The following is a 139,573-nucleotide window of genomic DNA, read 5'->3' on the forward strand; positions in this document are numbered from 1 at the left end:
CTTAGATCAGATGCTGTCAGATGTGATCTGACATCACAGCTGGGCAGTCATTACTAGGTGCACACGGCTTGTAGCATCCACAGGATCTGATGCTGTGAGGACAGTGGGATCGGATGTCATGACAGTTGCCTCTCGAAGCTTAAAATCTACTGGAAAAAAATATACTTTGTCTTTATAAATATTGAGAGTTTAAAAAGTTCTCTTTGAGACATCTCACAGACAGCCCTCCCCAGTTCCCCCATGGTGGACAGAGCAAGTGAGGGCTGAACTTGGAACTTGGGCTCAGGTAGGCCCCCAAACCCAGATGTGGTCCACGAGCTTCAGGAGGCCTCAGTTTCCTGCCTCTGAGCCCAACCTCTGATTCCCGCACTTTCCATGCCCTGCAGTGTGTCTTGTTGAGCAGTTTGGTGAAGGGTATGTTGGCAGGGGCTGTCTTGGCCTGGGCAGAGTGCCATTCTGATCTGTGCCCCCTCAGGGCAATGCTACGCTGGGGCAGAAGCTGCAGGAAGAGGCCCGAGGGCTCCAACACCTCCATCAGGAGAAGATCCTCCCACAGCAGAACCTTGTGGTACGTCTGGATGCTCAGGGAGCTGGGGACCTGGAGAGGAGATGCAGGGAGGGGACGTGGAAGAGGAAGGGGGATGCTGTGACCCCTCCCTCCTACCCAGCCCTTCCCCTAACCAGCCCTGATCTCTCTTTCACAGGCTAAACTCAACCGCAGTGTCCAGGCACTGGCATCCTCTGCCCCACATCTCCAGGTGGCCACTAGGGAGGGCTGGGGAGGGTGGGGTGGGGCAGGTGGGCAGTAGAGGGAGGAAGGACGTGACTTTCAGCTGACACGAAGCCTTGCCTGCTCTGATCTGTCCCAGTGGAGGCGGAAGGTGGGGTGGAAAAATGTGAGGCTGGTGGCAGAACCCACCATATACGGCCTCTGTGTCCTTGGGGCCTAACATCCCCCACCCCAAGTTGAGTGTGTTGTGTGTCGTATGTTGAGTTAATGGATGAACAAGTGAATGAGTGGCTGTTCCCTGATGGATCCTCTCTCCTCCCCCACAGTCGGAGATCTCAGGTGTCCTGGACAGAGTCACTCACCTGAAAGAAGAGCTGCCGACCTGGGCCACCCATATCCTGAGGAATGTGAGTGGGGGCGTGGGGCAGGGACAGGGGTCAGCCTCAGAGTTGGAGGTGAGTTGAACGGTTAAGGCACAGGGGCCTCACACCCTATGATTCTCCAGCCCTGCTCCCTCACCAGGGGCTCCCAGAAAAGACAGCTCAGCCTGTCCTGATGGAGCCAGGCATGGGGGACAGGGCTGCTGGCCTGGGGACTCTTACCAGCCCAGGACTCCTCTCTTCCTTGTAGGAAAGTGAGTGTTTCCTGAAGCGGGAGATGGGCTACTTCTCCCAGTACATGGCCTGGGTGAGAGAGGAGGTGAGTGGGGGCTCAGACCCTCCTGGCCTCAGGCAAGCTCCCAGCTATTTCCCTTCCTCTGCCCGCTAGAGCCCTTGGGGGTGCCCTGGACCCAGACTCCCAAACCTGGCATCTGGATGCTGAGTTCTGCCCACCCCCAACCTCTGCCACAGCCCTTCTCTGAGGCCCGAGCATGGCCGGGCTGGGACTGGTCAGCGTCGCTCTCTAGGACGCGCTGTCCATCGGCCCCTGCCCCTCCTCGTGCTGGTCCCGCGCCAGCCTGTCTGAGGCCGCGCAGCACTCAGAGCCCAGCTCCTCCCGCGGGCCCTCACTGATCACAGCTTCTGCAGGCAGTCTGCCACTCGCACCGGGCTGAGGGGGTCTTGCTTAGCCTGAGCGTGTTTGAATGCGTGTGTGGGTATGAGCGTGTGCAGTGCACTCTGTGTGCACATGTGTTGTCCCCCAGTGTGAGTGACTTAGAGGGAGGGCATCTCTGGGCACACAGCAGGGGCTTAGCACAGGCTGGTGCTGGGGTGGGGAGCGCGGGAGGCGAGTGGCGGGACGAGGTCAGGGGGTCCTCACTGCTCTGTGTTTCCCTGCCTGGGCCCGTCCCGCATCCCTGTCGCCTCTCTCTGAACACCCGTGGGTCTGGGAGTGCTGGCATGTAGCTGCCTCATGTTGACACCACAGGTGACTCAGCGCATTGCCACCTGCCAGCCCCTCTCCGGAGCCCTGGACAGCGGCCGTGTGATCCTGTGTGACATGGTGGCTGACCCCTGGGTGAGCGCCCTGCCCCAGCTCACCAGGGCTCGTGGACGGGGAGGCCGCCGGCGGGGGGCAGCATGAGCCCACACCCCGGTCCTTCCCCTCAGGCCTGAGGTCACATCCCCGCACCCCTCGTTGAGTCCATGGGAGGCTGGGGGTGTCGAGCCGTGTGGGAGGGTGCCGCTCCCAGCACAGTGTGCTGACCCCACATCCTCTGTCCCAGAACGCCTTCTGGTTCTGCCTGGGGTGGTGCACCTTCTTCCTGATCCCCAGCATCGTCTTTGCTATCAAGACCTCCAAGTACTTCCGTCCCATCCGGAAACGCCTCAGGTGAGGACGCTGCTAGGACTAGGGGTGGGGGCAGGGGCTGAGGAAGGAGCCCTTTCAGCTGCTGGCCCCGGCCCCCTGCTGCCTACCCCCACTTCTTGAGACACACACCCCTCCAGGCCAGGGAAGCCTATGCCTAACCTCAAAGAGTCACACATTCTGAGGTACTCCAGGGCCAGAAAGTTCTTCCGTGTCTCTGCCCCGAAGCCTTCTTGCTGCAACACACCCACAGTTCATAGCTTTGGGGAACTCTCCTCTTCTGGGCTCAGCTTGTTCCTGTGTCGGGGCTGAGGGTCTGGGCCTGGGGCTCACACACTCATCCCCTGCGACAATGCTGCAGCTCCACCAGCTCCGAGGAGACGCAGCTCTTCCACATCCCCCGGGTCACCTCCCTGAAGCTCTAGGACCCCAGTGAGTGAGTTTTCCCAAGCCCGTAATTCCTTGGTGCCACGGGTTGGGGCGGGAAGGGAAGGGCTGGGATCTGGGGTCCCCAGGGCCCAGGAGGAAGGTTCTGGGATGTGGCCGGGACGGACGGGCCTGCGCTCGGCTCTTCCCCTCCCACTTCCTCGCCCTCCCCCATTTGGTTCTTAATCCACAGCCCGGATATGGCCGCAGGGTGGTACAGGGGGCTGCCTGCCTCCCCACTGACTTGGCTGGGACCAGAGGACTTCTGTCACCTTTGCTGCCAGAGCCCAGGCTGGCATCCAGGCCTGGGTTGTCCTGTCTCCAGTTACCAGACACCCTCTTGCTAATCCCTTTGCACCCCACTTTCTGCTCATGACCCCTTCATTCATTCATTCTCAAAAACACACTTGGCTTCTTTTGAACTTCAGAGCCAACAGAACCTCCCAGGTGTCTCCCTTCTCCTCCTCCTCGCAGTATATCAGCACCAGGAAGAGCCTGTTGTCTGCCTAGAGGAACCCCCCCAGCCGCGGGGGGTACAGAGACCCTGCCCAACCCCGTGCTGCCCCATCCCCTTCCCTGCGCCTCTCCCAGCCCCTTGCTCACCCCTTCCTCTCCTCTGGCCCCCACTTGCCCTCTTGGCTCTGTTTCCTCCCCGGCCCTCACTTCCTCCCCCTGGGAAGCCCTTTCCCCCTGTGTCCCCTCTGTACCTTATGCCACTATCTGCTGACCCCGAGACCTCTCCTGTCCAACCACACTGATGAGGTAAAGCCATCAAGCAAGCCTGGGCCAGCTGCAGGCTCTGCCTCGTGTCCCCTGAGCCCTCCACTCCTAGGGCACTGGGACCATCCCTCCACAGACCCCGGCCTGGATTTCTGGCCCCTGGGAGTGCAGGAGGCCCATGTGAAGGCTGAGCCCCCGCCTGCACCTTGGGCTGGGAATTACGCTGCTGCCCCTCTGCCCTTCTCTGAGCACTGGCTCCCTAGGAAGGGACCTAGGGTGTGGGCTGCCGTGGGGCTCACCCTCGGCACCCCAGTCAGTAGCCTCTTCAACAGCTACCCAGCTTTTCCAGGAGAGATCTGGTGGCCACAAGAGGATTTTGCACAATGGCCCTTACTCCTTCAGCCCCATGCATGTAGCCAGGTGTCATCCCATCTCCATCTTTGTGTCAGATCCTAGTTCCAGAAGTGGGGAAGAGGAAGAGAGACAACAGGAAGCGGACAGGACCTCGAATCCATTGAAGTGTTTTCACTTGGCTAAGCCTTGGCCTTGGGTCTTTCAGCTCTCCCAGGCTGGGGCCCTGGATGTGGCTGGTGTTCAATGAGTGTGGAGAGGGAACTTCAAGGCCTCCTCTGACCACAGGCATCCAGGGGTCACCCCGACAATGAGCAGATGGGCTGGGGCCCACTCTGGGAGCAGTCAGACCTGGCTTCACTCTGGGCTCTAGTGTATGGTGACCAGGTACCTTGAACATGATCCATGGGTCCTCCAGACCTCAGTTTTTCCACCTGTAAAATGGGAACAGTCATAGCCATCTCATATCTCATACGGTTGTAAATAATGTAACAATGTGTGGAAACCCCTTGGCAGGGGTCACAAAACAAATACTCAAATGCTGCCATTTCTCTCTGTTTTTTTTTTTTTTTTTTTGCCATGACTACTCTGGGCCAGGGGCAGAGCTGGGTCTGGGCAGATACAAGCGAAGAGGGAGACAGGTTCCTGTTCAAAGGAGCAAAGCCCTTTAAGATAACAATCTGCTGAGTTTTCAGGGGGTGTCTATTTTTAATTGCATCTTACAAACCAGCAACAAATTTGCTACTAGAAATTGGGATGGTGTCCCAATTTTCACTACTGCCAGCACACTCTCAGACCAACACCTTTAAATGTGGCACAGCGCCTCTTTTTTGGCTTTTCCCAGAACACTCCTGGCTTGCTTTTCATCTGTTGTCCAGCACGGGGAACTGTAGCGCCTCGCATTTTAAGAATTAAATTGATGGGATAAAAACAGAAAATGATTAAAAATAATTTCTAGTTCTCGATCAATATTGCCTTTTATATATTTGACCAAACTAGGTATAGTTTAAGTTCAGTAACTCCCTAATAAGGAGCCTCTGTGAGCCTATTTCTATTGTCTGTTGTTTCTCTCGGTTTTTGTTAGTATTGTCTCCTTGCCTACTTGGAAAAAATTAAATGCCACATATTTTATCTGTAAATCTATAGAACTAATTTGAGGCAGAATGAGGTTAACTTGGAGAAGGAAATGGCAACCCACTCCAGTGTTCTTGCCTGGAGAATCCCAGGGACGGGGGAGCCTGGTGGGCTGCCGTCTCGGGTCACACAGGGTCGGACACGACTGAAGTGACTTAGCAGCAGCAGCGGCGGCAGCAGCGGTTAACTTGCTCTGTGAGGATTATGTGTACATTGGGCAGATGGCTTGCGATCCTGCAAACCAAGTTGTTTTAATTGGCTTTCAGGGACTGAGATGATTTGCAGTGCCTTGGAGCACTTGTCTGTTTCCAGTTCATTCATACTTTGGGGATGAAACCATCCGGGGTCCCAACCTAAAGCAAGAAGGATTTTTCAGGCAAGCCCCCTGCTCTTGGTGGCCCCAGTTTTGACTTCCTTAGATCCAGAGGCTGTCAACAGCTCTGCTCAGCATCTTTGCTGTATCACCAGATCCTTTAGGGAGAAAGTAGCCCCAGATGTCTCTGGGTTTCTTTCTTTTTCCAGATCTTGGCCCTGTGAGTTTTTACTGCCTTGTTTGCTCCCTGATACCCCTGAATCAAGGGCTTTCCAGACGGTACTAATGATAACCCACCTGCCAATGCAGCAGACAATAGACTCGGTTTCGATCCCTGGGTCAGGAAGATCCGCTGGAGGAGGGCACGGCAACCACTCCAGTATTCTTGCCTGGAGACGCCCATAGACAGAGGAGCCTGGCGGGCTACAGTCCATGGGGTCACAAAGGGTCGAATACACCTGAAGCAACTGAGCATGCACCCCTGAATCAAACTTTCAAAAACTATTTTTTGAGCAGCTTTTAGTTGTCCACAGTTGGGAATTTAGTCCCAGTTACCTAGTCCAACATGATCAGAAGTAATAGTCCTAAGAAACTAGCTGGGTTTTCCCCTGTGAATTGGGAAAGGCTGCCATTCATTGAATTTAGTATCTAGAAACCTTGGCCTAGGGCACTGGACTCTTCAAAGGAGCTCCGTTCAGGGAGCATCATTTGTAGGCTCTGATAACCCACGGGTGAGGGTGGCGCTCGGCAGGTGACAGAAGTAGCCACAGGGAGAAATAAACTACATATTTTCCCAGTTTTTAAAATGCTGGGATCCTAAAATGCTCTTCCTCTACGTGTGAAACAAAGCCCCTTTGAGGTTTGCAGTCTCATCTGTTCTCAGGACAGTCCCCAAAGCGGGCAGAGTGTCATCCAGTTTCACAGTTGAGCAGGTGAAGCTCAGAAACCCTGTGGCTGCGTCAAGGACCCATAAGCTGAAGTCCCGCCAGGACTTGGATTCAGATGTCCTGACCCTGGTGGCCCCGGAGGTTTCCTCCTGGGCACTCTGCCAGCCCACGTCCCCTGTGAGTGGGTGGGAGGGAGGCCCATCTCCAAGGAGATGTGAGCCACGTGTCCTTGCTGTCCCTGTGACAGGAGAGATGACAGATGGGAGGCCCTGTGAGTTCTGCCAGCCTGGCCACCCCAGAGTGAAGGCCGTGAGCCACAGGTGGCGGATTCTTCCAGAGAAATGCCACATGGGCCAGGTCCCAGGCGGCTGGCCAGGGTAGTTCCGGTTGGCTCCAGGTGTGCAAAGAAGTCAGATGGCCAGAGGCCCGCTCAGGCTACCTGAGGGGACAGTTTCAGTTATTGGGCTCTGAGTATAAATGAGGAAGTGTGCTAAGCATTTCTCATGGACTTACTAAGAGATTGTTGTTGTTAAGTCACTAAGTTGTGTCGGACTCTTTGCAGCCCCATGGACCATAGCACACCAGGCTCCTCTGTCCTCCACTGTCCCCGGGGGTTTGCTCAAGTTCATGTCCATTGAGTCGGCGATGCTCTCTAACTATTTCATCTCGGATACAAAGGAGCTTACTTAGAAAACAGAAACACAGACTTAGAGAAGCGGGGGCGAAGAATGGGGTAAAGATAGTTTGGGATGGGCATGTACACACTGCTATATTTAAAATCGGTAACCAACAAGGACCTACTATACAGCACAAGGAACTCAGCTCAGTTTATGCGGCAACCTGCATGGGAGGGGAGTTTGGGAGAGAATGGATACATGTGTAGGTATGGCTGAGTCCCTTCACTCTCCACCCGAAACTATCACAACATTGTTTGTTAATAGGCTAACACTCTTGGATTCATGGGATTTCCCAGGCAAGAATACTGGAGTGGGTTACCATTTCTTTCTTCAGGGGATCTTTCCAGCCCAGGGATCGACCCCAAGTCTCCTGGGCAGGCGGGTTCTTTACTGCTGAGCCACCAGGGAAGCCCTTTACTAACCACTCTAGACACTTATTGTCACCTGTTTATGGTTGAGAAAACTAAGGCACAGACTGGATATGGGCTGATTAGAAAGGACACAACTTACCCCAAAGAAACATTGATAATGGTGGCTTTATAATTCAGATGATACCATGCTACTGGCATGAAGCCCCTTCTCTGTGGCCCCTAATCCTTCCTGCACGTCCGGGATGTGCCACTCCTGGAGCAGTTGTTAACTGTAAGAGGAGTTCTCACCCCTCTTACAAACACAGCACCGCAGTACCCAGCGAGGGCAAGGTGGGGTGTGGGCAGAGATGACCCCACCCGGCCCCAGCCTTTGCCCAGCAGTGATGCAGAATTTCAGTAGCCTGAGCCCTCCCCACACTAGGGGTACCTAGGAGTCAGGCTTTGAGGTTGAGGGGGAGTTTTAGGAGGTGGTGAGCTGAACACAATGAGGGGAACCCTCCCTTCACATCAAGCCAGAAGAAAGGGGCCTTAAAGAAAACCTTCAGGGCTCAGTGGATAAAAATCCTCCTGCTAGTGCATGAGACTGGTTCGATCCCTGGTCTTGGAAGATTTCACAAGCCGAGGAGTAACTAAGCCTGTGCATCACCACCACCAAGCCTTCGAGCCACAGCTACTGAAGTCTGAATGCCTAGAGCCCATGCTCCACAGCAAGAGAAGCCACCGCAATGAGAAGCCTGTCTGCAACTAGAGTGGCCCCTGCTCACCACAATTAAGAGAACGCCTGTGCAGCAACGAAGACCCGGCACAGCCAAAGATAATTTTTTTTTTTTAAGACTGTCTTCAGGGCTTTCCAGGATCCCCTGCGGTTTGAGGAACACAGCCGATGCCCCAGCCCCACCTCAAGGTCTAGAGAGCAAGAGACAAGCTGGCTGCTTTGCTCACAGAGCCGAGGAGAGGCCGGTGAGCCAGACGAGGGCCCCATGTGAGGGGGGGTCAGCGTGGAGGCTGCCTGGAGTGTGCACAGGCCCCAGCAGAGGGCAGATGGATCTGCCTGGGGGTGTGGAGTCTCCTTGGCCCCCCTGAGGTTCACATGACGTATGGGGGGAAGGTGAGAGGACCACATGACATCAGGGGGAAGGTGTGGGGGTGCCCAGTGATGGCCAGGAAGGAGGCGTATAGCTTCTGTCCTTTGACCTTCGCCAAACCCAGAGCACCACCCAGGAAGGATCCACTGGGGAGCCGCGCCCTGCCCCTGGAGCTGGGCAGAGTCCCCGGCTGTGCACCAGGACAGGTGGCCTGGACCGGAGCTGGGACAGTCTGGTGAGATTAAGTGAACCACTGTATCTCCCTACCAGGCATCATCTCAGGTCTGCCAGGGCTTCCATCCAGCCCCGGAAAGGCAGGCAGCGGAAGAGGTATCCAGGCAGTGAGAGACAAATAAAGCCAAGTAAGACAATGGCACAGCTGTGCCGACTGATGGGACAGCTGGGTGCTGTGGCCTTCAGGGAAGCACTGCTTGAGGGCAACAGACTTCTGTTGAACTCCTGTGGGGAGGGGCCTCCACCTGCCTGGGGAGACCCACCACCTCCCAGAGAGGCTTTCCTCACAGGTAGGGGCTCTTGGTGGAGCAAGGACCTAAACCCTGAAACTGTACTGTCTGTCTCCTGTGCCCCTCAGCCAGGGGTAAGCAGAACCAGGGCTCAAAGGAATCTGGAAAAAAGATACAGAGTGGGGACTCCATGAAGCCAAGTTTGGGGTACCAAGGAAGAAGGGTTTGAAGTTGGATCTGGAAAGAAAGTATTGTTGCTCAGTCATGTCCAGTTCTTTGCAGCCCCATGGACTGTAGCCCGCCAGGCTCCTCTGTCCATGGAATTCTCTAGGCAAGAATACTGCATTGGGTTGCCATTTCCTTCTCCAGGGGATCTTCTCGACCCAGGGATCAAACCGAGGTCTTAGGGATGAAAGTAATGGGCTTTGCAGGCATAATCTGCCTTGGGTCTGGAAGTGGAGGGGATTGTTTGCAACAATTGAGGAAGGTCCAGAAGACCCCCAAGGCTTGTGGGTAGGTCAGTGTGAGCCCTCACCAAGATGGGATTACAGTGAGGGCCCAGCTGGCTCAGATGGCTTGCCACTGCCTCCTCTCAAATGCAAGCTACTCAACCTTCTTCCAGGCTTGAAATGGTCCATTCCTTCCCACTTCCAAACTCCCCTCTCCTGGGTCTCATCACCCTCCAGGACGAGGGAAAGCACAGCTGAGACCCATGAGGCTGAGGATTGTGGCTGACAAAGTGAGGCCCTTCTGCAGTCTTCCTTAACCTTTTTTGGGTCTGATGCACTGCCAAATGAAGAAGGCAATGGCACCCCACTCCAGTACTCTTGCCTGGAAAATCCCATGGACGGAGGAGCCTGGTGGGCTGCAGCCCATGGGGTCGCTAAGAGTTGGACACAACTGAGTGACTTCACTTTCACTTTTCACTTTCATGCATTGGAGAAGGAAATGGCAACCCACTCCAGTGTTCTTGCCTCAAGAATCCCAGGGACGGCGGAGCCTGGTGGGCTGCCGTCTATGGGGTCGCTCAGAGTTGGACACGACTGAAGTGACTTAGCAGCAGCAGCACTGCCAAAGAATCTCCAGAAACTCTCAGACATTCACAAGGAGAGTTAGCTGCCACCTATGAGTCCATACCACTGCTAGGCTTGCTGAGGCCCATGTGGGGAGCTCTGCTCCGGGGTGTCCTTGACCTCCACACTCTCCTAACCTTTCTCTTTCCTGCATCTCCCACAGGCCTGGGCAGGACCAGCTCATAGTGCTCTGGAAAAACCCCTGTGGGTGCTGGGGAAAAAAGAGATGGGGGGCATACATCATGCAGGCCAACCCCATGTGTGTTTAATGAGGGGCACACCCTTGGTGGCAGCTATGGGTGGAGATTCTCCAGGCCCAAGGTGCTAGAGGACTGGTGGGGGAGTGGGGCGTGTGGGCAGCTGCCCTGTTTTGTTGTATTGGGTTGGCTCAAAAAGCTCATTTGGGTTTTTTCGTAAGATGAGCTCCTTGAAGCTCATTAACTTGTGAATTCAGAAGAAAGCATATCTGGTAATGGAAGTTCAGCCCTCATCCCAAATGGGGAGCGGGGATGGGGGCCTTCTCTGGTCCTGCCTCATGCTGACTAGGCCATAATTATGGCCAGGTCTGTCTTGGACAGCGTGACTGGCAAATTCCTAAGCTGATGTCTGCAGCATGGGAGGTTCGGCAGGGTCTTAGCCATGTATGTCACTTAGGGATGAAAGTAATGGGCTTTGTGTACCAGCTTTGTCACTTTCTAGGTCCCAGTGGTGCCAGTGGTAAAGAACCTACCTGCCAATGTAGGAGACATAAGAGACATGGGTTTGATCCCTGGGTTGGGAAGATCCCCTGGAGGAAGATATGACAACCCACTCCAGTATTCTTGCCTGGAGAATCCCATGGACAGAGGAGCTGGTGGTCTACAGTCCATGGGGTCTCAAAGAGTCGGACACAACTGAGTGACTTGGGGCAAATCCTTTACCTTTTCTGGGTCTCACTCTCATCATCCACAGAGATAATGACACTTCCCTGCTGAGGCCACTGTGAGGACCCAACCTGCTCGGGCAGGGGGCGGGGCGGGATGCTGGATAGCTCAGAGCTGAGATTACCAGGTCTCCAGGCTCTCGAGCTCAGCCTCTGCCCTGACCCGACAGCTGCAGGGGGCTTGCACGCTCCTCTGCTGCTGTAGTCAGCTCCAGGGTCCACTGAGTCCCTGCCCGGTGTGAGGCCCAGGCAGTCCAAACTCCTCCCCCCTCGGTGGGTCAACTGCTCCAGACTTTTCTTCCTCCCAGGACCTGAAAGTTGGAGCTGATTGGCTGGCGCAAACACACACAAATGGAGAAGGGTGTGCAAGTGCACGCAGAGGAGGGGGTGGCTCAGGGCTCTGTTTCCATGGGAACCAGTGGCACAGGCTGGCTCCTTCCTGGGGTGCAGAAAGGGGAAACTTGGCTGAGATTTTGGGCACCTGGCTCCTGGGTGCTTTCCCTGGGGGCTGAGCAAATGCCCGGAGACTGCCCTCCTGAGGGGCGGGAAGGAGACTCCCTCCCCAGGATGTCCAGGTACCCTCACCTCTTTCCTCCACGTCTGCCCCGGGAAAGTCTAGCCAGGTCCCTCAGCTGCCCTGATGTGGTCCCAACCTCAGACACAGACATCAGGGAGAGATGCTGGGCTCCCCAGAGAGTATAAGGAGTTCAAGTTTGGGGAGAGCTCCCCCCCATGGCAAGTCCCCACGTGGGGTGAAAGGAGACAAGTGAGGGGGCACAGGTGAAACAGGTTGAAGGCCCCCTGGCCTGTGACCCGCATGATGTGGTCTTGGTAGCCGTCACCATCTCTGGGTGGTGCATCCCCATCGCTGGGGCCATTGAGGGCCCAGCACCCAGAGCTATGTCACCACTAGGAGCATGCTCTGGATGCCCGGTGCCCAGAAGTCACCTTCAGGGCTGCTGGAGGGAGACCAGAGAGACCCCTCTCCAAACCCCAGCTTGACTGTAAAGGCCCAAGGTCATAGGCAGGGGTTGGGGTCACTCCACCCGTTGTCCATAAGGGGCTGGTAGCACGAGGGAGGGCGCAGCCAGAAGGGAAGGAGCTGGCCTGTTCTGGAAAATGCTCTGGGAGGCTCCCAGTGCTGCCCTGCTGTCCTTCCCTCTGTTGGGCAGGAACGCGGGGCTCTCTCCACACCCGGCAAGCGTCCCCCTTTCAAGGTTAGGGAGCAGAGAGCGTGTTAGAGAAAGAGACAGATGGGATGAAAGTGGGCATAGACAGAGACCCGGGGTGACAGGGGCGGAGGGGCGACCCAGAGGGAGAGCCGGACTAGGAACGGTTACACAGACAGTCGGGCAGGGAGACCGGGAGAGGGACGGGAAAGATGAGAGAGAGCTCGAAGGAGAGAGGTGCACGCGGAGGGCGGCTGAGCACGGATTGACACAGCAGAAGGGGCGGAGCCTAGGGTGGCAGCGCTGGCGAGGAGGGTGGGCAGGGGGCGGGCGGGAGCCGCCAGCAGCAATTGCGTCTGGGTCCCGGCAAGCATGAGGCAGCTGCCCGCTCGGCCGGCTGCGCGGAGGGGAAGCCGGCAACAGTTTTCTCGGTTGTCCAGGATGCAGCGGGCCAAGGTAGGCTCTGGCGGGGCTGGGCGCTCGCCCAGGGCTGGGGCGTGGGGGCTTCGGGGGTTTACCCTGGACCAGGAAGCCTTGCTGTGCCTCTTTGTTTGACCCCATTCCCTGCTGTCCCCCGTAGGGTCGCTATGGAAAAAGTAAGTGTTGGGGTGTCCTGCCTGGGAGGCTAGACTCCTGGGGCCCCCTTCAGACGGCAAAGGCTGTAGGTGTTTGTGGAACAGAAGCTGGACAGAGGAGTAGCTTGGGGTCAGCCATGTGGTTCAGTTAAGTCCCTGGGGCAAGTGCCAGAGTGCTGACCCCAAACCTCCGACTCATTAGTGCTGGGGAAAAGCTGAATGCTGGGAAGGGGTGTCTTACCTTTGAAGGCTGGGCAATGAGTGCATCATTTAATTATCCAAGTAATTAATGAATATCCACTTCCTGAAGGGCTAGAGGACCCCTGACAAGGACACATGCGGTTAGTTCCCGCTGTGGGGCTGTTGGGAGGCTGGAGAGAGAGAGAAAGCAAGGGAAATGCCGGGAGCAGAGTTCAAGAGATGGTGTCAAGGAGTTGGGAAGGATGAAGAATAATTAATGCAGAATAATGAGGAAAAGGAAAACAAGCTCCCCCCTCCCAGAAGACAGTGAACACTCAGAAAATCTGCTGATGCTTTGCCACCTCCCCACACGTCTGGGACAGTCTTGCTTTGGATGGAAGAAGAAACACCAGGATTAGATTTGGCTGCTTATAACAGAACAACCCAAATAACAGTGGTTTGAACACATTTGCTTACATTTCTCACACAGAGTCCAGAGGGAGGCAATAGAGGGCTGGCACCCTATGATCCACAGGGACTAAGGGCCATCTGTCTCAGCATGGACTCAGGCTCCATCTGTCTCACTGGCTTCCATTCGAGAGGTTACCTTCACGTCCAAAATGGCTGCTGGAGTTCCAGCCAACGCACACAGGCTGCAGGAAGTAGAAAAAAGGAAGGGCCAAAAAAACCAACAACCCTCTAATAAAATCAGGGCTTTGTGAGTAAGGAAGAGTGGATATTGGGCTGGTGTGTGCCAGTCTCCCCCCCAGCTCCATGCCCTTCCCCCCGAGATGGATTCCTACCTCTCTGTCACTCATAAGGACAAGCAGTCCAGAATGGGCTTGTGGCTGCTGGCTCCAGGCCACCCCGCCCCTGACCCCAGGCCGCCCCCCGCCCCCCGCACTGTCTGCTCCATCTCAGTGGTGTCCGGAGGATCGGCAGAGGTGCTGACGTGAGACCCTTCGAGCACGCCGGCGGGGCGTGTTGAAAAGGTGTTTTTCTCCCCGTCGCCTTAAGTCTCCCCGCCACCTCCAGGCAGACAGGGCAGGAGTAGAGAAACGTAGAGCCTCGTCACAGGCTCACACACTGAGTGCTCACTGTATACATGTGCCACAGCCGTCACAGGTCATGCGCATCCTCGGGCATCAGTCTGAGCCTGCGACGCACAGCCACACCCCGTGGCTGTACCCATGGTTGGCCAGGTTGCCGAACCTGCAGAGGTGGGGCTCTCAACTGAGTCAGGCTGCGTGCAGGTTTGCATTCAGCCTGCTGTGTCCACCAGCCTCCCGACAATCCCCCTTCTCTTGCCTTTCCCCCACTGGCTCCTACCTGCCAGGAGGTCACGCCCTGTCCCTGCCAGATGAGTGTGGTGAGTGGTTCCCGTCCTCCACATGCATCTGGCCCTTCCCTTGGTTATCATGACCCCACACTGGCCCCTGCCCTCTCTCACAGCCAGGCCCCAGTGTGTCCACCATGCCTGCCAGTGCCCTTCCTACAGCTGGCCTGGCTGGAGACTGGAGCGGACCCCACACCTTCGGCTGTGGGCCAGGCTGGGACAGTGATCACCACTGTCACCAAGGTCAGCAGGGAGATTATGAAAAATCAGCTTCCTCTCAGTGGTAAAGAATCTGCTTGTAATGCAGGAGACGCGTGTGTGATCGCTGGGTCAGGAAGATTCCCTGGAGAAGGAAAATGACAACCCGCTCCAGTATTCTTGCCTGGAGAATCCCATGGACAGGGAGTCTGAGGGCCTACATACCCCTACATTCTTGTGGGGTCACAAGAATCAGACACGACTTAGCGACTAAACTGCCACCACCAGTAGTGGCAATAGGGGCGACAGTTCGGAGCGCAGGCTGGGAGGTGGCCTGACCCATCCGTCCTCAGCGCCTGTCACTGTCATCTGTGGATCCTCACAAAGTCCTGGGAGGGTGGGCCCTGCCACTTCCCCTTCTGTAGACATGAGGCTTGGGGTTGAGGGTGGCGGGGGTGGGCGTGCAGCTCGCCCAGCACAGGGCCGGGACTTGAACTCCCTGAGATCTTAGGAAAAAGGAGCAAGCAGAACCCTTGCTCTGCTCCTGGGTCTTCAGGGAGAGCTGTCTTCATGGCCCGGCATGTCCACTGGGACCCTCTACCTGCCCAGGTTCCTGCCTTCTTGCAGGGAGTTTGTGGGAGGCGGTCCCTAATTGTTTCCCTTATTTCCACGTATAGTAATCACATCCCTGAATTGAATGGCAAGTAAAGTGGTCCTGGGTGTTCTCTGGGACAAGGCCAGGGCCGAAGGGCAGAGCCCTAAAGTGGCCGCTCCTCCCTCCAGGGTCCTTCCAACAGGCTCTGCACCTGGATTCTCTCTCTGGACCCCCACGCGGCCCCCCAGGTAGTGCTTGGTATTGTACCCACTTTACAGATGAGGAAACTAAGGCCCACCCTAGATTGCAAGCTACAAAGTGTTACAGTGGGAATTTGAACCCTGCTCTGTCTTACTCCAAAGCTCAGTTCCCTACGGCTTGTGGGTGGGGATGAATGGGGATGTCATGGGAGAAGGCTACAGGGAGAGAGGAGTGTGCCTATAATCAGGCAGCTGGTTATAGGAGATGCCCCACCCCGGTTGGGGGCTGGCCCCATGGAGTTGTGGCCTATTGCACCCTCCGAATACTTTAGTGAGTACACTTGGGTCAGACCCCACCCCAACCATGCCTCCTGGATTATTCGTGTGACCTTGAGCCAGCCACATCCCCTTTTCTGGGGGCTCCAAAGGATAAGACCCCAATGTTTTGACACTAGGAGCCCTTTTCTTATCCAAATCTGCGGCAAGCATGGGAGCTGCTTTGCCAGCTGGGGCTGGGGGGCCATCTGCTCTCCCACACCAGCCCCCTCCCAGGAGCATCTGCACAGCCCTGAATGTGGCCTCTGTGAGGAAGAGGGGAGACCCTGGTTTCCAAGGCAAAGAAAAAAGAAGGGAAAGCACTTGGCGCGCCTCCCTTTGCTGGTCCTGCAGCCCCGGCCGGAAGGAGACAGAGCGCGAAGGAGGGTGCAGTGTGGAGTGAGTCACTGTGCGGCCCCTCCCGCAGCTCCAGCTGACTGATGTTTCTCTGGAACAGGCAGGTGCATCTGTCAGCTGTGATCAGCCCACATCCCGGAGCGTCACAGAGCATCCACGTGATGGGGACAAGCCAAGGGGACCCGCAGGCGCCAGAGTGAGGGGTGGGTGTGGGGTTAGCTGAGCTGACCTGAGAAGGACGGCTGAAAGGGCCTGTCCCAGCTCCCCAGCTGGCCCAACTCTGATCTGTTGCCTGAGGTCTCTGCCCAGCGCTCCCCTCCAGCAGGCGGCCCACACCCACGCCAGGCTCAGCCAGGCAGAGCAATGCTGGTCTTTCCCGGCCTCACCTCTACCTCTTTGGCCGCCCCCTGCCCTCCCTGGCCCCCCAGCACATGCCTTTCGAGGCAGGCAAGGGATAAATCCGAGACCTGCTGCTGCTGCTGTGCCCTGTGCCCAGTCCACCCTGGCCCTGTGTTCAGATTCTCTCTCGGCACTTCACTGGTGGTCCAGTGGTTAAGACTCTGAACTTCCATTGCAGGGGGCTCAGGTTTGATCCCTGGTCAGGAGATGCAAGAGACGTGGGTTCAATCCCTGGGTCTGGAAGATCCCCTGGAGGAGGGCATGATGACCCACTCCAGTATTCTTGCCTGGAGAATCTCATGGATAGAGGAGCCTGGTGGGCTACAGTCCACAGCATCACAAAGAGTCAGACACGACTGAAGCCACTTACCACACATGGGTTCTATCCTTGGTAAGGGAACTAAGAGTCCACATGCCACGGTGTGCAGCTATTAAAAAAAGATCTTGTCTCAAGATGGGCCCTCTGGGCAGTGACTCCAGAGCGCCAAGTACTCGCCCCAACTCTGCCCAAGTGACACTGTGAGCGTGGGCAGCGTCCATCCCCTCCCTGGGCCGCAGATATGCTCATCGCCTCTGCCAGGCCCTCACCTGAGGTTGGGCCCTATGCTGAGCCGTGGGGGCTGGGGGGCCATAGTGCAGATCACCCTGCCCCTACATACGTGTATGCCCCCTGGCCCGTCACAGAGCCCACCCCCAGCATTTGGAATTGACGGGCCAGCCACGCCCGAATGTAGCTGCGGAAGTAACACGGCTGTGCCTCTGGGCTCAGTTCCAGGCCCCTCATGCCTTAGCTGTGTGTCTTCAGACAAGTTAGTTAGCTTCTCTGTTCCACCGGCTCCTCATTTTCCTTCTTGGTAAATAAGATCCTCCACCAACCCCGCCCCCCAACACCCGTGCATAGAGAGAACTCTGTAAATAGTGTGAGTATCAGTGTTGTCATTTTGGGGTTACTGAGTCGAGCCTGTGAAGGGCACCCCAATGGGATAGTGTGATCTGTGAGCGGCTCAAGTCCACCCCCGGGTTGGTGAGAAGCCTTCATTGCCTGGGCAGCAACGGGCAGGTGAGGAGATGGTGGGCTGCCGGATGTGGCAGCACCAGAAGCAGGGCAGCAACCCCCCAGCGGCCCCCGCCTCGGCGCCAGTGTTCTGAGTGGATCAGCACCCAGGCATGTGTGTGTGTGCGTGTGTATGCGTGCCTGTGTGCACGTGTGAGTTCTGCAGGGGCTCACGACAGTCTCGCCTCCCCTCCCATCCGGGAGGCAGGCTGCCTGGCTGGCGTCTATTGATGCCCAGGGGTGGGAGGAAAACCAAGCGCTCCCCGCTCCTCCTGCGAAGCCTTCCCATCCCAAATCCTCAGGGCCTGCATGACTCGACGCCCACTGCCACTTCCTGCCATCTGTCCCGAGTGATGGAAATAGAGCGAGCGAAGACGAGTGGGTGCTCACGAGCCTGCCTGCAGCAGTCCCCACGGACAGGGTCAGGGCGCCAGGCAGCCCCACACCTGGAGCCTACACGTCCCTGCCGGTCCAGGCTCTGGGTTCGAGACAGCCCCCCTCCCCACCCCCGCTGGGAGAAAGGGAGAGTGTGAATGCGAGACCCCTTCTTCCCACAGATAAGGCCCAGAATTTCCTATCTGGTGGGATAAGCACTCTAAACCTTGGCTGCACTTTCAGATTGACTGTCGAGCTTTATAAAAATAGAGTGGTGCAGGCCCCACTGAATCAATAATGCAGCCCCCGGGGAAGGCAGAGGTGGGGAGACTTCCCAAGTGATTCTGCTGTGCAGCCAGCTGAGCAGAGTGAGTTGGGTGGCCCTGCTGATGTCACTGGGTCATGGACTGGGCCCTGCCCCTGCATGGGGCAGCCAGACCCTCACACAGCACCAGGAGGGTGAAGGATAGTGCTGATCACTCCTGCTGGGGGTGGGGCGTGTCACCTTATTTAACCTCCCCCATAGTCCTGTGAATTATACCCACTTTATAGACAAGCAAACTGAGGCTTGGGTCTTCCCCCACGGCTCAGTGGAAAGAATCCGCCTGCAATGCAGGAGACACAGTTAACATGGGTTCGATCCCTGGATTGGGAAGATCTTCTCGAGGAGGGAATGGCAACGTGCACAAGTATCATTGCATGGGAAAATCCCATGGACAGAGGAGCCCGGTGGGCTACAGTCCATAGAGTCACAAAGAGTCGGACATGACTGAAGCGACTGAACACACACACACACACAATGAGTCTCAGAGTGGTCAAGAACTTCATCCAAGGTCTCCCAGCCAGGAGAAAAGGGCCCAAGTTTCAAGTCCCTGCCTGGTTGACCACAGACCTCTTCCCACCATACTTGACTGAAATATCATTCTGCTGGAAATCTTCCCTCCCCCACCCCCCAAAAGTCTTCCCTCCCTCCCCAGCTAGGTGTGTTTTCTGAGTTAGAGGCCAGTGGGTCCTGGCGGCCCTTAGGAAGCTGTTCGTGCTGTTTCTCATGCACAAACGCCTGTAAGCATTTGGGAGAAGCTAGGCGTGCCTTTGCGTATGCGTGACCTCGATCACTTTACCTCTGGGGAAAGGAGCCTGGGTGTTTTCAGCCCAAAGGCTGCCACCTATGTGCCCACAGGTCACCTCTGCCAAGCCTTCTCTGAGATGCTCTTTGGGGGTTTTCTGGAGCCCAGGTGACAAGAACCCCAAAGACTGAGCCAGTTGCTCAAAGGTGTGTCCCTAACGGCCTGACCGCACGGGCCTCCACAGGATGGAGCTGTGCCCACTGGGCATGGGGCAGTGCCTGGTGGGCTGCTGGCCTTTCTGGGGGCCTGTGGAGCCACAGGGTAGAATGTCCCAGTTGCGGTCCCAGTGGTTTGTTTAAAATGCTCTGGCCTCTTTCTGTGGCGTGGTGAAAACTCTCAGATGGTGATTGAGAATGGAGTGTTCTCATGGAGAGTCTGGACTGCATTTGCGGGGAGCTGGAAGGCATGGGGGGTATTCTTCCTGTACCATCTCCATGGTGTTGATGTCAAAGTTACTGAGGAGTCACCTTGACCCTTCCGTTGCTGCCCACATCTATGGCAGAACCTAAATACCCACCACACTAATATGCCCCCACCTGTCCCACTGCGGGCATCCGGCTCCGTGCTCTACCATTTTCCCCTCAACCTGGGCAGATCCCAAGCTGGCCTTCGGCCTCATTGTGCCCCAGTTGCCCTCCACGCTCCACCAGACCACCTTTCTGAAGCAACTCTGACAGGCCCTCGTCTGGACTTGGGTGGGAGAGAGGAGCTGGGGATCAGGTGTGCCCTGGTAGCAGCAAGCTGCCCGCGGCCCCACAGCTGGAAGGTCTAGAAGGTGCCGGCCAGCAGACATGAATTTCATGGCGCTTCCCTCGTGGTCCAGTGGTTAAGGATCCACCTGCCAGTGCAGGGGATTCGGGTTCGGCCCCAGTCGGGAAACTAAGATCCCGTAAGCCGTGGGGCAGCTGAGCCTGTACGCCTCAACCGGACAGAAGCCCACGTGCTGCAGTGGAGATCTCATGACGCAACTGAGGCCCAACACGGCCAAAAATAAATATTATTTTTTTTAAAGAAGTGTATTGCAAGGCACAAGTGTCACTTTAAATGGCCAGGCAGATACATTAAAGAAAGTAAATTAAAAGAGAAAATTTTTAAATAATATATTCTATTTAATCCAATGTAAATATTATTTCAGTGTGTGCTCAATATAAAAATTGTTAATAAGTTATTATCCTACTAAGAAGAATTTGAAATCTGGTGTGTATTTGCACTGATGGCACGTCTGCATTTGGACTAGTCTCGTTTCAAACATTCAGTAGCCACATCCAGCGCGTGGCTGAGGCGTGGGGCACCCAGTCCCAGAGGACTCAGTTCTCTGAGCTGAGCTGAGCAAGGGAGCCCTCAGACTGCAAGTTTTCTAGCTGTTGGTATTCCTTCACCGATTTTATCTTGCCTGCTGCAACCTGTGCTATAGTTTATTTTTCTTTAAATTAACTCATGTTTTAAATTTCCATAAATTCAGTTAAAAGGGAATCAGTAGATCATTCTTGTAAAAGGAGAGCTGGTAGCAGGTGAAGAGGTAACCATAACAACGCCCCCAAAACAAACAAGAGCACTGAGTTCTAGCGGCTCTCCGACCCTCCTTCCTCCCACTCTTGCCTGCTGAGGCTCTGAGCTGAAGCTAGAGGGATGCTTCGGGCACCCAGAGTCTCAGCCAGGGTCCCCAGCTTCTGGGATCTAATACCTGATGATCTGAGGTGGAGCTGACATCATAACAATGGGAAGAGAGTGCACAGTAAACGTAATGCTCTTGAGTCATCCCCAAACCATCCCCCCTCCAGTCCACGGAAGAATTGTCTTCCACGAGACCCGTCCCTGGTGCCAGAGGGGCTGAGGACCGCTGGTCTAAGTCATCCCCTCTCCCAGACAGGAGGTTCTCCCAGGCGTTCCCTTCCTGGAGCCAATGCATGTGTGCGCTAAGTCCCTGCAGTCATGTCCAACTCTTCGTGACCCCATGGACTGTAGCCCGCCAGTCTCCTCTGTCCATGGGATTCTCCAGGCAAGAATTCTAGAGTGGGTTACCATGGCCTCCCCCAGGGGATCTTCCCAACCCAGGGATTGAAACCCTGTCCCCTGCATTGGAGGCAGATTCTTTGCCCCTGAGCCAGCTGGGAAATGCCCTGGAGCCAATGACCTCCAGCCAAAGCCCCACAGTGAACACACCTGGATGTGAACGAGCGGGGCTGGCTCCCCGTTGGCCTTGGGCAACAGAGAACACACCAGATGGGAACATGGCGATCTTGGTGAGAGGGTATCAGAAAGACCTATTTCAGGATTTGTGCTCCAGCTGGGTGATTTGCCGGAGGGCCTAAGGAACCCTGAAAGAGGGATGTGGGCTTAAACATGGCACCTCTCCAAGCACCCAACACAGTGCCTGATGGAAAGCAGAGGCCTCCCCAGCACGCTGCCCTTTCTGTACACCCCCTGCTCTCCCAACTCCTCCTAGACCTGGGACTTGGAAGAAGGGAAGCTGACACCTGCCCCTGGACTCCCCTGGAGGGCAGGAGCTGCGAGTGTGGGCTGAGTGGCCAGAAATGTCTCAGCGTAGCTGCAGCGCTTGCCCTGAAGCTACCTTGTCAGCCTTGGAGGAGGCTGCAGGTCCCGGGCCAGCCTAGGGCCACTTCTGGGACCTGGCTCGGAATGCTCACTGCTGGGGACGCTGTGTGACCTCACGACCCAGATCTTCTGGCTTCACTGGTCTCTGCCACCCAGCTCTGGCCATCGCCTCCCCTGAGGGCCATGGAGGATGAAAGGATGGCTCCATCCTTGTTAAAATGCATCAGACAAGAGCAAGAGGGGAGAAAGCCTCAGCGAATTATGGCAAGAGCTTCAGAGGGCTTTCAGTCAGGCATTTTAGGATATTTATTGAGGGTTTTGTGTGTGTGTGTGTATTTTTAAAATATTCTTTTTTTTTTGTATGTGTGCAAGTATTTTTTTTTAATGGAAACTTCATTGAGACCATTGCAGACTCACTTGCAGTTGTAAGAAATAAAACAGAGGGGATTTCCTGGTGGTCCAGTGGCTAAGACTCTGAGCTCCCAATGCAGGGGGCCTGGGACTGATCTCTGCTCAGGGAACTAGAGCCCCCATGCTGCAGCAAATAAAAAAGATCCTGTGTTCCTGAAACCAAGACCTGCCATAGCCAAATAAATAAATAAATATTTAAAAAAGAACTGAAACAGATCCCGAGGACCCGTCACCCAGTTTTACACGCACTCGTGTGTGTTTAGCCCTGCGCACTTAAACACACAAACACGCAGTCCGTTCGTGTTTCCATCCCTGCAGTTAACACACGTGACAGTTCCATCACCTCAAGGACTCGTGTTGACCTTTCATAGCCACACCCACCTCCCCTCTTCCACCTTTCCCCCCATCCTTAACCCCTGTCCCACTAACCTGTTCCGTTTCTAAATTGTTGCCACTTTGAAGTGCTACGTAAATAGAATTACATCCTTTGTGACCTTTTGAAACTGTGGCCGTTCCGACAGTGTGACATCTCCTTGTGGTTTTGTTTGCCTCTCCCTGGCGGCTCATGATGTGGAGCGTCTTCTCACGGGCTTCGTGCCACCTGCCTGTCTTCCGTGGTGACATGTCTGTGCTAGTCGTCTGCCCATCTGCCAGCTAGAGGCTTTGTTCTTTTACTGCTGGGTTTGGAAGTGAGGGTCTTTTGGGTGTCAGGCTCTGTGATGGGGAAGAGCAGTTCACACAGGAGGCCAGGGCCGGCTCTAGGAGCCAACATTCCAGGAGAAAGAGACAGAAATGCACCCAGGTAAACAAATAAACAGGGTTAGTTCAACAGCCAGCTGTGCTGGGGATCACAGCAGGTACTGGTGTGGGTGAGGAGGTGGGGGTCTCCCAGCACCTGATCTGAGTGAGGCCTGACAGGGAGAAGCAGTCCATCTTGAATGTCCAGGAGGAGTGTGCAAGTGAGGGGGGAGGGATTGCAGGTAAAGGTGCAGAGAAGTGTACAGGGGGAGGGGGAGTGTGCAGGGGAGAGGGGAGTGTACAGGTGGGGGAGGGGAGTGTGCAGGGGGAGGGGGGAGGAATTGTGCAGGTGAGGGGGAGGAAATGCAGGTAGAGATGTGGAGAAGTGTACAGGAGGGGGAGTGTTCAGGGGGAGGGGATTGTGCAGGGGAGGGGGAGGGGTGTGCAGGGGAGGGGAGTGTGCAGGGGGAGGGGGAGGGGAGTGTTCAGGGGGAGGGAGAGGGGTGTGCAGGGGGAAGGGAGTGTGCAGGGGGAGGGAGAGGGGTGTTCAGGGGGAGGGGAGTGTGCAGGGGGAGGGAGAGGGGTGTTCAGGGGGAGGGGAGTGTGCAGGGGGAGGGAGAGGGGTGTGCAGGGGGAGGGGAGTGTGCAGGGGGAGGGGAGTGTTCAGGGGGAGGGAGAGGGGTGTGCAGGGGGAGGGGGAGTGTACAGGGGAGGGAGAGGGGTGTTCAGGGGGAGGGGAGTGTGCAGGGGGAGGGAGAGGGGTGTGCAGGGGGAGGGGAGTGTGCAGGGGGAGGGAGAGGGGTGTGCAGGGGGAGGGGAGTGTGCAGGGGGAGGGGAGTGTGCAGGGGGAGGGAGAGGGGTGTGCAGGGGGAGGGGAGTGTGCAGGGGGGAGGGGGGAGTGTGTAGGGGAAGGGGGGTTTAGGCGTCCCTCCCCCACTTCCAAGGCCTCAGAAAGCCGCGCAGCACCGCCCATGGCTGAGACCCCCTGAAAGTTGGAACCAGGAGGCCCGAGTACAGCATGGCCCTGGCATGCCCCCAGGCATCTGAGGCTTAGTTTGTGCTTCTGTGCTTAGCCGCGCAGTCCTGTCTTTACAACCCTAGGGTCTGTAGCCTGCCAGGCTCCTCTGTCCATGGGACTCTCCAGGCAAGAATACTGGAGTGGGTTGCCATTTCCTCCTCTAGGGGATTTTCCTGACCCAGAGATCCAGCCTGTGTCTCCTGCATTGTAGGCAGATTCTTTACCCACTGGGCCACCTGGGAAGCCACCTGGGAGACTTAGTTTGCGCATCTTTAAAATGGGCGGGTGATAACAATGAGGTGCCCTTAAGGCCCAGAAGTGCAGGAGTGGGGTTCTCCGCCCTGCCCTGTGGGCCCTCCCAGCAGGGCCCCGTCTCAGTAGGACAGAACCCCAGGTCACCTGCTCAGGATCTCAGCACAACAGCCCAGGCCTGACTGCAAGACAGAGTCCTCAGGACTAGCCGCGGGCTCCGTGAGGGCCACCCGTGCCGGCCACCCAGGGCTGTCCTGAGGCAGGGGCACCGACAGACAGCTCCTGCCCAGGCTCTGAGCCCCTCTTGGGTTTCCCCTCTGACCTTCTCCACTCAGCCCACGTACAGAGCGTTCAGCAAAGAATTCATGAAATCATGAAGGGCCAGCTGCCCATCGTCCCCCACCTGCCTCCTGGGCTGAAATAAAGACCTGATTCATTGAGGCCTTTTCTCTCCTGAATAAGATCATTAATAATGGAGAAGGTCTCTGTCAGCCTGAGCAGGGCCTGTGCACGTGTGTGTGTGTGTGTGTGTGTGTGTGTGTGTTAATGTGTAGGGCGCCTCCCTCAGCATCCCTGGCACCTGGGGCCTCCGGCCACCCCCACCAAAGCCCCTTTCTGCCCTGTTGGGATGGTGAGCCCAGTCCGGCTATAGCTCTGCGCACCACTGACCACCCCCGACAGCAGGCCAGGCTAAGCCTGGGAGAAGGGAAGAGCGTGGAGGGGCTGCTGAGCATGTTTGTTGGAGGGGCGGCCTGTGGGGGCAACAGCCACGGGGGGGACGGGCAGCTGGGACCTGGCTGGAAAGATCGCAAAAGTCAGGATAAGTGGTTGGGTGTTGCTGGGTCTAGACAGCTGCTTCATCAAAAGCTGACCAGGAGGCCCACCGCCCAGCCCCAAATACGGACTGCCCTCGTGGGGCCATGAGCCAGCTCAGCTCCTGGAGGGCTCCCCCAGCCAACGAGAGCCCGCAGGAGGCAGCGCACCAGCCTCTCCTCACCTGAGCGTTTGCTCAGACTCCACAGTTTCGGGGACGTTTGTAGGGTTTTTCTTATTCGTCAAGTTTAGGAAAGCCACCACAGAGGACAGGCAAGAACCCAAAAGGCCAGAAGCTTGCTTTCGCAGCTCTCCTTGCAGCCAGAGAGGAGACATATGACGTGGGCTGGGACAGTCTGACTCCTTTGCTCTTGACCTTGAACCAGGAGCCAGTGACTCAGCCGAGACTCCCACAGGGTGGTGACACCAGTGGGGGGTCCCAGGCCCAGTGTCCCTGGATGGCCACGCCAGCAGCAACAGAGGTCCTTGTCCTGGCCCCCGGGTGTCCATGACTGAGGTCTGGCTGTCCGTCAGCCTGCTCTTTGCTCTGGTCTGTCTTCCAAGCCTGGCTCTGTCTGTCCCGGGGAGGCTGCGAATGGCCTGGGTCCCCCACCATTGATTCCTCTCCAGTTACCATCCACCTGGGTGCATTTTTCTGGTCCTTGTACCCAAGAACCCACCCATCGCAGGGGCCGTGCTGGAGTCTCTGCATCTGCAGAACTTGCCCGAATGTACATCTGTTTGTGATGTGTTTCAGACACTCATATACTTTTCAGGACCGTATAAATGTCTGCCTACGATGTGGGAGTCACAGGAGACATGGGTGGGATCGCTGGGTCTGGAAGATCCCCTGGAGGAGGAAATGGCAACCCACTACAGTATTCTTGCCTGGAGAGTCCCATGGACAGAGGAACCCGGCGGGCTACAGTCCTTGAGGTTGCAAAGAGATGGACACGACTGAAGTGACTGAGCACGCGTAAATGTAGTGAAATCCCATGGCCCTGGAAGGATATCATCCTGGCCATCATCCTGGCCAGTCCGCCCACCCACTCAGAACCAGGGCCCACGTGGGGGCGCTGCTTCCTCCCGCTCCTGGAACTCAGATCGCGCGTACTGAGTACAGCGAACCTGGGGGCGACCTGGGGCCGTGACCCGACAGGCACAACTGGGGCACAGCCATCCTGAGCAGGGGGCATGACGCACAGGCAACGAGTCAGACTCAGCAGATGCCCAGAGGGGCCACCCTGCTGCCCGCCTGGGCGCTGAGGATGCTGGGCCAATGACGGGCTACGGGAGGGCAGGCCAGGTGAGAGTGCTCCACTTATCAATGCAGGAAAACAAGTCTTGCAGCTCCGGGGTCCACTGTGCCCGCTGGCTGTCCTTTCCTGACCCACACTCGGTGGGGCTCACAGCCCAGCATCTCAACAACTCACCCGCAGCTCCCTGCCCCAAGACTCCATCCGCCAGTTGTTTCTGCAGATGGTTACGCAGTGTAGAGTGGTGGGTTCCATCCACGTGCCCCCTCCCAGGGAAGTCGTCAGGCCCTTCTGCAGCCTCTATTTGCCTCAAGGTAAAATAATAATAATAATAATCAGGGGCTTCCCAGGTAGCTCAGTGGTAAAGAATCTGCCTGCCAATGCAGGAGACCCAGGTTCAATCCCTGGGTCAGAAAGATCCCCTGGAGCAGGAAACGGCAACCCACTCCAGTATGCTTGCCTGGAGAGTCCCATGGACAGAGGAGACTGGCAGGCTACAGTCCTTTGTGTCGTAAAGAGACGGACACGACGGAGCGACTGAGCACGAACGCAAAAAATATTGAGGGCTCTAGAGTGAAGCAAGGAGGCCCGACTTTGCTGTGTGGCCCAGTGTGGATCTACCCCCATCTCTGGGCTTAGTCACTGAGGGATTTGGACTGGGATCTCTGACTGACATACAGACTTGTGTCGGGGTGCTGGGGAGGTTGATAAGCCAGTCTGGACCCTCACCTCCCTCCTTCCAAGGGCCCCATCATGTGCCAGAGCAGGTGCCCCGTGGAGAAGCCCACGGACCCTGCCCTCAGCTGGGAGTTCCTCCAGCAAGTCACCACTGCACAGTCCATGCGTGGTGGAGATGTGGATGCAAGGGTAGTCCCAACGCCCGCAGCTTTAGAGGCCAGGGTGCTTCATGCAGGAGATGGCTTTCTGGTTGGATCTTTTTTTAAAGTTTTACTGATTTTTATCTTGGGCTTTCCTAGTGAATCAGGCTGTAAAGACTCTGCCTGCAGTGCAGGAGACCTGGGTTCTATCTCTGTGTGGGGAAGATCCCCTGGAGCAGGGGATGGCTCCCCACTCCAGTATGCCTCCCTGGAGAATCTCATGGACAGAGGAGCCTGGTGGACTGCAGTCCATGGGGTCGAAAAGAGTACACGAATGAGCGACTAACACATTCACATTTTTATTTAATCTATTGATTATTATTTGGGGCTGCACGAGCTCTTCATTGCTACGTGCGGGCTTTCTCTAGATGTGGCACGTGGGGAATACTCGCTAACTGTGATGCGTAGGCTTCTCATTGTGGCGGCTTCTTGTTGCAGAGGACACACTCCAGGGCATGGACGGGCTTCAGTAGTTGCTGCCCGAGGGCTTAGTTGCCCTGCAGCACGTGGGTTCTTAGTTTCCCCACCAGGGACTCAACCCATGTCCCCTGCGTTGTAAGGCAGATTCTTGACCACTGGACCATCTGGGGAATCCCTGTTAGCTGGATCGTAAAGCATGAGCAGGGCTTGTGTGGAGGGAGTGTGTGTTCACAGATCAGCCTAGCGAGGCTGGCAGGGAGCGTGCCTGCGAGCAGAGGGTGCCCAGCCCCACAGTGGCCTTGAACATCCTTCTCAGCCCACTCCTCCAGCTTGGATCACCAGCGGACACTGCGCTTGCAAGGTGGCCTTGCCATGCAGGGACAGAGGCTTCTTGGAGAGAGAGGGGGAGGGTTGAGAGATGGGGCAGGAGGTGACCAACGCCGGGGGCAGTGGTGCCCTGGGAATCGTCCAGTGGGCCAGGGGGCTCCTCTCACACGCCCCCGGAAGGTAAGGGCCTGTGTGGAGTGAAGGACCTCCCTGAGGAGGAGGATCTGGAGGGGACGATCTGCAGGTGCCCTTGGTGAACCAGGGCTCACGGTCTCTCTGCCTGTTCCTGCTGCAGGAGGTGATGAAGGTGTCCGACGGCAGCCTCCTGGGGGAGCCCGGGCGCACTCCACTGAGCAAGAAGGAGGGCGTGAAGTGGCAGCGGCCGAGGCTCACCCGGCAGGCCCTGATGCGGTGCTGCCTGGTCAAGTGGATCCTGTCCAGCGCGGCCCCGCAGGGCTCAGGTAGGGGCTGGGCCCCCTGGGGAGAGGGTGGGTGTCTGTCCTGAGCTCAGAGACCTACCTGAGGACCCCAGCCTGGACCTCTGCAGGGAGGGGCTTCTATTCACTCACGCCTGTCCCTGTGCATTGGTGTCCGTGCCCCACGGGGCACAGAGCTCGAGGCAGGGCCCAGGGAGGCAGGGAGTGTTGGGCCCTCACTGGGGTTCTCCCAGCCAGGAGGATGGAAAGGGGTTTCAGAGCCTTGCCGGCTGGGGGACCTTTAGCATCACACTCTTCCTGAGTCCTCGGTGAAAAGAGGGGCTGATGCCCTGCTACAGGGGCCTGGTGAGGAGGTGGCCCGGCCTTCGGCCTCCTCAGTCCTGCCTGCACAGCCCGAGGGCTGGCCATGTACCGCAGGCTGCGCTCCGGGCGTTGGCAGCACAGACAGCGGCCTGGCTCTTGCTGGGGCACTTGGGTGTCCGTGATGCAGTAAGTGGTGCAGGAGGGACTTGGTGCAGCCCCGTACTCTCACACACATGTGCTCATACCACACACTCACACTCATACACACCCACTAAAACCCGTGGGCACACACAGGCATGCACACCGCACACAGGCACACGTATCACGCACACTTCCCATGACCACACACACAAGGCGTGCTTGAGAGTCTGCCTCTTTGACTTTAAGGAAAAGGTGCGGACTTGGACCCCTGAGTGCTGTGTCTTGTTCATTGTCTCAGACACTCTCTGTGATTTCCAGAGAGACTCAGTCTCCTTGACTGGAAAATGGGGACATTCATGACCCCCAGCATCCCAGGCTTGATATGGTGGGGGGTCAGCCATGTGTGCAGGCCAGGCCCCTGTCCTTGACTTGCACCCCTACTCCACAGCACACTCATCTGCTTCCCAGAACCCCTGCCATCTGTGGTGCTTTGCCACCCTCCTCTGGCCTTTTTCTTCTCCACAGCAGCCTCCGTGGAGGCCCTGAAGCCTGTGAACACGTGTGAGGTCCATGGGGGTTCTCCACTTCTCGCGATGGAGCAGAAACATGAAGTCACTAAAAGTTCATGCAAACAGCTTAACTGGGAAGCTCACACCTTCACGGACTGTTTTTTCTGCAGCAGAGTAAAAGCAATTTGTTTTCCATCAGGGTAGGAACAAGGAGCAGACGTGAGCAGTGGCGACCTCGTGTGGCCAGTCCTATGCGCCTAGAGGACTTGAGTCTGCTCTGACAGACCCCACGTGACCTCACTGGAGGCACAAATTTTTAATTTGATTGAAATGTAGTTGATTTATAATGTCGTGTTAATTTACGCTGCACAGCAGAGTGATTCAGTCACACATACATACATATATATTCCTTTCCACACTACTACTACTAAGTCGCTTCAGTCCTGTCCGACTCTGTGCGACCCCATAGACGGCAGCCCACGAGGCTCCTCTGTCCCTGGGATTCTCCAGGCAAGAACATTGGAGTGGGTCGCCATTGCCTTCCCCATTCCTTCCCATATTCTCTCCCATCGTGGTTTATCACAGGATATTGAACAGTTCCCGGTGCTGCGCAGTAGGAGCTCCTTTTTTATCCATCCTATAAGCAACAGTTTGCATCTGCTAACCCCAGACTCTCTCTCCGTCGCACCCCTGAGCCGCGGCCACCACAAGTCCGTTCTCTCTGTGAGTCTGTTCCCATTTTGCAGATAAGCGCATATGCCTTGTATTTAGAGTCCACATATAAGTGATATACGGTATTTGTCTATTTCTGACTTACTTCATTGAGTATGACAGTCTCTAGGTCCATCCAGGTTGCCACAGATGGTAGGATGTCATTCTCTTTAACGGCTGAGTAATATTCCATTGTGTCCTTGTGAAGTCATCTCTGACTCTTTTTGACCCCGTGGACTGCAGCACAGCAGGCTTCCCTGTTCTTCACTGTCTCCTGGAGTTTGCTCAAACTCATGTCCACTGAGTCGGTGATGCCATCCAACCTTCCCATCCTCTGTTGCTGCCTTCTCCTCCTGCCCTCAATCTATCCCAGCATCAGGGTCTTTTACAGTAAGTCAGTTCTTCGCATCAAGTGGCCAAAATATTGGCGCTTCAGCTTCAGCATCAGTCCTTCCAGTGAACACATATATTTTCCACATCTTCTTTATCCATTTATTCAAGGCTCCAATTCTCAAGGTCTCCCTGGCAGCAGCACAGGCTCCTTTTCCTCCTGTGACCTCACAGCTCCTCGGTGACCCGTGTCTGGTTCGCTCCGTCCTGGGTCCTCTCCACCCAGCAGCCCTCTCCCTGGCCCCAGGACTCTCTCCTGCTGAGCCCCAGCTTCCACCTTCCAGGAGGAACATCTGGCATGCTGTGGTCTTCAGGACAGTGCTGGAGTGTCCTGCACTGAGGCCTCTTGCACACCTACTTGTGGGTGGACACGCGGAAGAGCAAGCCAGGGAACAGGCTGCGTGTCTAGGGTCACAAGAGGGGACCACACCCACAGGTCCCACCTTTAGCTCAGGTGGGTTTGTGGATGGCAGGGTCTGTTCCCTGCAGCTCCTTCTAGAGCTGTGTGGAAGTGTTTGCTGAATGATTGGTCTCGGCCAGGAGGCAGAGGGGGCAGGGAAGGGGTGCACAGCCTAGGACACCACCAAGGGCTTTGCCCAGCCCTGCCATTCCCCTGGCGACCTGTTCACCAGACACCCTACCAGGCCTTGAGGGGGCATGCGGGGCACAGAAAACGTGCCCTTAGCTGTGTGGGGCAGGCGTGGAGGGCCGCACTGTTTTACTAAACCTAGAGAGCAAGTGTTCAGGAAGGTCACAAGAGTCCATGGGTCACACGGGCCAGGGCTGAGTGAGGGCTCTGACCCGGGGCGTCTTCCATGCGCTGCAGGCAGGGTGCCCACCTGGATGCACTCTCCCTGCCTTTTCTCTCGGGAGCTGTGGGAAATGGGGGTAACTCAGGGTCTATGGAGGCAGCAGCCACTCTTGGCAGCAGAGGAGCAGAGACCCCCAGCCTGCCTCCCTAGCCACTGGGCATTGCTCCCAGGCCTCGCGCCACAGTCTGAACAGCTCCCTTGCGTGTCCCTCTGGGATGCACTGTTGATGTGGTCATTCCGAGGGCTCTCGTGGAACGCTCAGCTGTGCCCAGGCAAGGTGCCTCTCTGCTCCTTTGGGAGCCTCCCGGGCTCTGGGTGCAGAGGCCAGCTGTGCCATTCAGCACCGCTCTGTCCCCGTGCTCAGCCTGGCCTGGCTGGGTGTCCTGGGCCAGGGCCTCCCGAAGGTGGGCAGGTGGCCAGGGCACTGTGCCCTCATGGCGGGTGGGCATGGTTTCCATCAGCAGAAGTGGTGCCCGAGACACCGACTTCTGGGACACCCTGGAGCAGGGGTCTGGCTCAGTGGAACACACAGGTGTCCTGAGCCTCTGCGACATGGCAGGAGTGTGCGGGACTCAGAGGCTGGGGTGCACGAAGACAAGGGCCAGGCCCGTGGCTGCTGCGGCCCGGGGGGTCAGCCCTGGCTGAGAAGAGCCTCAGCATGGGGTTGGCAGCAGGTCAGCAGGGGTGGTCTCTAAGATGGGTAGACCCAGGTCCCGGCAGCACAGAGAGGGCCATGGCCCCCACCCCACTCAGGAGGAGCGCCCGTCCTTGGCCCAGAAGTGTTTCCCCCCCCAACACCGGGGGCCCATCCTCAGTGACCCAGAGGCTGGGACTCTGAGCTGCTCTGCTTATCTCCCCAGCATCTTAAAGTCCTTCCTATTAGGATGCGAGGCGGCCTCGCCACGGACGCAGCTGAGCCACCAATCAGACCAACCTGTTTCTCAAGTCTGGCTCCCATGAAGCCTGTGAGACTGGGTGTTTTTAACTATAAGCCTGGAATAGTAACACCATCCACAGAGTAACCTGGGTCCAGCCGGGCTGGTGTAAGCAGAGAGGCACTTGCTCTAGGCTGTTGGGAACTTTGCAGAAACTCTAGAGGACCAGAGGAAGAGGCCTGGATGGGAAAAGGCCGGGGTCCTGCCTGCTGCTGTGGGGGACGCCCCCCGTCCCCACCCGTTCTGGCAGGGACCCTGGAGCTGCAGCCGCTCCTGCATGACAGTGTGGCCATCCCTGCATAAAGGGACACAGTCCTGCGCCCTCCCCCAGATGGAGACCCGGGATCTCGGCCACTGCTTCCATCTCTGGGAGGTGCTCATCTCTTCTGGGGTTTTGTCGACCCCGTGGAAGATCACAAAGTCACTGCCACCACCAGCACCCCTGGTTTAAAAAGTGGTAGTAGAAAGGTGTGTGTGGGGAGGACTTCCCTGGCAGCGCAGCAGACTGCAATGGTTAAGAATTCGCCTTCCAAAGCAGGGGGTGCAGGTTCGACCCCTGCCTGAGGGATTAAGATCCCACATGCCTCCCTGGCCAAGAAAACCAAAACGTAAAAACAGAAGCAAGGTCGTAACACATTCAACAAAGACTTTAAAAATGGTCCACATCAATAATAATAATAATTATAATAATAACACCTTTCAAAAAAGGAAAGGTACAGGGACAAAGAGTTGACTCATTGGAAAAGACTCTGATGCAGGGAGGGATTGGGGGCAGGAGCAGAAGGGAACGACAGAGCACGAGATGGCTGGATGGCATCACCGACTCAGTGGACATGGGTTTGGGTGAACTCTGGGAGATGGTGATGGACAGGGAGGCCTGGCATACTGCGGTCCATGGGGTCGCAAAGAGTCAGACGCGACTGAGCGACTGAACTGAACTGAACTGAATAGGGCCAGAAAGGTAAATTAGCTTGTCTGTAATACATAAGCATATATAAATACAGGCTAACAGAAGTTTGATGCGTTTGAAAGACCAAGATATACTCGACGTCACGTTTCAGAGTGAGACGCCAGGACTTCCCCAGTGGTCCGGTAGTGAAGCATCTGCCGGTCTGAGCCCGTGTGTAGAACATGCACCTACCTGGGGCTTCTGGACCCCCGACCCTGAGCTCATACTCAGCACCTGTGTGATGGCGGAGGGCTGTACACGCATGTGTCTTTAGAGCTGGGGGAGAGATGGACATTCGGCTCTCTCTACTTTTTTTTAAGGTTTTATTTACTAATTTGTATGTTTGTTTATTTTTGGCTGTGCTCAGCCTTCATTGCTGTGCTCCGGCTTTCTCTAGTTGCGGGGCAGGGGCTATTCCATTGCAGTCTGCAGACTTCTCATCGTGGACGCTTTTCTTGTCGCAGAGCACACAGGCAGCATGTTGGTTGCAGCATGTGGGATCTTTCCAGACCAGGGATCGAACCTGTGTCCCCTGCATTGGCAGGTGGATTCTTAAACCACTAGACCTCCAGGGAAGTCCCAAATGCTCAGCTCCTGACAGGCAACTGAGGTCTCAGGGCTACCTGGTGTCAGTCAGAGATTCCATCTCCCTGAGGGCCCAGGAGTGAGCCAAAAATAGTGTCACAAGAAGAAGAGATTTTTGCCGAAAAAAAAAAAAAAAGCAAGCCTGGTTTTGCTCAAAACCATAGCTTCTATTGGGGCCTGCCCTGGCCCCAGCAGAGCATCCTAACTTTTCTTAGACACACTGTGTGCCATCGAATGTGCTGGGTCATCAACCCAAGGGGAGACCTGCTTGTCTGGAGGCTGGACCTGCTGCACAGCCTTTGCTGTGCCGGAGCCGCGCCCTTCCCGGTGGTACTGGAGAAGCCCCGTCAATCGCTGCACTTTCTTTCACTGGCTGAGAGTACAAGGTGTGACAGTTTGCCTTTCACTTGGAATATTTCAACTTGCCTGCCCTCGCATGCAACAGCAACCCCAAGCAACAGTGGCTTCATTTAGACAGGAGCATGTATTAGTATCTCCTGTCTGAGAAACCTGGGCTAGGCAGTGGCTGGCACTGGTTTAGCAGCTTGAGGATATCGGAGTCAAGGTCTTGCAATTGTGTGTGTGTGTGTGTGTGTGTGCATTTTCCCTCAGTTGTTGCTCTGGCTCCAGCCATCATGGCTTTGCTCCTGACAAGAGAAAGGAAAAATCAGGGGAAAGGAGGAAGTGGGAGTGCCTACATCGGGAAAGCAGCACTTTCACAGAACTCTCTGGAAGATTTATGCTTATATTTTGCTGGGCAGAACTGAGCCACCCTGACTGCAGGGAAGGGGTGAGGATTGCCTTTAAAAAAAAAAAAAACCTGAGCACATTTGCACCCCCAAGGCAACCTGAATTCTGCAGGTTAGAAAGCAGAGGAGAATGCTGACATGCGGTTCTCTGTCACACGCACCGCATGGGGTTGTTTGGATGCCCAGACGGGCCTTAGCAAGCTGCCTGTGCACACTGCGAGCTCCAGGATGCGGGCCGGGGTCGTCAGCAACAAGGATCCCTTCCCACCTCCCCTTTCTCTACTCCGCAGAGGTGCCAGCAGGGCTTGGGGTTGGGGTCAGTGAGCACAGGTCAGAGGGGAAGAGCTAGCCAAAGGTCAGGTTCCCACCGTTCCCCCAGCTCTGCCCAGGGTCCCTGGCCCCTGAGCCTCCCAGGCGGGGACTCGGGTGGGGGCAAGGAAGTTCCCTTTCTGGCTGTCTAGAAGTCCTGCGACCTGGATAGGGCCCAAAGGGTGTGATCACACCCTCAGTTGAAAATCACACAAGGGCACCTCCTCCAGTGGTGGCGGAACTCAGGAACAGGGCCCACCCCGCCCTCACACCCTCCCAGCCCAGGAAGCTGCAGGAGCCCTTCTGTCTCCTGGGAGAGGGAGCACCCAGGTCCTGAGGAGCCAGGGTCAGGTGCAAGGTGAAGGGCTGGCTGGGGGGCAGGCGGTCCTGGGAAAGGCCAGAGCGGGGAGGGGAAGACAGAGCACGAGGAGGACAGGACAGGGCGGAGAGGCTGAGACACGGAGGGGCGACTGAGACCCACAGGATGGGCACTGAGATCAGGAGACAGAGGAGAGAGAGCGCGCTCTGAGCGCCTTCAGGCTGGGGAGAGGCAGGCAGAGAGGGGACAGAGAGGCTGGCGGGCTGGGCAGAACAAGGGGTCCCTGGACCAGGTCCCAGGATGGCGGGGCGCGGGGAGACCCCTGGCCCAACTCGGCACCCTGCCCTGAGGCTGCAGGAGTGCCAGCAGGGCTGCACAACGCACCTGGGTGACATCATCAGCGTCTTCTTCCGCTTCATCTCGGGGAACCTGGCTCGAGGTGAGGACTGCCTGGGCTGGACTGGGGACCAGGGTGCCGGAAGGGGCAGGCTTGGGGCTTAAAACCGTGCCCTCCAGGAATGGGGCAGGGCTGATGGGGGGTGGAGGTGGTCCTGAAAGCAGAACAGGAAGGCACCCCAGCCTTAGAGTCCTGTCCTGTGACAGGTGGGCAGTGAGTACCAAGCTGGGGTTTCCCCACCCGTCTGCCTGGGGAGGAAAGCGGGTGGGAGGGGACTTCCTCTGCAGGGCTCATGGACTCAGGTACATCCCAGGCAGGAGGGAGCCGGCGCTCTCCGGCCGGCCTACCTGCCTTGTACACACCGACTCATTGCTGGGGTCTTCTCCTCTTGTCCCTCCCTTTCTGGAGACTCCTCTGCTCCTGCATCAAAGACTGATATGACATCTACAGCATAGATGAGAGAAAACGAGCCAGCCTGTGTAAAGGCCTGTGTGTGGAAAGTGCTCGAGGGGCAGAGAGCCTGGTGCGCCAAGTACTTGTCAAACTCACGAATGATGTTTTAAGGATAAAAATGAAAATTGAATATATAATCCATCATCTCAAAAATCAGTCAAATAATAATGGTTTAAAACTTTCAAAAGCAGTAATAAAACTCTTGGAATAGAAGAGACGATTCTGAGACTACCCTGGTGGTCCATTGGCTAAGACTCTCCCCACCCAATGCAGGGGGCTCGGGTTCGATCCCTGGTCAAGGAACTAGAGCCCGCAAGCTGCGACTAAAGATTCTGCATGCCACAACAAAGATGGAAGACTGGTACAGCCAAATAAATGCATAAAGGCAGGCTTCTGATACAGTGAAGGTTTGCAGAGGGAGCTCAGATGGGAGTATGCATTTAAGGAGGGGGCCGGTTGCAACCTTAGGGGCTTCCAGGGAGCATTCGGGCCAGTGCTGTTGTCAGGAATGGGAGCCCAGGGTCACTCCCCAGCTTTTCAAAAGAAGGGGAATTTTGCCCCCCCGCCCCGCCCCCCGCCACTTCCCACCCCATCTCTGTTCACGATGCCGCTAATTCCTGCCTCCCAGTTGCTAGACTTCCCCTCTCTAGGCTGTTGTTTTCCAGGAGGACAAAACTTTGAAGATGTTGGTCCTTGAAGACAGACGTCTGGGGGGTGGACCCAGGGGCAGAAGGAGGTGCCTGGAGTCACCAAGGCTTTGGCGGTGGAGACCCAGGTTTGCTTCCTGGGTCTGGAAGATCCCCTGGAGAAGAAAATGGCACCCCACTCCAGTATTCTTGCCTGGAGAATCCCATGGTCAGAGAAGCCTGGCGGGCTACAGTCTTTGGGGTTGCAAGAGTCGGACACGACTTAGCAACTAAACTGCTAGCTGCTCCCACTCGCCGCTGCTGCTTGGTGACCTGGAGCGTCTCTCCTGGCCACCCCGCGCCCCCTCCTCACTAACCAGAGTGGACGGAACAGCACCTGCTCCACAGGGCAGCTGCGAGGGCCAGGGGGCACCCTTGCTCAGTGGAGCTTCAGTCCACGGACGTCTTCATTGCTGGTGGCTTCAGGCATCTTTTCTAAATCTTTTTACCTGCCCGATACCTTGGCAGGTTCAGGGCTGCTTTCTCTCGCTCCCTCTGTCTCAGTCTTTCTAGAAAGGGAAGGAGGATACTGTGGGCCTCTGTCACCGAAGATTGCAGTCTGCCTCTGGGCCTCAGGGGCCTCAGGTCCCTCGTCTGACGACAATCAGAGGCTGGGATGCTGGTCTCCGTCTGAGCCCCTTCCAATTCTGGAGGCTGCTGGTTCTGGGATTCACAGCCTAGCTGGGGTGGGAGGGGCTGCCTGGGGGCAGGGAGCGAGGAGTTAAGCCAGGGGCAACTGCTAAAACACAAGTACTTGACTTCAACTTGCAAAACAATCTGAAGGAAGCGTGATTCTTTATCACCTCTGACTCTTTCAGTTGCTCTGTGCAGTTGCTCTTTCCAGCCCTTTGCATAAAAGGTTGTGCTCCTCCAGTGGTCATCTTTCAGGTGTTAGTGGGTGCTCCGGGAAGCCTTGTAGCTCCAGACTGTCATTCACCCCAGAATCCCTTCTTCTGACTCGTCTCAGGCTTCAGGTTGGAGCAGGAGGGCAGGGCACAGTCACCTCTGAGCATCTTTGCTCTTCCTCTGCAATGCTCTGGCTCAGAGCGGTGGCCAGGTCAGTGCCACCACCCAGCAGCTGCTTAGCCTCGACTCCCAAGTTTTGAGACTTCCCCTCTCCAGGCAGTGTTTCTTGGAGGAGGACAGACCCCTAGTTCTCTTCCACAGGGTCTGAGTGACCCTGCAGAAACGTGCCCTCTGCCTCCGTGACTATCGCTGCATAGGTGTCCAGGTCCCTGCCATCTTCCTGCCTGCCTCTGGCCAGTGTAGCCAGGACCATCACCTAACCTCCTCCAGGTGTGAGTCACACCCGCCTGGCCCTGCATCCCCCAGACTCCGGGGACACATGCCCAGATGCCTACAGGCTTCCCAGAAGCCCTTCAACTGGACAGAGACCAAAGGCCCCCTGGACGGGGAGAGGGGTGGAGGGAAGATGCCCCAGCACACCAGCCGGCCTTTCCAGGACCTTCCCTCCCTTTGCCTCGCCAGCCTTTTTCTTCTCTGCCCTCTGGTGGGGCCAAGAGGATGAGTCACAGAGTCAGTTTCTCAGTCCCCTCATGTGACCTGCAGAACTGGTCTTGGCCTTGCTGACCTCTGCCCAAACCCAACAGGAAAAGTCACACTTAATACCTGCATGTCAAACGTGCAATCCACACCAAGATGGGGAGGGCCTCAACTTCTGGGCCTTTTATCACACCTTGCCACAGGTGCCCAGGCCCAGGGCTCCCAGGGACAAGGCAGGGACGGGGCAGAGGCCAGGAGGGGCCAGGAGAGAGGGCTTGGGCTCCAGAATGAGGCAGCAGAGGCCCCAGGTTACAGACAAAGGTGGGCACTGCTGGCTTGAATTGTCAAAGCATCCTTCTCAATGTGTTAAAAATATCATTCTACAAATAGACAGCATGTGTCAGGTCCTACTGAAGTCCTTAATGAGGCAACCAGCAGAGTGACAAAGCAAAAAAGAAACAGATTTTTAGAGGGGCTGGAAATAAAAGAAACATGGACATGTTATTGCTCAGGCATGAAACTAAGAAAGATTCAGGGCGGAAGCCACCACCTGTGCGGTTATCTTCTCCCCCAGAGAGGAGAGGACGCCATCGCGTCTTCTCAGCTTTACAGGCTTGTGAAACGTCGGGGCTCTTCACCGCTTAGTTCTGCTCCCCTGGCCAGTCAGGTGCCCCGCAGGCATTGGACAGTGCCCCAGCAGGGCCCAGGAGATCAGCCATGCTCTTGGGTTTTATTTCTATATTTTGAAAACAATGTTTAAACAACAAAGAACCTTAGCTCTGCCACTTGTGGCTGTTACAAGGTGAAAGGACATTCAACATTTCACAAATTTATTTGAGTGCGGCAGCAGCAAACCAAAGGTGTTGCTGTGCTGTGCTTAGTCGCTCAGTCGCGTCCAGCCCTTTGCGACCCCCTGGACTGTAGCCCACCAGATTCCTCTGTCCATGGAATTTTCCAAGCAAGAATACTGGACTGGGCTGCCATTTCCTTCTCCAGGGGATCTTCCTGACCGAGGGATGGAAACCGTCTCTCATTGCAGACAGACTCTTTACCACTGAGCCCCCTGGGAAGCCAGGTTGTTGGGAGCATACCCGTGAAGAGAGCCGGTGGGGAGGTTTTTTATAAAGAGCCAGAAGCAAAGCAAAGAAGCTGATTGGCTGCAGCTTAAGCCATTGTCTTAGTTGTCTGTCTGTGATTGGTTGCTCGTAAGCTGCCTTTTCTTGGATTCAGGTGCGTTCACTCTGGCTTTTTAGGTTTTGGTTTGCTTGCATGAGCTACCAAGGCATCAAAGCCACCTCAGTCCAATGGCCTCTTGTTTGTTTGTTTAATTAACTTATTTATGTATTTGGTTGCACCGAGTCTTTGTCGCAGCACACGGAATCTTTCACCGGGGTGCAGGAACTCTCTAGTTGTGGCACACGGGCTTAGTTGCTCCGAAGCCTGTGGGATCTTAGATCCCCAGCTAGAGACCGAACCAGCATCCTCTGCATTGCAAGGCAGATTCTCAACCACTGGCCCACCAGGGAAGTCCCTGGCCTCTTGTTCAGTTGCTTTAACAATTCCTCCCTTTTGGTCATCCTCTCCTGCATAAGAGATTGACCAACAACTTGGTATTACTGGGAATTCCTTGATGGTCCAGTGGTTAGGACTGGGTGCTTTCACTGCTGAAGGCCCAGATTTGATCCCTGGTCGGGGAACCAAAATCCCACGAGCCATGTGTGGCCAGAAAAAAAAAGTAAATAAAAAATTTTCGGTTTGTAATTCCTGTCATTCTCAGTGGCCCTCAGGTGATGCACCTCATCCTGCACCTCCTAGGTTTTGCTGTTGGCCACGGAGAGTTGTTTCTGCTCTTCATCTCATTGTCCACCGTGTTTCTGTCACTCCAAGCTCAGTGAGACCATCTGATGTACTGCTCAGGAACTCAGACTCGTATTTAAGACCCCTGAGAGCACACAGCCCACCAGGGAGACTCCAGTGGTGACTGTCAAGAGGTTAATACCAAAAGTCTGAATATACTTCTTATTTAGGGCCAAATCAGTTGGTATCAAGTAAATCAAATAATGTACCCGAAAAGGCATCAGCCTTTTTTTTAGCCCAGTGGCTTATTTTTTCAATTCTTGTATTTGAGTTTCTTTTATACCAGAGTTGTTGACCCAAGTGCACCAGGAGGTCATTGCTATGGCACAGATTCCTCCTTGTTCAGCCAGCAGGTAATTTAAAGCAGTACTATTATCTGAAACCACTTTATTGGCTCAAAATAACCCCTAAGTCAAAGAGGCATATTTGGAAGGGGCATAGTTTCCTACCCCTCATTCCTCACCTTTTAAGTTTATCCCAGAAGTCTTACAGTCTAGACTGAGTTGGTAGTTGGCTGCATCTCACCGAACCAGTCTCTTAGTCCTGAGAAGAGGTCAGTTCAGTTAAACAGTTGCCCCTTTGGCAACCATAAATCTGTTCTCTATGCGTGTGAGTCTATTTATTTTTCATAGATGAACTCATTTGTGTCATATTTTAGATTCAACATATAGGTGATATCATACGGTATTTGTCTTTCTCTTTCTGACTTACTTCACTTAGTATGATCATCTCTAGGGCCATCTATGTTGGTACAAATGGCATTATTTCATTATTTTTTATGGCTGAGTATTATTCCCTTGTGTGTGTGTGTGTGTATATATATATATATACCTATATTAATTAAGAATATTCAATACGTGTCTAAATTCTGAAGAGATCAGGTAGAGAGAAAAGGATAAATATATGCCATTTTTGTTTACAAAAGTATACTTTACCAAATTTCTGTGATATAGATTACTTAAAAGAAAGAAGAAACAGGGTTCTTTTAATCTGGAAAACAAATTATTAAAAAAAATCAGCAGTTTCTCAACCAAAGTTGTAAAATTATAATTGCTCCCATCAGCACTTCCATCCTCATGTAATTAATTCCTTTCCTTTTCCATTATGGTTTATTATGGCATACTGAATGCAGCTCCCTGTGCTATACAGTAGGATCTTGTTGTTTATGCACCCTATGTATAATAATTTGCATCTGCTAACTCCAAACTCCCAGTCCATCCACCCTTACCCTACCTCCCCTTTGGCAACCTTATGTCTGTTCTCTATGTCTCTGAGTCTGTTTCTTTTTCATAGATAAGCTCATTTGTGTCATATTTTAGATTCCACATATTGGTGATATCATATGGCATTTGTCTTTCTCTTTCTGACTTACTTCACTTAATATGATGATCTCTAGGGCCATCTATGTTGGGGCAAATGGCATTATTTCCTTCTTTCAGCTATAAAGCTGAGTATTATCCCACTGTGTGATCTTCTTTATCCATTCACCTGTTGATGGACATGTAAGTTGTTTCCATGCTTGGCTATTGTAAATACTCCTGCTGTGAACACTGAGGTGCATGCATCTTTTCAAATTAGAGTTTTCTTTCGATATATGCCTATGAGTGGGATTGCTGGATCATATGGCAACTCTGGAACATATGGCAGAGAGCAAATTGCCTACATCTGCTGGATCATTGAAAAGGCAAGAGAGTTCCAGAAAAACATCTATTTCTGCTTTATTGACTGTGCCAAAGCCTTTGACTGTGTGGATCACAACAAACTGTGGAAAATTCTGAAAGAGATGGGAATACCAGACCACCTGACCTGCTTCTTGAGAAATGTGTATGCAGGTCAAGAAGCAACAGTTAGAACTGGACATGGAACAACAGACTGGCTGTATATTGTCACCCTGCTTATTTAACTTATATGCAGAGTACATCATGAGAAACACTGGGCTGGAGGAAGCACAAGTTGGAATCAAGATTGCTGGGAGAAATATCAATAACCTCAGGCAGTTGACACCACCCTTAGAAAGTGTCAGAAGAACCACCCTTAGAAACTGTCAGAAGAACAGCAGAAAGTGAAGAAGAACTAAAGAGCCTCCTGATGAAAGTAAAAGAGGAGAGTGAAAAAGTTGGCTTAAAGCTCAACATTCAGAAAATTAAGATTATGGCATCCAGTCTCATCACTTCATGGGAAATAGGTGGAGAAACAGTGGAAATAGTGACAGACTTTATTTTGGGGGGCTCCAAAATCACTACAAATAGTGACTGTTGCCATGAAATTAAAAATGCTTACTCCTTGGAAGAAAAGTTATGACCAACCTAGACAGCATATTAAAAAGCAGAGACATTACTTTGCCAGCAAAGGTCCATCTAGTCAAGGCTATGGTTTTTCCAGTGGTCATGTATGTATGTGAGAGTTGGACTATAAAGAAAGCTGAGTGCCGAAGAATTGGTGCTTTTGAACTGTGGTGTTGGAGAAGACTCTTGAGAGTCCCTTGGACTGCAAGGAGATCCAACCAGTCCATCCTAAAGGAGATGGGTCCTGGGTGTTCATTGGAAGGACTGATGTTGAAGCTGAAACTCAAATACTTTGGCCACCTGATGTGAAGAGCTGACTCATTTGAAAAGACCCTGATGCTGGGAAAGATTGAAGGCAGAAAGAAAAGGGGACAACAGAGGATGAGATGGTTGGATGGCATCACCGACTCAATGGACATGAGTTTGAGTAAACTCTGGGAGTTGGTGATAGACAGGGAGGCCTGGCGTGCTGCAATCCATGGGGTCGCAAAGAGTCAGACATGACTGAGTTACTGAACTGAACTGAATGGCAAATCTATTTTTAGTTTTTTGAGGAATCTCCATATTGTTTTCCAAAGTGTCTGTACCAATTTACATTCCCCTAATACCATGCAATTAATTCCTGATTAATGCTTGACCTTCGGTCAGTAGTTTTGTGAATTCGTCAGTTTTCTCCAGCAGCGTTCTGAACATTCTGATTTAGTGCAGTGCTATTATGATCTTCAAGTTATCAGAAATCTGTACTTGAAAGAATTCTTTCCATAAGTCTCTTTGAAGAGGAAGCACTTTTGCAAAAGCATCAGAGTAAAACCATCACTGTCTGTAAACGTCAAAAGACTTAAAAGTGACCATGGCTAAATAGCTGATGAGATTTCTTTATAATGCAGTTGACAAGGAATTTTTATTCTGTCTGTGACATACAACATTTTAAGATCATAACTAGAATTATGATTATATTATGCCAGGTCATATCAGATCTCTAGAAATCTTAAACAATTTCTCATTCTAAAACAACCAGTTATCCTACTTGAAAACAAAATAACTTTTTTCCCTTAAAAATGCATTTCCCCCTTTTATACCTTTTCTTACCCAAAACACATCCTACTTTTATTGTATACAGTCATTTCTCTTATCATTTCTCATAGTTTCATTTACATATACTGATTAGATTTCTTAACCCTTAGAAACCTTAGTTTCTAGTGAAACTAAGAAATTAGCAATTATGGACTACTATGCCAGCATTCTGTAGATTGGCAAACTTATTAATACATTTCATAATTTCTAGAAGCATATTGTCCACAGTGAAGTTTCCAGTGTGGCACAAAACATGTTTATTAACAGACCCAAATATCTTTCATCCTTCTGTAATAAGAGGCCAAAAATATGTAAACCCGTGTTCAGTAATAAATGTTTCAGTATTTTACCTTCGTTGGTGGGAGGGCAGCCTCATATGCCGTCTTTTGATGCTCTCACTCGGCCGCGTGAGAATGCGCCTTGGGCCTGGAACACTTTTTTACCAAGAGATATAAGGCCACACAGGGACTTCCCTGGTCGTCCAGTGCCTGAAAGTCCAAGCTCCCAACGCGGGGGGGCCCAAGTCTGATCCCTGCGCGGGGAACTAGAGCCCGCAGGCCACAACTGAGACCCAGTGCAGTCAAATAAGTAATTAAAAAAAAAAAAGAGGTCTCACATTCTGTGCTGGGCTTTTCACCTTGTATGGAAAAATCCCTCCTTGCCTAATTTTTTGAGTGTTCCTTTGTCTCTGCTTAAAGAATCTGTCTGCAGTACAAGAGACCTGGTTTTGATCCCTGAGTCGGGACAGAAATGGCAACCTGCTCCAGTATGCTTGCCTGGAGAATTCCATGTACAGAGGAGCCTGGTGGGCCACAGTCCATGGGGCCGTAGAGTCAGACACGACTGAGCGACTATTTTTTTTAAGGCTCGTGCATTCGACGGCAGCTGGCCACTCACTGTTTTACCCGTCCTCTGCGGGGAGGGGGCAGAGTTCTTCCACTGTGGCATGAGAGGGGTGCTCACAGGTCAGCTGCCCTGTGCCAGGTGCCAGGAGAGGGGGGCCGTGGGGGCCAGTCTCCACCATCATAACGCATCTAGCTTGGTCTCTTCTCCATGTAAGTAAAGCATCCCATCCAGGGCTGTTTCCCCTGGAGACGCCAACAGAAGGAAATGCAATAGGCAGAAGTGTTTTCAGTCCCTCCCTGGAGCTGGTTCCTGGTGCTCGGTGTTCTTCTCCCTGGGGATTGGTAAAAAGACCGGGTGAGCTTTGAACTGCTTCTGAAGCTGCTTTTCTGTTCTTGTAAAGACGCAACTTGAAAGGCCAGAGCCGTTGTTTGCAGTTCCTCAAAGAATTGCGTTGCTGCCTGAATAATAATGTCAAGGGCTGAATCCACCCATCCAGTTTGCTTCTTTATACCAGGGAGAAGATTTCCCACTAAGATGGAAATTTAAAAATTTCTATATTTTAGATTTAGAGCTGCTTGTATCTTTGGAACATTTCAATGCATTGTTCCACAAAGGCTTCAGAATGCTGTCTTTCCCTCTGTATGTATAGTTCTATTTTAGCTTGGGTAGGAAGGCCTCAAAAAGTTCCCATCGGCCCTGAATATCAGTCTCTAATCCAGCCAACTTCTGACCATACAGCTCTTCTTTTCTCTTTTTTAAACAACAATTTTAAAAAATTAATAAATTAATTTTTCTTTTTGGCTGCCCTGGGGGCTTTCTCTCGCAGCAATGAAGACCCAGGGCAGCCAAAAATAAAAATTAATTAATTAGTTGCTGTGAGCAGGGGCCACGCTTCATCGCAGGGCACGGCCTTCTCGTCGCGGTGACTTCTGTTGCTGGTGGAGCACGGACTCTAGGGCACGAGACTCAGTAGCGCAGCACACGGGCTCAGTAACTGGCGGGTGGGCTCAGTAACTGGCGGGTGGGCTTAGTTGCTCCACGGCATATGCAGTCTTCCCAGACCAGGGACCACACCCGTATCCCACGCGTTGGCAAGGGGATCCTTATCCACCAGGGAAGTCTCTTAAAGAAAGTCATTTCCAATATCTTATCTTCAGGTTTTAGCTGGGACACACAGGAAATATTCCTGGCAGTACTGAACTCTTTAAAAGAGACGATTTTGATTCATTTTGTCTTAGAAACTTCTGCACATCAATTAAAAAAAAAAATGCATCTCATTGTTTTGGAGAAGTTTGGGACCGATTTTCCCCTAGGGCCTTTTGTAAGTGGACAAGTTCGTCTAGGTTAAAAGTTCTCCACTGTGGCCACTGTAATTCAAGATTATCTTTGGTTAGGTTCATGCGCTTGTCCAGACAAACGTGGATTCTGGGCCTGTCATTGTTATACCCAGTTATAACAGTTGGTTAGTCCAGATGGAGGAGGCCCAGACTCTTTAGACTCAGAGGAACCCATTTTCTCCTTCCTCTCCTTCCCTTCAAACAAAATTTTATACACCTCAGGCCTCGTGGGTAGCCATTCCCTTCTCCAGAGGCTCTTCCCGATCCACGGATCCAACCTGGGTCTCCTGCATTGCAGGTGGATCCGTTACCATCCTTTACCAGGGAAGCCCACCTCAGGTCCAGCTTAGGTCTGACGCACTCCAGTGGAAGTCAGAGGAATTCATCATGTTTTGTTTGGCCCCCGTGTACCTCGGGACCCAGTCTGGTAAAGGAAATGCTCAGAGAGAGTCAGAGCTCGTAACGCAAAAACTGTGGAGCTCAGTTATACAAGGACTTGCCCGTGACCTTCAAGGGTAGTGAGGGAACAGCAAGTGTAAAGGGGTCAGCACGTGGTGGCTGTGCCTGGTTGCTTGTTGCTCCCAGGGCTGTAGGTGGGGGCCGAGGTGTCTCATTCGAATTGCACCTCTGACACCGGAGCTGTGAAAAGGCAAACGCAGGCACAGGCAAGCAGGCAGCGCCACGCCAGCCCACCAGCATGAGCTGTGTGAGATGTTTAAACAAGAGGCCATCGCACCGAGGTGCCTCTAATGCCTTGCTAGCCTACGGAAGCAAGCCAAAACCTTAGTCAGTCAATGTACTTGAACTCGAGAAAATCGAACTTGAGAACAACCAATCACAAACAGCTGATTAGGCGTTCCCAAATAAGATGACCACTTCAGCCAATCAAATAACTTCCTTGTCCTGCTTCGGCCTCTTCTTTATAAAACCCAGCCCCCAGCCCCTGTTGGTGGAGTGCTCCTAACTCAAATTAATAGACGTTCATACCACACATACCATAATTAGACTGTGAAAAGTAAAAAGATAAAAGGAGAAGGTTGTTGTCACATGCATGTGGAAATCTCTGCACCAGTGGTGTGACCGTTTACCTTCTCCACCTGACACCAGAGTGGTCTCCTGAACTGGCTTACCTTACATTGGTGCGTGGCCTTGGGGAAGTTGCTTGGCCTCTCTGAGCCTTAATCTCCTCGCCCATTGAGTGGGTACAACAAAGGGTGGTTTTGAGGGTTCTACCAGACTCTGTAAAGGGTCAGTGAGGGTAATGCTGTCCCCTGTGATTTTAGGGGCACGGCTGGTGATGTTGGGGATGTACTGCATGACTCTGAGCCGGAGTTTCCTTCTTTCTGGGCCTTGGTTTCCTTATCTGTGAAATTAGAGCTGGAGAAGGCAGTTTTCGAGGCCAAGTACCAGCTCTAAAATCTGTGATTTGTCCCCATCCCCTTTAGCCAGGTAGAGAGGCCTGGGAGCGTGGGATGTATCTAAGACTCCTGCCTTTAAAGCCACTGCCCACTCCTTCCTGGTTTCTTCTTAGACGCTCTTTCTGGGCCCTGAAAGGCTCTGGGTCCTTCCACCATTCAGAGCATCTGCCAAGCCTCTCCCCAGGGCCTTGCTAATGAGTTAAAGTTCATTACAAGTCAAGCTTGAGCACCTCACTCTTCCTTAGCATTTGCCAAGAGGTTGGGATTCTCCCAACGGATATAATAGGCTGCTGCTGGACCCCACCTCTGCTCAAGGCTCTACCCGCCTGGCCTCCCCCACTGCCTGCCTCCAAACGGCCACTTCAGAATAGGAAGGAGAGGCTGGGTGGGATGCAGAGGAAGGGCTCCCTGGGCACTGACTGGAAAGGTGCTCTGGGGGGACCCCCAGGAAGGCGTTGGGGAGCCACCTGCCCAGACACAGGGGCCCCAGGGGTCCTGTGCCAGACACCTACCCCAGCATTGGGGGGGGGGTGTGTGTAGCAGGGCATCTCTGCTGCTGTGGGACGCAATTCCCTGCCCTCTGGGGCGGAGTAGGATTGGGGGTGATTTGGGATGGGGCAGGGTTGGGGTGGGGAAAGAATAGCTTCCAGATGCGCCAGGATGGGAGGAAATGTTTTTGCGGCACTTGGGGTGGTTCAGGAGAAAGGCAGAACCCTGGTGACTGTGCCTGGGGCTCCCGGACAGACAAGCACGGGCGAGCCACTAGTGCCTGTGGGCCTGACCACACGCCCGCGAATGCCTCCCCCGCTCCTTGCCTGCGGCTCTCTTGACAGGCATTCCCCTGTCTTCCACCAGAGGGCAGCAGTGACCAAGCTGTCCACCAAGCTGGACCTTTTTTTGTTAATTGGAGGATAACTGCTTTACAGTATTCTCTTGGTTTCTGCCATACATCAATATGAATCAGCCACAGGTATACATATGTCCCTTCCCCCTTGAACCTGCCTCCCTCCTCCCACCCCAGCCCACCCGACTAGGTTGTCAGAGAGCCCCAGTTTGAGCTCCCTGAGTCACACGGCAAACTCCCACAGGCTCTCTGTTTTACGTGTGGTAGCGTGTATGCTTCATGCTCCTCTCTCCACCCGTCCCCCTCTGCTTCCCGCACTGTGTCCACAGTCTGTTCTCCACGCTTGCCTCTCCACTGCTGCCCTGCAAATAGACTCACCAGTACCATCTTTCTAGATTCAAGCAGGACTGTTTTAATCTGAAATCACCAGCTCTGCATTTTCTGGTGGCCGAGATGGTACAGAATCTGCCTGCAGTGCAAGAGACCCAGGTTCGATCCTGGGTCAGGAAGATCCCCTGGAGGAGGAAATGGCAACCCACTCTAGTATTCTTGCCTGGGAAATCTCATTGACAGAGGAGCCTGGCGGGCTACAGTCCATGGGGTCGCAGAGAGTCAGACATGACTGAGAGTCTGAGCATAGTCTGCATTTTCTGACATAACTCTCCCTGCTTACCCAGCATTTCGCACCTTTGGGGGTTAGAGACATGGGATCTGGGGCTCCCTGGGCTGACACCTCTCTTCCAGGACACCTCCTGTCTGCTGATGCTCTGAGCTAAGCCCAGGACAGGCTGGGGTCCTCTCACCAATGGGCCTCCCCTCCCCTGCTGCCACCTGTTAAGCGCTGCCTCGGTCCCTAGGGTTCTGTGTGCCTGGTGGAGGCGCTGCCCTCTCAGGTCACCCCCGGAGGCCCCAGAAAAGCAGGGTGAATGTCCCTGTGAGCGCAGGCCTTCTTTAGCTGTCCTCCCCTGTGGATAAGGGACGAGGCTCAGACAGGAGTCGTGCTTTTGTGCTGGGCGGAGGGTGCCTTGCCTTGTGTGCGTGCTCAGCCGACTCTGTGCAACCCCACAGACTGTAGCCCTCCAGGCTCCTCTGTCCATGGGATTCTCCCAGACAAGAATACTGGAGTGGGCTGCTGTTTCCTCTTCCAGGGGATCTTCCCTGTTGTGGTCACATTCCCGAACAACGATGATCAAACCTGCATCTTTTGTGTCTCCTGCATTGGCAGGCAGGTTCTTTACCACTGTGCCGTCTGGGAAGCCCAGATGTGGGGTGGGGGAAACCTCTAAGTGAAACCATTAGGTATCATTTTGGGGGCTCCAAAGAGCTCTGGTACCATAGTCCTTTATGTCTCAGGCCAGAAAAAAATTCAGCAAGAGATAAAGTGAAAGATGAGAAGCGTTTTATCAGAATAGGACGCTTGTGAGGCTTACAGGTGGGCGGGCGAGGGAGTGCCATGCCCTGAGACCTTACCTGACTACAGTTTTATAATCAAAGGGAAAGTCAGGAAGAGGGAGAAGAACTTCTTTTTCTTGAGTTGTTTAGTCCCAGGGTTGTGTTCGACTCTTCGTGACCGTATGGGACTGTAGCCCACCAGGCTCCTCTGTCCATGGGATTCTCCAGGCAAGAACACTAGAGTGGATTGCCATTTCCTTCTCCTGGAGATCTTCCTGGCCCAGGCATTGAACCTACGTCTCCAGCAAGTCTGCTTTGCAGGCAGGTTCTTTACTCCTGAGCCACTGGAGCGGGAGAGTTTTCTTGTCCCTGTGTGGTCAAGCTAGGTCCACAAATTATTGTTTTGTGTGTGTGCAGAGAGCATGTCCCAGGGGTCACTGACTTACTGAGCTTACTGGGCAGATGTGGGTCTTAAGCCACCATTGTTTCATTGTTTAGGGCACGTCTCCTGCTTCGGTTGCATGGTTTTGTGCTAAGCAAGCCTGCTTTCTTGAGCAATCATTAACTTACAGGCGTGTCCCATTTTTCTACTTTCTTGAGTAATCATTAGCTTACAGGGTGTCCAGTGTTTCTTTCTATTCACCATCCCCTGGTGGGCTTGACTAACTGCCCACTTTGTCTCCTTACTCTGTATCACATCCACAAAGCACCTGCTGTGCCCGGCACAGTATTGAGCAGGGTTTGAGGCCGTGGGAGGGGAGAGGAGCTGGAGAAGACTTTCCTTCTGGCCTCCCCCCACCGCACAGGGCCCCCCCGCCCCGACATCTCCCCACAAACACTCCTGGAAACCTGCCGTGGTTGGGCGTTCAGGATCAGGCCTGAGTCGTGGAGATGTGAGCATACCCCCTGTGCTGGACAAGCCTGGAGCTCCGGGTTCCCTGCACCGTCTGGGTGGCTGTGGGGTCAGAGGCAAGGGTCTGGGTGCAGTTTATCCTCGCCCTCCATGAGGATCTAAGAATCCTCCGTCCCCCATCTTCCCTGGGCCTGGGAAGGGAATCCAAGAGCAGGCCCCACCCCTCCCCCAGACCTGGGGCACAAATGGAAACAGTCTGGAAAGAGAAGGTGAGCTGCCCAAGGTCTAGGTCTGGGAGCTCCCAGGACTGTGCTCTGTCCTCTACTCCACGAGGCTGTCTCAGCCTCAGTGTCCCTCTCAGGAAATACAGGGATTCGGGGATGCTAGTGTCCGAGGAGGGCATTGGATGCGGTGTGGGCTCAGCTCTTTCCAAACACAGGACTCGGAGGTGGTGGAGATGAGTCTGCAGGGAGACCGGGAACCACCACGTGCTGTCTCAGCTGCATGTGTGTGCAAGTGTGTGTGTGTAAGAGTGTGTGTGTGCATGAACCTGTGTGTGTGAACATGCGTGTGTGTAAGAGTATGTGTATGTGTGTTTGAACCTGTGTGTGTGTGTGTATGTGTGTGAAAGTGTGTGTGTGTGAGCTTGTGTGTGCGTGCTCACCATCTACATAGCCCTTGTGGGCTTCCATAGCCCTTGTGGGCTTCAACACACCTGTGTTTCCGGAGAAGAGACCAGGCCCTGTCTTGCAGCAACAGCCTCAGCCTGTGATGAGAGGGTCCTTATTTTATTTTAATTTTTTGCCGCACTGTGTAGCATGAGGGATCTTAGTTCCACGACCAGGGATGGAACCCAGGCCCCCTGCAGTGGAAGCGGGGAGTCTTAGCCACTGGGCCTCCAGAGGAGCCCCTAGGGGGTCCTTAGAGATCAGTGAGTGCCCCGTGGGACAGCCTGGCCCATGCATCCCCCTTCTAGCATGGATCTGAGTGCAGGGGCTGCTGGGCAGAATGTGCCTGGCAGAGGAGCAGACAGAATCCGGGCCCCCTGTCAACTGTGACCTCTAGATATGCCCTCAGGCATGCGGGCAGCTGGCTGGGGCCGGGCACCTCTTAGTGTCTGGTGGAAGGACAAGGGGGCACCACGGTAGAGGAGAAGAGCACAGAGAATGGGTAGGTCTCAGCACAGCCCCGGGATTCCTAGAAAGGGTGAGAGGGACCTAGACTCTAGTTCTGGCTCTGCCACTTACCAGCTTTGTGACCTTGGGCAAGTCATTCCACCTCTCTGAGCCTGTTTCCTCACCTGTAAAATGGGGGGTAAAGATAGACAAACTCTCCTTTCTGGGCTGCCGTGAAGATTAAATAAGAAGCAACACTCAGCCCAGAGTGCCCAGTACACAGAGTGCGTCATTAACATGCTGGCTCCCAGATCAAGGCTGCAGGGCAGCCCCACAGCAGCCCCATCTCGCATTATGGGACTCCTGTTGAGAGCATCCCACTTCTGAGACTTAAGCTGATCCTATATTTTAACTAAGCAAGCATCCTGTTAGACCAGAGCCCTAAGCATCCCATACAGGCCTCCACCTCCAGACCACTGGGCCCCGAGGCCAACGGGACTTGCACTTATTAAAAGCCAGACCCCGCCGCCCGCCAACTCCGGACACTGCACTGGGAGGGCTTGTGTGCCCTGAGGTGGACCCCATCAACCCATTTCACAGATGAGTCAGAGGTCCAGAGGCTGAGCAGCCCATGAGATGTGAGCAAGCTAGGAGGACACTTCAGAGCCCATGCCCCTGGGGAGCCTATGGCATGGGGGCCCCTCACGCAGGGCTGGCCAGGCTCTGAGGGGTGGGGCTGAAGCTGCTTTTCTCTGGGCAGCCTGATGGCGGTCTGTCGAGCAGGGACCCCTGCGTTAAGCACAGGGTTGGCACACACATTCACAATTAAGCCAAGTAAATATTTACAGCCATTATGACGATTGATCGCCTTCGACCCTGTGCTCTGCTGTGAGAGAGTCCTGCTTACTCATGCTTTCTTAAAACCAGCCTCTCCTCTCACACATCTTTAATAATTCAGCTCCTAATTGTCTCCAAACGCAAACCCGAAAATGCCAACTCAGGGCCTTCCTCCCCTCTCTGGTCCTCCTATGGCCCTCCCTGCCCGCGGCGGGGGGCCCTCACTCCGTTTCTGCTGCAGCCCCGGCCCCCTGCTTGGCCTGTGATCACTTCAGGAGGGACCCGGGCCCGGTGGGTTCCGTGCTCCCCTGCTCCGACTGCTGTCCCACAGGGAGGGGCACCTGGAGCAGCCGAGATGCCCGGCTGAGAGGCGGCAGGAACCGGAAGGTGTGGCCAACGCCCCGCAGTCTCCGAGGAATGGGAGGGAGGGGGGAGGACACGGGCATCTTGGGGTGACGGGGGAGGCCACCCTGCCTGGGCCCCTGGATGGGCCTCTGGCTTGGACTGGGGGGGCGCGGGTGGAGCCTGATCACTGCTACAGCGCCTCCTGGGTGCCAGGCATCCCTGGGCTTCTTGGCTGGCGGTGCTCTCTGGCGCCCTCTGGGGGCCATCTCCATAAGGGGAGACGGGCGGGGGTGCTGCAAAGGTCTCATGTGGCCTGTGTGGACTGGGTCCCAGCACTGCCTATCCAGGTGACCAGCGGATACTAAAAGCCCCATTCTGGGCTTTCCTGGGGGTCCAGTGGTTAAGACTGCGCTTGCAATGCAGGGGGCACAGGTTTGATCCCTGGTCGGGAAACTAAGATCCCACATGCTGTGCAATGCAGCCAAATAACTGCCCCACCACTCTGAGCCCCACTTCCCACATTCCTCGAGGTCCAGCCAGGTTGACACAGAAGTGCTAGGGAAGAGTTGCCCACCCCCTCAAGCAGAGCGTCTTACCGAGCCAGGCCTGACTGGGGTGAACTCCACGGCAGGGGAGCAACGAAGGACCCCGGGATGATGGTCTGTCCTAGGTCAGCACCCGCGGCTGCCAGGGAACCACAGGCCAGGGTTCCCCATCCCCGTGAGGTCTCTGGGTTGGTCCTGTGTAAACTTCCAGGCACCCTGCCCTCCAGTCCCAGGCCAGGCTGCGAGCACCCGGTTGTATTTTCACTCTGCACGTCCTTGGGTTTGTCCCCCAGGTGCTGTCCTGAGCTCTGGAGACACAATACACAACAGGGAACTGGACAAGTCAAATTCCTCTAGAGATTTTTTTGTCTTTTAATTAATTTTGCTGTGCAGGGTCTTAGTTGAGGCATTCAAGATCTTTACTTGTGTCATGCGAACTCTTAGCTGCAGTATGTGGGATCTTAGTTCCCTGACCAGGGATCGAACTCATGTCCCCTGTGTTGGGAGTGTGGAGTCTTCGCCACTGGACCACCAAGGAAGTCCCCCTGCTAGAGTCTGTGTCTGTGTGCTTGGATGTGTCTGACTCTTTGTGACCCCGTGGACTGTAGCCCGCCAGGCTCCTGTGTCCATGGGATTACCCCCAGGCAAGAATACTGGAGTGCTCCGCCATTTCCATCTCCAGGGGATCTTCCCAACCCAGGGGTCAAACCCACATTTCCTGCATTGTGGGCAGATTCTTTACCGAGTCACCAGGGAAGCCCCACAAAGATGGGATTTTAAAATCAAAAGGCTGGACGGAAGTTGTCCAGGGCAAGCCAAGCATGAACACCAAGATTTAAGGGTCTCTGGCTCCTGTGCCCACCCCCTGAGCTTGGCCCCTGGCATCTGCAGGAGGGATCAACTGTTTATTCTGTCCTGAAAAGCACTTATCTGTGTCCCAGACCTTCATTTTGTTCTACCCACTGATCAAGGTGAGGCCCCCAGCTGTTTACAGGCTTGTGGGTCTAGAGGTGGACCCGTGATCCAGCAGCCAGTCATGGAGGGAAAACTCCCCAGGGCAGGGCGAGCACCAGGCCCAGACTGGGGCAATGAGAGCCCTTCCCAGATCTTCTGACAATGAGTGGCCCCAGGTCTGGAACAGAGAAACTAACTTACAGGCCTGGCGGCTTCTAGCAACCCCCCTCGCCCCTCCCATCTGTGTGCAGAGGTGGTCACAGCAGACCAGAGCCAAGTGCAGGCATGAGGTCCTGAGAGCAGTGCCCGGGGCGACGGGCACAGACATCCTGGTCCCATAAAACAGGTCATGGGTGAACCCCATGCCCTGCCCACCCCCTTCCCCCCCTGCTGCCCCCGCAGGGCCGGGTCCACATGCACTTGACAAGCAGATTTGGTCACAGGCTCAGCATGTGAGAAAAACCAACGACATTGAAGGGAGGCATTAAGCTCAATGAAATGCATGCATGCTCAGTCATTCAGTCGTGTCCAACTCTTTGTGACCCTACGGACTATAGCCCACCACTCCTCTGTCCTTGGGATTCTCCAGGCAAGAATACTGGAATGGGTTGCCATGCCCTCCTCCAGGGGATCTTCCCAACCCAGGGATTGAACCTGCATCACTTATGTCTCCCGCATTGGCAGGCGGGTTCTTTACCCCTGAGCCACCGGGGAGGTTCTCAAGCTCAATGAAATAAAGACTCCCAAATCAGCAGTTACTAAGACAAAAGAAAAGTGTACAACAGAATGAGTATAATGAATATTCTCAGAGACCCAAGAAGACACTGTCTGCATACAAAAGAATCAACAGTCTTGGAAGTGAAACTATAATTGCTGAAACGCAACAGCACCCCACTCCAGTACTCTTGCCTGGAAAATCCCATGGATGGAGGAGCCTGGTAGGCTGCAGTCCATGGGGTCGCTAGGAGTCAGACACGACTGAGCGACTTCCCTTTCACTTCTCACTTTCATGCATTGGAGAAGGAAATAGCAACCCACTCCAGTGTTCTTGCCTGGAGAGTCCCAGGGACGGGGGAGCCTGGTAGGCTGCCCTCTATGGGGTCGCACAGAGTCGGACACGACTGAAGTGACTTAGCAGCAGCAGAAAATACTATAGATGGGTTGAATAGCAGAATGATTACCCTGAAAAGCAAGGCAATATAGCCTAGAATTTTTTTCAAGTGATATATACTAAAAAGCGAAGAGATGAAAATATGAAACATAAGATCATGAAAACATGAAACAAAATAAGATCATGGAAGAGAGTTCAATTCTCCGGCTAAGAGTTCAATTTCCAGGAGTTCCAACTTTCACCTAAAAGGAGTTCCAGAAAGCAGGTATTGGCAGAGCAGAGAGGAGGAAATATTAATAGAAAAATTATGAGTGTTATTTCATTTAATCTTTTCAATAATGCAGTGAGGACCCCAGAGGAGATGGGAAAGGGACTTTTCCAGAGCCCCATAGCTGGAACTAGAATTTGCTCTGGGTCTGCCTGACTCCAGACTTGGGCTCACACTCAAACACGCTGGTTACTTCCTAGAAGCTTATATGGGAGAACAGTTCCTCCAAGTATGGACCACGGGATATTAATATGTGTTCCATGAAAAAGGCTTCTGTTGCAAACGCATTCGAGAAGCGCTAGGTGGAGGCGGTTTAACAAAGTGATGCACTCTTTATATTTTGAAAGCAGTGTGGGGGCTAAGAGCCCTGGCTGGCCTTGGAATCAGTCAGACTTGGGTTCTCAACACCTCTCTGCCTCTTTTTTTTTTTTTTTTGTGATGGTTGGGAAGACATTTTGTGCCACTACCCTACCCTCCCAACCCACCAGGCCTCGCTTTTCCTATCTGTTAAATGGGAATCATAATTACATCCTTGATATCCCTGGATGTCTTCCAGGGTTTAGGGGCCACAGGAAATGAGCGCTGTGGAACTGCTCCTAAGGCGTAAGGTTGTACAAACATGACACATCCTTTCTCCCGTGAATTCTGTCACTAAATCCTCCCTCCACTTGCTGCTTCAGCAGACGATGGGCGGCTGTACACACTCAATGTCTAACACAGTTTAACAATCTGGACTCCAGTGCTGTTCTTTTGGTAAACACATGAGAGATGAGAAGAGGCTATGATGCTGGCTTCAGTGAAACCTTGGGCAGCCCTGCACCCCATTCTTGAGCCCTGGACATTGGGGTACAGCAGGAGACACCCAGAGACCATCCCTCCTGCTGCTGTGGGGGCAGAGGGCTGTGTGTGCTCCCCGCGCCCCATCAAGCTTCTGCCAAATAGCATTGTTTAATTGAAGTTAGTTCATTTACTGTATTATATAAGCTCAGTTCAGTTCAGTCGCTCAGTCGTGTCCAACTCTTTGCAACCCCATGAATCTCAGCACGCCAGGCCTCCCTGTCCATCACCAACTCCCGGAGTCTACCAAAAACTCATGTCCATTGAGTCGGTGATGCCATCCAACCATCTCATCCTCTGTCGTCCCCTTCTCCTCCTGCCCTCAATCTTTCCCAGGGTCTTTCATCAGGGTCTTTTCAAATGAGTCAGCTCTTCGCATGAGGTGGCCAAAGTATTGGAGTTTCAGCTTCAACATCAGTCCTTCCAATGAACACCCAGGACTGATCTCCTTTAGAATGGACTGGTTGGATCTCCTTGCAGTCCAAGCGACTCTCAAGAGTCTTCTCCAACACCACAGTTTAAAAGCATCAATTCTTCAGTGCTCAGCTTTCTTTATAGTCCAACTCTCACATCCATACATGACTACTGGAAAAAACCATAGCCTGGACTAGACAGACCTTTGTTGGCAAAGTAATGTCTCTGCTTTTTTAATATGCTGTCTATGTTGGTCATAGCTTTCCTTCCAAGGAGTAAGCGTCTTTTAATTTCATGGCTGCAATCACCATCCGCAGTGATTTTGGTGCCCGAAAAATAAAGTCAGCCACTGTTTCCTCTGTTTCCCCACCTATTTCCCATGAAGTGATGGGACTGGATGCCATGATCTTAGTTTTCTGAATGTTGAACTTTTTTTTTTTTTTGATAACACTTTCTTTTTATATATATATTTTTTTTTTAAATTTTATTTTATTTTTAAACTTTACAAATTGTATTAGTTTTGCCAAATATCAAAATGAATCCGCCACAGGTATACATGTGTTCCCCATCCTGAACCCTCCTCCCTCCTCCCTCCCCATACCATCCCTCTGGGTCGTCCCAGTGCACTAGCCCCAAGCATCCAGTATCGTGCATCGAACCTGGACTGGCAACTCGTTTCATACATGATATTATACATGTTTCAATGCCATACTCCCAAATCTTCCCACCCTCAAAAGCAAAAATAAACAAATGGGGCCTAATTAAACTTAAAAGCTTCTGCACATCAAAGGAAACTATTAGCAAGGTGAAAAGGCAGCCTTCAGAATGGGAGAAAATAACAGCAAATGAAGCAACTGACAAACAACTAATCTCAAAAATATACAAGCAACTCCTAGAGCTCAACTCCAGAAAAATAAATGACCCAATCAAAAAATGGGCCAAAGAACTAAATAGACATTTCTCCAAATAAGGCATGTAGATGGCTAACAAACACATGAAAAGATGCTCAACATCACTCATTATCAGAGAAACGCAAATCAAAACCACTATGAGGTACCATTTCACGCCAGTCAGAATGGCTGCGATCCAAAAGTCTACAAGCAATAAATGCTGGAGAGGGTGTGGAGAAAAGGGAACCCTCTTACACTGTTGGTGGGAATGCAAACTAGTACAGCCACTATGGAGAACAGTGTGGAGATTCCTTAAAAAACTGGAAATAGAACTGCCTTATGATCCAGCAATCCCACTGCTGGGCATACACACTGAGGAAACCAGAAGGGAAAGAGACACGTGTACCCCAATGTTCATCACAGAACTGTTTATAATAGCCAGGACATGGAAGCAACCTAGATGTCCATCAGCAGATGAATGGATAAGAAAGCTGTGGTACATATACACAATGGAGTATTACTCAGCCATTAAAAAGAATACATTTGAATGTTGAACTTTAAGCCAACTTTTTCATTCTCCTCTTTCAATTTCATCAAGAGGCTCTTTAGTTCTTCTTCACTTTCTGCCATAAGGGTGGTGTCAACTGCATATCTGAGGTTATTGATATTTCTCCTGGCAATCTTGATTCCAGCTTGTGCTTCTTCCAGCCCAGTGTTTCTCATGATGTACTCTGCATATAAGTTAAATAAGCAGGGTGACAATATACAGCCTTGACATACTCCTTTTCCTATTTGGAACCAGTCTGTTGTTCCATGTCTGGTTCTAACTATTGCTTCCTGACCTGCAAACAGGTTTCTCAACAGGCAGGTCAGGTGGTCTGGTATTCCCCTCTCTTTCAGAATTTTCCACAGTTTATTGTGATGCACACAGTCAAAGGCTTTGGCATAGTCAATAAAGCAGAAATAGATGTTTTTCTGGAACTCTCTTGCTTTTTTGATGATCCAGAAGATGTTGGCAATTTGATCTCTGGCTCTTCTGCCTTTTCTAAAACCAGCTTGAACATCTGGAAGTTCATGGTTCACATATTGCTGAAGCCTGGCTTGTAGAATTTTGAGCATTACTTTACTAGTGTGTGAGATGAATGCAATTGTGCGGTAGTTTGAGCATTCTTTGGCATTGCCTTTCTTTGGGATTGCAATGAAAACTGATCTTTTCCAGTCCTGTGGCCACTGCTGAGTTTTCCAAATTTGCTGGCATACTGAGTGCAGCACTTTCACAGCATCATCTTTTAGGATTTGAAATAGCTCAACTGGAATTCCATCACATCCATTAGCTTTGTTTGTAGTGATGCTTCCTAAGGCCCACTTGACTTCACATTCCAGGATGTCTGGCTCTAGGTCAGTGATCACAACATCGTGATTATCTCGGTCATGGAGATCTTTTTTGTACAGTTCTTCTGTGTATTTTTGCCACCTCTTCTTAATATTGTCTGCTTCTGTTAGGTCCATACTATTTCTGTCCTTTATCAAGCCCATTTTTGCATGAAATGTTCCCTTGGTATCTCTCATTTTCTTGAAGAGATCTCTAGTCTTTCCCATTCTGTTGTTTTCCTCTATTTCTTTGCACTGATCACTGAGGAAGGCTTTCTTATCTCTCCTTGCTATTCTTTGGAACTCTGCATTCAGATGCTTATATCTTTCCTTTTCTCCTTTGCTTTTTGCTTCTCTTCTTTTCACAGCTATTTGTGAGGCCTCCTAAGACAGCCATTTTGCTTTTTTGCATTTCTTTTTCTTGGGGATGGTCTTGATCCCTGTCTCCTGTACAATGTCACAAACCTCCATCCATAGTTCATCAGGCACTATATCGGATCTAGTCCCTTAAACCTATTTCTCACTTCTACTGTATAATTATAAGGGATTTGATTTAGGTCATACCTGAATGGTGATGTGGTTTTCCCTACTTTCTTCAATTTAAGTCTGAATTTGGCAATAAGGAGTTCATGATCTGAGCCACAGTCAGCTCCCGGTCTTATTTTTGCTGACTGTAGAGAGCTTCTCCATCTTTGGCTGCAAATAATACAATCAATCTGATTTTGGTGTTGACCATCTGGTGATGTCCATGTGTAGGGTCTTCTCTTGTGTTGTTGGAAGAGGGTGTTTGCTGACCACTGCATTCTCTTGGCAAAACTCTAGTAGCCTTTGCCCCGCTTCATTCTGTACTCCAAGGCCAAATCTGTCTGCTATTCCAGGTGTCTCTTGACTTCCTACTTTTGCATTCCAGTCCCCTATAATGAAAAGGACATCTTTTTTGAGTGGTAGTTCTAAAAGGTCTTGTAGGTCTTCATAGAACCGTTCAGCTTCTTCAGCATTACTGGTTGGGGCATAGACTTGGATTACCACGATATTGAATGGTTTGCCTTGGAAATGAACAAAGATCATTCTGTCATTTTTGAGATTGCATCCAAGTACTGCATTTTGGACTCTTTTGTTGACCATGATAGCTATTCCATTTCTTCTAAGGGATTCCTGCCCGCAGTAGTAGATATAATGGTCATCTGAGTTAAATTCACCCATTCTGGTCCATTTTAGTTCGCCAATTCCTAGAATGTTGACGTTCACTCTTGCCATCTCCTGTTTAACCACTTCCAATTTGCTTTGATTCATGGACCTGACATTCCAGGTTCCTATGCAATATTGCTCTTTACAGCATCAGACCTTGCTTCTATCACCAGTCACATCTACAACTGGGTGTTGTTTTTGCTTTGGCTCTGTCTCTTCATTTTTTCTGGAGTTATTTCTCCACTGATCTCCAGTAGCGTATTGAGCACCTACCCACCTGGGGAGTTCATCTTTCAGTATCCTATCATTTTGCCTTTTCATACTGTTCATGGGGTTCTCAAGGCAAGAATACTGAAGTGGTTTGCCATTCCCTTCTCCAGTGGACCACATTCTGTCAGACCTCTCCACCATGACCCATCCGTCTTGGGTGGCCCCACACGGCATGGCTTAGTTTCATTGAGTTAGACAAGGCTGTAGTCCGTGTGATTAGATTGGCTAGTTTTCTGTGATTATGGTTTCAGTGTGTCTGCCCTCTGATGCCCTCTCTCAGCACCTACTGTCTTACTGGGGTTTCTCTTACCTTGGATGTGGGGTATCTCTTCACGGCTGCTCCAGCAAAGCGCAGCCACTGCTCCTTACCTTGGACGTGGATTATCTCCTCATGGCCCTGCTCCTGACCTTTGACCTGGGGCAGCTCCTCTCAGATCTCCTGCACCGTGCAGCTTTTTATGTAAGTTACAGGTGTATAATACAGAGATTCACAAGTTTTCAAGATTATACTTCATTCGGGCTTCCCAGGTGGTGCTAGTGGTAAAGAACCTGCCTGCCAGCACAGGAGATATAAGAGATGTGGGTTCAACCCCTGGGTCAGGAAGATCCCCTGGAGGAGGAAATGGCAATCCACTCCCGTATTCTTTCCTGGAAAATCCCACAGACAGAGGAGCTACAGTCCATGGGGTCGCAAAGAGTCGGACACGATTGAGTGACTGACACTTTCATTTCATGAGTATGGCACATGCAGCAGTGGTTACTATAGAGGAAATAAACCAAAACACACCAGACGCTCCATTGCCCTAGAAATGAAGCCCTGTCCCAACTCAGGCTCGGCCTTGGGCCCCTGCGGCCCTGCCTTCCTGGGCCATGCTCCCTCTGATCATGATACCAGTCGTGGTATCATGACTTCAGTCCCACACACCGCCCACCCTTCTGCCCCAAGCTTCATAGCCTGGCCTATCGCCCCGAATCCTCCACACACACTCCCTGCCTTTAGACCTTCCCTCTGGGAAAGCTGGTCTGGACCTTGCATCCAAGCCGGGAGCTCCTCTCACGTATTTCTCCCATCACAGTCCTTACTTCTCTGTCACAACTGTTTCACTGTCTGTCTCCCCTCGAGAATGTCAGCTCCTTGGGGCCAGTGGCCGTGTCTGCCGCATTTACCGCTGTATCTTCCAGACACAAAGTACAAAATAAAATACATGTTGAGTGCGTAATGCATGAATGAACCTAGGCCTCTTCTATTCTGAACTCTTATGACTCTCCAGACTGAAGGAAGAATCAAAACCATTTTCCTCCTCTGGTCCCTGACTCTCCTCTGTGAGGGCCTCACAGGTACTCATCCTCGGGGACTTGCCTGGTGGTCCAGTGGTTAAGACTCTGCGCTTCCAGTGCAGGGGGCACATGTTCGATCCCTGGTCAGAGAACTAAGATCTCGAATGCTGTGCAGTGTGGTCCAAAAAAAATTATTTAATAAATAAAATAGAAACAAGTAGCTGCCCTCAGCCAGTCCAGCACTCTGAGACAGAGTTGGATGTTTCCAGGAGCCTTCTCAGAGCGCCTGTTCAGGTTAGACTCTTGACGCTCTTGGAGACCTGGGGGAGGGGCAGTCTGCAGCCCATTTTGCAGTTGTGACTGGGGATGCTAATAGGGATGTGGAGGATGATGTGCTATTATGAATGCCCATGCCTGGGGCTTCCCAGGTAGCACTAGTGGTAAAGAACCTGATGTAGGAGACACAAGCAATATCGGTTTGATCCCTGGGTCGGGAAGACGCCCTGGAGGAGGGCATGGTAACCCACTCCAGTATTCTTACCTGGAGAATCCCATGGACAGAGAAGCCTGGCGGGCTGCCATCCGTGGGTCCACAGAGAGTCGGACACGACTGAGCGACTCAGCACACACATGTCAGTGCCTAGGAGACCGGCGCTCAATAGATGCACTCAATTGATGAAGATGCTGCTATTACAATTATTACCCAATTCCCTCCCTCCATTGAACTCAGGGAGGAGGATGGACAGCTTGAGACCATAGGCTGGAGACAAAGATGGGACTCAGATCCTGGACTTCCAGCCCCGGCACCCTGTCTGGAGCTCTGGCTTCTCCCCTGCTGTTTTCCATCCCAACGTTTTGATTCCCAAGTCATTCATCTGTATCCAGCTGACCAGGGCATTTGTAATAACATACCTCCCCGAGCTGCCAGAGGCCGCCACGGAGGCCAAGTAAACAGCGTGCCGGGTGGAAATTCCCCAGGACATCCTTGGGCCCCTGGCTCGAGTTCCAACAAAGAAATACTTACGTCCAGACATCTTTACAGATCAGCAACAACGATGTGATTTGAGAGCACTTAGCTGCATTGTCATAAAACATGAGGATTGATGACCCCCTGTGACTAGGGCGAATGCCAAGGGTAGCAAGCAGACTCCAAGTTGGACAGCGATCCTTCCTGGGCACCTTTTGTGTGCGGAGACTCAGCCTTGATTCAGCGCTGCATTAAAATACCGCGGCACTGGCCAGTATGTCCATAGAGCCCCTCATGGCTCGGCGCGCTCTCGCATGCATGGATGCCCCTGAGTCTCATGACAACATATGAGGGGGTGTCCCTGGGATTAAAGAATGCTTTCCCCACTTTGGAGATGAACGACTGAGGCCCAAAGAGGTGGAAAGCAACGTGACGTAGGCTGCACAACCCTAGAACTCCTGACTCACCATCACGCTCTCCTCTTGCCAACAGAGAGAGGTGGGAAAGCCAAGGTCAGCCGAGAAACAGAAATGGACCCAAAGAAACTCACAAGTCAACATGGTGGACGTTATATAAACTCCAAGGGTTTCAAGTCTTCCCTGGGTATCCAGTGGCTAAGCCTCCACACTCCCAATGCAGGTGGCCTGGGTTCAGTCCCTGGTCAGGGAACTAGACCCCACATGCCACAACTTAGACCAGAGGCAGCCAAGTCAATTCATTCTTTTTTTTTTTTTATTAAGATATTAAGTTTTAAAAAGCCAGAAACAAACAAACAAGCAAAGCAAAACAAAACAAAACCTTTAAGGGTCTGACATGACATTGCTGAGAACTACGGCTCTCCTTATCTGGTCCTGTCATTTTGGAGCTCTTTGGTTCCCCTGGGATGGAGCTGGGTAAGGTTAAGAAAAGACACAAGAAGAGGTGAGAACTCCTCCAACTGAGGGAGAGAACAGGAACTCTCTATCACAGTGGACCAGTGAGTAGGATGAGGGGCCCTGAGAGCACGATGCCCTTAAGCATTCCATCACTCATTCAGTATTCAGTTCAATTCAATCTCTCAGTCATGCCTGGCTCTTTGCAACCCCATGAACTGCAGCACACCAGGCCTCCCTGTCCATCACCAACTCCCAGAGTTGACCCAAACTCATGTCCATTGAGTCAGTGATGCCATCCAGCCATCTCATCCTCTGTCGTCCCCTTCACCTCCTGTCCCCAATCCCTCCCAGCATCAGAGTCTTTTCCAATGAATCAACTCTTCGCATGAGGTGGCCAAAGTATTGGAGTTTCAGCTTCAACATCAGTCCTTCCAATGAACACCCAGGACTGATCTCCTTTAGAATGGACTGGTTGGATCTCCTTGCAGTCCAAGGGACTCTCAAGAGTCTTCTCCAACACCACAGTTCAAAAGCATCAATTCTTCAGCACTCAGCTTTCTTTATAGTCCAACTCTCACATCCATACATGACTACTGGAAAAAACGATAGCCTTAACTAGATGGACCTTTGTTGACAAAGTGATGTCTCTGCTTTTTAATATGCTATCTAGGTTGGTCATAACTTCTCTTCCAAGGAGTAAACATCTTTTAATTTCATGGCTGCAATCACCATCTCCAGTGATTTTGGAGCCCAGAAAAATAAAGTCAGCCACTGTTTCCTCTATTTCCCCATCTATTTCCCATGAAGTGATGGGACCAGATGCCATGATTTTAGTTTTCTGAATGTTGAGCTTTAAGCCAACTTTTTCACTCTCCTCTTTCACTTTCATCAAGAGGCTCTTTAGTTCCTCTTCACTTTCTGCCATAAGAGTGGTGTCATCTGCATATCTGAGGTTATTGACATTTCTCCTGGCAATCTTGATTCCAGCTTGTGCTTCTTCCAGCCCAGTGTTTCTCATGATGTACTCTGCATATAAGTTAAATAAGCACAGTGACAAAATACAGCCTTGATGTACTCCTTTTACTATTTGGAACCAGTCTGTTTTTCCATGTCTGGTTCTAACTGTTGCTTCCTGACCTGCATATAGGTTTCTCAAGAGGCAGGTCAGGTGGTCTGGTATTCCCATCTCTTGAAGAATTTTCCACAGTTTATTATGATCCACACAGTCAAAGGCTTTTGCATAGTCAATAAAGCAGAAATAGATGTTTTTCTGGAACTCTCTTGCTTTTTTAATGATCCAGCAGATGTTGGCAATTTGATCTCTGGTTCCTCTGCCTTTTCTAAAACCAGCTTGAACATCTGGAAGTTCACGGTTCACATATTGCTGAAGCCTGGCTTGGAGAATTTTAAGCATTACTTTACTAGCGTGTGAGATGAGTGCAATTGTGTGGTAGTTTGAGCATTCTTTGGCATTGCCTTTCTTTGGGATTGCAATGAAAACTGATCTTTTCCAGTCCTGTGGCCACTGCTGAGTTTTCCAAATTTGCTGGCATATTGAGTGCAGCACTTTCACAGCATCATCTTTCAGGATTTGAAATAGCTCAACTGGAATTCCATCACATCCATTAGCTTTGTTTGTAGTGATGCTTCCTAAGGCCCACTTGACTTCACATTCCAGGATGTCTGGCTCTAGGTCAGTGATCACACCATCGTGATTATCTGGGTCGTGAAGACCTTTTTTGTACAATTTTTCTGCATATTCTTGCCACCTCTTCTTAATATCTTCTGCTTCTGTTAGGTCCATACCATTTCTGTTCTTTATCGAGCCCATTTTTGCATGAAATGTTCCCTTGGTATCTCTCATTTTCTTGAAGAGATCTCTAGTCTTTCCCATTCTGTTGTTTTCCTCTATTTCTTTGCATTGATCACTGAGGAAGGCTTTCTTATCTCTCCTTGCTATTCTTTGGAACTCTGCATTCAGATGTTTATATCTTTCCTTTTCTCCTTTGCTTTTCGCTTCTCTTCTTTTCACAGCTATTTGTGAGGCCTCCTAAGACAGCCATTTTGCTTTTTTGCATTTCTTTTTCTTGGGGATGGTCTTGATCCCTGTCTCCTGTACAGCGTCATGAACCTCCATCGATAGTTCATCAGGCACTCTATCAGATCTAGGCCCTTAAATCTATTTCTCACTTCCACTTTATAATCATAAGGGATTTGATGTAGGTTATACCTGAATGGTGATGTGATTTTCCCTACTTTCTTCAATTTAAGTCTGAATTTGGCAATAAGGAGTTCATGATCTGAGCCACAGTCAGCTCCCAGTCTTGTTTTTGCTGACTGTATAGAGCTTCTCCATTTTTGGCTGCAAAGAATATAATCAATCTGATTTTGGTGTTGACCATCTGGTGACGTGCATGTATAGAGTCTTGTGTTGTTGGAAGAGGGTGTTTGGTATGACAAGTGCATTCTCTTGGCAAAACTCTATTAGCCTTTGACCTGCTTCATTCCGTATGTCAAAGCCAAATTTGCCTATTACTCCAGGTGTTTCTTGACTTCCTACTTTTGCATTCCAGTCCCCTACAATGAAAAGGACATCTTTTTTGGGTGTTAGTTCTAAAAGGTCTTGTAGGTCTTCATAGAGCCGTTCAACTTCAGCTTCTTCAGCATTACTGGTTGGGGCATAGACTTGGATTACCACGATATTGAATGGTTTGCCTTGGAAATGAACAGAGATGATTCTGTCATTTTTGAGATTGCATCCAAGTACTGCATTTCGGACTCTTTTGTTGACCATGATGGCTACTCCATTTCTTCTGAGGGATTCCTGCCCGCAGTAGTAGATATAATGGTCATCTGAGTTAAATTCACCCATTCTGGTCCATTTTAGTTCGCTGATTCCAAGAATGTCGACGTTCACTCTTGCCATCTCCTGTTTGACCACTTCCAATTTGCCTTGATTCATGGACCTGACATTCCAGGTTCCTATGCAATACTGCTCTTTACAGCATCGGACCTTGCTTCTATCACCAGTCACACCCACAGCTGGGTATTATTTTTGCTTTGGCTCCATCCCTCCATTTTTCTGGAGTTATTTCTCCACTGATATCCAGTAGCATATTGGGCACTTACTGACCTGGGGAGTTCTTCTTTCAGTATCCCATCCATTCAGTATTTCTAGACTCTGAAACCCCTGGGGCAATAGATGGGAATTTGGATAAGCCTTGCACAGGGATGGAAGCATGAAGAGAGATCCTCTCCTTCTGACCAAGGGGGAATCAAGCAGGTCAATGGGCAATCAAAAGACCGTTTTCCCCTCAAACAGGCAGTGAGGGTTCCCCCAGCATGGTGACATTGGAAATGTGTGCACTTGGTCGGGTTTCTCAGTTCTCCCATGCTTTCCAGGTCTTTCCAGGCCATGAGAACCATGGGACCTAGAACCACTTAACTAAGCCGCATGAAGTTCTTCCTTCCGGAGACCACTGGCCTTGATTCTGGCCAAGGTGCTGAGAGATCCCAGAGACTCCTGTGGTGGGCAAAGACTTGCTGCTAGCAGCTGGTCCCACGATGGAGAGCTTCATCTCTTCAGTACTCCTTGAGTAACATGTCTAAATGAAAAACTCCCTCGGGTTTAAGCTCTGAATGTCTTAATCTGTCTTAATGTCTTAATCCTTCATTTTGAAGGACATTATTTTTTTGGTCTATAATTATAATTATAGATTGGCCCATTATTCCTCCTAGAGTACTTTGGAAAATAATGTTATTCCACTGTATTCTGGCTTCTGTGGTTTTTGTTGCAAAATCTGCCATCATTTGTACTCATTCCTCCCCATCCACTGGATGTCTTTTTTTCATCTGGATGCCTTTAAAGTGTTCTCTTTACTGCTGGTTTTCAGCAGTTTGACCATGACATGCCTAACTGTGGTGTTCTTTGTATTTATTCCGCCTGGGTTTTGTTGAGCTTGTTGAAACTGGGGTGTGATATCTTTCATCAGTGTGGGGAAATTTTCTGCCATTATTTCTTCAGATTTTAATTCTGTCCCTTTTTCTCTCTCCTCTTATTTTGGGACTCTGTTTACACATTTGTTAGTCTTTTTCACCTTTGTCTTTTGCCCACATCTTCCTTATATTCTTTCCAGTTTTTTTTCCCATTCATTTTTAGTTCATTCACATTTACTATAATTATTGTTACAGATGTATTTAATCTGTGATTTTACTACTTGTTTTCTAAGTGTCACTTTTTTGTTCTCTTCCTCCTTTACTGCCCCCTGGTGTGTAAAACAAATGTTTTTTAGTGTATCATTTAAATTCCCCTGTTGATTTTCAAAACTATTATTTTGAGTTACTTGCTTAGTGGATCTTCTAGGGATTACAGTATACATTTTAACTTATCACAGTTTATCTTAGAGTAATATTAAATTAGTTTCAATAAAATATAAAAACTTTCCTCCAATATGTTTTCTTTTTCTCTCTTCTTTTTTTTATCATCACATATGTTATATCCATATATTGTTATAAGCCAAAACATACAGTGTTATAATTATTGGTTTATGCAAACTTATATCTTTTAAAGAACTTAAGAGTAGAAATTTTTAAAAATATATTTATACAATATTTTAAATTTATCCACATAATTACTATTTCTGGCACCCTTTGTTTCCTTCTGTGGATTTGAATTATTTTCTTTCAACCTGAAGGACTTTCTTATGTATTTCTCATTAGGCAGTTCTCGTAGTAATGAATCCTTTATATTTATCTGTGAATGTCTTTATCTTCATTTTTGAAAGATGAAAAGTGAAAGTTGCTCAGTCAATTCTTTGCAACCCCATGGACTGTAGCCCGCCAGGCTCCTCTGTCCATGGAATTCTCCAGGCAAGAATACTGGAATGGGTAGCCATTCCCTTCTCTAGGGGATCTTCCCCACCCAGGGATCAAATCCCAGTCTCCTGCATTGCAGGCAGATTCCTTCCCGTCTGACCCACCAGGGAAGCCCTTGTGAAGGATAGTTTTTTTCTGAATAAAGAATTCTTGGATGATAATTTATGTTTTCTTTCAGCACCTTAATTATGTCATTCCACTGCTTTCCAGCACCCGTTTTAAAAAATCTCATTTTGTATCAGGGTAGTAGGCACAACTTAGCAACTGAACAATAGCCAATTAACAATGTGGTGAGTTTCAGGTGAACAATGATAGATTCAGCCATACATACACATGTATCCATTCTCCCCCAAACTCCTGTCCCATCCAGGTACACAACATTGAACAGAGTTCCCTGTGCTATACGGTAGGTCATTGTTGGTTATTCATTTGAAATATAGCAGTGTGTACCTGTTCATCCCAAACGCCCTAACTATCCCTTTCTCCCAGCCTCCATAATTTTGATGGGAAATCAGCTTAAATTCATATTGTCATCTGTATATGATATGTCCATTTTCTCTTGCTGCTTCTGAGATTTTTTTCTTTGTATTCCATTCAACAATGATGTGTACAGGTGTGAATATCTTCATGAGTATATTTTGGATTATTTGAGCTTCTTGAATACGTAGGTTTATGTTTTTTGTTAAACTGGGGAACTTCGGGCTATTATTTCTCCAAATATTTTTTCTGCTCCTTTTTCCAGTTCTTCTGGGACTCTCATCACATATATGTTGGTGGGTTTAATATTTGTCTACAAGTATCTGAGACTCTTCATTTTTCTCTCTGTTCTTTTGTTTCCGTAATTCCTATCAATCTGTCTTCAACGTTACTGATTCTTCTGCCAGTTCAAATCTGCTAGTGAATCCCTGTAATGAATTTTAAATTTCAGTTACTTGACTTTTAATCTCCAGAATTTCCATCTGGTTCTTTCATATTTTCTTTCACTTTATTGAGATTCTCCATCCACTAAGTCATCAGTCATATTTTCCTTCAATTTTTAAAATAGGGTTTCCATAAGTTCTTTGAATATACTTTGACGTCTTTGTCTGCTGAATCTGGCATCCTATGATACTCAGAGACAGTTTCTTCCTCTTTTTGATAATGTTTTTATTATTTATTTTTGACTGTGCTGGGTCTTCGTTACTGCAGGGGCTTTTCTCTACTGAGGCGAGCGGGGGCTGCTCTCTAGTTGCTGTGCAGGCTTCTCACGTGGCAGAGCCACAGGCTCCAGGGCACTTGCTCGTCAGTAATTGCGACACCTGCGTTCAGTAGTTGCGGATTCCAGGCTCAAGAGCTGTGGTGCACAGGCTTAGCTGCTCCGTGGCATGTGCTCCGTGGGATCCTCCTAGATCAGGGATCAAACCCATGTCTCCTGGATTGGCAGATGGATTCTTTACCACTGAGCCACCAGCGAAGCCCAGAGACAGTTTCCTTTGACTGTTTTGTTTTCCTCCCCCCTGAATATGAGCTGTATTTTCTTGTTTCTTGGTACGACTTTTCACTTTCTGTTGAATACTGAGCCATGTGCAGCTGTTTGGCAGATGGGATCAGCTCCTATGGGTCCCCTGTGTTGTCAGGGTTGGAGGCAGTGAGAGGCAGATGTGGATTCCAATTTGTTCTCACCTTCACGTCACGTCCAGGTTTTTTTTTTTTTCCTGTCTTCTGGAATCTGCTGACCTACAGCAACTTCAAGGACAGGCAGACGGACCACCTTCCACAGACCTCTTCCCCAGCTGCCACAGTTGTGTAAGGACTCATTCTTATAATTAAGCCCTTACTCCATATCACTGATGGTGGTTCTGTTTCCTTTACCAAGCCCTGACACAAGATCCCAATTCTCTGTTAAAATTTAAACTTCATCTTTTCATTCATCTCATCCATTTCTTTTTCCATGTATAAAAATATTAAGTATAGTTATTTTGAAGTTCTTATCTGCTAACCCCGGGCCTCCCAGGTGGCACAAGTGGTAAAAAAAAAAACTCACCTGCCAACGAAGGAGATGTAGGAGGTGTGGGTTCAATCACTGGGTCAGGAGGATCCCCTGGAGAGGGCATAGCAACCCACTCCGGTATTCTTGCCTGGAGAATCCTCATGAACAGAGGAGCCTGGTGGGCTACAGTCCTGGGGTCACAAACAGTCAGACATGACTGAAGCGACGGAGCACTCACGCACATCTGCTAACCCCAGCATCTGGGGCACCTCTGGCTTCTGTTTCTGTTGACTCCATGATCGGCCACCTTTTCCTTCTTATGTACAACAGTCTTTCATTGCGAGGCAAACACTGTAAATGAGATGCTGTGGACCCTCTGGATTAGTTTCTCTTCCTGTAGAGAGTGTTAAGCTTTGTTTTGGCAGGCAGTTAAATTCCTGGCAAATCACACTAATTCTGTCAAAGCTTACTTTTTGGCTTTGTTAAGGCAGGTCTGTTTCAGCTTTCCCCCTTATTTATAGAGTGTAGCTGTTTTCTTAAGGCATGGTCTTAATTCCGAAGTGTGGCTTTCGTGATCTCAAAGGAGAGCACAGGGTTCACCTGTGTCCTCCGTTTTGGCTGGGCATGAACCTCAGTATTTCCCTGGAGCTGTGTGACCTCTGAAATCTCTGTCCAGCAATCAGTCTTCCCAGCAGCTATTTTCAGCAAGTCCTCTTGACGTTCCCCGTTCATGTACAACCTGAACTGAGGGCCAGGGGAGAGTTTCATATAGATTTTGGGGGCTGATCCTGCACTGTGGCTTCCTTCTTTCCAGATCCCTGCTCTCCTTAAATCACAGCCACTTAAGCAGTTCTGAACTCTGATTTCTTTTTCCTCTACCCAGTGTGACCACTAATACGGGGAGGTTTTACTGCATTTTGGAAAATATGCTCAGGGATAAAGATGAAATGAATGTGGGAATCATTTAATGTGATTCTGTCTCTCAAGGACCATTATCCTGTGTTAATTGCTGTCCAATGCCCGCACAGAGTTGTTTTACATTTTTTCCCCAGTTGTTTTCCGTGGTAAGAGAGGTCTGATGCCAGCTATTCCATTATGATTGGAACTTCTTTTTCTGCTCTCAAGGGAGTTGAGAGAGATAGTGGCATTTGTATAGTTAAAAACACAGACGTATTCAAGCTCACCCATAGTCCTCCTTGGCCTCTGAGCCAAGGATGTGCAATAAATCCTTTTTCTGTAATAACAACAAAAGCTACAGCCCTCAGATGGGCAAAGGACACTGTTCGAAGTGTTTTACATGTGCTTATTTTACCCTCATACTCACTTGATATAGACGTCACCATTCCCACTTATGGTTGCAGAAACTGAATCAAATTGAGGCTAAGTTACTTGCCTAAGATCACATGGCTAATAAGTGGAGAAGCCACGATTTGAACCGATGCAACCTGACTTTGAATTATGTTGCCGAAGATGACTCTTAAGAGTCTGTTGGACAGCAAGGAGATCAAACCAGTCAATCCTAAAAGAAATCAACCCTGAACATTCATTGGAAGGACTGATGCTGAAGCTGAAGCTCCAATACTTTGGCCACCTGATGTTGCAACTAAGACCCAGTCAAATAAATAAGTAAATAAACAAATAAAATATATTTTTTTAAAAGAAGCCAATTCCTCTGCAAAACACTCACCGGGACCATCTACAGGGTGAGGGCTCAAGAAATACTTACATCACTGACTTATCTAAGCCCCACCCACAGAGAGGCCTATCAGTAGGGGCCGATGAAACACATTCTGAAGCCTTTTTAAAACTCTGCATTGGAGGAAATTGATTCTCTTTATTTAATGTCTCTTTACTCAGCAGGCAGATGGGTAAGACCTTGGATCTTGGGCCTAGGTACTGTAAACAGAAGGTTTTTGTGCAGTGTTGCTTGTTTGTCTCAATACACTCCTTACCTTCTCCCTGTTTAGAGAGGGCCACTTACTGTCTTAAGGCTTCTGCAGCAGTCTCTGCTACACTGGTGTTCTCACTCTTCTTGCTAGCAACTGGTTTAGGGATGGCATGTGAAACAATTCCAGCCGATCAAACATGAGGGATTGTTCATGAGAAGTTTAACAGAAAAGTCTTCCCTGCTATAAGTAAGAGACACAGGAAGAGATGGTCCCTTAATATTTTCCAGGATATGCCAGGGTGTGATGTCCGGAACTAGGCATCCATCTTGTGATCATGAGGTCAGTCTGCTGTGGATAAGATAGACACTCTGTGGCTTGCAGTGTAGATAGATACAAGAAACCAGTACCTTTAAAGGTATTGTTGAATCTGAGCTGCCTGTCCCTGGAGCCAGCCTCCTACTGGACTTCCTGTGTTTGACATGATACAGTTCCTTGTGGTTTAAGCTAATGAATGAAGATTTTCTATTACCTGTGGCCATGAATCTCTCCCATTCCATCTGCAGTTGGGCTGGGACAGAGATTATGTGAATCGGTTCTGTGCAGTCCCATGGGTCTGTTCGATTGGAGGGCTTGGGCACTGGACCCCTCTCTGTCGCTCCCTCCGTGGGCCTAAAGAAGCTCCTTCGGGCCCTTCACGTGTGTCTCAGGATGCTTTCACATCCGTCAGCTTGTCAGATGCTCACAGCTCAGTGTGACAGGCAGGTAAATGTCATCAAGTGACCCCATTTTGCAAGAAGGAAAGGAAGGCTCGGAGAGGTGTAACGCCTTGGCCAAGTCTGCCAACAGGTCAGGGTTCCAAATAGGGACTTGGCCCTGGTTCACATGACCAGCCTCAGCTTAATGTAGAGACTAACAAGGGGGAGGAGGCCAGGAGAGTCCCCTCTGTAGACAAGACATGAAGCTGAGACTCAAAGAACGACTAGGGTGGGTGAAGAAGAGGACGAGGGAGGGCACTGCGGCTCAGGGAAGAGCCTGCACAAAGACCTGGGGATGGGAGAGTCCTGGCAGCTGTGGGCGCGGGTGGGGTCATGTGAGCCAAGGAGAGGTGGAGGAGCCTGACCTTATAGGTCTAGAGGGATAAGGTGGTGCCGAATTACAATCGCAGGCTCTGAGAACTTCCCTGGTGGTTCAGTGGTTAAGAATTTGCCTTCGCATGCAAGTTTGATCCCTGGCTGGGGAACTAAGATCCCCAGAAGGCTGTACACTGTGGCTAGGACCCTGTGCAGCCAAATAAATAAATACTTTTTTAAAAATCACAGGCTGTGGAGCTGACTGCTTGGGTTCAAATCCTAACACTGTGGTTTATCAGCTGTGTGCCCTTCAACAAAGCATCAACCACTTTCTGCTTTAATGTCTTCCTCTTGTCAAGAGATCGGAATCTGTGAGGAATGAGGGAGATGAGTTATACTGAAGTGCCTGGTAGTAGTAAGTGCTCAGAGATGCCAGCAGCTCTCATGGGGCTTGTTAGGGATTTTGATCTTTGGTCTGTGAGTCGTGGAGAATTCATTCATCAGGAACATCTTGGTCGCGAGGGACAGCAACCCAGATCACATCAGCTTAAGCAACAATAGGGGGATTTATTGGCTTCTCTAACTGGAAGAAATAGGTTTGGATGTGCCATCAGGGACAGCTGGATCCAGGCACACAACACTGTCAGCGGGACTCAGTCTCTTTCTCTCCGCCCTTTGCTCTGTTTGCTCATGAAGTGACTACATCCTCAGACTTGCTTTCCTCAGTTGGCGGCAGGACGTCCAACTCTCTGTCATTGTAAGAGAGAGAGCGTCCCTCCCGTCCCAGGGCCAGGCCCACGGAGGCCTGTCATCACCCTGGCCCCCATGTGGTGCCCGTCCCCGAGCCAGTCGCATGGCGGTGCAGCGGCATTCTGGAGTTGGAGAAGAATCATTGTCGATGGACCAGTCACGTCCCCAAACCTCTGAAATTGCCTGCCAGAAATCAGGGTGCTGCTACCAAATCAGAGGGAGGAATACAGAGCAGGCAGACACAACCAGGGTTGAGTCAGAGAGCCACTGGAGGTTTCAAGCAAGAGAAGGACCTGATGTTCACCTTGAGATGATCACTCTGGCTGCTGAACGGAGGCAGGAGGGCAGAGTGGAGGAGGTGGAGCCCTGCTTGGAGGGCAGAGTCAGGAGTCCAGGAGAAAGGGACGATGGTGTGGCCAGGCTGGTGGCAACCAGGAGCAGAGATGGAGGAGAAAGAGGCACGGTGCCAGGGCTGAGTGACAGACTGGGCCGGAGAGGGGACAGGCAGAGCCCAGTCTAAGAGCCAGGGTTTGGGCCTGAGCAGCTGTGACAGAGAGCTTGAGGGGGGACTGGTTTGGGGTGAGATTGCGTGATCAGCTTTGGCTGCACTGCATTGCAGGAGCCCTGGGACATCACAGGGAGGAATCTTAGAGGCATTTCTTTGGCTGCGGAATTCCATTCCTGGGCATTCTCGTCCGGCTGTTATGAAATACGAGAAGGATGACTAAATTGCATGATGCCCGTTCTGCCCAATAGAATGCGGTAGAACCAAGGAAGGCCTGCCCTCCAGAGAACTGGGACAGGAACAACTTGCTGGGCTGTCTGCAGGAAATGGGTCTCTTGAACAGCACGTGTCCGTCCCAATCTCTCCCTTAAGAGTTGAAAGGCCTCTTGAAATCCTTGGGCAGCTAGGCGGTCAGGAACAGTAAGCAGGCAGCGCCCAGTGAATGCTGGCCAAGCTGACAGGGTCTGAGCTCACAGGGGTGGGCGGGGCAGCTGGTGAGAAAAGATGACCACGGATGACGTGGGAAGTGTCGGGGCTGATGGCCAGCACGCAGCAGGGAAGGTGTAGCCCAGGCAGCAGAGGCCTTGGGGGTTCGAAGGACACAGGGTTCATGCAGGGGGTTAGTGCAGGGTTCCAGGGTGGCTTCCTGGTTGTAGAACTGGACTGGCACCAAAGATATTCCAGGCACCTGCTGTGCAGCACAGGGAACTCTGCTTAATGTCATGTGGCAGCCTGGATGGGAGGGGAGTTTGAGGGCGAATGCATGCGTGTGTATGTGTGGCTGAGTCCCTTTGCTGTCCGGTGGAAACTTTCACATTGTCAATTGGCTACGCTCCAAATTAAAAGTTAAAAAAAATATTCCAGGCCAAAGGAAGACTATGACCTCAGGTGCGAGGTGCAAGCCTAGGTTTAGAGGGTACCCCACCCAGCCCCAAAGCAGCTGGGTCTCTGAAACATTCTAAATTAGACCAGTCCCTCTGGGGCCTCCCATACCACCTGTGAGGTCTCCAGTGAGGGTTCAGCCACCCCCACCCCTCGCCCGCCTTCCCCTGTCTCCTGAGGAAGAGCCAGCAGCCCCTGGAGTCCCTACCTCTGCGGCCCTGCCCTGCAGAGATTTCTCTGTTTGCACTCCTCCCCTGAGCCTGCCCCTCCCCTAAGGCAGAGAGCGGGTGTCAGGGAGCACAGCCAACACCCAACTTGCTTCCTGCCCCCTGAGGCCTTTAGGGGGTGAGGAGGGGTGAATGAGTGCCAGAGCAAATGCCCCCTTGGGAGGGGAGCCAGAGACAGCTGGAAACGGCCAGGCCTAGCCTGGCCCTTCATGGGTGTGGCGAGGATGTATGGGACTTGGAGGGTTGTCTGCCAGCTCCCCGCTCCAGGTCCTGGGCAAGTGGGCTCTGAAAGTGCTGCTGGCACAGCCTCAGTGGGCCTGGGTAGGCCCCCAAGCTGGCAGGCCCCAAGCTAGTGAGCGAGCAGGGCAGTCAGCTTCCCATCCATTAGGCCCCTGGCCTGGGCTGCTAATGCCAAGCAAGCGGACATTCTCCTCTCAGCCCTGGTACCCACTTAGGCGTCGTTAATATTTTACGCTGCATAGCCAGGGATCGATGTCTGGTTTCTAGCTCAGTGTTTATGGGTAGTCACTGAAACTTTCATGGGGGAGGTGTTTGGGAGCACCAGGGGAAACTGAGGCAGGAAGCAGAGTCGGGGCAGTTCAGGAGGAACCCCCCTCACCCCGAGACAGCTTCCTTTGCTTGCTCTCTTCTCTGCCCCCTGCCCTCCGTCTATCTTAAGTCTAGCACCCTGCTCGGAGAACATGGGCCATCAGAGCCTGCGACAGATGCCAGGCCTTGTATTATCCAATTCTTTACAGGTCTCTGTAGGGTCTGGACCATCACCACCACCACCCCTTTTATGAATGCATGTGAGAGTGCTTAGTCACTCAGTCAACTCTTTGCGACTCCATGGACTGTAGCCCGCCAGGCTTCTCTGTCCATGGAATTCTCCAGGCAAGAATATTGGAGTGGGTTGCCATTTCCTTCTCCAGGAGATCTCCTACCTTGCAAGCATTTTCTGTATTCTCTGAGCTACCAAGGAAACCCCTTTTATGGATGAGGAATAGGCTTAGGGAGGTTTCATGCCACTGGGCTCTTAACCAGGCTATTGAGTGAGGACTGGCGAACTAGCTGGGAAAAAGGCTACACTTTGCTCAGCACTGAAGTGTGTAAATTAGATGGCAGGAGGCTTTTTAACCTTTCTAGACTACTCACAAGCAACTCGTGGGTTCCAACAGAACCATTAAGACCTCTTGCTTTTGGTCAGCGGAGACTCACCACATGCCCACTTAAGTGGAATTGAACGCTGCGGATTTACAGTTCTTTAAAAATATCTCCAATAACTCAGTCTTTTACCCACCTGTGTTAAACAGTGACGTTGAACTGCACAGACAGAGAGAGACGCCAGGTTCTGCTTCAGTTTCCACCAGAAGCAGTGCCCTGTCCTAGGACATCTGCTCTGGAATTCAGCAGGCCTGGGGTGCACTTGTATCCCCTTCCATAATCCACCCTCTAGGTCTCAGTTTTCTCACCTGTGAAGTGGGAGAAGAGGAATACCCACTGGGGGAGCCTTTAAGGATTACAAGTAAACCTAAAGGCTCGGCTCGCCTGCAGTTCCAGCAGGGCCCTTGGCTGTGCACGCTGCGGTTTTCCGCCACGCCACACCCCTCTGCACCTAGAGCGCAGTACACGCTCAGTATTTGTTGAATGAAAGAGCGGGTAGCAGAGGCTCCATAAATGGGAGCCGCTATTGTTCAAGCCCTAGGTCCAAACAGGGCTCACTTTCACGGGCGTGGTCCGGGGCTGGATTTCCCCCTCCACTAAGAAACCAGAGAACAGCAGAACTTAGTGTTCACAGCAGCACACCGTGGCCGCGCTCGGAGCCCTGGGCCGGTGAGTGCACCACGCGCGCAGCGCCCGCCGGAGGGCAGCAGAGAGTCACGGCTTCGGCCCCCAAGTCCCGGAGTTTGGGGGCTAGGAGGATTCCGGGCTCCGCCCTGCCACGCCCCCACCTCTCCCCTTTCTTTCACCTTCGTTTGAGCGGCTTTCCTTTCCTACTCTGTGTCCCCGGGCAGGAAGAAAGCGATCCACAAACGATTTAGCACTCCCTCGAACTGCCCGCGCGTAGCACTTGACATCCGTTCGGCTCTTTCCCACAGCCGGAAAGGCAGGCACCAGCCCCTCTTTGTGGACGAGGAGGAGGAGGCTGCAAGTCCCTGACTCGACCAAGGTCACGCAGCAAAGTCAAGACTTGAACTCAGTTTAGTAGACTCTAATGCCAAAGCCCAACTCCCTCCTAAAAAGCCTCGAGCGCATGAACTCGAGAACTTTGAGTACCAACTTTTCCATTTCTGCACGGAAGCCAGACCAGGGCCAAGTTCAATCTCCGGCCGTGGATTGATGGTTGTGGGAAATACCCTGGGGAGAGAGGGCTTCCCGGATCCTCCGAAGGCCAGCTGTGTCCTGGCCCGCCGGGCGAAGAGCGGCGGTGGCCAGGCTCCGCGCCCCTCCATCGGGAGAGTGGAGCCCCGACTTCCCCCGGGGAGTGGCGCTGGTGCTCCCTTCCGGCCCCGGCCCCCTCCCCAGCCACACAGCCCCACCCTGCACGAGCGATTCTAAAACCGCGGACCACTCGGTCACGCGGGGGCTGGCTGGGTAGCGCCGGCTCTGCGCCAGGCACCGTCTGCGGGCTGGCCCGTGCGGGGCGGGGCCACCTCCCTCCGCCCCTTCCCGGTCTGGCGCGCACGGTGTGTGTGGGGGGTGGTGGGAGGGGAGCCCGCAGGGGACTCCTCCCCTGGTGGTCGCCGCGCCTAGGCCAATGAGCGCGCGGGGAGCCGCGATGGAGGCTGGGGCGACCGGGAGCGCTGGGGACCCCCGCCGCCGCCGCCGCGCCCCCGTGCCCTGGAGCCCTTGGGGCTGGAGAGGGGCCGAAAGAGGCGCGGCGCCCGCTCCGGGCATGGAGGCGCCTCTGGCCAGAGCCGGCCACGCGAGCTGCGCTCCGCGCCGCCGCCGCGCCTCGAAGTTTGCCGGCTGACTCGGAAAGTTGCGCTCCGGCTCTGTCGCAGCTCCGCATCCGACCTCCGGGCCGGCCCCAGCTCGCTGCCGCCGCCGCCGCCCTCTGCGGGGCCCCGGCCCCGCCGACGACTGCAGCCCCGCCTGCCAGGGGCATGTGAGCCGCGGTCTCCCCTAGAGGCCGGGCGGGCAGCACCGGCCCCGGTGCCTCCGGAGGCAGCGTGAGGGCGAGGGGCACGCCCCGGCCCCAGGCAGCACGGGCCGCCATGGGCATCCAGGGCATGGAGCTGTGCGCCATGGCCGTGGTGGTACTGCTGTTCATCGCCGTCCTCAAGCAGTTCGGCATCCTGGAGCCCATGTCCATGGAAGGTAACGCGTGGCCACCCGCCCCTTGGCGGCCCTGCGCCGGGGGCCGGCGGTCAGAGGGGAGAGAGCAGCACTTGCGCTCCGGGGTGCGGGTACCCAGGTCCACCCGGCGAGGAGCGGCCCTCGGGGACGCTGTGCTCCGCGGCCCTGCCCGTCTCGGCCACCGCCCCCTCCTGGCTCCCGAGAGCTGGTCTGGATCTAAGGGCGCATAGAGGGCTCAGACTGAAAAGCCCCAGAGTGGGTGCAGCCGCGGTGTTCGAGATGGGTGTAAGCGAGATCCCGGGAGAAGCCTTGAGCTGGCATCCCCGGCTGTCCTAGGCCCGCTGGTCCGAGCCGCCCCCGGTGAGCTTGGCGCCCGGCGGTGGGAGGTGGCAGAGGGTGAAGACAGCAGGGACGACCCTCAGCCCAGGGCGTCTGACTGCAGCAACGAGTAACACAAAACCTCTGTCTCGTGATGAGGCCGGCCCTTCACCCGTAGCCCACATCCAGTCCCCTTTCCCCACGCAAGACTCAGGAATGGGTAACCAACCCTCAGGCGCCACTGTTTTCGTCCCAATAAATATTAACCGAGGAGACAGACAAACTCTTAAATCAGACGCTGACGGTGTCCCGGAGACCCCTGACACGTAGGTACCCTTAAGAGTTGCTTCCGGACGCAGTACCTCCCACCCACCTCTGGGCAGGTTAGGAGAGGAAGCCCCTCCAGGGCACATCCATTGTGAAGGGGGACCTTGACCCACCAGGGCTGTAACTTATCGTCTGTGTCCTGTCCCTCTGGACTGTGGGGAAGGGGCTGGCCGGTCTTCTTTCCGTCACCTGTGCGCCCCTGCGGTCCTCAGGGGAGGATGGGCATCCTGCCTGGCTCAGCACTCTGCTGACCTTGCCAGGCTCCAGCTCCTGGGACTAAAACCCAGAGGCTCAGGGAGGGGAGGAGCGAGAAACTGCCCTTGCCTCTGAACTGTCCAGCACACCCTCTGGCCTAGGGATGTGCCCCCCAATCCCCTGCTGAGGGCAGGATAGGGCCCCGGGGCCAGGAGGCCAGGCCCAGGTCTGACTTGTTGCCTGAAGCCCGTGGCCGTGTGCCCTTCAGAAGGCACTGAGCCACATCACACCTTTCAAGGTGAGTTCAGGAGACCCCGAGAGAAGGGGCTTGCTGAAGGGGGTTCTCAGAGGCGCCATCTTGAACTTTACATTGTAGCTGGGGAAGGTAGGCTTCCCTGGTGGCTCAGATGGTAAAGAATCTGCCTGCAATGCAGGGGACCCAGGTTCAGTCTCTGGGCCAGGAAGATCCCCTGGAGAAGGGAATGGCAACCCACTCCAGTATTCTTGCCTGGAGAAACCCATGGACAGAGGAGCCTGGCGGGCTACAATCCATGGAGTCAGAAAGAGTTGGAGCGACTGAGCGACTTTCCCTGGGAAGATAATTGCCTAAACTGGGCCTGCACTTGGCTGGATGGATACTGGCCCTGGCAGGGAGAGTCTGTGACAGGCACCTCCATGGGAAATACAGGCAGAGTAGGGGGCATCTCACCCAGTGGTGCCCTCAGAGCCCATGCCTCCTGCGTGCACTACTGCACCCCCATCCCCCATCCTTTCCCCACCTGGAGTCCATCGTAGGCAGGGGGGATTTGGTACTCGGGAATCTGAGGCCCCTACTTTACTCTTCCTCCATTTCCTGGGCCCTTCTGGGACCACCAGCCAGCCTCGCTCTACTTGTTATTGACACGACACATTCTTCTTAGGGAGCCCATCACTCTTGTGGTTCTAGGAGCTTGAAGTTTACCTTTGCGATTTCTAAGAAGGGATTTGTTTACAAGGTGGATCAGACGTGCAAGAGCACAGGTGGTTTATTCGACTTGCTGAAAAGCCCACTTCCCGCTCTAATAAGTTTGTCTTTTCTGGTATACCTGTCCACTCATGCCTTCTGACTTCTGGGGTCTTGACGCGGTGGGAGGCGCACGGAGCCTCAGAATCAGCCAGAGATCCCTGAGCTCGGATCTCCTGTCACCCACACATACTGGCTTAACCTGGTTGAGCCTTGGCCTGTCTATAAAGTGGGGCCAATAATAATGCCTGCCCCGGAGGACTGAAGCAGACTTTGAACTAGTTGAGTAAAGGCTTTGATGCCCTCAGGATCATTCTTGGTATGTAGTAAATGCACAAACTTTGTGAACCATGGCTATCACCAGTAATTAGAGGATGATTACTCTTAATAGCAGAATTGAGTCACGGTTGAAAACATTCTGTCACTCAGATCAGCCACCTCTTCCTGCATCAGAGGAAGGGAATTCTTTTTTTTTTTTTTTTTTTTTAGAGGAAGGGAATTCTGAGTACCAGATGGTCCGTGTTGATGGCAATGATGCCAGCTAAGTGCCTGGAAGGGCCCATTGGCCAGGCAGTGTCTAAGGGACTGTCATGGGCTGTGAGGAGCCCAGGCCCTTGGGCCCCAGCCTGGATGTGAGCTGGCACTGAGAGAAGAGGGCACCCCTCCAAGAAGACGTGCATTTGATTGGATGTTGTCTTTTGTCCTCTTTGAGCCTCCTTAGTTCTCATCTGTAAGAGACCAGAGTTATGGTGCCCCTGGGGATTGTTAGGAACTAATGGATTTGAGTTCTGGGGACACGGGCTTCTAGAAGAAGATGCAGAAGTTGAAAGACCTTCCTCTCTGTCCTACCAGTCTCTGTCTCTAGGCGACTCCGTCGGCGGGGAGTCCCAGCCTAGCTTGGCGGCTAGCTCACTGGGTGACTTGGTGCATCAAACCTTCTCAAGCCTCAGTGTCCCAGATTCCCAGGTTGCTCAGTGGTAAAGAACCTGCCTGCAGTGCAGGAGATGCGGGTTTGATCCTTGGGTCGGGAAGATCCCCTGGAGAAGGAAATGGCGATGCACTTCAGTATTCTGGCCTGGGAAATCCCATGGACAGAGGAGCCTGGCAGGCTACAGTCCATGGGGTCACAAAGAATCCGACATGGCTTAGAACTAAGCAAGAACAAGAAAATGAGGACACTGATAGAATACCTCCCCCTGTACACCTCCCAGGGGTGTGGTGAGCTGAAGCACTTTGAAAAAGTTCCCGACCCGACACAAATCTAAGGGATCTCATAAGTGTGGATACCCTGGTGAAAAGTGAGCCTGAACCGGTAAGCTGGTTGCTCATTGGTAAGGCTGGCCTGGCCCTGACACCAGACTGTCGTCCACATCTGTGGCCCAGGGCTTGACTGGGGCTGCTGCCTCTCTTATCTCAGTCCACATTTTCCGAGCTCTAACTAGTAGCTCTCCACTGAGAGCAGCTTTGCTCCTCAGTGGATGTTTGGTGATGTCTGGAGGCGTTCTGGATTGCCACAATTGATGGGGAAGGGTACCAGTGGGATCAAGTGGGTAGAGGCCAGGGATGCCGCTAAACATCACGCAGGCCCTGGCAGCCCCTCCCCACAAAGAATGCTCAGGCCCAGGGGCTTCCCCGGAGGTCCAGTGGCCAAGACTCCATTCCCCCAGTGCAGGGGGTGAGGGTTCAGACCCTGCTCAGGGAGCTGAGATCCCACATAGCAAGAAGTGTGGCCACAAAGTAAAAAAAAAATTTTTTTTTAAAAAGAATGCTCAGACCCAAATGTCAGTGGTAAAGTTGAGAAACCTTGTTCTAGAAGGAGCGCTGGCCAGGGGCTAGGAGAGCTGCCTTTCAGCTCTGACGTGGTCCCTGACATGCTGACATTAACTTGGGGAAATCACTATTCCTGTCTGAGCTCCACTTCCTCGTCTGTAAGTGGGGAATGGGATTAAAAGCACCATCTCCCCCCTGGGAACTCCCCCTGGCCCTTCTGGATCCCTGCCCCTGGGGTTGTATTAGATGACACTGTCCTGGAATTTTCTAGATCCCTGTCCCCACTTACAGTGACCTCTCCAAAGGCTGCAAGCACTGTGTCCATACACTTGTGGCCCCAGGGTGTGCCCAGCACTGCCTGCCAAACAGCAGGTGTGGAGTCTGGGTAAATCATAGGCCATTTTCAGCCATACTTACGGGACACCCATTGTATACCAGGCCTGGAACACAAGATGTGCAGGGTCTTGGCCCTCCCTGTAGGGTGGCCCTGGGAGACACCCTCGGAGGGGAGGTCCCTCTGGTTGGGGTGGGGGCAGAGCCGGTGGCTTGTTGGGGCCTGAGTACAGACGGGTAAGGAGAACAGAGCGGAGGGGAAGGATGGGGAGTGCCCACGTGGAGACAGCCTCCTCCAGGGTTTGGTCTGCCTGTTGGGAGAGCCAGTGTCTCCATGGTGCTTCCGACATGTTCCAAGACTTGGGCTGGTTATATTCATTCACTGCAGGAATGCGCTGCAGCGCCAAGGGCAGGCTGATCAACCTCTGGGTTCAGGAGGGATTGGAACCAGCAAGTGTGGACAGAGCAGCTTGGAGCTTAGCTGCAAAGGGGAGTGAAGCCGCATACTGGCTGGCAGGGGAAGCATCGTAGTGCAGAGCCTCAAGGGGGTGTAAGGGCAGCCAGGTGGGGGGAGTCATGCACAGGGCTGCCCCTCGCCCAGTACCTTGTGACCTTAGCTCAAAAGACTGAAAACTCGGAGCCACCCTTCCCTCACCCCTGCAGGCGGGTCTTGCACAGAGAGGGCTGTGTTGAGTTGGGGACACGGGACAGGGACTAAGGCTTTTACTCAGTGGGAAGAAAGCCTGGTCTGTAACCTGTCAGACCATGGTACGACTTTGCATGCGTGCTGTGTTGCTTCAGTCGTATCTGACTTTTTGCAACCCTATGGATTATAGCCTGCCAGGCTCCTGTGTCCATGGGAGTCTCCAGGGAAGAAACTAGAGTAGGTTGCTACACCCTCCTCCAGGAGATCTTCCTGGCCCAGGGATTGAACCCACATCTCTTACATCTCCTGCGTTGTCAGCCAGGTTCTTTACCACTAGCACAAACAACCATGGAATATTCAACCATAAAACAATTTTCTTTTAAAGCCTTATGCTTTCATGCCTTTGACAAAATGCTTGTTTGATAAAGAGGTGAAATCCGTATTGCTGATGCCCTGGTTATCACGAATACCTGATGGAGAGGGGATGATCCCAGACTAGCCCTCGGAGAGGGAAGGGGAGGGCTGAGCACAAGGGAAACTGTAGAGGCAAGTCAGCTTCATGGTTTTGCCGAACAAGGCTACTCAGCGTGGTGAGGAAAGCGGTGCAGGTGGCTGTTAGGGCCCAGGACCGCCTTGCCCTGGTCCACTTGGCAGCCAGGGCCAGTCTCTCCTCTCTGTGTCACTTTGTTGGACACCCGAGACCAGAGAGGCCATTCTGGAATGGAGATCAGACAAGCCCTTCCCACTCTTTGGCTCTTAGGTGGTTCTCATGCCCACATACCTCTTGGCATACCCGGGACCCCCTGCCGGGGTTACCCTTTGACCCTGCTGTCATTGCACCTGATTCTTGGAATATCGCTTCTCTCTGATTCCTCACCCATCCCTGCCCAACAGGTGTAAGCAACAGGGAACGTTGCTTCAAGAGATAGGCCCAGCCTGGAGACATTAAAATTGACACCCAAGGGACTTCCCTGATGGTCCAGTGGCTAAGACTTCTCGCTTCCCAATGCAGGGGGCCAGGTTTGACCCCTGGTCGGGGAGCTAGATCCCATGTGTCACAACTAGAGTATCCCACACGCTGCAGCTAAGACCTAGCGCAGCCAAATTAAAAAAAAAAGTTGACATCCCAGTCAGTAATTCATGGACCCACCCAAGAAAACAGCTGTGAGGGATCCGACCCAGCATGTGTTACAGGGCACCTCCCACACTGCGTGGGGGCCTTGTTCCAGACTGGGTGAGCTGTGAGCAGACAGGAGGGCCACCTGGCTTGTTCTCCTTGAGCTGCCATAACGTGGACTGTAGCCCTTCAGGCTCCTCTGTCCATGGGATTCTCCAGACAAGAACACTGGAGTGGGTTGCCATGTCCTCCTCCAGGGGATCTTCCTGACCCAGGGATCAGTTCTGGGTCTCTTGCATTGCAGGTGGATTCTTTACCATCTGAGCCACCAGGGAAGCCCTAGTAGAAAATCACAGACCAGGCCTTTAAACAACAGAAATGTATTTTCCCACAATTCTGGAGGCTGGAAGTCCCCAGCAAGGTGCCAGCAGAGTTGGTTGCTGATGAGGCCTCTCTTCTCACGTAGACGGTCACCTTCTTGCTGTGTCCTCACATGGCTTTTCCTTCCCTTCCTTTTGGAAAGGAAATCACTCTTCCTCCTCTTATAAGGTCACCAAATCCTTTGGATTAGGACCCCACCTTTATTAGGATTTCATTTAACCTTCAGTTCAGTTCAGTCGCTCAGTCATGTCTGACTCTTTGCAACCCCATGAACCTCAGCACACCAAGGCTCTCTGTCCGTCACCAACTCCCGCAGTCCACCCAAACCCATGTCCATTGAGTCGGTGATGCCATCCAACCATCTCACCCTCTGTTGTCCCCTTCTTCTCTTGCCCTCAATCTTTCCCAGCATCAGGGTCTTTTCAGATGAGTCAGCTCTTAGCATCAGGTGGCCAAAGTATTGGAGTTTCAGCTTCAACATCAGTCCTTCCAATGAACACCCAGAATTGATCTCCTTTAGGATGAACTGGTTGGATCTCCTTGCAGTCCAAGGGACTCTCAAGAGTCTTCTCCAACACCACAGTTCAAAAGCATCAATTCTTTGGCGCTCAGCTTTCTTTATAGTCTGACTCTCCCATCCATACATGACCACTGGAAAAACCATAGCCTTGACTAGACGGACCTTTGTTGACAAAATAATGTCTCTGCTTTTTAATATGCTGTCTAGGTTGGTCATAACTTTTCTTCCAAGGAGTAATAATTTCATGGCTGCAGTCACCATCTGCAGTGATTTTGAAGCCCACTGTTTCCACTGTTTCCCCATCTATTTGCCATGAAGTGATGGGACTGGATACCATGATCTTCGTTTTCTGAATGTTGAGCTGTAAGCCAACTTTTTCACTCTCCTCTTTCATGTTCATCAAGAGGCTCTTTCTGCCATAAGGGTGGTGTCATCTGCATATCTGAGGTTATTGATATTTCTCCCCGCAATCTTGATTCCAGCTTGTGCTTCATCCAGCCCAGCGTTTCTCATGATGTACTCTGCATATAAGTTAAATAAGCAGGGTGACAATATACAGCCTTGATGTACTCCTTTTCCTATTTGGAACCAGTCTGTTGTTCTATGTCCAGTTCTAACTGTTGCTTCCTGACCTGCATACAGGTTTCTCAAAAGGCAGATCAGGTGGTTTGGTATACCCACCTCCTTTAGAATTTTCCAGTTTATTGTGATCCACACAATCAAAGGCTTTGGCATAGTCAGTAAAGCAGAAATGGATGTTTTTTCTGGAACTCTCTTGCTTTTTCAATGATCCAGTGAATGTTGGCAATTTGATCTCTGGTTCCTCTGCCTTTTCTAAAACCAGCTTGAACATCTGGAAGTTCACGGTTCACGTATTGCTGAAGCCTGGCTTGGAGAATTTTGAGCATTACTTTACTAGTGTGTGAGATGAGTGCAATTGTGTGGTAGTTTGAACATTCTTTGGTATTGCCTTTCTTTGGGATTGGAATGAAAACTGACCTTTTCCAGTCCTGCAGCCACTGCTGAGTTTTCCAAATTTGCTGGCATATTGAGTGCAATACTTTCACAACATCATATTTTAGGATTTGAAATACCTCAACTAGAATTCCATCACCTCCACTAGCTTTATTCGTAGTGATGCTTCCTAAGCCCCACTTGACTTCACATTCCAGGATGTCTGGCTCTAAATGAGGGTGAGTGATCACACCATCGTGATTATCTGGGTCGTGAAGATCTTTTTTGTACAGTTCTTCTGTGTATTCTTGCCACTTCTTAATATCTTCTGCTTCTGTTAGGTCCATACCATTTCTGTCCTTTATTGTGCCCATCTTTGCATGAAATGTTCCCTTGGTATCTCTAATTTTCTTGAAGAGATCGCTAGTGTTTCCCATTCTGTTATTTTCCTCTATTTCTTTGCATTGATCGCTGAGGAAGGCTTTCTTATGTCTCCTTGCTATTCTTTGGAACTCTGCATTCAAATGGCTGTATCTTTCCTTTTCTCCTCTGCTTTTCACTTCTCTTCTTTTCACAACTATTTGTAAGGCCTCCTCAGACAGCCATTTTGCTTTTTTGCATTTCTTTTCTCTCTTTTTTTGGCATTTAACCTTAATTACCTCCTAAAGAGCTTTTATCACACTTGGGATTAGGGCTTCAACATGTGAGTTGTAGGTGGAAGGGGAAGTGCTTTCCTGGTGGCTCATTGATAAAGAATCCACCTACCAGTGCAGGAGATGCCAGTTCAATCCCTGGTCAGGGGAGGATCCCACATGCCTAGGAGCAACTGAGTCCATGCACCACAACCACTGAGCCTGTGCCTTAAAGCCCAGGAACTGCAACTGTTGAACCCGTGGGCTGTGACTGCTGAAGCCTGCACACCCCAACTGGAGAGTAGCCCCCCTTTGCCCCAACTTCATTGCTGCTGAGGGGAACAGCATAGAAGACCCAGCACAGACAAAAATTAATAATTTTTTTTTAAATTGGGCTTCCATAATGGCTTAGCAGTAAAGAATCTGCCTGCCAACGCTGGGAACATGGGAAACTGGGATTTGATCCCTGGGTTGGGAAGATCCCCTGAAGTAGAAATAGCAGCCCACAGTGTTCTTGCCTGGAAAATCTAATGGACAAGGGAGCCTGGAGGGCTGCAGTCCATGGGGTTGCAAAGGGTCAGACACGCATGCATGCAATAATAGTGCAATTGAAACAAAACCAAAACATATGAGTTGTGGAAAGAGACAAAATTCTGTCAATCACACCAGTAAACAGAGAAATATGTATATGCCAGAAAGTCATGGCCAAATGAAGAAAGGAAAACAGAGACGAGGGAAGACAGGAATGGTGGGGCGCATGACACCCTGGAGGAGGTAACAGTCAAGCAGAGGAAAGCAGGAAGTGTGGATTCTGAGGAAGAGCATTCAAGCCAGAGGACAGCAACAGAGTGCGCCTGGTGGGTTGGAGCGGCTAGAGGGGCAGCATGCTGAATCCAGGGAGTGGCGAAGCAGCTGGGGGGCAGGGAGCACAGTTATTGGCCATTTACGGACTTCTGTGTTTATACTCAGAGCCTGGGGGAGGCTGTTGCACAGAGAGGGACCTGAGGATAATGTTTTCAGCAGCTTCCTCCAGCCCTATTTGTAAAATAAATAGACCAGCAGGATGCAGGGCAGAAGCCGGAAGGCAAGGCAGAAGAGATGGTTTACGGGGGAGGACCAGTGGAGGTGGGAGGAGGGCTCAGAGGCGGCTGCAGGTTGAGGGGAGCGCTGGCAGGGTTTGCATGGGAGCTGAGGGCTGGGAGGAAGGTCTGTGCCCAAGCTTTTGGTGAGAGCAGCCACAGGGTGGAGTTGCCATCAACTGAGCTGGGGAAGGCTGTGGGTGGAGTGGGTTTGCAGGGGGAGATTAGGAGCTCAGTTTGGGTTTGGTCCATCTAAGGACCTCCTGGATTTCCACTTGCAGGTGGTGAGCAGGCAGGTGAGTCCAGAGCTCAGGAAGAAGTTAGCCCACATTTCCTGACTGAGGCTTGACTCTGTAAGGAACTTGCTGATTTTGCAGGTTCATTGGGTGTAACTTTTTCTTTCTAATCGTTCTCAGATGCGTTTTTCATACTCATGATTCTGAACACCAATGTGCATGTTTATTAGCTTTTCCTGTTTCCTCATCTGTCAATTTCCTGTGTATATCCTTTAACCATTTCTCCTGGGATTGCAGTGCTTATTTTCCAAGTCACCAACAGTTCATCCCGACCAAAGGTGTTTTCTCTCTCTCCCCTCTCTTGCTCTGGGGACTCTAATTACTTTTAAATATTTTAATTAACCTATACTAAATGCATTATGGGCTTCCCCGATGACTTGGCGGGTAAAGAATCCATCTGCAATGCAGAAGACCCAGGAGACTCAGGTTCAATCCCTCGGTCAGGAATACCCACCATAGGAGGGCACGGCAACCCCCTCCAGTACTCTTGCTTGTAAAATCCCATGGACAGAGGAACCTGGTGGGCTACAGTCCATGGAGTCACAAAGAGTCGAGCACAACTGAGAGACCAAGAACATTAACATAACACATTAAACACATTAAGGATGGATATATATATATATATATATATATATATGGAGTTCTAACTACTGGACCAGGAGGGCATTCTCCTTGGTTTTGAATTTTATACCAAAAAACAAAATAGAATCATGGTCTCCTAGGACTGTTTTTTCAGCTACACTGTTTCTAAGACTTACCCACACTGCTCTGTGTTATAGGTCATTCATTTTTCACTGCAGTGTAATCTTTCCTCCGGTGGGGGCACAATCTATTTATCTGCTCTGTTGTCCATGGACATTTGGTTGATTCAGGCTATCATTACTGTGGAGTGCTCCAGGGACCCCTGGGCAATGGTTTTCTCTGGCATGTGTACCCCAGGGAGGATTACTGTGCCCTAAGGTTTGCTGTGTGCTCAGCCATGTCCGACTCTTTGCGATCCCATGAACTGTAGCCTGCCAGGCTCATCTGCCCAGGGGATTCTCCAGGCAAGAATACTGGAGTGGGTTGCCTTTTCTAAGGTATGCAGATGTGAAAATGCAAGTGGTTTTCCACAGTGGTTGTACCAATGTACACAGTCACCAGCATGTTTAAAAATGACCATTGATCTATGTCCTCTCCTGTGACCCTCATTTCATCATTCTTGTTTCTTGTTAATCAGAAGGTGTGGACTTCTCATCGTAATTCGCATTTCCTGTTTGCTGAGGAGGTTGTGCTGTCTTCCTGTCCTTATTCATGTCTCTGGTCTCCTTTTCCGACGTTTATCAATTCTAGACCTTCTTCTTCCGTCAGCTGTAAATATTGCCTGCTGTCTCCTCCCACTGTGTCGAGCGCCCCTCACCGTCATGGTGCCCTTTGTTGAGCAGATGTCCTTTGATGTCATGGAGTTCATCAATTTTCGTCCTTTCTGGTTTGAAGTTTTAAGAAATCTCCCCCCACCTTTAGGTTGGCAAGATACTGTTTTACATTTTATTTTTATTTATTGTAAAGTTTTATTTATGTTTGGCTGCGCTAGAAGGCTGCTGCAGCTACTTTCTTGCTGGAAGCGGGCTTCTCTAGCTGCAGCAAGCAAGGGCCACTCTCTACTTGCAACTTGCGGGCTCTAGAACTTTGGCTCAAGAGTTGTGGCACACAAGCTTAGTTGGTCCGGGGCGTGTGGTATGTGGGACCTTCCCAGACCAGGGATCAAACACATGTCCCCTCCGTTGGCAGGCAGATTCTTAACCACTGGGTCACCAGGAAAGCCCTACACTTTATTTGAACTGTAGAGCTCACTGTTCACGTGTTATCTTTAGTTAATCTGGAGCTCGCTTTTGCACATGGTATTTATTTTCTTTATGATTTATTTTCTTTATATGATGAGTCAGTTTTCCTGACACCGTCTATTATACTAAACAACTGGCCTTTCCCCAAAGCTTCTGGGAAGGCCCCGCTACACCTCAGCCTCTTTCTGAGCTCTCTGGTCTGTTTTTAGTGTGTCTGTCTATTCTTGTAGACAATTTGTATTACAGTGATTATAAATGCTTTAGTATATAATAGGGAAAACTCCCTCTTTACTCTTCCTTTCTAGATTCTTGCTGCTGGTGCTAAGTCGCTTCAGTCGTGTCCGACTCTGTGCGACCCCATAGACGGCAGCCCACCAGGCTTATGGATTTTTAAATTCTTTATTATACATTTCAGAGCAAATTTATCAAAGTCCTCAAAAATCCAACTGGGTTTTTTATTGAGATGGTGTTGAATTTATAATTTATCGCAGGAGAAATAACATCTTTATAATGTTATTATAATCATATCTAAGATGGAATGTCTTGTTTATTCAGATTATCTTTCTTTATAGAGGTTCTTTGAGTTTTGGTTAATACTTAGATATGTTTTAGTTTTTATTTCTATTATGAATGTTATTTTTATTGTATTTTCTAGATGGTTATTGCTGGTGTAGAAAATTGCTATTGATTTTCATGAATTAATCTCACGTCTGGCAGCATATACTGAACTCTCATGTATATTGATGCCTTTGGTCCGTGTAGGGACCGTGTCATCTATAAACAGTGTTAATTTTATCTTATACTTCCCAACTCTTACACTGTCTGGGGTTTTTTTGTTTGTTTGTTTGTTTCCTTTTTCAAAATTTCCTTAAGAGTATTGGCCAGACATCAATTAGTGGTAACTGTGGCCAGCCTTGGCTTGTCCCAAATCTTAAAGAGAATGTTTGTGACCCTTTGCCATTAAACCTAATATTTTCTGTAAAGAAATATTTGTTTTACAAATATAAGCCACATCAAGTTTACAAAGTTCCCTTATAAAGTTCCTAGTTTGCTAAGAGTTTTTGCTTGTTTATTTTAATTATAAATAGAGGTGGATGTTTATCAAATGCTTTTTCTGTATTAGGATTTTCATATGATTTTCTCTCCTTACACTCTTACAGATAAAACCTTTTTGATCCTGGTGTATTTTTTTTTTTAATTCAGTTAGATTAAGTTACCTAACGTGCTTTAAGATTTTGCATCTATGTTCAAAAGTGAAATGGGCACATAATTTTCTTTTTGTTCATTTGTTTGTTTTTCCAGCTGTATTAAGCTATAATTAACAACTAACAGGAGAAGGCAATGGCACCCCATTCCAGTACTCCTGCCTGGAAAATCACATGGACGGAGGAGCCTGGTAGGCTGCAGTCCATGGGGTCGCTAAGAGTCGGATACGACTGAGCGACTTCACTTTCACTTTTCACTTTCATGCATTGGAGAAGGAAATGGCAACCCACTCCAGTGTTCTTGCCTGGAGAACCCCATGGACGGGTGGGCTGCCGTCTCTGGGGTTGCACAGAGTCGGACACGACTGAAGCGACTTAGCAGCAGCAGCAGCAATACCTAACATTGTGTAAGCTTATATAAAGATCACCTACAATAAAGATAACTGATGCATCCGTCACCTCATTTTTTTGTTATTGTGGTGGTGGTGAGAACATTGGAGATCTGCTCCCCAGTGGTTACGAATCCACCTTGCAATGCAGGGGACACAGGTTTGATCCCTGGTCAGGGAACTAAGATCCCACATGCCTTTCGGAACAACTGAGTCTATGCATTGCAACTACTGAAGCCCACACCAAAACTAAGTCTCAGTGCCGCCAATAGTTAATTAATTACTTAATTTAAAAAATAATTTTAAAAGATCTACCCCTTAGCAACTTTCAAGGGTACGGTACAGTATTGCTGCCTGTAGTCACCATACTGTAGCTTAGATCCCCCAGAACGTATTCGTCTTATACTTGGAAGCTGGTACCCTTTGACCAACATCTCACCACCCCCTACCCTCTGTTTCCTGGCAACCACCAGCCTACTCTCAGTTCCTGTGAGTGTGGCTTTTCTAGGTTCCACATATAACTGAGATCGTACAGTATTCGTCTTTCTAGACGTCTTCGCTTAGCGTAATATCCTCAAAGTTCATCCGTGTAGTCACTATGCTTTTCATTCTCGTGTTGTCCTTGTATGACTGAGGAGTCAAGATGACTGTGCTGATCCCTGGATTAGCGATATGGAGATCACTGGTGATCTAAGAAAAGCAGTCTGCTTGGAGTGGTGGGGCACAGGCCCCAGAGGAATAGGATCAAGGGAGACCAAGAGGAGAGGAAGTGAAGACGGTGAGTTAAAGGAGAGAAAAGAGCAACAGCTTGAGAGGAAAGTAGGGTCAGGGGAGTTTTGTTTTCTGTATTTTCAGTGAAAGAACCCGCCTGCCAGTGCAGGAGACATAAGAGACACGGGCTCAGTCCCTGGGTTGGGAAGATCCCCTGGAGGAGGGCAAGGCAACCACTCCAGTATTCTTGGCTGGGGAATCCCATGGACAGAGGAGCCTGGTGGGCTGTAGTCACACGACTGAAGCGACTTAGCACATGATTCGTACTGGCGTGCAGTGGTGTTTCATCGTGGCTCTAATTTGTATTTATTTAATTAAATACAGTGTTAAACATCTTTCTCATGCTTATTTGCCATCTGTATATCCTCTATGGTGAAGTGTTTGATCAGGTGTTTTTTTTTTACCCATTTATTAATATTAATTTGAGTTGTACTTTTTCTTACTGATAAATTTTGAGAGTTCTTTATATATTCTGAACATCCTTTGTTAGAAGTTCAATGTGCAGATCTGTAGTTTCCCTTTCTATTTAACAATGTCTCTTACAGAGCAAAACTTTTCTTAAGTACAGGTTTTCAGTGTTTTCTAAGTCATTCTGTTGGTGCCATGCCTAAGAACTCTTTGCCTAAATCCAGGCCATAAAGACTTTCTCCTATTTTTTTCTAAAAGTTTTATAGTTTTACATCTGACTTTTAAATCTGTGCTCCATTTTGAGTTAATTTTTGTATAAGAAATAAGATTTAGGTCAAAGTTCATTTTTTGAGTACATGGATGTCCAATTTTTCTAGCACCATTTGTTGAAAAAAATTAAACTTTTCCCACTGAATTGCTTTTGCACATTTGTGGAAAATCCTCTCAGTCATATTTATGTGGATGTGTTTCTGGGTTCTCTGTTTTGCTCCACTGATCTGTGTCTGTCTTTTCTCCAACACCACACATTCTTGATTATAGTTGTATAAGGTCTTGAAATCAGATGGACTGATTTCTACCACTTTTTTCTTTTATCTAATCTATTTGTTTTGCTTTTCCACATAAGTTTTAGAATCAGTGTATCTATATCTACAAAAAAAAAATTGTCCTGGGATTTTTACTGGAATTATGTTAAATCTGTAAATCATTTTGAAGATAATTGACGTCTTTATTATGCTGAGCCTTTCAATCCATGGGCACAGTGTGTCTCATTACCTATTTAAATCTTCTGTGATTTCTTTTATCCGCATATTGTAGTTTTCAATATACAGATTATGTGCATGTTTTGTTAGATTGTTTTACCTATTTATTTTTACATTTTATATTTTTATTGTTTATTATCATTTTATATTTCATTATTTGTATTTTTTAATATTTTAATCTATTTTCCCTACTTCATTTATGAGATGGGTGATTGTAATTAATATAGCAAGTTTTTTAGAATTTTGGTTTCCAATGGTACATTGTTGATCAATAGAAATGTAACTGATTTTTTTTAATATGGACCATTTTTTGAAATTATATATTTATTTGTTTTTGGCTACACTGGGTCTCTGTTGCTGCATATAGGTCTTCTATAGAACTGTGATTGATTTTTGTATTGACTTGGTATCCTGTGACCTTGCTAAGCTCATTTATTAGAGGATTTTTTTGTATGTTCTTTGAAACTATCTACATGGATAATTATGTCATCTGTAAATAGAGATAGTTTGGGTTTCTTCTTTCTAATTCGTGTCTGTGTGACCCTGCTGTCCATTTTGATGTGTTGTGATTAAATAAAAGATCTGGTCCCTACCCTACAGACAGAGAACTTGAAATTTTACTTTCTACTCAAATGTGAATTAAGCCCATACACGAAATGCAGCCAAGCAGCAGTGTGATGAGCCAAGAGGGGTGCCCTTCCCATTCCTGGGGGAAATCTGGGAGGGCTGCATGGAGGAAGTGGTCCAGGAATTGGGTCTTAAAGGTCAAGGTGCCCTGTAACTTGTCTCTGTTTCCTTTCCACCTCCCCTTGTTTAGTGCGTTTCCAGTACAAGACTCACTCCCACCTCCCACCCCCATCCCACCATATGGCTGAGAGGGTGGGCATGCTCCAGGTGAGCCCAGCAGGGAGGGCCCATTGTGTGTGAGGAGCAGGGCAGCAGAGAGACCAGGAGGCACACCTGAGTGTGCTGTTGAGCGGCAACCGGTCCATTTGTGCAGTGCACAGCCTGGGCACCGTACCTGGTAGTCACACAAGGAGAGTCTCCCCACTCCTTACTTCCACCCAGAGCCGGGCACCCACACTGGAAAGAGGGGCCAGGGCCACATGTCCCACCTCCTGGGTCTGTGTCCCCCCAGACAGCAGCGACAGTGAGCTGGAGCTGTCCGCAGTGCGCCACCAGCCAGAGGGGCTTGACCAGCTGCAGGCACAGACCAAGTTCACCAAGAAGGAGCTGCAGAGCCTCTACAGGGGCTTCAAGAACGTGAGTGCCCCACATCCCCCACCCCCAGGCTTGGCCCTGACCCCCCGGCTCCCCTTTGCTGGCTCCAGGGTGCTGGCACAACTTCTGGAAATTCCCCGTAGCACAGTGCATACCCCACGGTCTTTATGGGGCTCATGTTCTGTGGGACAGCTGCCTGGGGGGAGGGCCAGGGCCCTTCCCTTATGAGTGTCTCAGCACTGGTGCAGTGGAGGACCATGGGGACAGACCAACCTAGCATGAGGGTCCTGCCACCCCTCCCGCCTGCCCCTCCCATGATGCCCACTCCACTGGGCTTTCCCCTGCCTGGGGCTGGGGGAGCCCAGCAGTGCCTTGCGCAGCAGGCAGTGGCCAGAGGGAAGAGAGAGGCCAGGCCCCCTGGAGTCGGGGTGCAGGGCAGGGTGGCTGGGGTCACTGAGAGGAGTCCCTTCCTCCTGCAGGAGTGCCCCACAGGCCTGGTGGACGAAGACACGTTCAAACTCATTTACTCACAGTTCTTCCCTCAGGGAGGTGAGTCCAAGGTCCACGATTCCTCCCGAAGTCCCCACTTCCCTGTGGCCGCCCTCCAGAGTGTGGGCTTCCCTTTTATAGGGAGAGGACCCTCAGCCCCCCCACATCCTCCCCACCATTCCTTGCCTGGTGCTGCCTCCACCCAGTAGGAAGGGCGGACTCCAGCCCGGGACGCGGTGGGAATGCCCAGTGGAGCAGCGTGGGGTTGGGACCTGGGCGGCCGGGCGGCCTGGACACCCCAGCCTTGCCCTCGGTCTCCCTAGATGCCACCACCTACGCACACTTCCTCTTCAACGCCTTCGACGCCGATGGGAATGGGGCCATCCGCTTTGAGGTAGGTCCCTGTCAACCGCTCCCGCATGCCTGGCTCCTGCATCTCCCAGACGCGGTACCACCCCCTCGGGGCCATCCAGAGGCTCAGACGTGACCCTGGTGTCAGCAGCCCAGCGTGTCACCCAGGGAACACATGGACTTGTGGGGCTGGCCCTGGGCCTGACTGAAGTCAGGGTAATTCGAGTTTGCTGTCTGGCCATCCTATTCCCAGCCTTTCCTTCCAGCCCTGCCAAGCCAAGGTGCACCGAGGTGGTAATGATCCAATGGAAATTTGTATTTGAAAAAGGGAGCAAGGTTAACTAGAGGTCTGTGCCCAGAATTTATCCCTTTGCCCCCAAACAGGCAGAGCATCCCTGCCTGAACAGGCTTGGGGGTTGTCCCAGCCACAGTGTGAGCCAGCCTCGTGCTCCCCACCACTGGGAAAGCAGCCGCCTGCCCCCAGGAGGGCCCTGCCTGGGCTCTGAGCAGGCAGCACGTGGGCCCCACTGACACCCGGCCACACGGCATCAGTTGAGAGAGGCCCCAACCGCGGAGCCCAAGCCCCTAAAAATAGCTGCAGGCAAAAAGCTGAAACCTCTTTGGAGAGGAAAACCTTGCTGAGAGCCAGGCTTAATCAATAACCACCCAGCTCGGCTTCCAAGGCCAAGGGCAGCTGACCGGAAAGTGAGAGAGAAAGCCCCTGGACCGGCCGGGGTAATAACCCGAGATTCCGCTCAGCTTCCCTTTATGCTTGCATCCAGCCCGGCTCACTGACATCAGGCCCGGGCGGGGCGGCCCAAGGGCATCGCCAGCTCTGTGCCCACAGGGGCCCCACCCTCCCTGGACCACGCCTGTAGTGTGCCTGTGAGCTCACAGTGTTTTCGGCTTTTCTGTTTTCAGTTCTGCCTGCACAGGGTAAAATTATAGTCGGCCCAAAGGAGTCAATAGGGAGCATTCACTCTTCTCCCTGGTCCCACCCCAGCCTCCACCATGACCAGGTTCTTGCGTGTCCTGTGAGAGGCACCTGAGGCTCCTGGGAGTGAAGTGCCAGAAGCAGCTGTGTGGCCCACCCAAGCAGGGCTTTGATGAGGGTGTCTCTTGTTCAGGAGTCGGATGACCAGACCACTTAGCGAGGCCCTGGCACAGTACCGGCTGTCAGGAAGGCCTCTGTCAAGCTCCTGTGGTCCCTGCTCTCACTGTGGTCCCTTGGACGTGGTCGATGGTGGATCTTTGTTGGGGGTGCGGGTGCTGATCCCCTTCTGCTAGGCACCGTCTCAGAAGGTTGTGCATCTCTGGCATGAAATCAATTTCTCAGGTTCCTTCCAGGGAAGTTTGTTTACCTTGAGGACCGTCTTCCTTGTTCACCTGCAGGATCTTGATATCAGAGCTCTGCTCTAGGAAGCCTTTTTGGAGTCTACCTCTCAGGGACCTTCCACTGGGCAGGGCCTAATTTTGGGTGCACCACAGTGGGGACCCCTGTGGTCAGGAAGAATCTGGAGGGGGTGGGGTGGGGGGACATTCAGCCCACCTCGCTGCCTCAGACCAAACCTCTCAACGTGCCCTTAAAACCAAAAGTCAGGGGGCTTCCTTGGTTGTCCAGTGGTTAAGAATCCAGCTTCCAGTGCAGGAGACGTGGGTTCGATCCCTGGTCAAGAAACTAAGATCTCACTTGCTGTGGGGCAACTAAGACCCAATGCAGCCAAAAATAAAAATAAATATATGAATATTTTAAAACAAAACAAACCAGAAAGTCAGATCTGCTAATTAATATTTACAACGATTCAAATCCTTTTGTATATTCTTGAGATAAGACACATGTTAACTAGAATTTATTGATATGGTAGCTATGGCAAACCTAGACAGCATCTCAAAAAGCAGAGACATCACTTTGTGGACAAAGGTCTGTATAGTCAAAGCTATGGTTTTTCCGGTAGTCATGTGCAGATGTGAGAGTTGGACCATAAAGAAGACTGAGCGCTGAGGAATTGATGCTTTGGAACTGTGGTGCTGGAGAAGACTCTTGAGAGTCCCTTGGACTGCAAGGAGATCAAACCAGTCAATCCTAAAGGAAATCAACCCCAAATATTCATTGGAAGGACTGATGCTGAAGCTGAAGCTCCAATCCTTTGGCCACCTGATGCAAAGAGCTGACTCATTGGAAAAGACCCTGATGCTGAGAAAAATTGAGGGCACGAGGAGAAGGGGGCGACAGAGGATGAGATGGTTGGATGGCATCACCAACTCAATGGACATGGGTTTGAGCAATATCCAGGAGGTGGTGAAGGATGGGAAAGCCTGGCGTGTTGCAGCTCTTGGGATTGAAAAGAGTCGAACATGACTTAGAGACTGAACAACAGATTTGACTTCTTTTGCACTGGGAAAATGAACTGATGTTTGAAATGGTTTTACAATATTTTTTTAATTAAAAGAACACTCTGGAAAGTACTAAATACTTGTAACTTATAAACACCAACTTTTGATGTAGTAAGTATGCCTCAATCATATGTGTGCTTAATGGGATTATATGGATTTTTTTGGCTGTGCTGGGTCTTCACTGCTGTGCAGACTTTTCTCTAGCTGTGGCAAGCAGGGGATACTCTGTAACTGCAGTCCGTAGGTATCTTATCGCAGAGGCTTCACTTGTTTCAGAGGACGGGCTCTAGGCTCCTGGGCTTCAGTAGTGGTTGCAAATGGGCTCAGTAGTTGCGGTTCCTGGGCTCTAGAGCGCAGGCTCGGTAGTTGTGGTTCCTGGGCTCTAGCGCAGGCTCAGGAGTTGCGGTTCCTGGGCTCTAGAGCGCAGGCTCAGGAGTTGTGGTTCCTGGGCTCTAGCGCAGGCTCAGTAGTTGTGGTTCCTGGGCTCTAGCGCAGGCTCAGTAGTTGTGGTTCCTGGGCTCTAGAGCGCAGGCTCAGGAGTTGCGGTTCCTGGGCTCTAGAGCGCAGGCTCAGGAGTTGTGGTTCCTGGGCTCCAGCGCAGGCTCAGTAGTTGCGGTTCCTGGGCTCTAGAGCGCAGGCTCAGGAGTTGCGGTTCCTGGGCTCTAGAGCGCGGGCTCAGGAGTTGCGGTTCCTGGGCTCTAGAGCGCAGGCTCAGGAGTTGCGGTTCCTGGGCTCTAGTGCGCGGGCTCAGGAGTTGCGGTTCCTGGGCTCTAGCGCAGGCTCAGTAGTTGCGGTTCCTGGGCTCTAGCGCAGGCTCAGTAGTTGTGGTTCCTGGGCTCTAGAGCGCAGGCTCAGGAGTTGCGGTTCCTGGGCTCTAGTGCACAGGCTCAGTAGTTGCGGTTCCTGGGCTCTAGCGCAGGCTCAGTAGTTGCGGTTCCTGGGCTCTAGAGCGCAGGCTCAGGAGTTGCGGTTCCTGGGCTCTAGAGCGCAGGCTAAGGAGTTGCGGTTCCTGGGCTCTAGAGCGCAGGCTCAGGAGTTGCGGTTCCTGGGCTCTAGAGCACAGCCTCAGTAGTTGTAGGGCACGGGTTTAGCTGCTCATTGGCCTGTGGGGTCTTCCTGGACCAGGGGTTGAACCCGCGTCTCCCGCCGTGGCAGATGGATTCTTCACCACCGAGCTACCAAGGAAGCCCAGATTTCTTATCTTTTGTTAAAATATGTATACTCAGTGGACCAAAACAATATCAAAGTATGTATATGTTACTTAAATATATATATATCTAAATCTCAAAAAAGTGAAAGAAATACAACACCGTTCATTTTCTTCACCATACACACGAGACTTTCAGGCTCCAGTAGACTTACAGGGTGTGCTTTGAAAAACAGCATTGCCACCCGCAGACACGCCTCCTTTGTTTGGGCTGACTCTCCCTGTTTGTCTCCTTGCTGCCTGATGGTATCCTTTTATTGCTGCTTCTCAAGTGCCCAGTTGAGACGCCGTCCCTTGGCTCTGCACGAGTGAGGAGTTGGGTCTCCCGCGCACTCACACACACCTTGCCCATCCCCTGGCTTTCTCTTGGTTTTCTCCTGACGGGAATTTGTTCCCCAGCTGAGCCTGTCAGTGAACTGTGATTACGTTTCCCTTGCCTGCACAGATTTTTCTTTTGCCTACAGTTAATAGTCATTTGGCTGGCGTCTGGCATCACCGACTGGATGGATGTGAGTTTGAGCAAGTTCCGGGAATTGGTGATGGACAGGGAAGCCTGGTGTCCATGGGGTCGCAGAGATTCGGACACGATTGAGCGACTGAACTGAAGTGAACTGTGACCTTACCAGTAATTCACCCTTGACTCTTTTCCTGTTGTCTCAATGAACATCTCCCTAGCCTCTGACCAGCTCCATCATCGTGGTGCTGATTGTCCTCTGTGGACCTGTTCTCCTCTCTCCTGGATTGGGTCTCCTGGTTCTGGACTCCTTCATCTTCTTCCTTGCTTTACTTTTTCTGCAAAAGCATGGGAGGTGCTGTGCTCATTTGCTTTGGTCGTGTCTGAAGCACGACTGTGACCCCATGGACTGTAGCCCACCAGGCTCCTCCGTCCGTGGGATTTCCCAGGCCAGAATACTGGAGTGAGTTGCCATACCTTCCTCCAGGGGATTTTCCTGATCAAACCCTCGTCTCCTGGATTGCAGGCACATTCTTTACCGCTGAGCCACCAGGGAAGCTCCTTTCAAAAGCGTATCTTCCAGGAATTTCCTGCAAAAGGCTGCCTGGGAGGTCATTTCTGAGCCTTAGACACCTGCGAGTACCTTTGTTCTGTCCTCCGTCTTTCTGTTTGTTTTTAAATTTTATTTGGCCCATCTCAGCTGTGGCATGCGGGCTTAGTTGCTCTGCAACATCTAGGATCCTAGTCCCCTGACCATGGATCGAGTCTGTGGCCCCAGCATTGCAGGGCGGAGACTTAACCTCTGGAACACCAGGGGAGTCACTCCGTTCTCACTCTTTTTGACCTGTTGTGTGGAACCGGAGCTCCGGCAGAAGCTGTTTCCTACTGATTCCTGGTCCTGTGGACAGGACCTGATTTGGTGATTGTTGTAGTTTCGGTTTGGTTTTGTTCTTCTCTCTGGAAGCTCATAGGATCCTGTCACTGCACCCGTTTTCTGAAATGGCTTGTGATGGCCCAGCCACACCTCGGGCTTTTTGCCCTCATTGTTAGGTCCTTGGCAGGACCTAGACAATCACAGCCTTCCCCTTCATCCCCTCGTGGGCACGCCCCCTCCATTTCCTCAGCCTCTTCCTGGAACTCCTGCTGGTCGAGTTTCAGTCCCTCTGGAGTGGACTGCTCGTTATCTGCTTTTCTCTTCTCTTTTCCAGTTTGGCCTTTTCAGGCTGCTTTATGGAAGATTCCACGTGCTTTTCTAACCCTTCTTCTGAGTCTGTCATTTTCTTTTCTCATTTTTAATTCCCAATAGCTCTTTCTTGTTCCCAGTGCGGACTTGAAAAAAAAATAAATAAACACACAACCTGAGTTGTTAAATCGCCAAGTCATATCCGACTCTTGGCAACCCCATGGACTATAGCCTTCCAGGCTTCCCTGTCCATGGAATTCTCCAGGCAAGAATACTGGAGTGGGTTGCCATTTCCTTCACCTGGGTATCTTCCCAACCCAGGGCTCGAACACACATCTGCATTGGCAGACACTGAGTCATGAGCTTCTCATAAAAAAAAAAAAAAAACAACAACAAAACTACAACCTGAGAGTTGTGAGTTAAGTTTCATTTGGGGACAAAAATGAGGACTATAGCCAAGGAAGCAGCACTTGAGATAACTCTGAAAAGCTGCTCCAAAGAGGTAAGAGGTGGTGGTGGTGGTGCTCAGTCGCCCAGTGTCTCACTCTTCATGACCCCATGGCCTGCAGCACACCAAGCCTCCCTGTCCCTCACCATCTCCCAGAATTTGCCCAAGTTCGTGTTTACTGCATCAGTGATGCTGTCCAGCCGTCTCATCCTCTGACACCCTCTTCTCCTTCTGCCCTCGATCTTTTCCTGCGTCAGGGACTTTTCCAAAGAGTTGTCTGTTCCAATCGGATGACTAAAACACTGGAGTTTCAGCATCAGTCCTTCCAGTGAACATTCAGGGTTGATCTCCCTTAAGATTGACTGGTTTGATGTCCTTGCTGTCCAAAGGACTTTCAGGAGTCTTCTCCAGCACCACAGTTCAAAAGCATTGGTTCTTTGGCATTCTGCTTTCTTTACGGTCTAGCTCTCACAACTGTACGTGACCACTGGGAAGACCATAGCCTTGACTGAAAGTGAAAGTGAAGTCACTCAGTCGTGTCCTACTCTTTGCGACCCCATGGACTGTAGCCTACCAGGCTCTTCCATCCATGGGATTTTCCAGGCAAGAATACTGGAGTGGGGTGCCACTGCCTTCTCCAGCATAGCCTTGACTATACTGACCTTTATCGGCAGGGTAATGTCTCTGCTTTTCAGCACACTATGTTTGTCATCATTTTCCTGCCAAGAAACAATCGTCTTCTGATTTCATGGCTGCAGTCACCGTCCACGGTGATTTTGGAGCCCAAAAGAGGAAATCTGTCACTATGTCCACCTTTTCCCCCTCTATTTGCCATGCGGTAATGGGGCCGGATGCCATGATCTTAATTTTTAAAAATTATTCAGTCTTAAGCTGGCTCTTTCACTCTCCTGCTTCACCCTCATCAAGAGGCTCTTTAGTTTCTCTTCACTTTCTGCCATTAGAGTGGTATAATCCACACATCTGAGGTTGTTGATGTTTCTGATGTGGGTCAGCATATATGTGATTTTGGTGAAGGGGGAGTACACGAAATCAAGCACATATTTTTTGCAGAAGGTTTCTGATAGTCACGGGCTTCCCTGGTGGCTCAGATGGTAAAGAATCTGCCTGCAATGCAGGAGACCCAGGTTCTATCCCTGGCTTTGAAATATCCCTGGAGAAGGGAATGGCTACCCACTCCAGTATTCTTGCCTGGGAAATCCCATGGACAGAGGAGCCTGGCAGGCTACAGTCCTTGGGGCTGCAAAGAATCGGACACGACTGAGTGATTAACACTTTCAATTTCTGCTAGTCACAAGGAGCAGTCACCATGAAGGATTTTAGTGCTTTTCTAGAAATAAGGAGATACAAGAGTCAGACTCATAAAACTGGCTCCTGAAAATACACCTAACTGTCTGAAGACCTGTCCCACCAGTTTTTCCCAGAGCACAGAGTGCCTCATTCCTGCTCTCCACCCTGAACTCTTTTCAGCGGGTGTTGAAAATCAGCAGCTGCGGCAGCACATGATTTAATCCTTGGAGAGATGGATGGCAAGTGCCAATTTGTAGTTGACATCAAGTATTCCTTTTTAATAGCACCCTATTCTTATTGTTGTTCTTGTTATTTAGTCCCTAAGTCATGTCCAACTCTTTTGAGACCCCATGGATTGTAGCCCACCAGGCTCCTCTACTGGAGTGGGTTGCCATTTCATCCTACAGGGGGTCTTCCCGACACAGGGATCAAACCCACATCTCTTGTGTTGCAGGTGGATTCTTTCCCACTGAGCCACCAGGGAAGCCATTCTTATTGTAAGGATGCCAGATTTCTAATCCCTGAATCTAATGGTTTCTGTGAATTTTTTTTTTTGGTCCTGGAATAATTTTTGTTTCTTCAAAACTGCTTTTCTCAGTTTTCCTTAGTCTTTCTTTCTCATGATACAGGCTTCCTCTCATCCAGAAAATAAAAAATTTGAATGAGGTCCTATTGGTCCAGTGGTTAGGGCTTGACACTTCCACTGCTAGGGCCCGGATCTGACCCCTGGTTGGGGAAATTAAGATCCCACAAGGCATGTGGTGCAGCCAAAAATAAACATTAGAATTTGAGTGGGGACCAAGCCCCTTGGAGCAGGGCCTGTCCCTTCACAGTCCACCGTCCCCCACTTCCCACCTTCAGGACAGCCCCTCTCAGCTCCCTTCTTTCAGAGCAGCCTGGGAGACCCCGTGGGGCAGGAAGGGCGTTAACTTCGAACCTTCTGGAAGTGACAGGAAAGAATTGCTTTCCACCAAATGCTCCAACAAAACAGTTGAAGTTTTCACACAAAAGCCATTTGAACGTTCATGTCTTGTCACGCTAGTAATAACCTGTCCCATCTCAGACGTGACTGTGCACAGGTGCAGCGGGGCCCCGGAGCTGTTGGTTTAGTCTTTAAGGTGTAGCTTTTTAAGCACTTTGGCACGCAGACACTTGGTAACGTGACTAGTGCGCCCGCTTCACGAAAGGAGCGCCCTCAGGCCTTCTCTGTCAGCGGCAATGCATCAGATGGGTCGAATTCCCTGGTGCCCCCGTGGTTAGAACCGCACGCCTTCAGCGCTGCGGGCCTGAGCTTCATACCTGGTCAGGGAACTGAGATCTCAAAGCTTCTCAAAAAAAAAAAAAAAGTCATACATTTGAATGTCTTTTCTTTGAGATGATCAACACCAGCCACCATGCCATCCCCACCACACACATGCATGCGCGCAAGCACACACACACACTCACACTCACACTCACATTGTATTCACCTGAGGGGCACCGTCCACCCGGTCTGTGATGGAGGCGCCTCACCTATACAGATGGGCACTTTAGTGGAAGCCTCACAGCAAACTGGAAATAGAATCTGGGGCCTCGGCTGTCACCCCCGCCCTTTCCCCACAGGACTTTGTGGTTGGTCTCTCCATCCTGCTGCGAGGAACAGTCCATGAGAAACTCAAGTGGGCCTTTAACCTCTACGACATTAACAAGGATGGCTACATCACCAAAGAGGTACGGGGCTGCCTGGGGAGCTGAGCGTAGCCTGGCTGCCCGCTCCGCTGCTCCACACCCCCAACCTCTTTCCTCCTCTCTCTCGCTGCCCTCATTTCCCGTTTCCCCTCCCTGTCCAAAGACAGAGCACCCAGCCCGCCCTCGGAGGGGACAGTGGCCAGGAACTCCTCTGCCAGGCTCTCGGCCTGGACACCTGGGTGTGCAGAGCATGGAGCTTGTGTGCCCCTCACCACACATCTCCATCCCCGTCAACAAGGTCCCCGATCACTGTTTCTGACTGCGAGGTCATGTGGGAGACCCAAGTGGAAAAGCTGGAGGCAGGGGTGGGAGAGCTGGCCTTGGTTCCCAGCAATCAAGGGAGGGCAGTGTGGTCCCTTAAGGTAGGGTGTCAACGGGCCCACAGTCCAGTTTTGTTTGGCCCAAACACTCTTTCTGGTGTGTAAGAAATAGTTCATATACCAAAAAAAGGAATATTTCATATACAAAAAAGAGTGTTTGGCTGGAACAAATTCTAGAGTTTGCACATAAAAACCTATCTCCAGATGCCCTGGAGAGTCAGAAGCTTGCGCTGGGTGGACTGGATGGGGCTGAGCCTATCTCTCTTTGGCCCGTACAGCCTCGCCCGCTCACCCACCTGGCAGCCAGGTTCATGCCAGCCCCTCCGCCCTCCCCTCACTCCCCCCGTAGGAGATGCTGGCCATCATGAAGTCCATCTATGACATGATGGGCCGCCATACCTACCCGATTCTGCGAGAGGACGCGCCCCTGGAGCACGTGGAGAGGTTCTTCCAGGTGAGTGCGCGGGGAAGAGGCCGCCAGAAGAGGAAGGAAGGGGCTTCTGCTCTCGGGGCCCGCTGCTCCCATGGGAGGTGCAACTTCCCTTCCTCATCTGGCTGGCTGAAAGAATTAAAACCATCCCTTTGCCCCCCATCTGCTGAACCTCATCTCAGAGCAGACGGGCTCATGGATTCTGAGTCAGCCGACACCCCCCGGCCAGAGCTTCTCCCACCCCCTGCCACCCCATCTCCACCAGGGGCTTCTCTCCGAGGGGAGGGTGTTGAGGTCACTGCTCTGTGTCCGTGGGGCCTAGGGGGACCGAGGCTCCATCTCCCGCTCCTGAGGGCCCTCAGCCACTCCACCTTCCCAGCTGTCTGTCAGGGAGATGAGGGGGGTCCGTGAGCATGGGGGTGCCTGCCGGGAGGTGGCTGAGGTTGGGGGCGGGCTGGGGAGATACCAGAGTGGTTGGTGGTGTGGTGGAGGCGGCTTGAAAGGGCACTTTGTGTGGCCTGCATCCCAGGGAGGGGGCCAAGGGGACGGGTTGGGGTGGAGGGCACACGCCCGCCCAGCGCCATTCCTCAGGCCTAGGGCAGGGGGCAGCCCCAGCGGGACACAGCCTCACTGAGGGCATGGCTTGAGTTGCAGAAAATGGACCGGAATCAGGATGGGGTGGTGACCATCGACGAGTTCCTGGAGACCTGTCAGAAGGTAGGCAGCATCTAGGCTCGGAACCCCTGCGTCCCAGCCCAGCCAGTCCCCTCCTCAGCGCAGACTTCCGACGTCCACTTGCACTGTTTCACCAGTGCTCACTCCTGCCCTGCCCGCTCCTGCCAGCCCACAGCCTAGCCAGGCCACGTCCCGCAGCCCCCTCAGTGGCCCCCGTCAGAGGGGACAGACACGGGGCCCTGAGGACCGGGTCAGGCAGTGGGAAGGAGCCTGGAGTGCCCCCCTGGCATTGTGGCTAACCGTCCTCTGCAGAGCGCTTTCAGGGGACAGGACGCTGGGCCTCCACCCGCCTCCCTCCCCTCAGCTGCCCTGGCTGCATCTGGGTGGGTGGTGGTTGTCTATCAGTGGGTTAACAGCTCCCAGACGGACTGGCCATCAGACCCTGGAGCTGGACACAGGCTCTACATCACCGGCTCCTCCTTCATCCAATGAGATGGGCAGAGACCTCGGAGGGTCACAGGTCCCTAATGAGACTTTGAGCACGGTGAGGCTGGAGATGGGCGCCGCCCAGGGCTGACCAGGCCTCTGGTCCTCTCTCTCCACGCAGGACGAGAACATCATGAGCTCCATGCAGCTGTTCGAGAACGTCATCTAGGACTTGTGCATGGGGAAGGTGGGGGGATCCCTGAGTGGCTGTCACCACCTCTGCCCCCAAAGAAACCTCAGTCCTGCCGGGAGCAACCTCCATGAGAAACTTTTTTCTAATATATTTGCACAAAGTGAATAGTTTGCTCCACACACACACACAAACACCCCCCTCCACACACACACCCTTCATCTGGGCTGGCAGGTGGGGGGACAGAGATGAGAGAGGGGCTGGGTCTGGCTGGGAGCTGAGTCCAGGGAACACGTGCCACACAGCTCCCAGCACCCCATTCCCAGGCCTCTTGGGTGGACAGCTGAAAGAGAGGCATCTTCAGGCCGCTGGCTGCTGGGTCATCCACAGATGAGGGTCCAGCCTGCAAAGCTAAGGCCCCAGCCCTGTGAGCCCACTTGCCCGCCCCTTCCTTCTGCCACCCTTCTTTCCCACTACACTCACATGTCAGGCCCCGGGGGCTGTGCTGACCTGCTTGTCCCCCAGCCACTCCCTGCCCACCGACGACCCTTCCAGAATGGCCCTCAGCTCAGGACCCCAGAGGGGCAGCGCAGGGTCAAGGGAATTCGGACCAGGAAAGAGGTGGCACTTAGAGCCTGCTGCTCCTGAAAACGCTTCCCTGGTGTCAGGACACCCACCGTCCACTGAGCTTGTGTGAGCCCCAGTGGGGACACACCAGCGGGCACTGTTCCCCACCCAGTAAGGGGGCTTCCAGTCTGGGGACTGGGTTCTTGGTGGGAATCTGACGGGACCTCTCTGCCAAGGCCGCCTCCCTTGCTCCAGCTGGCTCAGTGAGGGCACAACAGGAGGAGCTGCCCACAGCCCTCAGCCACCCAGGTCGTCATTCAGGGGTCCTGAGAAGAGGTCCCAGGGCTCAGGGCCTAGCAGCCAGGGAGCCCAGGGGGGCCAAGCAGGCCTGGGAAGGGGCTTCTCTCTCCTGTTGGCCCCCATCTCCCTTGCCTCCCCGCCCCCAGCTTGGATGAGCTCCCCTCTTCGTGGTTAGGGTCCTGGAGCCATGTGGCCGCCCCTCCACACACAGGCTCACCCAACCCCATGCGCAAAGCACAAGTGCCCCCAGAAGCTCAGGCTGCAGCCCATGAGGAGAGCCAGAGACTGTCTGCTTTCCAAGGCAAGGCCCTCCAGGTGGGCTGAGGCTTGGGCCCCACCAGCCCGCATCAGGAGGCCCCCGGGGTTCTGTGGGGAGTCAGTTCTGTGCCTCTGAGCAGTGTGTGTGTGTGGGGGGTGGCTTGAGGCCCCCCCCCACCCCACCCCCAACTCTCCGAGCCCAGCCCAGCTCACCAACATTCAAAAGCACAAACCCCAGGGATTCTGCTTGGCCGGGTACTGCCCTGAGGACAGAGGCAGACGTCGGCCGGAGCCCAGCGCCGCTAAGGGGCGCGGGGCCGAGGGGCAGGTCACCAGAAGCCGGCGGGAGCGGGAGCGGGGCTGCTCCCTCTGGCCCAGGCCGCCCGGGAGGGGCGCAGCCTCAGGCAGCACGGCAGTCCCAGAACATTCCCGGTCATACATTCCATCGGCTGCCGCCCCCGGTCTCTGCCCGGACCTGGCCTGAAGATGAGCGGGGACCGGGCGGCCGAGGCCGTGGAGATGGGCTGGCTCAGCCACGGGGACCCCTGGGCGCCACACATGGGCGACCCCCTTGGAGTTGCACTGACAACCCACCTTCAGTCTGACTGGGGCCCCTCCCCGTCCCCAGGGAGGAGGGCATCAGCGTTCCCTGGCTCAGGGATCTTCTCTCAGCCCCCACTCCCGGCCCTCAGCCCAGCCCTCCCTGCTGGCGAGGCTTTGCTTCTGAGGGCCTGAGGCCAAAGCAGAGGGCCACCATGCTCTGCCCTCCCCACCTTGGCCTTGGGCTGCACATGCCCCCGGAGGGGTCTGCCTCCCATGCTGGGACGCGGGCTGGCCGCATGTCTGCATGGCAGAAGTGTCTCCCTTTGGCGCGGCCGAGGAGAGTGGTGCCTGTTCTCAGCGCCCACCAGTATTCAGTCCTGTATATTTTAATAAAATAAACCTGACAAAGGAGAGCGATTCTTGGTGGCTTTATCCTGACTCTTCGTCCAGCCTCTCCCATCCCTGCTGCTGTTAGCCAAGGCTGCTGCCCAGAGATGAGCTGGTAAATGTTTAACATTCCCTGAATTGTCCAAGATCCCAGCGTACGGTCACTGAAAGCAGAGTCAGGAAGAAAGGCCCATGGTTCGGATGCCTCTGTGAGATGCTCCAGCCCTCCAGCCTATATACAGAGCCGTGGGGCAGCGTAACTCCTTGAGGTGCCGTTGTGTTTCATTCACAGGTTTTTTTCTTCCAGCTCCAAGAAGTCATTTCTGCATATCCCCTTGGCTAGAGGGTGCAGGTCACAGGGCAGAACCAGAATTTGCCTGAAGACATCTCCCTTTCTTGGTTTTAGTTTCAAAAATCTAAACTCAGTGCGGATTATGCCAGGAGAAGGGCAATGAGAAGCTTCGGGGAGGAGAAGTGAAAGAAGTCAAAAATGCAAGTGTGAGTCGCTCAGTTGTATCCAACTCTCAGCAACCCCACGGACTATGGCCCACCAGACTCCTCTGTCCATGGGATTCTCCAGGCAAGAATACTGGAGTGGGTTGCCATGCCCTTCTCCAGGGATCAAAGCCAGGTCTCCTGCATTGGAGGCAGATTCTTTACTGTCTGAGCCACCAGGGAAGCCCCAACTCAGGGATGGAGGTTCTGAGCGTCTGGCAGCGCTTCAAGGGCCAGACCCCAAGCCATGTGACGTCACCTCCACTGTGAACACAGACCTCATCCTCCATGAGTCACCCGATTTGGCTGACGGGAATCTCATCAGTAACCAGGACTGACAGCAGGAGCCCCGTCCTACCACCAGACACACCAAAGGCTGCAGGCTACCGGACTCCCAGGGTCCGGACACCATCCAGGCAGGGGAGCCCTGACCTTGCTGCCTAGGATGGGCTGTCTTGCAGTTCCACGGGCTGGTCCCTGCACTGAGTGCACCTGCCCTGGCCACAGCCTTTTGGGCACAGATGGGGAAGCTGTTAAGACAACCCTCAGCCATTGAAGAGTGGAGCCCGGGCTTGGACCCAGGCAGGGGGCTGCAGGCCAGGTGTAAGCACTGAGGTGCCCACTTCATGGTCGCCCACAGAGCTCAGCGAGCTGTGCCATGTCTCCAAGGCCCACGTCTCTAAAGCACGGGGCCCACGCTTTGATTCTGGGGCTTTCTATTCTCTCTTAAGCCTGTCAGTTTACCTGGCTGAGCCTCAGTTACATTATCTGTAAAATGAGCAGAAAAACAATCCTCTGGAACTTCCCTGGTGGCCCAGCGGTTAAGACTTTACCTTCCAGTGCAGAAGCCACAGGACACTCGGGTTCAATCCCTGGGTCGGGAAGATCCCCTGAAGAAGGAAATGGCAACCTGCGCTCCAGTCTTCATGCCTGGAGAATCCCATGGACAGAGGAGCCTGGGGTGGCAGAGAGTTGTACACAACTGAGCACACACACACAGTTATAAACACGGGCATCCTTCCTTCTTGTCCTACCGAAAAAGTTTTCATGAAAATGAAGTTTTCATGCATTTTTTTCCCTTTCTATCAGAGAGTGACTCATACCAATAAACCACCAGAGGAAGTACAGACATTTCAGAAGTTTCCAGGGGCTGCAAACGAATCTGTGATGGTCCTCAGTTTCCCTGGTAACCCCAAGGCCCATTTAGGAGTCAGCCAGCTAAGGAAGGGCAGGCAGACAGAGCCATCAGTGTCCCCCCCCTCCTGCCACCACTCACTGCGTGGCCATGCTGACCTGCCCAGGGTCCTGAGCCAGCACTTAGCATCCCATGTCCCTGCTTGACTCACAAACCTTTATAGAATGGGAGGGGAAAGGGCCACAGGCATTGAGTAAGGCACCCATACCCTTCCTCCACCCAGCTCTGCAGCACAACTTTCCAGGGCAATGACCAGTCTGTGATTTAGAAGATCTGTGGTTCCTCTTCTTCTTCCATCTGTGGTTTTGTGTGTGAATGCGTTTATTTGCTCAGTCGTGTCCGACTCTTTGCAGCCCCCAGGCCCCTCCGTCCATGGGATTTTCCAGCAAGAATACTGGAATGGGTTGCCTTTCCCTTCTCCAGGGGATCTTCCCAACCCAGCGATTGAAACCAAGCCTCCTGCATTGGCAGGCAGATTCTTTACCACTGAGCCAAGTCCTTCTCTGTCCATTTGTTCAGTCGCTGTGGAGTTTGACTCTTTGCGACCCCATGGACTGCAGCATGCCAGGCTTCCCTGTCTCTTACCATCTCCCAGAGCTGCTCAAACTCATGTCCATTGAGTTGGTGATGCCATCCAACCATCTCATCCTCTGTGGCCCCCTTCCCCTGCTTCTGTCCATCACCTCTGGTTCCAAGTGCTATGCTTCCAATCTACCACCAGGGGGCGACAGCACCACACACCTGCCTCCACTGATTTCCTGCTCTCAGGTCCCCTGGGAAGCTTCTTGGAAGGGAAGCTACTTGTCATTTCTTTTAAGATCCTGAAGACAGTTTCATATGCCAGCCTTTCTCCACTGGGTGCTGGGAGCAAGACATACTATCGGCCCTATTTTATTAACTCGGACACATAACTCTCATGAGACTGCATAACTGTTACCACACAGAGCTGACTTCATTCCAACCCAAAGCGCAGTGTACATTTGGATTAGTCAGGCTAGACTTAACCTATTAGGCTCCCCACCTCCCCTTTTCTCTCCTTCTCTCTCTCTCTCTTTTGTTTTTTTTTGGCTGCCCGGCATGAAGGATCTTAGTTCTCCAACAGGGATCAAACCCATGCCTCCTGCAATGGAAATTCAGGGTCTTAACCACTGGGCCAGCCAAGGAAGTCCCAAGGCTTTTGAAAATCCTGAAAAGAAGCTTGAAGAGCGCACTCACTCCCTTCCCAGGGGAAGTCTAGAAGGCTGAGCAGGAGACAGCACTGCAGGAGAAACACTGGGCTGTCTGAGACCCCAAGTGTCTGTTCGGGTGGGATTCCTGTCCACCAGGCAGGGACGTCCCTGTGACCTTCTTCCCTGCTCCTTCCAAGTTCCAAGTTCCCAGGTCCACACAAAAGGAGGCATTATCCTCCCTCTAGTCAAATCCATCCACACACTGGGTGTGGGCCGTGTTGTGAGGAGACCACAGTGGACAAGCCACAGGCTCTGCCTTCAGGAAACTCGAGTCTGTGGGGTCACCAAAGGCAGAAACGCCCAAGGCAGTGATTCGGGCCATGAGGGAAGCTATAGGCTGGGAACCAAGCTTGCCGCAGAGGACTGCAGGGCGCTGGGGCTTCCCATAGACCTGTGAATAAAACAAGAGGAAACAGATTCCAGGCGAGAAGTTGAGGAGCCTGCCACAGAGTAATGGGGCATCCCCGATGGCTCAGCAGTAAGAAAAAACACCTGCTGTGCAGGAGCCACAGGAGACACAGGTTCCATCCCTGGGTCAGGAAGATTCCCTGGAGGAGGAAATGGCCACCCACTCCAGTATTCTTGCCTGGAGAATCCCATGGACAGAGGAGCCTGGTGGGGTTGCAAAGAGTTGGACATGACTGAGCAACTGAGCATGCACTCAGTGCGGTATTCGGGCTGTCTGCTCACAGTGCTTGGAAACCTTTATTCCCTCGTCTGTCCATCTTCCCTCATGAACACAGTCCAGACCAGAGCCATGCCACTGAGTCAGGAGGACTCTGAGACTTCATACAGGCCCTCCCTGAGCCAGGTTTTGTCATCCTAACATGGTCCCTGTTCTTTCACTGCCCCCATCAAATTTCCACCTTAGGCAAGCCCCCAAGGCCATGGACACAGCTGCCAGCCCTCCGGCTGACTCACAGGGGCCCTGGCCCTTTGGGTGAGGGGAGCGGCAGGCCCAGCCAGCTCTGATGTCACGTGGTCAGCTCAGAGCACAGGACTTTGTCTGAAGCCGCTGGGTGCACAGAGAAAGTACAGGCTCAAGCTGCCTGCAGGATGAGCTTTTCGGGGTTCAGAAACTGGAGAGGAGAGTGGGGTATAGGTGGGGCCCGATGCATCAGGAGTGGTGCTTGTGGCCAGAACGGAAGTCATCCTGGCCAAGATGAGGGGGCCTGGGAGAAACCGCTTAGCTTGTGGCCAGAGCTTAGCCCGTGCTTCTCGAGTGGCTCAGTGGGTAAAAAATCTGCCTGCAGTGCAGGAGACAAGGGTATGATCCCTGGGTCCGGAAGATCCCTGGAGAAGGGAATGGCTACCCACTCCAGTATTCTTGCCTGGGAAATCCCACGGACAAAGGAGCCTCACGGGCTACAGTCCACATCGGGTCACAAGAGCCGGACATGACCTAGGGGTAAACCAGAGCTGAGAGGTCCCAGAGGAGGGACAGTGTAAGGGGAGTGGGCCGGGCAGGAAGGCCCAGTGTGGCCCTAGAAGATATTCAGGGCCTCTCAAGCACAGCCCTCTCTTGGGTGGTGATGACACCAGTCAGGGCTCCATCCAACCTAAAACTGTCCCCTTGACAGCTGCCCTGACTAGGAAGGGCTGCCAGTCTTAGAACTGGGCTCCTTGCCAACTGCTATGCGCCTTTTCTTTTTTTTTTTTTTTTTGGCCTAGCTGTATGGCATGCAGGATCTTAATTCCCTGACCAGAGATGGAACCCATGTCCCTAGCATTGGAAGCATGACGTCTTGGCCACTGGACCACCCGGGAAGTCTCACTCTTTATTCTGTCTGTTCCTCCAGCAGGAAAGCCCAGCTTCCCTCTGACTCACCTGCCACTGCCCTACCTGCCTTTGCTCTTACACCTCGTCCTGGGCACAGGGTTCACCTCTCTTGAACCCCTGTGGATGCATGATCTTTGTCTGCCCATCCATCCCTCCCCAGCATGACCCCTCTGTTCCCCTGGCAAGAAAAGGCCTTTGGGAACTTCTCTCCTGCTGACGTGGGTGTCTGGGGGCAGTGAAGACCAGCCGATTGGACATCAGTCTTCAGCCTCCGCAGACACGCCCTCTTCTCCTGGCCACGCCCCTCAGTCTTGCCTGGGGACCCCTCCTCCGCTCTCTATCTGTGCAGTCTTGGAGTTCACCTGACCTCCAAGGCCAGCCCAAGCCAGCTGGTGCATTAGCTACCCCCACAACTCTGGGGCGGGAGTGGGGGGCACCCCTTCCAAGGGAAAGCTGACAAGGCCCCAGGGAGACCTCTGCTGCTGGGAATGCTTGGGAAAGACACTGTTCCCTCACCGAAGCCGGGAGGTGAGCCCTAGGGCTGTGGCGGCCATTTTGCCACTGTTAGGAGCTGCGGGAATGGAGGCGGGAATGGAGGCGCGTGGAAGGGAGGGGTGAAGAGGAGAAGATTGCAGGGTTAGGGGGACGGGTCAGCCCTTGAGCTCAAAAGCAAACTGCACCTTAAGCAAGTGCCCCCCTCAGTCTCTAGACCCTTCACTCGTAAGAGCTCCAGCCTCCCCACAAAGCCAGTTAAAAAAAAAAAGTGGGCTGACAGGCACTTTCAGCTGAAAAGTTCTCCACTGCTACAGCCCCTCATGTCAGGCTCAGCTGCGGGTGGTGAAGGTGCTTCCAAAACTCCAGTGGGCCCTGGAGCCAACATGCCCAGCCCTGTCTCCCCCGCCAGGCTGCCGGCCACCTTGCAAGCGTTTAGGCCTGGAGCCCCGCCCAGCACTGGCACTGCGGGAGGCACAGGGGGTGGGGATCAGCCAGTAAAACCAATGCGCCCAGCGGCACAGGGAAGGAGGCCATGGCAGAGAGCCCGGGTGGGCGGGGTGGCAGGTCTCAGGCCCCGAGCCTGCAGGGTCAGGGGCCAGCTCTCCCGGCACCAGGGTCAAAGTCTCTTTGAAACGCTTCTGCTGGCCGGCAGCCTAGGGCATCTCAGCCAGGCTGAGCCACACTTCCCTAACCCCAAGACAACTTCTCAAAAGATAATATTCCTTCCTGATCTTGCTGTTGTTTAGCTGCTAACTCATGTCCCCACTCTTTGTGACCCCATGGACTGCAGCGTACCAGGCTTCCATGTTCTTCACCATCTCCCAGATCTCGCTCAGACTCATGTCACTTGAGTCGGTGATGCCATCCCATCTCATCCTCCATTGCCCCCTTCTTTTCCTGCCCTCAATCTTTCCCAGCATCAGGGGCCCTTCCAATGAGTCAGTTATTCGCATCAGGCAGCCAAAGCATCAGTTTTTCCAATGAATATTCAGGACTGATTTCCTTTAGGATGGACTGGTTGGATCTCCTTGCAGTCCAAGGGCCTCTCAAGAGTCTTCTCCAACACCACAGTTCGAAAGCATGAATTTTTGATCTTGTAAGGGGCCAGAGTGACACTTAGGTCTGGACGGTGTAAACTGTCAATAATATATCATTTAATGTCCAGCCCTCTGACTCAAAAAACTTGCATAACTGTGCCCTGCCTTGTAATGAGTGGAATGGTTCTCAGAACTTTCTGAGGAGCTGTTCTCAGGTTATAATTCTCCATTTGGCCTGAATAAAACTTTCCATTTTCTTTCTTGGCTGGGCTGAGGAATGTTTTCATTGACATGCGTGATATAACCAGCAGGATATTGGCCATCCAGAGGGCCCCCTGGAGTCCACCCAGAAGGGAACCAGCACAGCCCAGAGATCCCCACCAGCTTCTCGGTACTCTTCAGGTGTTCCCGAGAGTTCTCCTGATATATGGATTTCACTGTTTGAGTGAGAATCCTGAACATTTTGAGCTGCCTCACTCAAGACTTGGAGTCTCAAGGGACACCAGTACATTTCTTCAGCAGGACCTAGGGTGTTTGGGTAAGATGCCCAAGGAAACACCGGTGGCTGGATTTTTGTTAAAACTGACTTAAATCACAAAAAAAATGAGTTGATAAAACGTCTGAACAAAACTTTTGCTAGTGAAACGAGAAGCTGAATTATTCAACTCTGAAGAATGAGGGAGACCCAGTACAATCATTCGGAGACGGCAATGGCACCCCACTCCAGTACTCTTGCCTGGAAAATCCTATGGACGGAGGAGCCTGGTGGGCTGCAGTCCATGGGGTCGCTAAGAGTCAGACACGACTGAGCAACTTCACTTTCACTTTTGACTTTTATGCATTGGAGAAGGAAATGGCAACCCACTCCAGTGTTCTTGCCTGGAGGATCCCAGGGACGGGGGAGCCTGATGGGCTGCCGTCTGTGGGGTCGCACAGAGTCGGACACGACTGAAGTGACTTAGCAGCAGTACAATCGTTAAGTAAATGCTGCTCGTCCAGGGAGGAGAGAAGGGCTGGTAACCTAGCGTTCTGAGCAGCCACGATAGTTTTAGGCTGTCCCGGTGTCACTGAAGTAAGCCACAGGGGCTCTGCCCACACCCTAGCCCAGCCAAGGCTCTCTGCTTCTGCAAGGAGCTGTGGGGGAGGGTTCTTTTCCCCTTAGGGTTTAAGTAGATGAATAACGAAATCTAAGCTAAGATCTGGGCTTCCCAAGTGGCTCAGTGGTAAGAATCCACCTGCAATACAGGAGACACAGTTTTGATCCCTGGGTTGGGAAGATCCCCTGGAATAGGAAATGGCAACCCACTCCAGTATTCTTGCCTGGAAAATTCCATGGAGCCTGGCAGCTACAGTCCGTGGGGTCGAAAAGAGTCTGACACAACCGAGCACATACACATAGTGGAGATTTACACAGCACAAGCTGCATGCGATGGCCAGTGACTGCAGAAACGGGAACGAGCTCACTGATAACTTCTCGGGATTTGATTTTAAAAAGTAAAAACAAAGGGAGGAGGAATGAGGCGTACGATGGGGAGGTGTATGCATTAGTCTACACCAGGAAGAGGCGGTTTTCCCGAGGGAGTGGGAAACACGTTTTATCCTTTTTTGATCCTTAATGTCAGGTCTCGGCCACCAGCAGGTGTATCACTTAACATGTAGTAAAATCAACACATGGGCTTCCCTGGTAGCTCAGCTGGTAAAGAATCTGCCTGCAATGCAGGAGACCCTGGTTCAATTCCTGGGTCGGGAAGATCCCCTGGGGAAGGGATAGGCTACCCACTCCAGTATTCTTGGGCTTCCCTGGTGGCTCAGATGGTGAAGAATCTGCCTGCAATGTGGGAGACCTGGGTTCAATCCCTGGGTTGGGAGGATCCCCTGGAGGAGGGCATGGCAATCCACTCCAGTATTCTTGCCAAGAGAATCCATCCCACGGACAGAGGGGCCTGGTGGGCTACAGTCCACGCAGTCCCAAAGATTCGGACATGACTGAGCGACTAAGCACAGCACAGCACAGCACAGCACAAAATCAGCATATAATGAGACTCGAGGTCTGCTGGAGGTCGGATTCATCACCATTTTGGTTGCAGCTGGTTCCATCTGGGTTTTTGTTTGTTTGTATCTATCTTCCTTTCTTCTCTCTGGATCCTTTAAAGATTTACTTTAGGGACTTCTCTGGTGGTCTGGTGGCTAAGGCTCTGAGCCTCCAATGTAGGGGGCCTGGGTTTAATATCTGGTCAGGAAAGGAGATCCTACATGCCGCAACCAAGACCCGGTGCAGCCACATAAATAAATATTTTCCCAAATATTTACATGAACTCCTGCTAAAGGCAGGGGTTGGCGGGTCTGAGCAAAGACCTGGAGCAGCTCTGGCAACAATAGGCCATGGCATGCCATGGGAAAGAGTCGAGCTGAAGGGTAACTCCTTGGGGAGCTAGGCTCAGAAGCAGCACAGGAACTGCCCTCAGAAAGTTGTTCGGATCATAACTCTCATCCGAATTAGGCCACAGAATTCATACTGGGAAATTGTGCCTCAAAGGGCAGACAGCTCCTGTGTAAACCACCACCTCTGGGATGGTCGCTGGGTTTATATATGCTTGCAAGAACTTAATTGGAAACTACAGGAAACTGGGCCCTAAAATTGCCAATTGTTTTGGGCGCCCCAAAACAGTTTTGAGTTCACAGTTAAAGCCAGCAGTCTTCTGGATCTGTGCCTGCAGGGTCTACTGGAAACAGCAGTGGTAAGTGTTTTTCATTTTTCTAAAATTAGGTTTTTTGTGTGTCCGACTCTGTGACCCCATGGACAGCGGCCCACCAGACAGGCAAGAATACTGGAGTAGGTTGCAAGGACAAATATTTTAGGGCTAGCTCCTTGGATCCTTTGAAGTGGAGAAATATCTAAATTGGTACAGTTTTTTAGAGAGCTCTCATCTTAAACTATTGTACCTTTTCTTTTGGCACCTTTTAAAACTGGTATTCAGAAGCCCGAAAAAACCCTCAAAATTCCAAAATAGCCTCACTGAAAGGTTTCTGTAGGAGGCTAATGAAAGAGCAATGATCTAAAAGGTACTTACAACGTTATCTGGGGCTTCCCTGATGGCTCAGTGGTAAAGAATCTGCCCGCAATGCAGGAGACTCGGGTTTGATTCCTGGGTCAGGAAGATCCCCTGGAGAAGGAAATGGCAATTCACTCCAGTATTCTTGCCTGGGAAATCACATGGACAGAGGAGCCAGGGCTCCGTCCACGGGGCCGCAAGAAGTCAGGCAGGACTTAGCAACTAAACAGGAACAACAAAACTCTCTACTGCTCCCCTCTGTCTTCCTTTATTAGAGCACTCGCTCCAGTCATCTTCAGTCTGAATCTCCTTTCCACTCAGAAGACACTATTAAATGATTACCTTTAGAAATGGAACCACCTGAGATTGTAGGCAAGGCTGTTCAGATAAAGGCCAACTGAGGACCACAGTTAAAGAAATTCTTAAACTCAGGGAGGATCCTCAAAAGTGTTTGTAAATGGATTACCCAAATGAGAGGCCACTGATCTGAATAAACTGACCACATGTGATGTTTGGAGCCTGATAGGAATTTGGGGGGGAGTAGGGGCGGGTTTTCCCTTAGGCTAAATGAGGGGAAGTAAAACATCCCAACACAGGTGAATTTGCTGTCATCGAGGAGGCCATAAACTCCGGGAGTTGGCGATGAACACGGAGGCCTGGCATGCTGCAGTCCATGGGGTCGCAGAGAGTCGCAACTGACTGAACTGAACTGAGGCAGCTTCCACTGCAGGGAGCACGGGTTTGATCCCTTGCCAGGGAACTAAGATCCCACATGCTGCATGGCATGGCCAAAAAGAAATACCATTTCATAATTAAAAAAAGAAATAAAAACAACTGTCCTTGTCTTACAAGTCTAGTCTTTATAGAACAAGAGGTGTAGCTCTAGAAATAATGCAAAGCCCACCACTCATTGTATCACAGTGAGGAAAGAAATTCTATGAGAAGGTGTATGTTTCCAGAGGTTATAAAACATATTCATAAGCACCAAGCAGGAAATCCTAATATGACATCTGGTTCACCATTACTTCTTGGTTTGTTACTAGAGATTAAAGGTTAAGAATTATAATGTATGTAACTAAAATTACTAAAATAATCAGGGAAACATTTCAATATGCAAGGAAAATGGGAAGTGCATTTTCAGTGGAAGGAGGGTGTAAGGAATGGAAAGGCATTTTCTCCTGAGATGCTGATCCCAGGTTATAATTCTCAGTTTGGCTCAAATAAAAATTTCCATCTCTTTCTTAGATCGACTGATTATTTTTTCTCTGATAGATGAGTAGGAGTGAGTCAGGTAAAGGGCTGTGGGGCGGGAGACACTCCTGCCCAGAATTAGGGGCCAGGCGGATGCAGCCAGAGCCTGGAATCGTGGGCCACGGCACGTAAATTTCTTGTCTTCCCAGCACACGTAAAGTCGCTACATTGTACTGTAGTCTAGAAAGTGTGCAGGAGCACTGTCTAAAAACTGTGCTGACTCAGTTGCTCAGTCGTGTCTGACTCTTTTGTGACTTCATGGACGGTAGTCCGCCCAGCTCCTCTGTTCGTGGGATTCTCCAGGCAAGAATCCTGGAGTGGGTTGCCATTTCCTTCTCCAGAGGATCTTCCCAATCCAGGGATCAAACTCAGGTCTCCTGTGTCTCCTGCACTGGCAGGCAGATTCTTTTTTACCACTGAGCCACCTGGGAAGCCCTATAAAAGCAATGCACATACATTGATAAATAAAGACCTCCTTTTTATTGAGATATGGGATTCCACATGGATGTACCACACTGTGTCTGACCCACTGTGAAGCATTTTGTTTGTCTCCATGCTTTCAGCTGCTACAAATACCACTTCCATGAATAACCATGTACAGGCATAAGGCCCACAGTACAGTTGCTGGGCTACACCGTAACTGCCTCTCTAGTTTTTTTAAGAAATAGTCAAACAATTTTCTAGACTGGCTCTGACATTTTACATTCCCGCCAACAATGTATAAGAGATCCAGTTATCTACATCCTCTCCAGCTTGTGAGATCGTCACTATTTTTTATTTTAGCGGCTCTAATAATTTTGCAGTGATGTCGCATTCTGGTCTCAGTGTGAATCCCGGAACCTCCTGCGATGCCAGACGTGTTTCACGTGATCATGTGCCATCGGATAGCTGCTTCAGTGAGACATCTCTTCATGTCATTTACTCATGTTCTACTTATATCGGCCTTCTTCTCTGTTGATTTCTTTTTAGATCTTTTTTTAAATACATGTAGTTTACTTTTTAGCTGGGCTGGGTCTCCATCGCTGCACATGGACTCTCTCTCGCTGCAGCGAGCAGGGGCTACCCTTCCTTGCGGCGTGCAAGTCCCTGCAGTGACTTCTCTTGCTGCCGACCACAGGCTCTAGGCCCGTGGGCTTCAGTGGTTGCAGCACACAGGCTCAACAGTTGAGGCTCACAAGCTCTAGAGCTCAGCCTCAGTAGCTGTGGCACACGCCGTGGCATGTGGGTGCTTCCTGTGTCCTTTATATTGCCAAGTTGATTCTTAACGACTGGACCACTAGGGAGGCCTCTCTCTGTTGACTTTTGAGCATTCTTTGTATATCCTAGGTCTGAGTTCTTTGTCAGATCTGTAGTTTGCAAATCTTTTTTCCCAATTGGTTGCTTGTTCTTTCATACTTATAGCATCCTTTTGCAGAGCAGAAGCTTTTAAGCCCATTTCATCGATCTTTTTCTTTTCTTTTATTATGCGTTTGGTGGAATGTCTATGAAACTTTTACCAAGGTTATTGAATTAGCTTGGCATTCTTGGATAAGGCCCATTTAGTCATGGCAGATGGGCTTCCCTTGTGGCTCAGATGGTAAAGAATCCACCTGCAATGTGGGAGACCTAGGTTCGATCCCTGGGTTTGGAAGATCCCCTGGAGAAGGACATGGCAACCCACCCCAGTATTCTTGCCTGGAGAATTCCAAGGACAGAGAAGTCTGGTGGGCTACAGTCCACGGGGTCACAAAGAGTCAGACATGGCTAAAGAGGCTTAACACATACCCCCAGGAGGAGCTAAGCTTACTGGTTTGAGAATTTTCTTTTCTAAAATAAGAATTTAGAGTTATACATTTCCTTCCGAATGCTGTCTTAGCAGAGTCCCACAAATTTTGATATGTTATTTTTCATTTTCATTAAGTCAGCCTCCATGACACCCAAGGATCGTTGTTATAGTGGGAAGTCCAGCTCCTCACATGGCCTCCACTGTGGAGGGTGACCTTGTTACTACCCAGCAGGGAGGACAGTTCAGGCTCCCCACCTGCCCTTCTCTGACCCACCCTGCTCACCACCCTGACATGGGGGAAGGGCTGAGGCACTTCATTACAGGCTGGCAAGGGTGAAAATCCAGGCTTCCTACTCTGCCTGTGCTAGTGGGCATGGGACCACAACAGTTATTGTCTAAATTTTCTGTTTTGCAAGACTGTCCCTTTCCGGGTCCTTTGACTAAAGAGAGCAGGATTTTCTTGGGGCTTTTTGTGTCCGCACCGGTTGGCATTTCCAGTTGCCAGCTTTCTCAGCACCAAGAATGGATATATGAGAAAAAACAGCCCAGAGAATTCACTGCTGTATCACCTCATGGCTCTGCAGACCCCACGCCGGCCTGCCTGTTCATCTTTTTTCAGAGTCTTATGATTGCTTTGTGTAGGTTTTTAGTTGTACTTAGCAGGAGGAATAAAGACAAATGCTTCTCCATTTTTCTGGACGTAGAAGTCCTCTGGCTGCTTTTCAATTTTTCTGTTTCTCACTAATATGGACTAACTTGCTTATGCTCTGCCATGACGTCATTTTCCTCGTGTGTCTTGTGTTTGAGGGTTGTTGAGTTCTTGTACACTGGGTTTACAGTTTTCATCACGTTTAGAAAAGTCTTGGTCATTACGTCTTCAAATATTTTCTTTCTGTTCCCCCTTCCCTCTCCTCTACTTTGGGTCCAATTACACATATATTAAGCTGTTTGGATTTCTCCCAGAGAAATGGTCTTTCCTAATGGTCTTAAAAAAAAAAAAAAAAAATCTCACTAGACCTAAGATCTGCTGGCATATTTTAAAAAATAATTTTAATATTTTTTGGTTGCATCGGGCAGCATGCAGGATTTTCATTACTCAACCAAGAATCAAACCCTCTGCAGTAGAAGAGCAGAGTTTTAAATAGTGAACTGCCAGGGAAGTCCCACTGACTTTGTGCCTCTATTTTTTTCCTTCATACGTTTTTCAGGAAGCTATCTCAGCTCCTAGAGTGCTGAACATCCTCAATATGTACATTAATTTTCTTGGCAAGAATCTTGCCTTTGTTTGTTTCCAACAATGCTGGCAGCATGCAGGGATACACTGCAGACTCAGTTCTGCTGTGGGCGAAGTCGGGGGCTTCCCTTTTTGAGCAGTGCCCTTTCCTTTCTTGTAGATTCACACGCATGTGGCCGTGTTTTCTAAAAGGCCTAGAACATTAGTTTCTCCTCGTCCTCTTTGTGTTGGTCATTTTGGCGAATTACCAGAAGATGGAGGCACCAGCCCAAAAGCTAGTGCTGTTTTAAAATTCAGCAATCTTCTTTTCTGCAACGTTGACTCTGCCTTGTAGGGTATTTGTCATCTCAGACATTGCAGTTTACATTAGTAGAAGTTTGGTTTGAGTCTTTTTTTTAATCTTCCCTTTTTCTACTTAACTTTTGAAGTTACGAGTTCCCATGTCTCACTGTTTCCGTTCCATCTCTCTGGCTCATCCTTACATGGTGGGTCTCCTGACTGGGGGTTATGCTAGGTTCTCTTTAGCACATCCCCCCACCCCCACCCCCCACCCATGACACCCCCACCCCCCACCCATGACACTCACTCGCCATGTTCCATTTATATGGGCTGCTGTCCATGGGGTTGCACAGAGTCGGACACGACTGAAGTGACTTAGCATGCATGCATGCTGACCTGCATCTTCAAGCCAGACAAAAGCTGAAGCTCCAGACCCCCTTTAATACCCTGCTGCTGCTGCTGCTAAGTCGCTTCAGTCATGTCCAACTCTGTGAGACCCCATAGACAGACACATTAAATACAACCCACCCAAAACTGAGCTCACCATCCTCTCCCCAGACACATTGCTTCCCTGGAACCCGTGTCTTGGTGAATGGCACTGCCATCTACCAGGCCAGAGACCTAGGAGTCAGCCTTACACTTCTTTCCCCTTTAATCCCACCTCCTGTCATCATTGAGGGCTGTCAGTTCTGCCTTCTCAACATCTCAGAACTTTCACTATCTCTGCCGCACACCAAGCCACCACTGTTCTCGGCTGCATCACTCTTACCCAGACACCTTTCCTTGTTCAGGAGTGGCCTGAACAAGACTTCTCAAATGCAACCCACTCCCTCTGAGGACATTCCAGTGGCCTCCTATGAGATTAGATAAGGGTCAAACTCCTTCCTAGGGCAAATAAAGCCCGTGATGGCTCCTTGATTAAGTGCTGGGACTCTAGCCCAGACCCTCTCCTATGTCTCCATATGCCAGAGGCCTGGAAAGTAAGATTGTTTGTTTAATTAAACCACTTCTCCACTAGAATACCTGTTTTCTAATAATGGAGGTTATGCCTCCCACTACCCTGTGTGCAGCCCATATGAAGACAGGGCTGTAAAAAGATGTAAAAGGCTGCACTTGGGGTCAATATGACATCTTGAGTAAAACACTTCCGGCCTCAGGTTGCCCAGATGTGAAATGGGTACAAACATCCCTCCTCTCTTCACTGATCTTGCACAATCGGAAGGCTTGTCTTTGTCAACCAGCGCGCCATAATTTGGTCTCCACCGCGTTTTGCTCAAAGATCAGAGCAGGGCTGGTCCAGATGCAGGGCCTCAGGCGGGCCCAGGGCGCAAAATTTCAGGAAGCACCCACTTTCAGGTTCCTGCAAGCGCAGGGCGTCCCGAGAGCCAGTGCCTCCGGGAACGTAGCGCCGGGCGTATAGAGTCTGCGCCAGCAGGCCTGCAGAAGCAAGTAAGAGATCACCTACCCGTCAGCGCTGGCCCCGCCCCCTCCGCAACGTGCTTCCGGCATCGAACTAGACGCCCTGCTATTGGCCGTTGTCCCCGTGACGCCACGAGAGCGCGCCCGCCTCCGCTGACGTCTTATTTAGGGGAGCCCCTCGGCTCACCCCCTTGTTAGAACTCTAGGCTGGTAGCTGTCTCACGAGCTCAGTACCTGCGCTCAGGCGCCGGGTGGTCGTGGTCTCGGGCCCGCGAGTCCTATCCCGACAGCGCAGGGCTCCAGGTAGGTTAGATCTGGGCCGGATGGCGGGGCACGCTGGGCCTCAGCCTCCCTCCCGGCCTCCCGGGATGGGCAGGACTGAACGCTGCTGCCCCGCCTCTCCGAGCACTCTGGTGGGGTGGGCGGGCCTTTCTGAGCGCCCACTGAGCTAGGCATACAGGGAAACTGGGAGACCCACGCAGGGGCCCAGACGAGTGAATAGTAGCACGCGATCCCGGGCGCAAACCTTTGTCTCGCAGGCTTATGACGCCCCAGGTCCCAGCCTTTTTGCTTAAGGACCCTTTTACGGAGCTGGATTGAGCTCAGGCACTGTGGCTCACTGATTCCCACAGAAGCAGCGGGGCCACTTTCTGGTACCTTGGCTGGTGACTTCACCTTAAGCCTCAACGCCCCTTCTGTGAAATGAGGCTCTCTGCCTGGAGGGATTGCTATAGAACGAAATGAGAACCTGCAAGGGTCTGTCGCGTGGGAAGGTCAGCCTGTGGTTATCTGGGAGAGCAGGTGACAAGCCCTCTCCCCGAGGCAGTAGCCAGCAGATCAAATTTCCCGGAGCATGGCTGAAGGCTTGCAGGGCGTCCCTGAGCCTCCCGATCTCCTGTTGGAGGTTCCTATTTCTCATCAATACCCCTGGGCTAAAGTGTCCCGTGCTTAACACCCCGAGGACACGAGGACACGTTAACCCAAATCAAGAACTCCAGTGTCACCTGGACCTGGATTCAAGTCCCAGCAGTTTACTGTAGATTTTTTATCTGTGAAATGAGACCAACAGACCCTGCCTTCCACAGTTGTCAGGAGAATTAAATCAGACATTGCAGGTAAAGCACTTAAGGTAAGACCTGGCATTCAGTGGGATGGGTTTAATCTTAGTGTGTGAAGTATCTGAGTGCTAACACTGTAGCTTGAACAGCCCTTGCCCGTGGCATGGTTGGTGCTTGTGTAAGGTAGGAGGGTAGGAGGTTTTAAACTCCTGGTTTTCTGGCTAAACTCATCAGCCAGCACAGTGAGCAATCAGAACAAGTGACCTGGATCTAATCAGTCTCGAACTTATCAAGGCAGACCGAATCATCAGAGAACCAGGAGTCTGGGATTACCTCCAAGTGCCTGAGCATAATGCATGCTAAGTCTCTTCAGTTGTATCTGACTCTTTGTGACCCCATGGGCTGTAGCCCACCAGGCTCCTCTGTCCATAGGATTCTCCAGGCAAGAATACTGGAGTGGGTTGCCATGCCTTCCTCCAGGAGATCTTGGTGACTCAGGTATTGAACCCATGTCTCTTTCTTCCCCTGCATTTGCAGACAGGTTCTTTACCGGGTCACCACCATGCCATGTCCCCCTCCAGGGTATTTTCCTGACCCAGGGATTGAACCCGTGTCTCCTACATTCCCTGCATTGGCAGGCAGGTTCTTTACCGGGTTACCACCTGGGAAGCCCAGGCATAAAGGGCTGCTTTTGAAAGCAAGGAGCCATGAAGAGGAGGGACTTTGGGAACAGAGGCCAGACTTAGAAACAAAAAAAGAAGAGAACAGGTTTTGTCTTTGAGTGGAGCCTAGAACTCAAGATGGGACCTGAGCCTTGTTGATACTTTCTCAGTGATTTGAGGAGGGATGGCACCTCCTCCTGAGATGGATAATCACCAAGCTTTCCCAAGTAGAGCAGCTTTCCCTGCTCCGACATTCCTTCTTTCAGCTGAGACTAGCTGAGAGCCTGCTGTGTGGCAGGCACAGTACTAGGCATCACGCACCCAGTAGTGAAAGAGATAGTCATGGCCCAGGGACCCAGAGAGGAGAGGGCCCCTGTCAGGCTTGGCCCCTGAACTCTGCCTGCAGCCTCTCCCCAGGCAGCCTGTACTCTCCCCCATGCATGCGTGCTTATTTGCTCAGTCATATCCAACTCATTGCGACCCCATGGACTGTAGCCTGCCAGGCTCCTCTAGCCATGGGATTTCCCAGGCAAGAATACTGAAGCGGGTTGCCATTTCCTACTCTAGGGGATTTTCCTGACTCAGGAATCAAACCTGTGTCTCTTGCGTCTCCTGCATTGGCAGGCGGATTCTTTACCATAGCACCATCTGGGAAGCCCAAATAGGAGGGTAACAGGATCAAATTGACATTAAAAAAAAATTGCTTCTGTCAGCTTGTCTTTGAGTGGAGCCTGTTTCACCTGCGGTCTCTTGCTCATGGTGGGCCCCCCTTTAATGAATTCCTAGACCTATTCATTTTAGCCTAGCCCACACTTCCTCAAGAAACTCGACAAAGGCAGGGCCCTCAATCTTCCCAGCTGCTGCTGCTAAGTCGCTTCAGTCGTGTCCGACTCTGTGCGACCCCATAGACGGCAGCCCACCAGGCTCCCCTATCCCTGGGGTTCTCCAGGCAAGAACACTGGAATGGGTTGCCATTTCCTTTGCTAATACGTGAAAGTGAAGTTGCTCAGTCGTGTCTGACTCTAGCTACCCCATGGACTGCAGCCTACCAGGCTTCTCTGTCCATGGGATTTTCCAGGCAAAAGTACTGGAGTGGGGTGCCATTGCCTTTTCCGCAGTCTTCCCAGAAGTGGTCTCAATTGCTGAATCCTACTTGACCACATCAGTTGCTAACATCAGCCTTCCCTGTAGGCAGGACGGCAGGTCTGAGCACGTCTGACCTGCATGGTTTGCCTCAGTGGTGCCAGGTACAGCCTAAGCTGTGAGGGGCACTGGGTGAAGGAAGACTGGAATCCTGGGGACCTGGCTTAGTGGCTGGCATGCAGGAGTTGCCTCTCTAGAAGTGTTTCATTGTTGTTGATCAGTTGCTAAGTCGTGCCTGACTCTCTGAGACCCCATGAACTGCAGCATGCCAGGCTTCCTGGTCCTTCACTGTCTCAGCGTTTCATTACAGGCCCAGAATTGAGCAAAACATGACCAATACATGGTGAGCAATACACGGTGAAATAACTTAAAATCTGGACCACTTCCCATGCCGTGTGCCGGGAAAAGCTGATGGGGCGAAAAGCCTTGGGCTGCAGCTCGAGGAGCTTTGGGAGCCCCAGCGATGGTCTCAGGCCCTCTATCCTCAGGACCTACTTTCTCCCCATAGGAGCTGATGCTGGGGTCCAGTGGCAGGAGGTTGCTCACGACTGTGCTGCAGGCACAGAGGTGGCCCTTTCAGCCCTCCAGAGACATGAGATTGGTGCAGTTCCAGGCACCCCACCTAGCGGGACCCCACCTGGGCCTGGAGTCAGGGAATGGCGGGGGTGTCATCGACCTCAACGCCTTTGAGCCCACACTGCCCAAGACGATGGTGGAGTTCCTGGAGCAGGGAGAAGCCACTCTGTCAGTGGTGAGAAGGTAAGTCAGCAGGCAGCACGACCCTGCCTTAGCTGCCCCGTTCTCCCTCGCTCCTCACCACCCCGTCCCCGCCCTGGGAAACAGTACCAGGGTAATTCTTTTGCAAAGGATCAGGGTAATGCAGGCTTCCTCTCTCTTAGCAAAGAGCCTTAGGAGTCTTGTGTGTCAATAGCCTCAGTTTACAGGGGCCCCAGGGAGGATGACTGGCCTTCCCAAGGCCACATACTTGGTGAGGGGGCAGGATTCTACTCTGCCCCACTGCCTTCCCGAGGGGGCTAAGGCCTGCTTGCTGGAGGGGTTGGGACCTGGGGCCCTAAGAGGACTGAAAAGATGTTCTTAAAGACAGTTCTTGGGTTTGAGTTGGATTAGGTAGGTGCCTCCCTGAACCCAGGAGCCCTATGGGATCTGGTCTAAAGATGCTGACACACAGGAAATTAAAAACTAAGTTAAAAAGCTAAAAACACTCTGAGATGTCATTTTCGCCTGTTAAGCTTATATAAATACGGATGTTTGACAGCACACAGTGTTGGTAACAGTATTTTCCCCCTACTTTCATATTCTTGCAAGATTAGAAACTCCTTCCCTGTCCTTTATTAGAGAATTGGGTGTATCTACTGTGCAGTAATATACAACTGTACAAAAAAGAGGAAGCTAGTAGACTTTATATGGTAAGATCTCTAAAATACATATTTTTTAAAAGATGTATATAACATGCTGTCATTGGCGTAAAAAAGATGGGAGAAGAGTATACACAGAGTGACTGTGAAGATCCATACAGGACACAGCACTTGTCTATGGGGAGGGAGTGGGGTGACTAGGAGAAGGGGTGGAAGACAGAGCTTTCCCTTACCCCCATTTGCACCCTTTGAATTCACTTACATGGAAATTATTATGTATTTCTGTATTATGTTGTTATTTAGTCGCTAAGTAGTATCAGACTTTTTGCGACCCCACAGACTGTAGCTCACCAGGCCCCTCTGTCCATGGGATTTTCAGGCAAGAATACCGGAGTGGGTTGCCATTTCCTTCTCCAGGGGATCTTCCCAACCCAGGGATTGAACCCTCGTCTCCTGCATTGGCAGGTGGATTCTTTACCACTGAGGCACCTGCGAAAGCCCGTATTACCTCATGGGGGATCGGAAATCGACACTGGATGAGCATAAGCAGTGCTCTCATATCAAGGGGCAATAGCTGGGTTTGATTTTCAGTGCTGACTCTGATGGTTGATCTAGAAAGTATGTTTTAAAAGGCAAAGCGTGGTAGCAGCTGCAGGATCTCCCCAGAAAACCCCTCTCTCCTGTTCTGGTCTTTGCAGAGCACTGGCCACCCAGTTGCCAGTCCTCCCACGGTCAGAGGTGACGTTCCTGGCCCCAGTCACTCGGCCAGACAAGGTGGTGTGCGTGGGCATGAACTATGCGGACCACTGCAGAGAACAGAACGTGCCTGTGCCCAAGGAGCCCATCATCTTCAGCAAGTTCGCCAGCGCGATTGTGGGGCCCTATGACAACATCATCCTTCCGCCTGAGAGCCAGGTGGGTGCCCGCCCTCCAGTCCCCCACCCCGAGTCCCTGGGGCCATCACAGGTGCTCAGCGTCCAGCCTGAGGGAACCACCTGATGCTCAGTAGCGCATTAAACAGAAACTCCAGGGTGTTATACAGTGATAAGACAGCTCCTGGGGGAGAAAAAGACATTAATTGTTTTCCTGTTTGATTATAAAAGTAATATACTTGCTTTATAGAAAATAAAATGTGTAAAGAAATTATAAATTTCATAATTTTCAAAATTACATAAATACATAAAGAAATGAAAAGCTACACATGTCCCCACTGTGCCGGGCTTGCAACATTTGTTTTACTATATATCTTCCCAGAATTTTTTTTCCTTTTGAACTTGTGTTTTGGGGGAATAGCCAATTAACCATGTTGTGATGGTTTCAGGTGAGCAGCAGAGGGACTCAGCCGTACACATACACGTGTCCATTCTCCTGCAAACGCCCCTCCCATCCAGGCTCACATGACATTGGGCAGAGTTCCCTGTGCTGTACAAAAGGTCTGACCTTGGTGGTTATCCATCTTAAATACAGCAGTGTGTACATGTTCATCCCGAACTCCCTAACCATCCCTTCCCCCCGTCCCAGCAACCGTCAGTTCATTCTAGCCAGTGAGTCTCTGTTTTGTAATTAAGTTCATTTGTATCACTTCCCTTTATTATTCCACACATAATCCCTAGGGTTTTTCTGTTTCTGTCTCTTTATACTGTGCATATGCCTACCATTTACTTAAGTTCCCCATCAAGGACATTTTTCATGCCATTAAATATTCTCCCCAATGGTTTTTAGGTCACTGCTTAGTTTTCTCTTGTGCCAGTGGCGATAATTCATTCAATAGTCCTCATACTGCTAAATAGGTTGTTTCCAGTTTTTAGCTTTTATAATGTTGCAGTGAATATCATTATAGAAGAGACTTTGCACATCCATCAATGTGTGATTATTTCCTTTAAATTAACTCTTAGAATGTGAGTGTCTTTGTCAGAGTATAGGCAGGGTTTCAAAAATTAGCCAGAGTGACCTTCGGCTGCAAAAGCAGTTTACATATCCACCAGCAGTGTATGTACCCATACTAGTACTTTTAAATTTTTAGTTTAGAAATACTTTGAAAATTATAGAAAAGTTGGGGGAAAAACACGCAGCGACTGCCCAGAGTCTTGACCTGGAGTCACCACGTGCATTTTGCCGTCTTTGCTTTTCTCTCTCTGCCTCCCCGCCCTGCTTTCCCACTTCTCTGCTGCTTTCCTTCCCTCCTGCCCCACAGGCACACACACACTGTTTAAAGGGGGGTTAGTAGAAAGAACTTTACAAAGTAAATTGTAGACGTTGAGCCGGTTCACTCATAATTGCAAGTCATGTAGCAGAGCAGTCCTGCCCCTGGTTTCCTTACCCTCCTGCTCTCCACCCAGGCGCCCCTTCCCAGTAAAGTCTGTTGCTTTGTCAGCAAAAAAGAAAGTTCACTCATAGAAACTTCAGCATACGTCTCCTGGGAATAAGGACAGTGTCCTACATGACCACAATACCATTACCACAGCTAAGAAAGTTAATATTAACCATAGCTAATACATAGTCCAACTGGGAATATTACCCGTTGCCTCCAAAGGCGACTTTTAACTTGGGTCCCGTTTTGATTTTTGGAGTTGGTCCAGGGTCAGTCAGGGTCACACATTGTTTTTGGTTGTGTCTCTTAGTGCCTTTTGTCTAGAACAGGGATTCACAGACTTTTTCTCAGAGGGCCAGTTAATAGTGAGTGCTCGGCTCTGCGCGCCCAGCAGTGTCTGTAGTGGCAGCTCAGCTTGGCCGCTGCTGTGTGGAAGCAGCCCGGCTGGTCCGTGGAGGAACATGGCTGTGTCCAGGAAAACGTCATTTACAGGAACAGAGACAGCAGACAAGCAAGGATTTGGCCTGTGGGCCTCAGCTTGCTGACCCCTGATCTCAGCAGTTTTTCTCCCTACCCTTTTTTACCTTTCATGACAGACTTTTTGAAGAAATCAGGCACATTGTCTCATAGCGTGTCTCACACTCTGGATTTGTCTGGTCAGTTCATCATGATTAGATTCAGGTTAAACATTTTTGTAGAGTTCTACACAGCTTAATCTGTTCAGGCTGCTGTAACAAAATACTGTAGAATGGGTGACTTATAAAACAACACTTGAGTTCTTGAAATTCTGGAGGCTGGGAAGTCCAAGATCAGGGCACCAACAGATTATGTGCCTGGTGAGGGCCCCCTTTCTGTCCACAGGTGAGTGTCTCTTCACCGTGTCTTGGGTTATGGAAGTGAGCTCTCTAACACCGCTTTCCTCATGGGGGCTCTGCCCTCGTCACCTAAGCACCTCTCGTGCCCTCACACCTCATGCCCTCACACTGGGGTTTAGGTTTCAGTCTGAGAGCGGGGGATGGGGCAGGACAACCGACATTGCTGAGGCAGCAGGCGCGTGCTTGCATCACGTCCAGTGTTGGGTGGTCCTGAAGTTTGATCGCCTAGTTTCCTTGATGCTCACGTGACCTCTCCATGGTAAGGTGCCTTTCACTGTGGTAACTGGTAAACAGTCTGCAGAAGAGTCACTGAAGCCACATGACTATCTTATTTGCCCCACAAGTTCTCTTCCAGGGATCATCTGGTCACCCTTCCCTGAATCCATTACTGCAGTAAGGGTTAGAAAAAGGTGACTTTTTCTTTCTGTCATGCCTTCTACTTTTATTAGCTGGTATTCTGTGGAGAAACACTGCTTGGCTCTTTGTTTTACCCCTGTCCCGTTATCACTGTAAATTCCTGACTTTTACTTTTATCCAATATGTCATAGTCCATAGTCCATCATGGACATTCTTTCTGATACTCAGAGGATCTGTTTGGTCAGGGGGCAGCTTTCGGATGGCCCCCACCCACAGCACTTTCTGAGCACTTCCTTCCTACGGCGAAGCAGTTCCAGGCTTATCTCGTACTCTCATCACCGACATGGACTTGGCCGTTTCCCAAGGAATCCAGTTCTTTTTTGTGTTCACGGTTGTTACTATTAGAAAAGTCAGTTTGCATGGCTGACTTGTATCTACTAGATATTTGCGCTTTGCTGATTATGGAACGGGCTGAGCATGTTTTCCTTTTTGTGGCCCTGTGTATTTATTTTTGTAAACTGCTTATTCAACCTTTGGCCCACATTTATTTTGGCATGTTGATCTTATTTGAGTGAGTTAGTGCATTAAAGCACTTAGAATAGTGTCTGGCAAACAAGTAGAGTTCGCTATTGTTACTCGGTATTTATCCTTTTTTGGAAGTATCAAGAGTGATTTTGGTAAACCCCCCACCCCCACCAGATTGCTCTTCTGCAGTCACTGGAGCCACTCTGCCTGCCTGCAGCGGTGCTGCCTCCACTGCCCCGAGGCTACGGTCCACACGCAACACCTCCCCTGCGGGCCCTCCCCTAGGGTTGTGGTCTTCCACACACGGCCCGGCAGCCACCCCACCGTTCAGAGGCCTGGCCCCGTGGCAGGAGCCCCTTAGCGGAATAACGGGGCCCGGAGCCAGGCAGCTTACTGCCCCTTTCCTGCCCTACAGGAGGTGGACTGGGAAGTGGAGCTGGCCGTGGTCATCGGAAAGAGAGGCAAGTACATCAAGGTGAGGGAGAGAGGGCCGGCTATCCTGGCACTGCGAAGTGGTTGGCATCTACCCGCTCCTGACACTGCCTTGTCCCTCACCCACCACCACCTCTGGCTACCTCCAGCCACTAACTTGGGATCAAGGCTTTGAGACCCTTTGTGATAGGGCTTGGTGTCACCATGAGCTAACCTCCAATCTGGCCAAATCCCCTGCCCCCAACAGGCTACAGATGCCATGGCCCATGTGGCTGGCTTCACTGTGGCACACGACGTGAGTGCCCGTGACTGGCAGATGGGACGCAATGGAAAGCAGTGGTTGCTGGGGAAAACCTTTGACACCTTCTGCCCTCTGGGCCCTGCCTTGGTGACCAAGGACAGCGTGGCAGGTAGGTCTCTGACGGCCCGCTGGGCAGCTCCTCTCCTTCCTCCTGCATAGATACGTCAGTGAAGCCACTTTCCAGTAGGGGAGTGAGGGGCGTGGCCCGCCGAGGGCCCGTCCCCAGCTGCCCTTTCGTTGACGGTTGGATTAGAGCAGATCTCTCCACCGGCCTCCCTCCCCGTCCCCACTGTAGAGGCCTACAGCAGCAGAGGCGGTGACTGCACTCAGGACGTGAATTACAGGGGAGGGCTCTCTCCTGACGGCTGGGTCAGGCTTCCTCTGGCTGCCACCATCTGGGAGAGTCCTTACGTTGGAAGGAAGCAGAGATGGCCTTGGAGGATCACAGAGAACAGCTGTTCCTGAGCCCCCGGCCCTTTTAGTGAAGGAGATGGGAGCTAACCCCCAGGGCCTCACCCAGCCACCGTGTAGCCTGGTGGCAGCAGCTACAAGCAGTAAGGGCACAGTGGGAGCCTGGAGAAAAGACGGGGGTGAAGAGGACAGCACAGCCCCGGGCAGGAGTTGTCTGTGTAATTCAGCCTCACGGCGCCCTGGGCAGTCAGTCATCAGTGAAAGTACACTGTGCTCCTGGGGGCGCGCTTGTGAATGTGTGAAACACCAGGAAGTTAAGACGAAAGTGCTGGTTACCCAGGACACATTTACAGGTCAGCCGTCAGGTGCAGGAGTCTTCACTACTGCTCAGGCTGTTACCCTGTGGCTTTATATCACCCAGTCAGCCTCTGCTGCAGATAGAATCTGTTTTTTAAGGCAAAACCCAGCCACTGTTCTCAGCCCCTGAAGTCTGGAACACCCCCTCATTAACCCACCCAGTGACCACTGGTGGGCGCTCTGCTGGGTGGTGGGCACAGGGAGGCCTGGGCAGGCCAGAGTCCACACAGACTCCAGGGTGGGGAGCCCAGCAGACAAGCCTCTGCCTGGCAAGTTACAAGGCCACCCTGTGCTTTCGTTTCCTGGTTGTCAGGAGGGGGTTGGGGGTCGGAAGGGAGAATCCCAAATATGTCATTTTTGCGTTTCAGACCCACACAACCTAAAGATCTGCTGCCGAGTAAATGGGGAAGTGATGCAGAGCAGCAATACCAACCAGATGGTGTTTAAGACAGAAGAGCTGATAACCTGGGTCTCCCAGTAAGTGGGGTGGAGCCTGGCCCCAACCACCACCTGGGGGCTTTACCCCCCATGCCAGGCTGTGGCACCCCAGCCCCTGACCTCACCTGGCCCTTCTGCCTCTAGGTTCGTTACTCTTTACCCAGGGGACATCATCCTGACCGGGACGCCCCCAGGTGTGGGTGTGTTCAGGAAGCCTCCTGTCTTCCTCAAGGTAGGTTGGCTGAGTGAGGAAAGGCAGAGGCCTGGTGGCGTTGGCTCAGACTATGTGCAGACATGTGCACGCCACACCTCAGGCCTGACAGCCTCATGGCCCACTCTGTTGCAGAAAGGCGATGAAGTCCAGTGTGAGATTGAAGAACTGGGTGTCATCATCAACAAGGTGGTGTGATGCCTTCTGCTGCAAGCAGAAGGGGCATTTGTTCCCACGGAGCCCAACATGGCGAGAGGCCCGGTGCCAGCCCCTTCGAGGCTTCTCTTCAGGTAGAGGGGGAGGAGATGGTGCTCACCTCCTCAATAAACTTCTTTTTGTCTTCCTTTAGGATGTGTTTCCAGGAGTGAGAGGGCATTCCCACCCAGTGGGGAAGGAGAGCAGATACATACACATGATCACACCAGAGAAACAGTGCTGAGCCTGGGCACAGGGGACTCATCCAGTCCTCTAGTTTATTGCAGCAAAGGATGCAGAAAGCAAGACATAGTCAAACCGCAAAAATTTGACAGTCCAGCTAATAAGTCTTCTGCCTCAGGGCAGGGCTGCGGTCCAGGGCTGAAAAGTCTCGACATGGGCTCCTCCCCACAGTTCTAGCTACAGATGAACTGCCGGATGAACTGTCCCAGCTTTTCCTGGCTATCCCGGCTGGCGAAGGCAGGGGACAGGTGGAGCATGGGGCCTGTGGGGCCGGGCGTCTGCTGCAGCACCTGAGCCGCAGAGAAGGGCTCTGAGTGCTCACATGGGCGCTGGGCCCCTCCCCTGGAAAACTGACCCCCTAAGCCTTAGTGTCTGAGGTCAAATGCTGCCTCTCAAACATCCTGATACCCCACCTGGGAGCAGGATGAGCCAGTGGTCAGGGAGACAGAGGAGCAGGAAAACTGTCCTACCTTCCCCAGCTACTGTCTGCATGCCTGCTCTTGGGAAACCCTGGGTAAATCCCCGAGTGGGTACAGCCAGCTCCGCTCAGCAGCTCTGTCAGGGTATGGGGGTGGGAGGCAGGGGGACAGGAGGATGGAGAGACCGGCCCCTCTCACCCCCAAGTCTCTGAAGGTCCAGATGGCACTGATGGCAAGATTTGGGTCCGCACACTCTGGATGAAAGAGAAGTGAAGGCTGTAGGTGGCGACAGTCCCCTGGCACAGCTTCTCTTCTCTTTAAAGAGGGAACAACCCAAGGAGAGGACTCAAGCTGGACCCAAAGGTCTCTACACTGCAGCCAGTACTCCTGACCTTGGGCTTTTACTGCCCACTAGGGGGCAGCAGCCAGCAGCCGACCTCCCCCTGCCTCCCGGGGCCTGGGCTGGCTGCTGGGACTCACCGAAGAGCCCTTCCTCCTGGGCTGTGGCCCGTAAGAACTGGAACAACTGCTCCGTGTAGCCGGACTCTGTGAGGGAGAGAGTCTGAGACCTGGGCCCCACGCAGGCAGAGCTCACCCCGCACCGTATTCGGCCTCTCCTTAGGATGGCACGGTGTGCGGGCCTCACCCGTATCTGGGAGCCGTCCTCGGTGGAGGAAGGCGGCAGCCTGCGCAAAAGCCTTCAGCACTGGGCTGAGCAGGCGGCAGAGGAAGAGAAAGAAGTCGGGGCAGCGCGACTGCTGGCTGAGCTGGAAGGGGACAGGCCAGGGTGAGGGCGGCTCCCACCGCCTCCCCCGCCCCCTCCCCAGCGGCGCCCCACACACCCTGAAGTAGCGGCCCTCCGCCTCCTCGAAGTCGTCGCTGTCGCTGTCGGTGAAGTCCCCGCTCAGTTTCCACAGCAGTCTCGCACTCAAACGCTGCCTCCCTGTGTCACAGGCTGGCTGGGAGCCCCGGGTCTGAGGGCCGGGAGAGCCACGGGGCCCTGTCAGGCTGGCCAAGGGCCAGTCTCGAGGCCCCCCAACGGGGTACATGGCCATCCAGATGCCGGGAGGTGAAACCAGACGCAGACCTGGGGGGCCGAGGAGGATGCCCCAGGCCACGCCAGACGGTGACAGCTGCTGAGAGGACAGGAGCACCTACCACAGGGGCCACAGCCCCTGTGGACAAGAGATGTGGAGGGCAGGGGGTCTGCAGAAGCCCCCCGAGGTGCGCCTGTCAAGTTCTGCCAGTACAGGCACGCACGGGTCCAGTGCAGGCGTGGTGACCCCGAGGTGGAGTGTGGCGGCGGCAGGACCCAGGCGTCTATTCAGCTGGGGCTGGGGCTGCCCTCCCCCACCCCCACACAGGGCAGAGGAGCCGGGCTCCAGGCAGGGGCTTCTGTCTGCAGCCCCCTTCCTACCTCCTCAGCCACGAGGAGCCCACACTGGATGAGACGGTCCAGCACCTCCTGACAGTAGCAGTAGCAAGACTGGCAGGGCTGAGGGGCGACAGGCACCAGTGTGAGCTCAGGCAAGCCTGACCAGACCTGCTGCCACAGGGCTGGGGCAGGCAGGGAGGCACAGGACTGAGTGGGCTGCGGAGGAGGCCTGACCTGCAGCAGCAGCAGGTCCTGTGGCAGCAAGTGTAGCAGCAGCAGGATCTGGCAGTACAGCTCCTTCTGGCTCAGCAGCTCGACGCCCTGCAGTTCCCAGGGGCCCTCGGGCGGCACCCTGCCTGCCAGCAGCCCTCGCACAGCACAGGCTGGGGGAGGAGGCGGCGGACATGAGGAGGCGTGCCGTGCCCCTCACCCCTACGTGTTCCACCCACCGCAAGCCCTGGGGACTCACCACCCACAGCCTCGCTCAGGAAAGTGGGCAGCAGCTCGGCGCTCAGGCGTGCCAGGGACGTGAGGCCTGGGCCAGGGCGCGGAACCACCAGCAAGTCCCCCTGCTGGATGCGCAGCAGGGCCACGTGTGGCCGCAGCAGGCTCAGCGTGTGCTGCACCAGGCACCGCAGCTGCCCCGAGAAGCCCACGTCAAAGCCACGCAGCAGCGTCTCCTCTGTCAGCCAGGAGAACTCCCCCAGGAGCTGCGACAGGAACACGCCCTGGGTGGGCAGAGGGGGATGAGCCAAGGGCCGGGGCTCCTCCCTTGGGCCCTTAGCACCCCGGGCCCTACCTTCTGGTGCTTGAACAGCAGCAGCGTTGCCATGATGGCCGTGCTCATCACCGCGGAGCTCGCCACGCTGGCTGGAGCCAGAGGTCGGGGATGCTGGTCAGGGCCGAGGCCCAGCAGCCCCGTCCCTGTCACTGGGCAAGTCTTCCCAGCCAAGAACACACCTCCCTGCCAGCAGCCACACACACACTCCCACACAACTCCACCCTGGGAAGGGCACAGCAGGCCTGGTCCCTGCATGCCACTCTCCCTGGTGGAGAATTGACATCAAGTATATGCTGCAACCCAGGCTGGGAGCTCCGAGACCCTCCCTGCCTCCTGTAGGCCTGTGCTGTGCTTAGTCGCTCAGTCGTGTCTCTTTGCAACCCCATGGTGCTACCCACCAACCCACAGTCTCTGCCACGGCAGAGACACTCGGGAAGATGGTAACTATGCTGTTAAAAGCCCCCTCTGTTCCAGGTACCTGTTAAGCCCGTGACATACATTATTCAGTTCAGCCAATGTCACCTCAAAGTGCAGTGGGCCGGGCAGCTGCTTGCTTATGTGCTCTGACCTAGTGGCTCATGTTCCCCCTGGCTGCCCCCTCCTCAGGGGCAAAGACAGGGACAGGCTCCACTCTTCATGTGCCCCAAGTGGGCCCACAGGAGGGGGCAGGTGCAGAAACCCACCTGGAACGGAGGGCCCTGACCCACTGGCCAACTTGGAGAACACAATGCTCAGGAGCCTCCCCCAGAGGCCAGACCGAGGGCCCCTCACCATTCAGGACGTGCCAGCTCAGCCTCCTGACCAACAGCTGGTCCTCCTCCCTGAGGGCCAGAAGGGGTCCGGTCACAGGTGTCCACTCCTGCTCCTTCTCAGTGTCGGGGACAGCCGTACTAGAATAGAGACACAGGCCACAGGATGAGGGGACCAAGCGTACAGACAACCACGGGGCACCCAGAGCTTTCCAAATACAAAGGTGAGGATGTTTCCCGTCCCTGGAAGAGCGGGCCCGTGTACCCTTAGTGCTTTCCAGGCTGGTGTGCCATAACCCACACCCAACTTACAGGCGGGGTGGGGGGCACCTGGATGGTTTGAGATGACAAAGATTAGCTGGTGAGGGAAGGCTGGGGCTGCTGATGTGTCTGTGGTCAGGAGAGGAGGGGGCGCCAGCTCACAAGCCGGGGTCTGAGAGCTGCCTTCCTTGCCCAAAACCCTCATACTCCTCTGCCCTTACCACTGGCCCAGCACGATGGGCTGCAGCAGCTGCTCCAGGGTCTGCCTGCTGCCCCAGCAGCTTCTGGCATCGATGATGTATTCCTGCCCAGGACAAGGCTGTCAGGTGGTCTGCCCTGGCCCACCTGGAAGCCTACATACAGCCCATCTGAAGTATGCCAGGCCGTCCTTGCAGTGGCCTGAGGGCCAGGCTGCCAGAAGCCCTAGAACGGACCACAAGTATGCCCAGCCTTGCCCAACAGGGCCCACACCTGCAGGGAGAAGGGCTGGGCCAGATTCACACGGACACAGACTCGGCGGCCACAGCCCCAGCGTCGCAGGCTCCGCAGAACAGCCAGAGCACCTGTCCACAGCCCCAGCGGGGCCAAGGCCTGCAGGGAGGAGGAAGGCACTGAGGGAGCCGGCTTGCCTGGGGGGCATGCTTTCTGCTCTACTTCATCTTAGGCTCAACCTGGCACATGACCATGACCTCTCCAGGCTTGTTCTCGTCTGTGAAACAGGAGAAATCCTTCCCTAGCAAGGTCTTTTGGGAATGAAATGAGAAGATGACTGTTACAGCCTTGGTGGGTGCCACAGGATAATGACCATAGGGGTGGAATTGCTTTGCACTCCCCCCTGAACCCCAGCCCCGAGGGGCCTCAGTCACAGGATACAAAACTGTGCCTCCTCTCTGGAGATGGTATCCACTTGGGGACCCAGGGCAGGAAGGTCTTACGTGGCATGTATCATGGGGTGCCTCTGGAACCAGGTCATAGGTGACAGCCACCGGCACAAGCAGAGTGTCTGGGACGATGCCTGCCTGGACCCCCTGCACCACCAGGCCCAGCCAGGACAGGCCCAGGGCTGACAGCCGAGGCCCCCGAACCCCAGGGGGCTCCTCCAGGAAGATGAGCAGGGGCTGCCTGCTGGCCAGCAGCTGCTCCACAGTCTGCAAGTGGGTGGAGGGAGGCAGGTGTCAAAACCAGAACAGCTAAGGCCCCTGTTCCCTTTCCTGGCCCCATAAACCACCACTGGGGGCACAGCACTCACCGCATGGACCACAGCCCTTGCAAGAACCCCCTCAGGGCTGTCCGGGGAGAGGTTGGCCTCTGGGGGCAGAAAAAGCCCCCCAAGTTTCTTCAGCAGAGCTCTGTGGGGCACAGGGCAGAGGAGGTAAGGTGCTCAGGAGATGGGACCAAGCAGGAGGCTAGTGAGAGCCGTGGCCCCCTCAGGGCCAGCCTGGGTCCTGCCTCAACACCCTGAGGCCAGGCATGGCCCTAGAGCCCACAGCTGACCCTCCATCTGAGCCCCACAGGCTGGGCTGCACAATATGCTGAGAGCAGAGGGGCCAGGAAGAGACCCTCTGGGGAGCTGATGCTGGCAACACCACCTCCCTCCCCCACACCTCTCTCCCAGTCTGGGGACCTCGCCGCTGTACATCCAAAGGCACAAGCCTTTTACCTGAGGAGGGGGGAACAGGTGCGGGGGTCCCAAGCCACACGGAGCACGCCCACGCCCTGGGAGAGCAGCACAAAGGGCAGCAGGATGCCATCCAGGACTGACTTGTGGGTAGAGAGG

The 139,573-nt window shown here is 52.2% G+C and overlaps 4 protein-coding genes across 6 annotated transcripts in view; 3 read left to right on the forward strand and 1 right to left on the reverse strand.

The window, feature by feature from the left end:
* Positions 1-4,945, forward strand: part of PROM2 (prominin 2) — a 16,798-nt gene extending 11,853 nt beyond the window's left edge. Inside the window, 8 exon segments of the mRNA XM_027554553.1 lie at positions 476-568; positions 705-758; positions 1,057-1,137; positions 1,361-1,429; positions 2,099-2,188; positions 2,397-2,503; positions 2,841-2,911; positions 3,099-4,945. Coding sequence (XP_027410354.1) covers positions 476-568; positions 705-758; positions 1,057-1,137; positions 1,361-1,429; positions 2,099-2,188; positions 2,397-2,503; positions 2,841-2,904 — 558 coding nt within the window. The 3' untranslated portion in view covers positions 2,905-2,911; positions 3,099-4,945.
* Positions 4,946-12,400: 7,455 nt separating this feature from the next.
* On the forward strand, positions 12,401-108,114 carry KCNIP3 (potassium voltage-gated channel interacting protein 3). Of its 2 annotated transcripts, XM_027554554.1 has the most exons (9): positions 12,401-12,527; positions 27,747-27,912; positions 94,344-94,468; positions 94,906-94,975; positions 95,239-95,309; positions 103,863-103,970; positions 104,658-104,762; positions 105,393-105,455; positions 106,021-108,114. In XM_027554554.1, the coding sequence occupies exons 1-9, from the start codon at positions 12,444-12,446 to the stop codon at positions 106,066-106,068; spliced, it is 840 nt and encodes a 279-aa protein (XP_027410355.1). In that variant the 5' UTR covers positions 12,401-12,443; the 3' UTR covers positions 106,069-108,114. The 2 variants fall into 2 exon arrangements, with proteins under 2 accessions (XP_027410355.1, XP_027410356.1); XM_027554555.1 differs by lacking the exons at positions 12,401-12,527; positions 27,747-27,912 and adding an exon at positions 77,834-78,298 and having other exon boundaries at positions 106,021-106,214.
* A 15,333-nt stretch (positions 108,115-123,447) lies between these two features.
* Positions 123,448-134,121, forward strand: LOC113900915 (fumarylacetoacetate hydrolase domain-containing protein 2). Of its 2 annotated transcripts, none has more exons than XM_027554556.1 (8): positions 123,448-123,619; positions 126,688-126,938; positions 128,254-128,470; positions 132,039-132,098; positions 132,303-132,465; positions 133,493-133,601; positions 133,707-133,794; positions 133,909-134,121. In XM_027554556.1, the coding sequence occupies exons 2-8, from the start codon at positions 126,694-126,696 to the stop codon at positions 133,969-133,971; spliced, it is 945 nt and encodes a 314-aa protein (XP_027410357.1). In that variant the 5' UTR covers positions 123,448-123,619; positions 126,688-126,693; the 3' UTR covers positions 133,972-134,121. The 2 variants fall into 2 exon arrangements, with proteins under 2 accessions (XP_027410357.1, XP_027410360.1); XM_027554559.1 differs by lacking the exon at positions 123,448-123,619 and adding an exon at positions 124,402-124,445.
* Positions 134,122-134,209: 88 nt separating this feature from the next.
* Positions 134,210-139,573, reverse strand: part of GPAT2 (glycerol-3-phosphate acyltransferase 2, mitochondrial) — a 10,375-nt gene continuing 5,011 nt past the window's right edge. The window contains exons 7-21 of the mRNA XM_027554560.1: positions 139,457-139,573; positions 139,046-139,145; positions 138,732-138,944; positions 138,268-138,387; positions 138,018-138,100; positions 137,558-137,676; positions 136,805-136,875; positions 136,475-136,733; positions 136,240-136,388; positions 136,048-136,125; positions 135,473-135,604; positions 135,277-135,397; positions 135,111-135,176; positions 134,829-134,884; positions 134,210-134,501 (exon numbers count right to left, since the gene is read on the reverse strand). The exon at positions 139,457-139,573 is cut by the window's right edge and continues 17 nt beyond it. Of these exons, the coding sequence (XP_027410361.1) occupies positions 134,385-134,501; positions 134,829-134,884; positions 135,111-135,176; positions 135,277-135,397; positions 135,473-135,604; positions 136,048-136,125; positions 136,240-136,388; positions 136,475-136,733; positions 136,805-136,875; positions 137,558-137,676; positions 138,018-138,100; positions 138,268-138,387; positions 138,732-138,944; positions 139,046-139,145; positions 139,457-139,573 (1,801 nt within the window). The 3' untranslated portion in view covers positions 134,210-134,384. The remainder of the gene's footprint in view (positions 134,502-134,828; positions 134,885-135,110; positions 135,177-135,276; positions 135,398-135,472; positions 135,605-136,047; positions 136,126-136,239; positions 136,389-136,474; positions 136,734-136,804; positions 136,876-137,557; positions 137,677-138,017; positions 138,101-138,267; positions 138,388-138,731; positions 138,945-139,045; positions 139,146-139,456) is intronic.

This window comes from Bos indicus x Bos taurus, chromosome 11 (assembly GCF_003369695.1).
Source record: "Bos indicus x Bos taurus breed Angus x Brahman F1 hybrid chromosome 11, Bos_hybrid_MaternalHap_v2.0, whole genome shotgun sequence".
NCBI lineage: Eukaryota > Metazoa > Chordata > Mammalia > Artiodactyla > Bovidae > Bos > Bos indicus x Bos taurus.

Coding starts and splice junctions, on each gene's coding strand:
- LOC113900915 (XM_027554556.1), top strand. CDS start 126,694: ATGCTGGGGTCCAGTGGCAGGAGGTTGCTCACGACTGTGCTGCAGGCA. Junction 126,939..128,253: donor ACTCTGTCAGTGGTGAGAAG/GTAAGTCAGCAG, acceptor TGGTCTTTGCAG/AGCACTGGCCACCCAGTTGC. Junction 133,795..133,908: donor AGCCTCCTGTCTTCCTCAAG/GTAGGTTGGCTG, acceptor ACTCTGTTGCAG/AAAGGCGATGAAGTCCAGTG.
- KCNIP3 (XM_027554554.1), top strand. CDS start 12,444: ATGAGGCAGCTGCCCGCTCGGCCGGCTGCGCGGAGGGGAAGCCGGCAA. Junction 27,913..94,343: donor CGCGGCCCCGCAGGGCTCAG/GTAGGGGCTGGG, acceptor GTGTCCCCCCAG/ACAGCAGCGACAGTGAGCTG. Junction 94,976..95,238: donor ACAGTTCTTCCCTCAGGGAG/GTGAGTCCAAGG, acceptor CGGTCTCCCTAG/ATGCCACCACCTACGCACAC.